The sequence below is a fragment of the Misgurnus anguillicaudatus genome, chromosome 23, assembly GCF_027580225.2.
Source record: "Misgurnus anguillicaudatus chromosome 23, ASM2758022v2, whole genome shotgun sequence".
NCBI lineage: Eukaryota > Metazoa > Chordata > Actinopteri > Cypriniformes > Cobitidae > Misgurnus > Misgurnus anguillicaudatus.
This window is the reverse complement of record NC_073359.2, coordinates 17539926-17684104: the sequence shown is the minus strand read 5'-3', so window position 1 is coordinate 17684104 and position 144179 is coordinate 17539926. Positions and strand designations below refer to the sequence as shown.

General features: G+C 37.7%; 4 protein-coding genes and 1 long non-coding RNA gene across 10 annotated transcripts in view; 2 read left to right on the top strand and 3 right to left on the bottom strand.

The window, feature by feature from the left end:
* atp8b3 (ATPase phospholipid transporting 8B3) overlaps positions 1-653 on the bottom strand; it is a 23654-nt gene extending 23001 nt beyond the window's left edge. Inside the window, exon 1 of one of the 2 annotated variants that reach the window (XM_055218332.2) lies at positions 343-653. The gene's annotated coding sequence lies outside the window, so the exon portion shown is untranslated. Of the gene's footprint in view, positions 1-142; positions 299-342 lie in introns of those variants that run through there. The other variant, XM_055218333.2, reaches the window with a different exon arrangement.
* Positions 654-19624: 18971 nt separating this feature from the next.
* Positions 19625-64038, bottom strand: LOC129453937 (uncharacterized). 2 transcript variants are annotated; one of them, XR_012365841.1, is made up of 3 exons: positions 63639-64038; positions 42354-42563; positions 19625-19762 (listed from the first exon to the last, which is right to left on the bottom strand). It is a non-coding gene; the product is annotated as an uncharacterized lncRNA (long non-coding RNA). The 2 variants fall into 2 exon arrangements; XR_008647625.2 differs by lacking the exon at positions 63639-64038 and adding an exon at positions 62575-62902.
* Positions 19642-32719, top strand: LOC129453935 (uncharacterized). Of its 2 annotated transcripts, none has more exons than XM_055218335.2 (2): positions 19642-19774; positions 31487-32687. In XM_055218335.2, exon 2 carries the CDS (start codon positions 31491-31493, stop codon positions 32499-32501), a length of 1011 nt encoding a protein of 336 aa, XP_055074310.2. In that variant the 5' UTR covers positions 19642-19774; positions 31487-31490; the 3' UTR covers positions 32502-32687. The 2 variants fall into 2 exon arrangements, with proteins under 2 accessions (XP_055074310.2, XP_055074309.2); XM_055218334.2 differs by lacking the exon at positions 19642-19774 and adding an exon at positions 29534-29615 and having other exon boundaries at positions 31487-32719.
* nfil3-4 (nuclear factor, interleukin 3 regulated, member 4) lies at positions 36397-49117 on the top strand. Its single transcript, XM_055218336.2, has 2 exons — positions 36397-37010; positions 45999-49117. Exon 2 carries the CDS (start codon positions 46138-46140, stop codon positions 46909-46911), a length of 774 nt encoding a protein of 257 aa, XP_055074311.2. The 5' UTR covers positions 36397-37010; positions 45999-46137; the 3' UTR covers positions 46912-49117.
* Positions 64039-67386: 3348 nt separating the features above from the next.
* Positions 67387-141337, bottom strand: lingo3a (leucine rich repeat and Ig domain containing 3a). 3 transcript variants are annotated; one of them, XM_055217249.2, is made up of 5 exons: positions 141294-141336; positions 141111-141193; positions 140910-141023; positions 119089-119303; positions 67387-70188 (listed from the first exon to the last, which is right to left on the bottom strand). In XM_055217249.2, exon 5 carries the CDS (start codon positions 70143-70145, stop codon positions 68331-68333), a length of 1815 nt encoding a protein of 604 aa, XP_055073224.2. In that variant the 5' UTR covers positions 70146-70188; positions 119089-119303; positions 140910-141023; positions 141111-141193; positions 141294-141336; the 3' UTR covers positions 67387-68330. The 3 variants fall into 3 exon arrangements, with proteins under 3 accessions (XP_055073224.2, XP_055073225.2, XP_055073226.2); XM_055217250.2 differs by having other exon boundaries at positions 140910-141005; positions 141294-141333; XM_055217251.2 differs by lacking the exon at positions 119089-119303 and having other exon boundaries at positions 141294-141337.
* Positions 141338-144179: the final 2842 nt, after the last annotated feature.

Genomic DNA, 144179 nt, shown 5'->3' with positions numbered 1-144179 from the left:
CACTACATCCAGCTTAGAACGATCTTACAAGCGAAACTAAACTTCATATTCAAACTAAAGCATTTTTGTGTATAAACCAGGAAACTTATTGCATTTTCCAAAACATCAAATGTTAGAATAAACTTGCATTTAAAGCATTTACATAAACAATGATTTGCATCAAAGCCATACACGATCTGAAAACAGGAACATCCAAATTGCTACAGTACATATCCCATTGCAAGTAGCTTCGGTTTCATTCACAATAGTCCACTGTACTGTAACTCTCAGTGCCACAACTGATTAACAAAACTAAGTGTTAAATTGTGAACACTTGGGAGTTTCACCTGCAAAACACCTCACCTGCTTACTGTTTATGTCTCGTTGATGGCAGATCCCAAAGGAGACGCTTTCCCCAACGACTCATCCAGCTAAATCACAACTCCAACAATCTGATCTTCATACTGCCATAAAACGCACAAATATTAGCATATTTGACAGGTCATCTCTAACATGTTCCTCTGTTTATTCCTGTACAAGATTAAACTCATCTGAATCTTCATTGTGTGTTGTTTTATCTCCTCCCTCTCGCTCCGTATCTCCTCCTCTCTCTCTCCCATTGAGCGACTGGGGAGTTTGTGCAAATGTTCTCCGCAGGACTGGAAACACGATAGCTTTGTACCAGCACAAGGAGAAAGAAATGAAAGAACACGTGGACGAATATTTAAGAAAATATAACATTTAAAATCTCTATAAAGCTCTATAAGTCTGATCTATAGCTCCGTGTCGTTAAACATTTACGCATTTGGTAGACGCGTTGAAGCGACTTCAGTGCATTCATGTAACTTTACTGGGAGTCGAACTCATTGCGTTGCGAACGCAATGCTCTACTAACAACTTGGTTTTGAAAGTTAATTTAACCTACTATTTTAATTTTTGACTTGTGATATGCTGACATAATTTATAAAAACTAATTGAAATTATTTAACTTAATTTGTTTTTTGTCGAATCATACTATCGGTGCCATATTTGTCTCACATAGTGACATAATAGTATATTTTATATAAAAATGCAAATATACCATTTTTAAAGCTTGTCTTATATGATAAACTCCCCTCCACCATAAAACATAATGACATGTACCTAGAATCAGGCCCGGAGTGGGTAATCGGGAGAACCGGGAGGATTCCCGGTGGGCCGCTTCACTTTTGGGCCGGTCAAGTTTTTTTTTTTTTTTTACATTTGTCACGTTAGTGAGTCTGTCTTCTCTTAAATGACACTTCACACGTTTAGCATTGACACTGCAGCGCGCAGCCTCTGCATGGGTTGTACCATGTGAAGGAGTTTTCCCCTCCCCTCCCATAGAGTTGGTCCGGTCCATAGCACGTCTATTTCAAAACTTTTCTCCGGTAGGCTGGGCCGGCGCTACCGTAACAAAACGCGTCTGAGAGGAGGAGGGCGTAAAAAAACAGGTTGAAGAAAAAAGCTATTGTTGGAGGATACTCTGCCAAATGTGCCAAACTTACAGATTTATTTTCAAGAGGACAAACAAAAGTGACAACAGGTAACTTAAAGAGAAATAAGCCTAGTAATGGTTAGCATTAGCAACTTAATTATTCGGCTAATACCGTTTTCAAACTATTTACAAGACAACATTTTTTTTAGTTAAAATATTAGCCTTTTGTGTATACATGCGATTCATAGACTTTGCAAATATTATGCAAGCAGTTTCTGAGCAGCAGATAAGCCAGTTCCCCGCTAAAAACGAGGAGGCAATGAGTAAACAATATGAATTAAAGTTATTTAACCCTCAGGTTGTGTTCAGAACCATATAACACCTTTTGTGTTCCCAGTCAAAAATGAGCAGCCTAAAAAAAGCTTATAAATCACTTTTTATGCTATATATTTACCCAATATTGGATTCAATATTTTTGTCAAATTGTTTTCTTTTTTAATTAGGACTGTGTTTTATATTTCTATTTGCACCTGATTAATCATAGACGTCATAGCATTAGCAATGCTAATAATGTATCAACCTTTCCTTGTGGAATAGACTCTAAACAGGGCTGGGTTATTTTTGACCCATAATGGGTAAATATTGGACAGAACACGCTGCTGGGTTAAAATTGACCCAATGCTGGGTTATTTTTGGCCCAGCGTGTGTTCTGTCCAATGTTTACCCATTATGGGTCAAAAATAACCCAAAGTGTAGAGGAATATTTTTGTTAACTTCTCATCTTAAGTGAAATATTATTTAACTTTTACCTTATTTGTTTAACCATGATATTAATAAAAACTATAGTAAGAGCTGAACTGTTGCTTTATTTATCCAATTTGAAAAAAGTGCTGATTTGGAATAACACTATGGAAAAAGTGGGCCGGTCTTGGGCCTGAAACTCCCGGGCTGAAAAGTGGCCCCACTCCGGCCCTGCCTAGAATTAAATGAAATTTAAAATAATTAATTATTTTTCAGGGCAAGTAGGCTGAACTGCCATGTCCCCAGTTATGTATGCTTACTTTTAGTTACAAATGTAACTATTAAATAAAATAATCCTAACTGTTGTATAGTCATATTTATAATATTCCTCACCAAATGTTATTTTAATTATTAATGCATTTTTAATTATTAAGAGTTGCGTCACTAAGATGAATGTCCCCCCTGTTACTCTTATTATGGAAATCCCTTTAAACAAGCCCCCTGGTTGCTCCTCTAGTCACATGACTCTCAGGTAGAAGCTTACAATTTTGGATGGAAATCATCTACAAAAAGCAAGGTAGGTATTCCTCTTTTATCAGCTTGTTATTTGGAATAAACCATTTGGAATAGTTCACTGATGTGGTAAAGCATAAAACGTCCCCTCTGTTGTGCTTATTTATAGAAAAAACAAATTTTTTGTGATTTTGAGAAATATTGTTAATAAACATGTTAAAAATCCTACTCTATGGTCAATATGCCTGTTGTTTACCACATGAGTAGTAGGCTAATGGCCAAGTTTAGCATCAAATGTCACTCCTGTTACTGTCCTGTCCGTCCACCCTGTTACTGTTTTACGTAGTATGATTGTACTGTATTGATATGTATTTTATTGTATACATTCAAAGAAGATTTAAGCTGGACCAATATAGTTTTCTTACTGTTTTATAAACCCTCTTTCAGCTGAAATTATATAAAAAAAGGAAAGTTACTACCCTGAAATGGCACCGAATAGTAGGAATGACCCATTTTTTCCACATTTTATTTGCTTTGTCCACGCCACATACATTCCCTGTTATCTGTGTGAGCTTAAAATGTAATAAATAAATAATTATTTAATATGAAATGTTTCTGTTTCATAGACGCAGAAATGATGAGGGCAGACTGGAAATCGAGGAGGTTGTCCTGGCTGCTCAGGGTTTACAGTATCTAAAGTGACTACTGCCATCAAGGAACTGTCTGACCTGGTCCATCAAACAGGAAGACATCATTAGTACCGACTGAAGAACAGTCCAAGAAAGGGAGAGGTGCTTTTACTTATAGAAAACTGGTTATTTAGTCATAAACAGCACTTTCTTTTACCTTTCTGAGTAAGTTCATCCAAGTTCATCTGTTGTGTCCTGCGCTTTCAGACCTGTTATATGTATTTCCACACTGACAGGATTCATGGAACATCCTGTATTTGCAATGCTGTGAAAGCTTGGTTGGATGCAGATCCTGCACTACTTTGTGGCTTCAGAATTCATCACTGTGTTTGAAGTGTCGAACAGATGATTTTCCTACTAACATTCACAGGGTCACTGGCATTTCCGAAATAGTAAATGGGGTTAAAGAACTAGCACACAGAGATTAAATTCTGCAGTTGTTTCTGTCACCAAGCCATTTTTAGCCTATTGTGTTCATAGAGTGTAACAATATGTAAATATGGACATAGTGTCCGTGACGTCACCTATAGGTTTGTGAAGAGCTTTTTTGAGGCATTTTTTTGGCAGAGCATCACCGTGCATCACTTGCGGATAATCAAAAATCAGTAAAAATGCAGCACGTGGGTGAAGCTGAGGTGGCTGGTTTCTGAAACCACGCCCGCCTAGCTCGGCTGTAGTGACAGCAGTAGCAGATCACACATCATTCAAGTGGCTACGCCCTTAATTATGCAGAACTTTAAAGGGGAGTCGGGCCGACTACCAAAACACACTTGTAGCCAATCAGCGGTAAGGGGCGTGTCTACTAACTGACTATGTTGCCTGGGTTGCGTATGTGTGGGGCGGGTCTATCAAAAGAAGGTCCAGATAGGGGCGTGTTTGTTAAGGTGATTTCAAATGTCAACATTGGCTTTCAGAGATCATCCACCCTGTCTTTAAGGCTCAATATCATTTTAACGGATAAGTTTAACCCGAGGGGCAGAGGTGGAAAGTAACGAATTACATTTACTCACGTTACTGTAATTGAGTAGTTTTTTTGTGTATTTTTACTTTTTTGAGTAGTTTTTAAAATCTGTACTTTTACTTTTACTTAAGTATGTTTTATTTAAAGTATTGTACTTCGCTACATTTTAAATCATATCCGTTACTGAGTAAAAAAATATTTTAAAAAGCAAGGTGATAAAGACGCGCAACGGATGTATATGGGCGGGGCCCGGGGGAACGCGCAAAAAGAAGCATGGAGACGGACGAGACAGGCGCGCGCTAATGCAGACCCGCCTCGATTGCAGACCCGTTCAAATCTTATGAAAGAAACCCCTGGTCATATTTAAGCGACCACTTTCCACTGACGCGAAACGAGTGTTTCATTTCTATGAAAGGTAAGATTCATGCTCTTAAGTACGAAATTGCACGACGCGTTTTTAATACCATGCGCATTAAGCCGAAAGTATACTAGGGACGTCCGCGTATGCGCGCCGTCCGCATGACGTCATTTTCGTCATCAAGAGGGTCCGCGGCCGGCCGCGCGGACCGTCCGCGTGCAGCCCAAAATTTGAGACCGCGCGGACAGTGCGCGTACCGTCCGCGTACAACAGCGCATGCGCGGGAAAATATTTAGACGGGGCACTCCACTATTAACAATTATACAAAGGAAATAGACAGCATTTGCACACACACTATCGTTTTTCTTCTTTAACTTTTACTTCTTCCAAGAACAGAAAGCCCTGGAGCATGTTTGTTTGATTCCTGTTCTTTGTTGTCTTGTTGTTTGTTCTAAACTGTGTTTGCAATTGTGGATCAGTTACTTTTCTTCACCTATCCTAATGTTTTAATTTACTGTAAATGTCTCCAAATCAGTGCTGCCCTGACAGCCTGTTAGACTAATAATTTGAATAAGAAATCATTTGTATTGCGTATAGTGTCGAACGCGGCCATCCGCGTGTAGCCGCGGGGACTATACTCGGAAAGCTGCGCGGACGCGTGCGCGCGCGAGCCGGACGCGGACGCGGAAAAAAAGTATACCCGGGCCTTTATCTTCCGAGGTCTAGCAGCTTCGCGTCAAGTCAAACACAACTTCAAAACGTCCTCGAGAACGCGCAGGTCATTAGACATTGCAGAGAGAGAGAGAGAGAGCAGCGCGAGAGAGAGAGAGAGAAAGAGAGAGAGAAGAATAAAGGTCATCAGGTCCCCAGGTCAGGGAAGTAAGAAGATAATAAACGTGTCAAATGTATATAGACATGGCACTCATCTCATTGTATGCTCATATAAAATAATGTATGTTACCAGCAATACATCAATTACAACCTTACTATAGTGATTGTATTTACAAGCTGCTGACCACCTTCAAAAGTGCATAACTCACATGTAAAAATCATTAAACAATTCCATAAATGTTTCTTACTTTAAAAAAGCTTTTTATTTTATTAACATTTTGTTATTGCACTTTAATTGTAAAGATGTTCCTACAATTAAAAACAACTAGTTTGAGATGTATATTCCCTTGTCGTGTTTGAACTATACTAGAATCCTCCACCTCTTCCCGCTGTAAAAAAGTAACTTTTACTCTGAGTAAAGTTAAAATGACTTACTTTTTACTTTTACTTGAGTAGATTTTTAGACAAGTAACTTTACTTTTACTTAAGTAAAATATTATTAAAGTAACTTTACTTTTACTTGAGTACAATATTTTATTACTTTTTCCACCTCTGCTTACCAGTACGTTGTGATTGGTTTGAATACCTCTGACATCAGCCGGAAATGTGATGCTCCTTACCATGTTTGAAGGATTAGCTCAGTGCAATGCTGACATGCATTGCACTTGGATATGAGTTAGTATACAATATAATGGCATTGGATAGTGCCCCATTTTTAAAGGGATAGTTCAACCAAAAAGTCATCATTTATTCCCCTCATGTTGTCACAAACCCGCGTTAAACATCTTTGTTCTGATGAACACAAAGGAAAATATTTTAAGAAATATTTTAAACAAACCTTTTGTGGACCCCATTTACTTCCATATAGGGAAAAAAACTATGGAAGTACATGGGGTCCACAAACAATTTGGTTACAAACATTTCTCAAAAAAATATCTTCCTTTGTGTTCATCAGAAGAAAGAAATGTATACAGGTTTGTGACAACATGAGGGGAATAAATGATGACAAAATTTGAATTTTTATGTGAACTATCCCTTTAAAAATGGGGCACTATCCAATGCCATTTTAAAACTGAAAAGAGCCTTCAATATGGTTTCACTAGGAAAGCGCATCTGTATCTATAATAAAGCAAATAATATATTTATTATATGTGTAGAAATAATATACTGTAATATAAAATATATATTAATGATATATGTAAGTAATAAGATACGATCTGCTTTATATTGTCCCTAACAACTCTCTTCAGTATTTCAATTTTCAATTAATGATACAACAATAATATCAACCCTACTGCTTTTGAAGTTTGCAAAATAATGTATCAACGCAACTTTCGTGGAGTTAAATCACTAAAAGCATTCCTTCATAGTCAGGAACTATACTTTCAATGGAAAAAATAAAACACTGCTTTTGACCAATCAAAATCAAGGACTTCAACTAACATTTAATATTTTTTATATTATATATTATAATATGTTTATAGCCTATGTGATTATTTGTGGTTTGTTGTTCTTGCCTTTTCGTATATTTAGAATGGATTTTAGTGTGAACGTTTTTGGTAAATCATGATTTGTGCATATGCATGCTTAGTGAATGAGACCTTGACCCCCAGTTGGGTTATAAGAAATTCAATTTTTTGGTCCATTGGCATACATCATGTAGTGGTTTGGTTTAAAGATCTACTTAGATAGGCCTATGTCTCTGTAAAAAACAGTGTAGGAAACACTCCTTAAAGTCTTGGGAGATATATGGGTCCCTATAGATTTATTCCCTACATTAGCAACAGCCCCATGTGGTCTTAACTGAGGTATGCTGTAGTATTTTACAGTAATTTTTACACTGTTAATGTATACTGTAGTTTTCTGTAACATTAACTATTGTGAAATTAGTAACTGTTGTAAATTATGTGTTATATATATATATATATATATATATATATATATATATATATATATATATATATAACTTTAACCCAATCCCCGATATACTGTAATGCAGAGTGTACGGGACACAAATTACACATGGACCAAAATGAAAAATTTATCAGGTTTGAAGCGACTCATAGAATGCTCACAGGATACGAGGGATGTTACTTATCCCATAAAATGTATTCATTGTACCAGGTTCTAAAAGCTTTTACAAGTTTTTACATTTTCTTGGTAGAATATCCTCATTTAAAAATAACCCATTTTCTGCCAAATGCAGACAAAGTGCGAGCAGAGCAGCAGTTTGCACATGTTTTTATAATGCTGCTGTCAATTACAACTATATTGTCCATTCAAAGAGGCCTCATTGATGTAAGAGATGTTGCTCATTTCATGTGTGTGAAATCATTTGTTTAAATTCAACTAGTAAGTTCACTACTATAATAATTAAGTACAAGGAAAATGTATCAATGCCAACTATCTATCTTGTTACCATTAATAAAATGTCATTCCATTTGGTTTACTGTCATCATATTCTTATTACACAGTATACATACACAGAATTGTTTTGTGGAGATTTATTTTGCAAAAAAAAACCAGAGGTGGAAAAAGTACTAAAATATTGTACTCAAGTAAAAGTAAAGTTACTTTAATAATTTTTTACTTAAGTAAAAGTAAAGTTACTTGTTTAAAAATCTACTCAAGTAAAAGTAAAAAGTAAGTCATTTTAACTTTACTCAGAGTAAAAGTTACTTTTTTTACAGCGGGAAGAGGTGGAGGATTCTAGTATAGTTCAAAAACGACAAGGGAATATAAATCTCAAACTAGTTGTGTTTAATTGTAGGAACATCTTTACAATGAAAGTGCAATAACAAAAAGTTAATAAAATAAAAAGCTTTTTTAAAGTAAGAAACATTTATGGAATTGTTTAATGATTTTTACATGTCAGTTATGCACTTTTGAAGGTGGTCAGCAGCTTGTAAATTCAATCACTATAGTAAGGTTGTAATTGATGTATTGCTGGTAACATACATTATTTTATTAAACTATAAATAGTTTAAATGAGCATATAATGAGATGAGTGCCATGTCTATATACATTTGACACGTTTATTATCTTCTTACTTCCCTGACCTGGGTACCTGATGTCAGACCTTTATTCTTCTCTTTCTCTCTCTCTCTCTCTCTCTCTCTCTCTCTCTCTCTCTCTCTCTCTCGCTCTCTCTCTGCAATGTCTAATGACCTGCGCATTCTTGAGGACGTTTTGAAGTTGTGTTTAACTTGACGCAAAGCTGCTAGACCTCGGAAGATAATGCGCATGGTATTAAAAATGCGTCGTGCAATTTCGTACTTAAGAGCATCAATCCTACCTTTCATAGAAATGAAACACTCGCTTCGCGTCAGTGGAAAGTGGTCGCTTAAATATGACCAGGGGTTTCTTTCATAAGATTTGAACTGAGGCGGGTCTGCATTAGCGTGCGCCTGTCTCGTCCGTCTCCATGGTTCTTTTTGCGCGTTCCCGCGGGCCCCGCCCATTTACATCCGTTGCGCGTCTTTATCACCTTGCTTTTTAAAATATTTTTTACTCAGTAACGGATATGATTTAAAATGTAGCGAAGTACAATACTTTAAATAAAACATACTTAAGTAAAAGTAAAAGTACAGATTTTAAAAACTACTCAAAAAAGTAAAAATACACAAAAAAACTACTCAATTACAGTAACGTGAGTAAATGTAATTCGTTACTTTCCACCTCTGCTGGTAAGCAGGCCAATCAGCGCTTTTTAGATCGATGAGCCTTGTACAAAATCAGTGCGCTTTAGGGAGGCAGTGCATAGAGGAGCAACAATAATGCACAGTATGTGGAAAATAATGTGTTTTTGAACCATAAACCACACAAACACAGTATTACAGCAAATACACAAAACAAAAAATTTTGTTTTTATGTGTACAGCAACATAACAGGTGCTCTTTAATGTAACTATGGCTGTGTTTAGCTGAAAGAAGAAAGCCACACACTAGACTAGGATAACTTAAGGGTGACTAAAAAAATTGGGAAATCTTCATTTTGGGGTGAACTACCCCTTTAACGGCCTACCTACAGCATCCTATATTTTATTATATACCTGTACATGTTAAGCTTGTAGACACAGCTCACCTTTTTGGCTTCCACCTCCGACAGCAAAACTTCCCAAAGCAAAAGATCAAATGCAGAAGAACTTTGGCAATAATGAATGTAATGAATATCTGGAAAGTTCCTTTATTATTTCATTGCTTCAGTGACATACTTCTCGTTTCTCTGGACCAGGGAAAGCCCCCGTATGAAGCTGGTTGGGCGTGTTTTATGCAAATTACTATGGGGCACGCGAACGCTAATCCATCAACATTAGAACGTGCGGCCACGAGGTTAAAAGCCAGTTCATGTGCGTGCGCACGTGTTGTGAATTAAGCGGGAAGTGTTCGTGAGAAGTTTAAATGGGCGTAAAAAATATGAATAATACATGCAGTTATTAGTGAATGAGACTCAGAATTACGCGAGTGGTCACCCAAAATATGGTCAGTCACCCAAAGGTCAGAGTTCCTGTAAGTAAAGAGATTCTTAAAATAAGTTTTCCTCCGTTTAAGTTGTTTATCAATATTAAAATAAGACCAAACTACCCTGCTAAAACACAATAGACACCATCACAGAAATTCTATTGGTTTTATTGGGAATTTTATTCCCAAAACACACTACAGTGTATTGGTCTTTGTTGGTCTCTAATGGTATGTATTGGTTCTAATATAGCCCAAAACACACTACAGTGTAGTGGTTTTAATGGTAAAAGCTAATGTGTCCTATTGGTATTTTAATGGAAACCATTAGAATTTCTGTAATGGTTTTATTGTTTTTTTCAGCAGGGTACTGAAAGTGTTAATCAGAAATGTATGGTATTACCATTACAACACTGCCCTCTAATGGCCATGATGAGAAACATTTCTGGTACCCTTCCTACTCCATATAATTATTAACGATCTCTCCAATGATTCATTTCTTAAAAAGAGATAAGCTCAAAGACAAAGAAAATTGCGGGTCAATATATATTTTAATTGTGATGCAGAGAATGTCTTTCAATGGGTATTTATTAAATAATACATTGTCTAGTCAACTTTTGTTTAGAGGTGTGCGTGATATCTAATGGAAAATAATGTAAATTTTGTGGCCGTCAATCATTTTCATCAAAGTAGGCATTCGTGCAGTCTAGTTACCTTTGATGTTGCTGGTGAACCATTTGATGTGTTCGCCAAAACTATGATATCCCTGTCCTCTAGAAGAACAAAAGGTTTAAAATTTCTTTTTAAAGGTATGCTCACATCCTATCATTGTGCAATCATAAACTTAAATACTATAAATCAGTCAGCTGTCATATTTGTGCTTTTCTGTTAAAATAATCAAGAACTCTTTATGTGGTTTATCACGATGTGGTTATATAATTAGAATATCATCAAAAAGTTGATTTATTTCACCATTTCTATTCAAAAAGTGAAGCTTGTATATTATATTCATTCATTACACACATACTGATATATTTCAAATGTTTATTTCTTTACAATACCCCATAGATTGTCTATAGGGGTTAAGGTCATGCGAGTTTGCTGGCCAATTAAGAACAGGGATACCGTGGTCCTTAAACCAGGTACTGGTAGGTTTGGCACTGTGCACAGGTGCCAAGTCTTGTTGGAAAATGAAATCTGCATCTAAAGTTTGGTCAGACGCAGGAAGCATGAAGTGCTGTAAATCTTCCTGGTGTAAGGCTGCGTTGACCTTGGAAAACACACTGGACCAACATCAGCAGATGACATGCCACCCCAAACCATCACTGACTGTGGAAACTGCACACTGGACCTCAAGCAATGTGGATTGTGTGCATCTCTTCTCTTCCTCCAGACTTTGGGATCCTAATTTCCAAAAGAAATGCAAAATGTACTTTCATCAGAGAACATAACTTTGCAGCAGTCAGCAGCAGTCCAGTCCTTTTTGTCTTTAGCCCAGGTGAGACGCTGTCTGTTGTTCAAGAGTGGCTTGACACAAGGAATGCGACAGCTGAAACCCATGTCTGACATACGTCTGTGCATAGTGGTTTTTGAAGCACTGACTCCAGGTGCAATCCACTGTTTGTGAATCTCCCCCACATTTTTGAATGGATTTTGTTTCACAATCCTCTCCAGGGTGCGGTTATCCCTATTACTATACTTTTTTCTACCACATCTTTTCCTTCCCTTCGCCTCTATTAATGTGCTTGGACACAGAGCTCTGTGAACAGCCAGCCTATTTTGCAATGACCTTTTGTGTCTTACCCTCCTTGTGCAAGTTGTCAGTGTTCATCTTTTGGGCAACAGTCAAGCCAACAGTCTTCTCCGTGATTGAGAGACGATTAAAAGGCCTTTTGCAGGTGTTTTGAGTCAATTAGCTGATTAGAGTGTGGCACCAGGTGTTTTCACTATTGAACCTTTTCACAATATTCAAATTTTCTGAGATACTGAATTTGGGATTTTCCTTAGTTGTCAGCTATAGTTATCAAAATTAAACGAAATAAACATTTGAAATATATCGGTCTGTGTGTAATGAATGAATATAATATACAAGTTTCACTTTTTGAATCAAATTTGTGAATAAATAAACTTTTTGATGATATTCTAATTATATGACCAGCACCTGTAAATACTGTACTACTAAGTTAGCACTCATTTTTAGATCGGTTTAAAGGACAATATGACAAAGAACAACACAAAACAATTACAAACTTCCTTAATAAATGTACTCAAGCTATTCAAAAGTGCAAATGTATTGGCTAATATTTGTTAATAATATTTGCAAGACATGTAAAAAAATTACAAAGTAAATTAGAAAAATATGACAAAAAAACTGAAACAGGAAATGCAGCATTTTAAAGGTGCAGTGTGTACATTTTAGCGGCATCTAGTGGTAAGGTTGGGAATTGCAACCAACGGCTCAGTGCACTGCTCACCTCTCACTTTTGAAACACATAGAGAAGCTACAGAAGCTGCCACCGGACAAACATGTCATCGACGGATGTTTGTCCATTAAGAGCTTCTGTAGAAACAGGCGGCCCAAAATGGCGACTTCGATGTAAGGGGATCCTCGTGTATGTAGATAAAAATGCCTCATTCTATGTTAATAAACAAATAACGGTCTTTATACACCCCTGATAATATAGTTTTATATATTATTTAGCATTTCTGTCAAGAGATCCTTTTAAGAATTACATACTGCACCTTGTATGCTACTGGACCAGTGTTGTTTACATCTTGCAAAATGGTCTATACTGCAGCCAGCAGCAGGGGCGATTAAAATGTTTTGGCTTTTCAGGATGTGTGTGGCATGGGGTCAAACTGTTCATACCATCAAGGCTTTATAATTTAATCTAACATGGCTGAAAAATGATGACTTACCTCAAATGAAGTGAGCACTACAAACACAAGGCTCTTTGATCTTTGCATTGTCCCAGTCTGCACGTTAATTGCTTGCAGCCACAGATGTTGTATTTTTTTGTTTTTGAGATTCTGCATAAATAGCGAAAACTTAACGGAAGACCTGGTGCGATTTTCACAGCCCACGACGTAAGTAGGCATTTTTGACGATACCGAATAATACGCAACTCAATCTGCTGTAATGGCTTTTCTGAACCAGACAGTGGAAACCGCCTGTGACGTGAACCGTGAAGGGGTCTATGGATGCGGACACACAGACACCTTGAGCTCGAGTGTTCACAGATCGTTGTGACAGGGTCCCCAGATTTGCAAAACAAAACCAACCCTAATGCCTTATTAAATGTAGCCCAAATACCAACTTTATTTTCACAAATAAAATAATCTTTTAATATTGACAGTTGATAAACATCATTTAACTTGCAGGAAAAGCTATCCACGTCACCAGTTATAAAGGAATTTTCTACTCATTTTCAATATTAAAATATGTTATTACCTTAACTAAGAACTGTTGATACATCCCTCTATCATCTGTGTGCGTGCACGTAAGCGCTGGAGCGCGCTGCGACGCTTCGATAGCATTTAGCTTAGCCCCATTTATTCAATTGTACCATTTAGAGGTAAAGTTAGAAGTGACCAAACACATCAACGTTTTTCCTATTTAAGACGAGTAGTTATACGAGCAAGTTTGGTGGTACAAAATAAAAAAAGAGGGACTATATTTTATGGCGTAATAGCACTTTTGGGAGTACTTCGACTCGGCGCAGTAACACCCTCCCTCTCCCATTATGAGAGTGAGAAGGGGAGCAGACTTTTCAGGCGAGTCGAAGTACTCCCAAAAGTGCTATTACGCCATAAAATATAGTTCCCTTTTTTAAATCCGCTTAGAAAAGCGCTACGTTTTATTTTGTACCACCAAACTTGCTCGTATAACTACTCGTCTTAAATAGGAAAAACGTTGATGTGTTTGGTCACTTCTAACTTTATCTCTAAATGGTACCATTGAATGAATGGGGCTAAGCTACATGCTAGCGAAGCGTCGCATCGCGCTCCAGTGCTTACGTGCACGCACACAGATGATAGAGGGATGTATCAACAATTCTTAGTTAAGGTAATAACATATATTTTAATATTGAAATTGAGTAGACTATTCCTTTAAAGTGGTCACACAACAATATGGCACTGACCAGAAAAATGTTATACTTTATGATTCATGAAAATTTGCTGGTTAGAATTAAGAGTCAAATTTACTTTGTTATAAATAAGTGTAGTTGACTTCTTCATTGTTTAAATGTTGTTTCACCTAAAACAAACATTTTGTCATTATTTAAAATATGTTGTAACTCACTTTACTGCTTTAATCACTGTAACCCTACAAGACATAAGAATAGATGGAAAATATGACAGAAAACAAAACCTCAATGTCCTTTTTGAAAGTATTGGTTGAGAGCGTGACAGGAATAAGATCCAAAGGAAATAAAGTTCCCCTCAGCACGCCAGTGGCCAGATCTGTAAAACCACTCACAAGCAAAACAAATAGCAGTGGAAGCGTTGTGGTTAACCAAGGCGTGGTTGTAATTAAAGGAACACACTGCAGATAAAGGTCATAAACAAGAGTTTGTAAATTGTCTTGCTAATTGAGTAGAAGTATATGTGTGTATACTATACATAAACATAGTGTCTTTGGACCATGGTGTAGTTCAATAGGTGGCAAAAACGTTTAAGATCTGAGTTTAAAAAAGAGCACAGGTCAAGTAGGTCTCTTAAATGGAGCACAAGTTTTTCAGGTCACACTTCTGAGGAAAAATAAATCTGCGGTTTTGCTGATTTGAACTTTTGCTGATTCCATGTTATCAGACAATGCATATCGTGGTTTCTTCCAAAAGCTTGTTTGTCCAAATTCACTCTTTTTCAAGAAACACTGTATTTTTTTTAATGATTACACACTGTGTTGTCAAGTTGACTAGCACTTTTGTGCTTTTTATTGGTAAAATATTTGCAAAAGCCATTGATAAAAAAAAATCACAAAATATGAAGCTTTTGGAAGGAGAGCGCCTTTTTTAAAGTGTTTGCTCCAAATACTGACCTAATGTCATGATTACCTCCTCACTGTGCAATTTTAAATTATATTAATGTCTGTAATCATTTTCAACCAGAGTCTCGACTGTGAACACAGGAAATCTCATAAAATCTTGCGAGACTTCAGAATAAGCATGCTGGACAACATATTTCAATGATAGTGTTTTGAATGATTTTCACAGAAAATACAAGGAAAAAACGAAAAGGGTTTGGGTGAAGTCATTCAGACAGCGGGAACATGGTCCATTTCGGTTCGGCTCTGATGTTCTTCTGATCAGGTTCGGACACTCACACACCCAACACCAAGGGAAAATCTGATAAGATAATCTGTAGAACCAGCAAGTTTAAAGTTCTTTATTTGTCCCCCCCTGCTGAAAAAAACAGCATACCAGCAAAACCAGCATATGTTGTGTTTTGGTGCTGGTTTGCTAGTGAACACCAGCTAAACCAGCATCAGCTAGGGTGGCCATTCGTGCCAGTTCCGCCGGACACGTCGTTTTCGGGTGCGCTCCCCGGAAGTCGCGCCGCTCGACCGCACACGCCATCGAGGTTCACACATTTCAGTTAAAATACATTAGAAAATAAAGATTTATTTCTTTTAAGACATACAGTCATTGTAGTTTCATTCTTACCTTGAAATGTAACGGTTGCTTTTCTGAAATTAAACTCGAAATATTAAACCTTGATGACGTATGCGGTCGAGCAACGCGACTTCCGGAGAACAAACCCGAAAACATGTTCGGGACGTGTCCAGCGAATCGCCAACCTAGCATTCGCACCAGCTAAACCAGCACCAAACCAGCATTAACACCATCATTCCATGCTGGTCACACCAGCAAGACCAGCATATGTTGTGTTTTGGTGCTGGTATGCTAGTGACCACCAGCTAGACCAGCATAATTCCCATGCTGGTCCACCCTGGTTTGATGCTGTTTTCTTCAGCAGGGCCCAATGGGGCAATTTGCTGTGCAAGCAGATGGCAAAACACAATCACGCACACTTCATGCATACACAAACCAATACAAAGAATGCCTACATACAAACGTGGTTAAAAATGATAAAAACGATAAACAATCAATAAATATTAAATCGCTAAGTTATCTCTTTATAGAATTAAAAAGCAGAATGGCTGCAGGCACAAAATAGTGTTTGTATCTATTTGTTTTGACTTTGGGTAGTTTGAGGCGTAATCCCAATGGCAACATCTGAAATTCAGCCTGTAAGGGATGAGAATGATCTAAAAGGATAGATTCAACCCTTCTTAACATCTACTTGTGGAAAAGTTTCTCCAGACCTTTCTGCTTCCCTGCTGAAAAAACAATAAAAACATTACAGAAAATTCTAATGGTTTCCATTAAAATACCAATAGGAACTATTAGCTTTTACCATTAAATGTGACATAGAATGATTGAACGGAGTATTTATCCTTGTTCTGTGATGTGACATGTAGACAAATTTTTTTCGTTTGGGTCTTTAATGCCTTAGAAGCTTCCTAAAAACCTCTCTCAGATAGCTCTATTAGGGTGGGGGATTTTAAACAAGTGGTTTTGCACCTATTTGGCTCCCCCTACTGGCTTAACTTGCAATCTCATTACTAATTGGCTGACTTTGCTGGCACTCAAAAAAATGTAGCCAATTATTTTAAAGTGAAGGGGCAGGGAGATGCCTGTGATGTCATAAGCATCAGTTTTTCAGATTGGACTGTTTTCTGGCTGACATTTCTAAAAGAGGAATTTCTATGAGACTGAGATGTTTAGCATATTTAGCACTTTTTGTATGTTTGTGAATGTGGGTAGACTACCATTATTCAACAAAGACAAGGTAAAAATGGTTTTTCATTCTCTGTCCCCTTTTAAAACACTGCCCTGTAGTGTGTTTTGGGCCATATTCCATTAGAAACAATAGATAGAACCAATACATACCATTAGAGACCAACAAAAAACAATACACTGTAGTGTGTTTTGGGCCATATTCCATTAGAACCAATACAATTCCCAATAAAACCAATAAAACCATTAGAATTTTGGTGTTTGAATCAAAACACAGCTTATCATCAATAATGGATCCTAAGTACTTATACTCTGTAACAACCTCTATTTCCTGACCATGTATACTATTTTTTTCAGTGTTAATGACATTGCGCCTAAAATCAATACACATATCCTTGGTCTTGCAGGCATTCAGTTCAAGAAAAGCATCCTGACACCATGTAACAAAGTGATCAATGACCGAACCATGTGAAGTTTCCTCATTTTTCAATAAGGTGACAATGACCGTATCATCAGCAAATTTCCTAAAGAATCAGTTTTCAGTCACAATTATCGGAAGGAGGGAAACCGGCCCAAAATCAGCCCGATTATCTTTTGGCGTGTACCCAGTAGTGTTGTAGTTTTGAAAGGTCTTGGTCTCGTCTTGGAATCGACTGCATTTTTACTCGGCCTCGTCTCGGTCTCAGACAAAGAAGACTCAGAATTTTATTTCAAGACCGGTCAAGACCACAACTGATGGCACATCACAAATTTATTTTTTATCATTAATTTTATGCAGTTTATTCAGGTTTGACCTATGATGTTGGCATTGTTTAAGTTTCTCCCAATGACAATTTTTTACTAAAAACACCTGCATTGTGTTAAGTGGATGGCAAGCCATGGAAAGACAGTTCAGAATAAATGGTTAAGTTGATTTCAGCTCCTTAGTGTTTGTTGACTTTTATTTGCTTATAGACAAAGATAAATTCCCACATATCTGCAATGCCTTTGATTATTTTATCAACTTCTGTGATGGCACACACACACACACACACACACACACACACACACACACACACACACACACACACACACACACACACACACACACACACACACACACAGACAAGAAGTGCCTAAACATATGCATATTCCACGTTTTATCATAAGTGTTTTAATGCAGTGACTTGCACTGGTCTTGGTCTTGACTTGGTCTCGACCCTTTAAAGTCTTGGTCTTGTCTCGGTCTTGGTCATGACTTGGTCTCGGTTTAGGTGGTCTTGACTACAACACTTGTATCCAGCATTAGATATATAAGTTTAATCAACTAGGATTTATAAGTCATTTCAACTGTATTGACTAGTGATGAGTTGATGTAACTTATAAAATAAAGTTGACATAAATAAAGCAAATTCAACTTTAATAGGTTACAGCAACCCATCACTTGTCAAGATAAGTAAAATGATTTGTAAATCCTAGTGCTCCTAACTGGGAGGGCTGAAATTTAAAGCATGGGATGTATATTTACTATTTAATATTAACCCACAGCGAATGCTTAAAAATCAGATATGATAACACTGATTTATACCACGGGCCTGTTGAATGCTTTATTCTGATTGGCTGAGAAATGTTCCATGGGTGTTGATTATTTTTTTGTAAACCACACACCTAACCTTTAAATGTCCTAAAAATAGGCACCAGAGCAATGTTTGTGGTAACCGTGGTATAAGAGGAATAATTGACTCCTTTGAATTATTTGAAAATATTGCACAGCCACAGTGTTGAATAATTCAACAGGCCGTCTTCAATTATTCCTTGCATATATGGCTACTCTTTATTTGCGAGAATAAATCATTTATTCATTATGTGACAGTTTACTGTCCTGCACTCTCAGAAAAAAAGTACAGAAGTTGTCACTGGGATGTTACCTTTTTTTAAATAACTAATATATACCAGTATGTACCTTTAATGTGTACCTTTGGGGTACCAATATGCACCTTTTCTTTTTATTCTGTGATTGTGTTACCACTGTGCAAATTGAAAAAAACTTCAGGCAATATCCTCAATCAGTTACTTGAACTGATTTTGATACATTGATACAGTATACATTATAGTGTAGAAATGTGTCTAAAAACGTATACAAATGTTTTATTCATGCAGTCAAACCGATACCTTGGACGTCGACATTGTTGTTTTATTAAGCATTTCTTGACGTTGTTCTCTATTGTTTTCACTTCTTCTTTTCACAGTGCAAAAATAAATAAATATTCGCACCACATTAATGCCACAACAATCTAACCTAAGCCAGGAAGTTTACTGCTAAAACTGCCTCAGAATAGAGCTGCATTTGGTGTGAAACTACTGTAACAACACCTCAGTGGCCATAAGTCTGTATATGGTGCAAGACAAGACGTGGCATGCAATGGACATTTAAAATCTAATTTACAAAGACCTAACCCTATGTTTTCCTTGCAGCGCTCCATCTGGTGGCCGCCCCATTGCACTGCGGCTCAATTAGGATCCATCTACCAGCTGCGAGACTACATCCTAAGGCCGTTCAAGACGCTTGGTCTGTTTGTCTATCTTCCACTTTCCTCACCGTGACCCCTCACATTTCGAATCAAATGATCACCCAGGTGGTGGCCCCTCCGCCTGAGACTATCAAAGCTGGGTGGGCAGCACTGAAGGCGTGTGGGAAGGTAGACAGCATGCGTGTGTATGCATGAGATAACACGTCTCGACTCCTATCAAGCTCATCTATTTTTACACGTGGCTTCTCTGAGATGCAGGGTGGTTTGTGAGATCAGACCAGACCTGCTCATTGTGACGGGTTGACCAGGTTGCCACTATCAAAGTCGTTTAACCGTTGCCCCATACGCTTCAAACCGCAGAAAGCCTATGCGCCTTCATCTCGAACGCTCCACAGATGTTACTGGAAGCCTGCAATAGGGCCTTGTACATTTCCATGATGTTGTGATCCAACGGTGAATGGGCCCTGAAAGCAAAGGTAGAGATATTTGTCACTTGTGCAGTCCAAAACACAGATTATATATTGAGAATGCATATATGTAACATATGTGACCTTGAGAGAAAACCAATAACGGCAAAAAGGTTGTATAGTATGATTGTGTGAAATGTTACGTGGCCACAATATACGGCTTATTGAGTCTGCCTCCATGTTAATTTCAAACCGAGGCTGTGTGGACGTCCAGAGCGTGCACTTAAACCTATTGTTTTTGTATCAGGATGCGGTCATTCAGCCATCAAAGCACAAAATACATAGTTTTACACAGGACAAAGACCCTCAGAAAACGTGAATTGTTAAAATTAAAAGGGACATATGACCTAATTTGAGATGAGAGTAGGGCATTGTGTACCTAAAATGATCTGTTTTAGATATTAGCCTGTTCCGCTAGTTCCGCTAATCGCTAGTTTTTCATGTTGTACTTTTCTTTAAAACACCAATATAGTGCAACAATACAATATTTGATGACAACAACTAAGGTGCGATTGACTTTATACGTGATAGTTCGTTGTGCAAGTATTGTTAGAGCTAAAACCCCAATATGAACCCCTAAAGTTGTGTACAAGTGTTATTTAGTTAGAAATGAATCCTGCTTCTGTTGATTACTGTCAATGTGCTTAAAAACCTTACAGGAGAAAAGTTTTTAAAGTATCTGTGGCTTGCGTATTTTGTAATCTGTACAAATTGGAGATATGTATTTAGTTACAGGACTACACTCACCTAAAGGATTATTAGGAACACCATAATAATACTGTGTTTGACCCCCTTTCCCCTTCAGAACTGCCTTAATTCTACGTGGCATTGATTCAACAAGGTGCTGAAAGCAATTTTTAGAAATGTTGGAACATATTGATAGGATAGCATCTTGCACTTAATGGAGATTTGAAAGAAGCACATCCAGGGCACGAAGCTCCCGTTCCACCACATCCCAAAGATGCTCTATTGGGTTGAGATCTGGTCGCTCTGGGGGCCATTTTAGTACAGTGAACTCATTGTCATGTTCAAAAAACAATTTGAGCTTTGTGACATGGTGCATTATCCTGCTGGAAGTAGCCATCAGAGGATGGGTACGTGGTGGTCATAAAGGGATGGACATGGTCAGAAACAATGCTCCGGTAGGCCGTGGCATTTAAACGATGCCCAGTTGGCACTAAGGGGCCCTTAAGTGTGCCAAGAAAACATCCCCCACATCATTACACCACCAGCCTGCACAGTGGTCACAAGGCATGATGGATCCATGTTCTCATTCTGTTTACGACAAATTCTGACTCTACCATCTGAATGTCTCAACAGAAATCGAGACTCTTCAGACCAGGCAACATTTTTCCAGTCTTCAACTGTCCAATTGTAGCCTCTTTTTCCTATTTGTAGTGGAGATGGTACCCTGCTGTTGTGGCCCATCTGCCTCAAGGTTGTGCGTGTTGTGGCTTCACAAATGCTTTGCTGCATACCTCACGAGTGGTTATTTCAGTCAAAGTTGCTCTTCTATCAGCTTAAATCAGTCGGCCCATTCTCCTCTGACCTCTAGCATCAACAAGGCATTTTCGCCCACAGGACTGCCACATAATGAATGTTTTTCCCTTTTCACACCATTCTTTGTAAACCCTAGAAATGGTTGTGTGTGAAAATCCCAGTAACTGAGCAGATTGTGAAATACTCAGACCAGCCCGTCTGGCACCAACAACCATGCCACGCTCAAAATTGCTTCAATCACCTTTCTTTCCCATTCTGACATTCAGTTTGGAGGAGATTGTCTTGACAAGGACCACACCCCTAAATATATTGAAGCAACTGCCATGTGGTTGATTGATTAGATAATTAATTATTATTTACATTAATGAGAAAATGAACAGGTGTTCCTAATTATCCTTTAGGTGAGTGTATATTAGTGTTTTAAAGAAAAGTAAGCATGCCTACAACATTTAAAATTAGTGATTAGCCAACAGGCTAATAACAAAACAGATTTTATGTGCACATTACGCTGCTCTTATCTTAAAATTAGGCCCATCTCATTGTAACAATCCATGATTTCTGAGTTTTTTTGGCTTGTAGAAATTTGTAAAATTATGTATTTTCTGTGTTTTGATTGGTGAATGACCAGCATCCTGATACAAAACATTGGGCCTGTTCCAAATGGCACACTCTGGACTTGTGGACCTCCTCAGGGTCCACACTTTGATGACATCATGTAGTGCAGACCTTGGCCCAGTCCCAAATGGCACACTCTGGACTTGTAGACCTCCTCAGAATCCACACTTAAATTACATCATGTAGTGTGCAGACCTTAGGGACCCTTAAGGCGAGTCCACGAGGGTGCACCGGAGTCATATTTTGGTACAGACTTGAGCATCACGCCGGAAATAGGAAGAGAAGTTGCCCATCAGTGTGAACTCCTTCCATCGTCTGATTGGTCTGATTGCTCTTTCGCAAGGACTTCTGGGTTGGTAAAGTACGTGAAGCCTGCTACAGTGTGGGCTTCGCCAAAGACCGCATCAAGGGTGCAAAGGGAGCGCTCATGAGCACACTTCAGAGCATAAAAATGACAGATGGGACACCCTACAGACTCGTAATCTAAGCGAGCATGTGCAATTTAAGACCACGAGACCAAAAGTCCACATGAGTGCGCCATTTGGGACAGGGCCTATAGGTCTATCCCTCACAGCCTCGTTTTAGAAATCAACATGGGGGCAGGCTGAATAGAGGGATGTGACGTCACAAAAAGTGAGCGACAGCATTAGCGTAGCATGAAAAATGCGTCTAAAATGGGAAAAGTAGTTGTGTGATCGACTGTGCTAATAGATTCAACAAAAATTTTGAGCGGTCTTTTTCCAGACTGCAAAAAACACTCAAAGAAGTAAATCAGTAGCCATATGTCAGGTGTGTTTGGGATAAAAAATACACCAATGAATACTCTTATTCTGTGTAATTGCAAAGTTTTGTCAGTGAGCCTTCATTAAAAGAACATCCATTATAATGAGCCTTGTGTTTAACAAATGTGGGATGGTTTAATAGTGTTAGGCAAGACAAACACATATGTCAGGTCTGGCCATATGCCAATGACGTCAATGCATACCTTCTATAATGCGAATTGCCTATTTGCCACTACTTAATGGGTGAAAGAAATCTCTATGATGATGTAGTTTTAAAAAATATTCAAAATTTCAGAAAGAAACTTGAAACTGATTTATTAAAAATGTACAATTGCAGTATTCTTAGCAGATGTGCTATTTTGTAAAGTGTCATACAAATATATTTACTTTTAAGAAAAACTTTTTTGTGGGAGTGCTTGGAAAAAAGAGGCTTTGATCAGAGGTCAAAGGTCACCCGTAAGCAGAAATAAAGTTTTGGAAAGGTTAACGTTCATGCATAAGCAGATATGGGTCCGTCATCGCAAGCTTATTTTAAACCTGACTTGACATAGCTTGACTATGCATTGAATTGTGTACTTGAATACTTACTTGATAGATGGTTAATTGAATATCAGGTTCAGTTGAATGAATGCCCCAACATGAATCCCTTTGTTTTTCTCATTTTGGGTTAAAAGCATCTGCTACAGTAAATGACAATAAATGACTTTCTTGTTCAAACAAAAACCTGCATCATATCTTATAATAGTAAATAGTGTCTCATAGTGAAAACCATATTATAAGCCGAATACGAACGTCACATCAAAGAGTTAAAAAGTTTCCAGAAAATCAGTTCAACGTCTGCATATCCGCAGATTAATGGAAAAATTTGAAAAAAAATTGTTTTCTGGGAAGTGAGTAGGTGGCTCCACATGAGGTTTACTTGGGGTATACCCCATGTTTAGTTTCTGTTCCTACGAACGGCAGCCAAAAAGAGGAGAGGGGCTAGTTAAAATGAGGTCGTTGAGAGGAGTAAACAGTGACAACTCAGTGACAGGAAGTGGTTTGAATTCGCTTGAGAAAGAACACAGGGGGTGATTGGAGTTACTGTACAGAGAAACAAGGCAGGCTCAACTGTAGGCAAAGGTGAGAGGCTTCACAGCTTGAACCTCAATGCATCGGCTGTGGTGAGCCTTCCTAATTCACACGTACTTTGTTTGCAAGTGATGCCCATACCTGAGATAGCCGCTATTTTTAACAGACATACTGCAAAAAAAGAGAATCCTGTCAGTAGTGACTTTACCTTCATGTTGTTTGTTACAAACCTGTATACTATAAAAATGCTGGGTTGTTTCAACCCATGCTTGGGTAAAATATGGACGAACCAGACTGCTGGTTTAAATGAACCTGAAAAATGTACAACATATAGTACAACAATTCATAAAACTGTTTTATACCCATATGCTAAATATAAGTATGCAAGAAGACTAACCCATGGTTGGGTAAATGTTGGACAGAACCAACCTTTGCGTTATTAATAATCTAAATGCTGTGGTTTTTCAACCCATGGTTGAGTACTCTCAGCCTCAGACCTCACGCCCATGGCGGAACGTCTGATGCATTTGCCACACTTTTCTGGAAACACTTCAGCAACTTCGAAAGTCATCCTCTGATTGGTCCTCATGATTAACGAAAGACGCGTGTGTCGTGTACTTTATCATACCGTCTGGAAACACGTCAAAGCCGAAAAGTATGCAAGATTCATGGCATAAAGTCTTTAAAAGACACTCAAGAGACCTTTTAACGCGTTTTGCATACACTCTTAATTCTGCTGGGTTATTTTTACCCCCATTGCTGGGTAAATATTGGACATGTTGGGTTATAAATAAACTTATGCAACAACACAGCACACTGCAAAAAGTTCTTAAATTGAGATACATTGGTCAACCCGATCTTAAGTAGCTTAAGATATTAAGTCTTGTTTATTGAAATACAGTGAGGAAAATACGTATTTGAACACCCTGCTATTTTGCAAGTTCACCCACTTAGAAATCATGGAGGGGTCTGAAATTGTCATCGTAGGTGCATGTCCACTGTCCACACAATATATGATTTTTGAACTATTTGTTTGTCTGATACCGCTGCAAATAAGTATAAACACCTGTCTATCAGCTAGAATTCTGACCCTCAAAGACCTGTTAGTCTGCCTTTAAAATGTCCTTAGTGTTGGTAATACACTAAGACGTCATGGTTTGAAATCTTGCATGGCACGGAAGGTTCCCCTGCTTAAACCAGCACATGTCCAGGCCCGTCACAAGTTTGCCAATGACCATTTGGATGATCCAGAGGATTCATGTGAGAAAGTCATGTGGTCAGATGAGACCAAAATAGAACATTTTGGTCATAATTCCACTAAACGTGTTTGGAGGAAGAAGAATGATGAGTAACATCCCAAGAACACCATCCTTACTGTAAAGCATAGGGGTGGTAGCATCATGCTTTGGGGGTGTTTTTCTGCACATGGGACATGACGACTGCACTGTATTAAGGAGAGGATGACCGGGGCCATGTATTGCGAGATTTTGGGGAACAACCTCCTTCCCTCAGTTAGAGCATTGAAGATGGGTCTAGGCTGGGTCTTCCAACATGACAATGACACGAAGCACACAGCCAGGATAACCAAGGAGTGGCTCTGTAAGAAGCATATGAAGGTTCTGGCGTGACCTAGCAAGTCTCCAGACCTAAACCCAATAGAGAATCTTTGGAGAGAGCTGAAACTCCGTGTTTCTCAGTACAGGCCAGAAACCTGACTGATCTAGAGAAGATCTGTGTGGAGGAGTGAGCCAAAATCCCTCCTGCAGTGTGTGCAAGCCTGGTGAAAAACTACAAGAAACGTTTGACCTCCGTAATTGCAAACAAAGGCTACTATACCAAATATTGACATTGACTTTCTCAGGTGTTCAAATACTTATTTGCAGCTGTATCATACAAATAAATAGTTAAAAAATCATACATTGTGATTTTTGGATTTTTTTATATTATGTCTTTCACAGTGGACATGCACCTACGATGACAATTTCAGACACCTCCATGAATTCTAAGTGGTAGAACTTGCAAAATAGCAGGGTGTTCAAATACTTATTTTCCTTACTGTAAATAATGAAAATCAAGAGTTTTTTTCTTGAAACAAGTCAAAATATCTGCCAGTGCAGTAAGAAAAATAAACTTAAGTTTATTGAATTAAGTTGAAACTGAAATTAAGTAGATTTTTCTTTTTCAAGTAAAAAACTCTTAATTTTCATCATTTATTTCAATAAACAAGACTTAATAATACTAAGACATCCATTTTTTGCAGTGATAGGTTTATTTATTAACCCCACATGTGTTCTGTTCAATATTTACCCAGCGTTGGGTTCAAAATAACCTCGCAGAAATTAGAGTGTAGTTGTTATGAATTTCAGAGAGGTTTGTGTATGAATAATTTACAGGTTGCACACCGGTCTGTTTTTGTGGAGACATTTTCTCGCCCCTAAACATGACGTGGCACGTGAAACGTGATTGGTTGCTGTCTTATGGCTTCTTGGTCATTCAAAGCAGCCAAGAAACGACTGGTTGGGTAAAAACAACCCAGCAGTTGGTTCTGTCCAATATTTACCCCATCATAGGTCAAAAACCTTAAGTTTCCAGATTATGAAATTGAATGCATTATTTTCTGATTCTTTTCCCCAATAGTCACTTTGTGGATAAATCGAACTGATCTGTTATAGTGTTCACTGAATCAATGCGGCTGTTTACACCTGGTATTCAGATGCGTCTTGGTCGAACGAAACGACGGTGTGCAATGCTAAATACAGGGGTGTGAAATGTTTTGAGCTCGTCCACTTTTGACCACATACAGTTGTAGACAATTGCTTTTGTGGTGTAGACGCGCATATGGTATAAGCAGCCACAAAAGACTTCGCCTATTGATCTGTGTGTGATATATCGAGCACAATCTTTTCCATCGTACATAACTTCTAGAGCAAACCCACAGTGTTGAGCGCGGCCTTTAGGCTTTCATTGATAAAACCAAAGTGGTTGCTCTCCGCCTGTTTTACTTTTTATTTTAATTTTTCGAGCGTGTGAAAGTTGTGCAAGCTTATTTAATCAATTGCTCTGAAATATTAGAGAAAGCTCTTGCATGTACATGTACAAAATGTTTACTAACAACACAAGCAGTGGACTCTAACGTAATATTAGTGCGCGTCAATTTGTTGACCATCGCTTTAGTAATCATGACAGCATCTAATGCCAGCCCCAATGACGCAGTGCCAACATCTCTTACTACACAGCTTAGTCAGACCCACATGAAAGTTTTATCGATCAGAGGTTTCTCTTTCATATCTCAGTAAATGTGATGCCTTTTTTCAGTTGTGTTTCATTGCACTGTAAAAGTATAGAAGTTGAATCAACTTAATTTTTAACAAAGTATTTTTTATTATTAAGACATTATTAAGATCTCATCTGTGCATTTTCTTAGGGAGCAACACCATTGGCCTCATTTATTAAATGCTGCGTAGAAACCATCCTACATTTGATCTTACGATCATTTATAAAAAATGCGTACGTATGATTCATAAATCAACCCCTTTCTTTCATGTGTAAATGTATAAATCGCAAATGATCTTGAAGTTGTGCGCAGCTGAGCAGTTTCAGTTCTTCGCCTTTAAACGATGCCTAATTAATGTCATAGACCTATAAAAGAGCGCTTCTCAATGTTTAAACCCAATTTCGAACAGCAAGAATGCAAGAATTTCCAAAAACCTGCAGCAATCAGACAAGCAAAAGTGCGTATGTCTGCTCAGACCCTGACGCTAAGCACTGTTCCACGTCAAAGACGTTTTTATAAATATGGAATTTTGCGTATGCAGACTTTACGATCAAATCTGTGCGTATGGACGCTTTATAAATGAGGCCCCATATTTGTTTATGAGAAGCAAGTTATAAACTACAATGAGTTCAATAGATGTTGTTGAAATTGAGCCAATAAAACTGTTTGTATGCGAGCAATTTAGCTTTTTTTGAATAGCGGCATACAAGTTTGACATCAATAATAGGATTTTTTTTCATTGTTGATGTGTATCAAGCAGTTCACATGTGTGTGAGGGCCGGGGGCTGCTTGCGGTAAACACAACAGTACACGTGAACTCAGGGTTATGTCCCACTTTTAAAACACTTCAATTCTGGGGAGCTTTGAGGTGGCATTATGACTCACCAGGTATAAGCAATCACAGAGCAATCCAAAACCTATTCGATGAGTCAATGAGGTATGCTATACCGACCAAACATCACCCATCTTTCGCAACCACTGCAGCCCCCGAACCCGGGAATGTCATCTAATACCTGGACACCCCCAGAACACCACAACAACATCCTGTGTTGCAGTTACAGATGCTTGCCCCATTTCAGTCGCAGCACAACAAATCTTGTGATGCTCAGTCTGTCTTCAAAATGTCATGTGCGGCTAATTCTTCAAACCATTCTCGTAACCACAAGTGATGCTGAGAATTACTGATATGTTCTCATAACTGAACCACAGGTTAAATTCAATATTATCGAAATGAGATTAACTTTGAACTATGAAGACTTTATAAATAATATTTCGTGGCTTGTTTAGTTTTGTCTCAACCTAAGAGTGGTTTTGCAGGTGATCTGCGGCATTGATAAGTAAAGATGGTGTAATCCTGTGGCACAAACCAGCAATACGTTTCATACGGGTGCAGATTTAGTCACGATCTTCTGAAGAGAGTTTTCTGTGGAAATTTGGAAGGACAGTCCCAGATGACAATAGGCTTGGTAAACAAGTCTTATTTTTTGTCACGATGTGTGTCATTCGGATCTTTTAACCCACAATTCAAAACTACCGTTTATATAACCAACGGCAGTTTCAGAGTTAAACCACCTCAATTTTTTTCTAATACGCAAGCAGTTAATTTTTACCATACATGAATGAATTATGTAGCTTCAGAGTTGGAGGACTGTAACTAATACAGCTGTGATAACCAGCTGTGATTATATTATCATCCCGGTATAGTTCAATACACAGTGCAACTGCTAAAGATACAAAAGCCTTTCAATAAGTACACCTTTGTACCTAAAGGGTGCATATTAGTACCCCAAAGGTATGTATTAGGACCTTTTACATTTTTGTATCTTTATTTCTGACAGTGTTAGAAACTCTCAACCTAAACCTAAAATTTTAATAAAAATTGTTTTTTGATGACCTTATGATGTATATAGTCTCAGAAACAAAAGGTACAAAAGCTATCACTGGAATTGTACCCCTTATAAGGTCCTAATATTTACTATTTAGGTACAGATATGTATATATTTAGTACCTTTGAGGCACTAGTTTGAACTTTTTAGGTACAAAGGTGTACTTTATAAACGGTACCGCACCAGGAACAGCTTTTGCATTTTTACTTCTAAAAGTGTACATAAAAATAAATACAAACAATACAAAGCGATCAGTTTAATATACTTTCATCCACTACAAAGACGCTTTTGATGCTTTTTCAAACAGAAAGGATGTTAAAGGTTCCATACAGCCAAAATTATTTTGTAAGAGTTTTAACAACTGTATGTGGGCAAAACGCAAAAAGGAACGAAAATGTAATTAATATATCAAGCTGTTTGCCAAAAAAATCTTTTACTCATCTTTTGTAAGTATCACAAACAAAAGTGAGTCATAACTCAACTTGTTTGAGATGGTTAACTGTCTCCGCCTCCATCTCTGAGGAAGGAAGATGTGGTCCTCACCTACTATTGCTCCTTTCATGCAAAAGGCGTGTATTTGTGTATCACATGTGCACTGTCATGTGCCATCTTGACTTTTATTGGCTAGCAGTGTCTGAGTCTATGCATGTTTCTAACCAAAGAGTTTTTTCTTTCAAGCCGTGTCCTTTAATGCAACTACAGTTAGCATCACTTGCGGTAAGGTAAGTCATTTATTTAATACACATCTCCTTAGACTTTTAAAATGAATATAAAAAAATGTATATGCATATTGAATTTATGATATTAACCATTACATATATTGCAGGACTTCATAAATGTAATTCATGCAACGGCAAAATCATTCTGCGAAAATTGCATTGGTTTAAACTAGTGCACACTTACATTGTGGATTTGTATTCTCGCAATGTGTTGAGGCAGTTTCATCGTGTTCAAACGCCAACATATAATTTTATACATTAACAGTTTTTTACAAATGAATTAACATTGTACTTTTTATATATTTTGCAAATGAAGCAAACTCTGATGATGTCTCTAAAACTTTGAAGTTGTTACGCAATCTTCAAACTGAGCTCTTCATTCATTGTAAACCTCAGAAACATTTTTCAAAGACGGTCTTTAAATGTTTTAAATGGCCATCATGAAGTTTGAGGAATGTAGGGAGATATTCGCTAGTTTCCACACTTTTTAACTGTAGCGAATATTTGTTACACTGTCAGAACAAAAATGTTACTGCACAACTAGGGGAGTACCCTCTCAAAAGTACACCTTTGCACCTAAACACAAAAGGTTTAAAACTGTACATTTTCTGTGGTTGGGGTGTTACCCTCAAATGTTAATTTTTGTACCTTTATAAGTATAAAACACATTAAAATGTTGTACCTTTTGGTACAATATCGTGTACCTTTTAAGGACCAATTTTCTAGCCAGTTAGATGGTACAAAACTTTTTCTGTACATTTAAAGGTACACAATAGGTACAGTAATGTACCCAAAAAGGTACAACATTGTATGTTTTGTTTACCTTTTGTATAAGATACAAAACGGAACCTTATAGGTACCACCCCAGTGACAAAAGAGGTAAACCTACACTATTTTTCTGACAGTGTTCATAATAGTACCTCAGATGTACATATTAGTACCAAAAAGAGCGTATTAAATTTCAAAGGTACATATACGTACCAAATATATGCATATCTGTACTTAAATGTACATACAGTATTGAAGGGACAGCTCGGGACCATTTTTGGTCCATTTTTCTGATAGTATCATGTAGATTCAGTTTAGTCTATTTTTATGTGGGCCTTCAAGTAAATTTAAAGTTTTGGCCAGGATAAAAAATACAACAACCTCTTGTCAACCTGACTGTTGGGGCAATGAAAGCTGCCATTATATATGATATTATAGGATTTTCAGCTTAATTTAAATAGTAAAAAAATTAATTTAAAAATGATGTAAAGCAGAGTTATATTAAAAAAAGATATTATACAAGATCAAATATTATCGTGAGTCGATTGTTAATTATAACAAACTTGCCCCGACCTTACATTTCTGACAAGATATTTTTATCCCGAGCACACAGTTTGACATAGTTCAGCAAAAAAGTCAAATGAGTTTCGAACGTCACAACTACGGGAAGTTTTTTCCGTTAAGGGCAAATTATTTGGCGTGGGTCGACTGGAAAGACCAAACTTGTCAAAAATGTAATGCATGATTTTTGCCAAAGCTTACAGCTTAATTATAAGCATGCAGCTTAATTATAAAAACACACTAATGTTTTTTTTAAAGTTGCATAGGACACGCAAACTTCTCACATCTATTTCTGTTTTATACTTCTCACAGGAAACATCAGTATGTACACTATTAATTCATTTGCTAGTTTCTTCCTATCTTAAAGTGCTAAAGAGTGCAGCATGCAAAACATTTCATAAGTGTTTTATCGTGCGATTATTGCTTTCTCTCAACAATAAATGATTTAACGTTTGCATTGCTTAGAATGCTTTAAGCCATTCGTGATTTTTGGAAAAGCCACCTCAGCTGAGCTCTACTGATCATTAACTTCTCTATGTGTCCAGAACAATGACCAACATGGAAGGTGTTGAACATCTAGATGTTTGTCTGCCGTCCTCCACGGGTGAGACCCCGGCAAGCAAAGATGACCCAGCGAGTCTGAGAAGGCTTCTGCCGCTCAACGAGTCGTCCATATTGGCACGCCGCCTGCTCCGCCTGCAGCCATACCACAATTCTCTCTTACCCAACAGGCGTCGCAAGCGAGAGATGACACCCTCTGAAAAAAAAGATGCTTCGTATTGGGTCAAGCGGAGGAAAAACAATGAGGCTGCGAAGCGTTCCAGAGAAAAGCGCAGAATGAACGACTTCATGCTGGAAGGTCAACTCGTAGCGCTAAGCGAGGAGAATGCTCAACTCAGAGCGGAGGTGTTGAGTATGCAGTATCACATGGGGATTGGACGAGGTCTGGATCCGAATTATACCATGATGCCCTTTCACTTTCCAAGTTCATCGCATCTCAAGTGGGGTCTGGCTGGTACAAATGCTCCCATTTCAAGCGAAGCATCAGAGATGTACCACTGTTGGCCACATCTTGGAAACTGCTCCGGTCCATCCAGTAGCTCCTCCCAATTCATTCCTCCCTCACGGATGGCTAATAAAAATGCCAGCGCACCTTCACAGGTCAGCCACTTGAACGACAAGTTGTCAGAGCGGTGTATCCCCAATGCTGACTCATTCGAAAGAGACCCTGCAGCTAACCCGCAGGTCTCCTCCAGCAATGACCCACCAAGCAACCCGCAACCATTTCAAGGTCATAGAGCAATTGCGTCTTCTTTACATCCCCCCTCATCGCCTCCTCCCCAAAGCTGGCATCTTCCTGGAATAAATCATTCTGCCACCCATCACCACAACCAGATGTTACCCTGGGGCTCGTCTTCCCTCCGCCCGTCTCCACTTCATCCCAGCTGGCAGCTGGGAGCGAGATCCCTGTGGAACTTCAACAGCAGATTCAACATGCTTCAGTATCTGCTGAGATCTCACAACTGTGAAGAACCCGAAACCCCAAGAACTCTTAAGTGATGGAGCCATCATGCTGTCCAAAAACAAATATGTAACTAGTCTGCTATTACAGTAATGTTAATACTTAATGTAGTGATTTGCAAACTAATTGCTTCATACAAGCTAGCAAAAATCGCAAGAATATGTTTTGTTCATAATGTTTAATGTTATGTTTATGAATTTGTTGTCTGTGGGTTTTGAAAGCCTCTAATAAAAGATTTTTTAAAAATGTTTAATGTTTATTTGCTTACTTCATATAAATAGAGCCTACAAGATATTTACATATAATCACATTATTAATCCGCTATTGATATTTTATTTAATGACATCACTCTATAACTGGTATGCATATTTGAAAAGTTACAACAAAATGCATGCATACAAAAATATACATACTGTTACATATACCCACACTATATCAATATTACATTAAAATTGTTTACTTTAACAATAGAGATGCCCTTTTAACTTTATTATTGTTCTTTGCATAAATAAAAAAATATTAAAACAAGAATTGAATTATGCATGTGTAAAACACTTTACAGAAATGCGAATAGTATAAAAAAGTAAACTAAAACAGTGTTTGTTGTTAATCACTGCTTAAATATTTGTGCATAATTATAAATATATTACATGATATATGAAAAGTTTAAAAACTAAATAACGTTATTTTTTTAATTTTTCTAAAACCTTTTTTGTGCATTCAAATTGCTACGATTAGTTTTGATTTAAGCCTTAATAACTACAAAAATACAGCATACAGTAGCACAATAAAACACATAACATAATAATAAACATGTTTGACCAAAATTTTAAAAACTGAGTCTCTCGTTTTGGAACCAAACTCTTCATATTAGATTATAAATTAGATTATGTATTATTATGCGAATATAATATTGCATAATACAACAATTAAAATGTCTGGACTCTCTTAAGTTGATGTAAAGTAGATATAATAAGAGAGTTCTCGTGAAGTTGACAAAACTACGAGCTGGTTTCAGGCTGGAGTAAATGTGTCTGATATCTGATTGAACACATGATCTGACAAACCACATGTTCACACTTCAGCGTGTGGATGCACTTGTGCCTAAAACTCACCGAATGCACAACAGCACTGTATAGTACATCTCGAGATCGTGTCAGTTTCATTTTGTATTTTTAAAATCGTATTCTTCGGTAAATTATTTGTTTGTTCGTCTTTTAAGTTGATTTAAAAGTGTTTGACACTTCAATATCAGCGTGGATCAACAATTTAAAATCTTTAAGATAACAAAACCAGCCAAAGACTTAATGGGATAGTTTAACGAAAAATAAAAATTGTGTCATCATTTACTCATCCTCATGTTGATCTAAACCTGAGTTTCTTTCTTCTATGTAACACAAGATATTTTATGATAAATAAATGATGGTAACTAACTACACAAAGGTACAAAACACTATAAAATCAATGGGTACCGTCAACTGTGTGCTTACCATCTATTATCAGAATTTGTTCTTTTGTGTTCAACAGAATAAAGAAACTCATACAGGTTTAGATCAACATGAGGATGAGTAAATGATGACAAAATTTCTATTTTTGGGTGAACTGTTCCTTAAAATATCAGGTACAAATAAAGAGTCATTTATATTGTGGGGAGGATTTCTGTCAGATACAAACACTAAGTATCATCACTATATATACCATATATTATTCAATGGACAGTGAGTAACTATCGGTTAAAAAGTGAATCCTTTACACAACATTTTATTGTGTTTACACATATTTATGATAAACACACACACATGAAAAATACTGTGTATACTTTAGATTTACTTACAGTTTATTATACCAAATACTAAATTCTTAATATACTAAAGTAACATTGCTATACTATATTGTTTTTACCAAAGTAAATATTAAAGTATATTACATTATTTACTATAGATTCCATCAATTTACTATAGTTAATACTACAGAGTACCTAAGTATACATTAGTAATTACAGTTTAATATACTACAGCCTTTCTACATAAAGATTGACTTGACAGAGTGCGAAACAACTCCTTGGCAGCAGGGGGCGCACTGCCCCTTAAAATTAAAAGAACGCAACCTTATTGACTTCAGGTCACAACATTGTCCACAACGATATCTGAATGCTTCCCCACTTGCAATTATATTGCGAATAAAATAATCTAACTACAAATGTATATTTGCTATTACATAACCACTAAGGAATTTTAGTGGTTTGAACTTTATTTTGTCTAATATTAAATCCATTTAAAGGGAGAGTCACCCAAAAATGAAAATTCTGTCATCATTTACTCACTCTCATGTTGTTACAAAGCTGCATACATTTCTTTGTTCTGATGAACACAAAGGAAGATATTTTAAGAAATGTTTGTGGACCCCATTTATTTGCATAGTATTATTTTTTCCTATATGGAAGTGAATGGGGTCCACGAATGGTTTGGTTACAAACATTTCTCAAAATATCTTCCTTTGTGTTTATCAGAACAAAGACATTTATGCGGGTTTGTAACAACGTGAGGTAAATGATATCAGAATTTTCATTTTTGGGAGAACTATACCTTTAAGCCCCTCTTGTTGAAAAAACACTGCTTTAAATGCACATTGATTGCACAACGTGCCTTTTGCGAAAATCCCTCATACTCCCAACCTTATGACAACAGCTTTAAAGGGACAATTCACTTTTTTGAAAATATGCTCATTTTCCAGCTCCCTGATTTTTACTGTTTTGGAATCCATTCAGCTGATCTCCGGGTCTGGCAGTACCACTTTTAGCATAGCTTAGCATAATCCATTGAATTTGATTAGACCATTAGCATCATGCTAATTTGGTATTTTTCCCATTTAAACTTGACTCTTCTGTAGTTACATTGTGTACTAAGCCCGACAGAAAATTAAAAGTTGCGAATGAGAATATAGTTTCTAGCCATATCGGCCTAGAAAATCGCAAATGGTCTTAGTACACGATGTAACTACAGAAGAGTCAAGTTTCAAATAGGAAAAATATTGAAACTCTTTGGTTTTTGTAGCGCGATGCTAATGGTCTAATCAAATTCAATGGATTAGGCTAAGCTATGCTAAAAGTGGCACCGCCAGATCCAGAGATCAGCTGAATGGATTCCAAAATGGTAAAAATCAAATGTTTAACTCTAAGGGAGCTGGAAAATGAGCATATTTTCAAAAAAGTGGAGTGTTCCTTTAAGTTATTCTAAATGTAAAATGTACATTTAAATTGACTTTCATAAATACACTATCAAGAACAACTTATAAAAGAGAAAGCATTTAACATGTGCATTTAACAAGAGCCAACAATTAGCATACATAGTACACGACATACACATGTAAGAATAGTAATGAAGCTAAGGTGATGAGTATAGCATTAAAGGTATTATTCCATATCATTACTGTATATAATAGATAATAGATATGTTCACTCTTAGAAATAAAGGTACAATAATTGTCACTGGGACAGTACCTTTTCAAAAAGGTACACCTTTATACACAAAATGAGCATATTAGTACTTCAAAAGGTACATACTGATAATTCAAAGATACATATTTGTACCTAAATGGAACATATTAGGACCTTTTTTAAAGGGAACTGGCCTAATGACAGCTTTTGTACCTTAATTTTTGACAGTGCTCAATAACAATGCATTGTTAGTAGTGGACAACACTAAACTCCACTAAACTTGGTCACATTTTAAACTCAGTCTAAAAAAGGGACAAACCCAGTCGTTGGGTTTTATTAATCCAAAAAATGTTTATATTTAAACAACATTTTGAGTTTAAACAATCCAGCATTGGCTCAATTACAACCCAAGCAGTTGGGTTTGTGTATTTGTGACCCAACGCTGGGTTGGAAATAACCCAGCATTTTTAGAGCGTATGTATGAGGCGTGTTTGTCAGTTCTGTATAATATTTTTGTCAATACATGAGCGGATCACACACCATTTTTAGATAGTTATCTAAACAGGAATCAGTAAGGATGTAACAAAGTATTTAGCACTAATGAGAATAGCTCAGTGACAAACGCATCGATCTACCAACCATTATTTTGAATATCGGGGTGTGTTGGGCTCTCTGGGAGCCGTTACAGGTCTTAAAGACGCACTTTCTGCATATCATAAAAGCATGCAGTAATATTATAATATCTGAACCCTTTTTTGCACCCCATTCACAAAAGGACACAAACACCCACTGACACCGACACCCACACCCGCATATAAGGGTATGTGGGCCATGGCATAGACCTTTTGCTTTGTGTTAGCAGCAAACACATAAAGGGGTTTGTGGGCAGAACTCATCATCGCGTACAGAGGCGTACAGACGTCTCTGACTTATAATCACACTTCACACTATAGAGAGGCCAAGAGTTGGAGGGCAGAGCATTTAATCGACACTTCACGGCAGGTGAGACCGGTGTCATACAGTCGGCTGCTTTCAATAATGATGAACAATCTCAGTGATGTCAGCACCGGGTGACCCGACGGAGCTAAATGAAGTGTTAGAAGCCGAGAAGGTAAGAAACTGTGTTTTTTTTTGTACGGTATATTCATTAAAGGTCCACTGTAAATATGTATGATGTGAAGTGATAAAAAATAAGCATCTTTTGACTTTCTGTAGAAACTGAGATATGTGGCGGCAAGAAAAGTATACACATAAAGCAAAGTAAAAAAAAAACATGGCACATTGGCTGTGATGTTTCATGCTTATGTAACAAAGGCCTTTACGGAAATAAACGCCTCGCTACTGTAAATGTAAAGATTTTTTGCACTAAAATGAAATCATGTACGTTTTAACTAACAGTAGAAGAACTGCAAGATAAGACTCCTCAGATAAGCAGACTTATATAGTTTGGGACCACGTTTCACATTAAACGTACTTGCTAGCTAATATGCATAACTCGTGCATAAAACTCATTTCAGACGTAACCTCTTAATCATCAAATCCTTTAATCAACGTGTTACATAATTCAATTTCTTAACTCCGTCCAGTATTATGCAATGATTAGTTTGATGTGACACATAGCATCTATCATGCATGCAGTATATAAACACTGCAGTTTCTAAATTTGGGAATATAAGATGTTTGATGCTAATATTATGTTGCATTAAATATTTTAATTAGAAGATTTAAATGAATTTTTTTAATATACATTCATAATTTTGTCTTGCAGACTTGTATAAGTTCAGATTTTGCAAAGGTGGTAAATGTGGGAAGTGTTGTAGGATATGTGTGGTGTCTTGATTATCTACATCGATTATGTTGCCAAATATTCAAACCCAAAGTCACAAATGATATTTCTGATGTAACTGTGGCTCGTTCAGCGTTACGCAAACAAAACTAATGAGTTACGATTGTGCCCTTATTATTCGAGCTAATGATTTTTGACATTACCATCCAACACAGTTGGGATATATGCGTCAAACCATTAGTAAAAATGCTAAAATTTAGTTTTTTATTGTAAATTATTATTCTTATTAAAGTGAAAAATTAAAGAGATTTTAAAAAACTTGGTATGTACACGTATTGCATAAATGATTTATTCGTGCTGGCGTCACTGGCGTGGCCTCAGCAAGCGTATGCTAATGCGATCCTTTTTTTTTAGTTAAATAAAAGTTTTTATTTAAGTTTAAATTTTCAACATGGTCCGAGACTACGATTCCATTAAAGAATAATATATTATAATATTTGAAACATGAAATATCTATAAAACAGCAGCACGTTTACACTTTCAAGGAATTTTTGTTTTTGCAAGCAGACGTTATTTTTCATACAAACATCTGAGTCTCTAAATATGAAAAACACACAGCATAACAACACCATTAGACAGGAAATAAACTCGTACAGAAAAGCAGGTGGTTAGAGGACAGTGAAATAAATAGGTGACAAAAAGCAGAAGTTAAAGCACTGGTTACTGAAAAGCACCATCTAAGAGTGATAGCAAGCAGCAGGTGCATGGCTTGCTAAAGCCTCAGGAGGCCATGAGACCATCCAACTACTAAATGTACACCACTACCAGATCATAACTAACAAAAATCTTTTTTTGACTTACTGTATATACACACGCATAGTTAATATTATGCATATTTCATTGCATTAAATGACAAAATATCACACCAAATGGCATTTGCGAACAAATGATGCTAGACTTTTCCATAAAGCTAACTTTAATAATCTAATTACCAATCTACTGTATAGTAAGTTTTGTTAAGGTCACATTTAAGAATTGCACAATGCAATTTCCTAATATTCACCATGGTGCCCCAGCAAAAGCAATCACAGGTGTAGTTACAGTATATCGTTCCGTTATCCGTTATTATCGTTACCGTTATTGTAGTATCTCATATTTATACGTATTAAAATGCGAGGCATATGGTTTTTGGCATATATAAACTTTGAATCATTGCATACTCCACACAGGAAGAGACAAAGCACTACAACAACCACTGTTAAGACTTCCTAAATGTACACAAGTGTATATATGATTGTGTGCATGATTGTGGCGCAGCGACACAGCAGGCAGATGTTATATTTAGCCACGGAGCGAGTGTCACCATTACCACAGATAAACTGTTAGCATATCGAGGCCGTGTTCGCATTATCTGGCAGACAACAAAACATTTCACACTAAATACATAAAGCTCAATAACAGTTACAGTTAGAGCAACGTTTCCCCAGAGGCTGCATCTGAAAATCTGAACTGGATGCTGCAACTCATGTAAAACTCTTGTGAGTTTCGCAGCGTGATATTAACTAGCTATTATTGTAAGCATTAGCAGGTGTATCGGATCTAGACGTAATGCTATGCTACGTGCTTTATATTTCCATCAGTTAAGGTGCTGATGTGGAACAGCTCGTGTGAGAGACATCACACAAATTTAAGCTTCGGCAAACCACTGCCCCTTTAACAAGTTGACACCCAGACGTTTCTTCTAGAGCCTTTGTTTTCACACATCTCCGTGCATGTTTCACTGATAAAGAGAATCGGGGTTTGGAGAAGCACCACGTGGTAGTGTGGTTAACATGACCCACACAATCATTTTTAAAAAACCTGTTGAAACCTAACACTGGTTATATCGAGGTGGGCGTAACAATTCCATGTACCCATAGGAAAGAATAAATGATCTAAAGCGAAAGGTTGGTTAATATTGTGTCCACATTAAAGAAAAAGTTCAATTTCACTCATTATTTTTTATAATCTTTTGCCATTCCAGATGTTTATCACACAAACACTTTTATATTAAAATGGCGTCATGTTATCTTATTATATATGGGGGCAAACATGGCAGAGATTAACATTTTGAGTTCATGAAAAAGACTTTTTTGAAAATATGCTAATTTTGTAGCTCCCCTAGAGTTAAACATTTGATTTTTACCGTTTTGGAATCCATTAAGCTGATCTCCGGGCCTGGGGTACCACTTTTAGCATAGCTTAGCATAATCCATTGAATCTGATTAGACCATTAGCATCGCGCTAAAAAAGAACCAAATAGTATTGATATTTTTCCTATTTAACACTTAAAGGCTCTCTAAACGAATTCACGCGTTTAAGACCATAAAACATTTTTTGTTACATACAGCAAACATCTCCTCACTATCTGCTTGCTGCCTGTCCGCTGATCAAACTGTAAAAAACGCGATCTCTGTAGACAGCCCAGATTCTACAAACTTCAATATAAACACAGTGGCCAAACCTGCACCACAAAACAAAACAAAGTGTTCCAGACAATAAACGCCAAGAAGGATTTGGGGGTTGGGTTTGTGCGCGTTCATGAAAGCACGGAAGGGAGGGGGAGGAGTTAACTACGCTCAGTTTGTTTAAAAACACATTTAAAAAAATCAACCGATTCGCTTAGAACGCCTTTAACTCGACTGACAGAAAATTAAAAGTTGTGATTTTCTAGGCCGATATGGCTAGGAACTATACTCTTATTCCGGCGCAATAATCAAGGGCTTTGCTGCTGTAACATGGCTGCAGCAGGCGCAATGATATTACACAGTGCCTGAAAATAGTCCCTGTGGTAACTTTCAATAGCAGGAAACTATTTTTGGGCACTGCGTAATATCACCTGCTGCAGCCATGGTACGACAGCAAAGTCCTTGATTATCACGCCGGAACGAGAGTAATATCACGGCAATCTACCGTAAAGATCTGTGCTGTAAATTCAAATATGGCGTCACGTCCATCACGTTGAATCTCATTGGTTCTCATTAGTTGCGAGTTTTGTCGTGCATTTTCGTCAGATATTTTACTTAACTGTGATGATATGTATGTTGCCATGGATACTCAACGTATCGATTGCTAAATAGGCTCAAAATATGAATAATTTTCTATTACAAATGTATAATTTCACCGCCAAAGAGGGCTGTGTATCGGCAAGAATCTGGCGTATTTCAAACAAAATACTCTGAGTATTAAAGGGCACCTATTTCATTGCTAAAAAAACAACGCTATTTTGTGTATTTGGTACAATGTGTTTGTGTTGTTTATGTTTAAAAACACATTATTTTCCACATACCGTATATTTTTGTAGCTTCAGATATCCCTGTCTTCCTGAAACACACTGATTTTGTATAAAAACTCATAGATCTGAAAAGCGCTGTCTCTTGGCCAGCTAACCTGTACGTTGTGATTGGCCTGAATGCCTCTGACATAAGCCGGAAATGTGACGCTCCTTACCATGTTTAAAAGATTCGCTCACAATGCAATGCTAACAGGAGTTAACTTACAAGCTAAGTCCGAAGCGGGAGGAATTATGATAATGTCGAACTTGTCCACGTCAACAGGCCCAGAAAGTAAACTGTTGCCTAAAATCCGTCTGTTTGTTGTAGTCCAAGAAAAGAGATTTACGTGTGAGATGATAACTCGCGTCATTGTTTACTTTGGGGTTTGTACCTATTGCATATCGTCAACATGTACTAATACACACTTACACACCGAAGGAAATGAAAAATTGTAAATCGGAGCATAGGTGCTCTTTAAGCCACTGGAGTCATTTAGATAACTGTTATGATGGACGGATGTACTTTTTGGAGCTTCGATATTTACAGCCCATTGAGAGGACAACATTATGGCATTTTAATGTTAGTTGTTAGTGTCCAGGTGAAGAAAAGAAGCATATACATCTGAGATGGCATGAGGGTGAGTAAATTATGAGAGTATTTTCATATTAGATAAAACTATTCCTTTAAGGCTATTTTGTGGCTGCTCGAAATTCTGTGTTAAAAAAAGAAAGGCGTGAAAGTGAAACCTATGCCTGCGCTCTATAGTGTCAAAGGCAGATTTGGGTAAATAAAATGCGGCATCAAGTAGCTTTATTTCTTGTGATGATTTTTTTGCCTAAAATTCTATTTTTTTAATATAAAAAGTCATTTCTTTAATCTTATGCCCTTCATTGACCTGCATTAAGCACTTTACCACTATATTAAGCCAGTCTGTGTTGTATATTGTAGCTGCTGGTAGAGCATTGCACTAATAGTGCAAAGGTATATTTCAAATGTATATTATGCATTGTGAGTCACTTTGGTTAAAAGCGTGTGCCAGATGCAATATTGGGCCCTGTGGTGACGGCTTCATTTTATTTACACAGAACTTTACACAAAATTTTGCCTTTCAAGAGATGCAAATATAACTCTAATATTGTTTTAACCCCCCACTTCCAAGTTTTACAAGATACACTAGTTGGAATTAAGCAAGGTGAAATTAAGTAGATTAGTACACTTTACTTTCACTTTACTGTGCCTGCACATGAATACATGCACACTGGTCAGCGTAGCATCACGCTGCAGGCTTTCTCTCATAGCTGTGGTTTGAGTGAGCATCCACAGTTAATTCTCTACTCACTATTACCATACTCACGCACTGTGCACATCAAACAATGCATCGCTGGCTCGTGGCTTGGCTCAACAGTCTTTTTAGTATTGTGTTGTGGTGAGCATCTGTGTCACGCTCTTAGACCAGATTCCCAGACCGCGTAGAGGTAAATGTCAGGTAAAAAAAAAGGGATGAGTAGGATGTGGTTAGTCTGCACGAAAACACAGCCACTCTGTAAACTTGGAGAAAGGTTTTCTGGGGAGAAAAAGAGAAACCGCAGTGAGTGTGGGCAACATGAAGGGAAGTTAGAGGTTAGTTGAACAAATTGCAAACTGCACAAAGGACTGCTGTCGAAATTCGAATCATTTGCAAACGTTGAGGCCATTAAGCATTGGGGCGCTTAAACCACATTCGCACTGTATATAGTGCATATGTGGTATACATTTTTGGCAATCAATGTACTTCCTTGAAACATATGGGGCATTGCTAATATAATACCAATTTAGCTACAAGAACTTTTAAGTAATATAGTACAAAAATCATCTTAAAAAAGTAGTTTTTTAAATTTTTGTAAGAGAAGCCTAAATATTTTGAGCATATTTATCGATCGATTCATCATGTGTTATATTGTAAACGTAGAGATCAGTGCATTCAAATTTAAATATGGCGGCACGTCGTTAACATTAAAGGTGCAGTGTGTAATTTTTAGAAGGATCTCTTGACAGAAATGCAAAATAATAAACAAAACTATATTTTCATGCCTTTCATAATGAACCGTTATGTTTTTATTACCTTAGAATGAGACATTTTTATCTACATACACCGAGGATCCCCTAACATGGAAGTCGCCGTTTTGTGCCGCCATGTTTCTACAGAAACCCTTAACGGACAAACGTTTTTATTAAGTTGTCTCCAATAATGACATGTTTGTCCTGTGTCGGCTACCGTAGCTTCTCTATGCGTTTGAAAAGATAGGGGTGAGCTGTGAACTGAGCTGTTGGTTGCAATTTGCAACCTCACCACTAGATGGCGCTAAAATTTACACACTGGACCTTTAAATCTGATTGGTTCTTGCATGGCTATTTAACATGCATATGACAACGTCCCTGCGTTCGAAATTGTATACTGTGACAGTATGGATCAGACACTGGATTAGACGAAGTGCCTACTCAAACAATAGGTACTATTTAGTATGAATATAAGTAACGTATTTTCCAGACTATAAGTCGCTCCGGAGTATAAGTCGCATCTGTCAAAAATGTGCTTTAAAGAGGAAAAAACATATATAAGTCGCACTGGACTATACGTCACGTTTATTTACACCACTGATTTTTGATGAAAATCCAAGCCGAAGAACAGACATTTAATCTGGAAAGGCAAGTTATTTAACGTAAGAATAGCACAGAACAGCAGGCTGAATAGGTGTCCATACATGTTAAAGTAACATAAACAGTTATTTACATCAGTGGTTCTCAAACTTTTTTGGCATGCGGCCCCCCTTGTGTACGGTGCATCCCTTCATGGCCCCCCAAAGAAAATTTTGCGACATAAAATATTCCAGAACTTAACATTTTAATGAAACAAAACATTAAATTATACAATGTAGTGCTGTTGGTTAGTAGCCTTATTTTATGATGTTAAATTACACAGAATTTATGATAAATTAATGTATCTTATAAAATTTTATTAAACTGGGGCCCCCCTGACACCATCTCAGGGCCCCCAGTTTGAGAACCACTGATTTACATGATACACAATAGCATACGGAACATACCTGAGAGGCTGATTAGGCTAAATTAATACGACAAGCCAAATCAAAAAGGTCCTGAAGTCATTCCACATCACTGAATCCATTGAATTACATAAATACAGGAGCAGCATAGAGCGGACTCTCATGGCTGTAGACGGTAATAGTTTCTCTTGGTTCATATGAATTCACTTTGACATATAAATCGCACCTGACTAGAAGTCGCAGGACAAGCCAAACTATGAAAAAAGTGTGACTTATAGTCCAGAAAAGTAGTTTGAATAAATTTGGATAGTATGAATGAATTCGGATGTACTACATCCGCCATGTTAATACATCACGTCACATAAATCATCATAACATCAAGTTAGCCGTTAACTGGAATGATGCTAAACAAGCGCAATTTAACCACAAGGGACATCTGTTTAATAAATCTGTTTAATAAATGTAGGCTATTTGTTTTTGAATAGAACTGCATTATCGATGCATTATATATTTTTTTATAAAACAACGCCTCTTCTTCTTCTTTATTGGATAATGGGATAGTAGTGTCCATCGAATGAACACTTCAGAATCTTGCCAGAAGTGGTAGGTCATCCGGGAACATTTCACCTACTGTTTTTCGAATACTATATAGTATGGAAGTAGGCGGTTTCGGATCTAGTACTAGTCATCCTGTATAGCTCAATGGTAGAGCATTGCAATAGGTCATGGGTTTGAAGCCAGTGAACACACATGCTGATAACAATGTATGAAACCAATGTAATGCACTAAATGCATTAAAATGTAAACCACTAGAACCAATGAGAGTCAACATGCCACCATTTTTACATACACCTCTGATTTTTTAAAGGAAAACACCACCGTTTTGCAATACTTTGCTATGTTCTTACCTCAACTAAGACAAATTAATAAACACCTATCTTTATTCAATGCATGCACTTAATCTTGTACAGTGCGTCGTGAATATGTTAGCATTTAGCCTAGCCCCATTCATTCCTTAGGATCCAAACAGGGAAGAATTTAGAAGCCACCAAACACTTCCATGTTTTCCTTATTTAAAGACTGTTACATGAGTAGTTACATGAGTAAGTATGGTGGCACAAAATAAAATGTGGCGATTTTTTTAAGCGGATAAAAATGAGAACTATATTGTAAAGATCAGCAGCTGACCTTTTGGAAGAGATGTATGACCTATTGTTTCTTCTAAAATTAATTATTATAAGTGTCAATACAGGAACAGTATACAATGTGTCAATGACATCAGGGCAACACACACTCATTCTTCCACTGGTGACCCACAAAATTAGACCATCAGACATTGTGGGAGTGTATGGAACGCCAGGTGGGAAGACATGGTTCCCTATGTGTCACACAGTGGTCTCACCTGTGTCCAGAATGCAGTGAACACCCCCAACATCTAAACATCTACACAACATTGACGCTTCAAATTCACTTCATTGTCAGGCTTTGATGTGGCTTTGGTTAATGGTTTCCTCCGCATTTCGCAAGCCCGTCGAACCATCAACATTATTAACAACAACTGCTAATAAGCAAAGCCTAACAATTGACTCCAAGATTTAAAATCAGATTTAAAATTACTTAGTTAGTAAAATCATTAATGCCATATTGGCATTATCCTACTGACTGGCAAAACTGCAATGTACAACAAAAGCCACGACAGGGGATTTTTTTTATCACTTTACGACCCTAAGAATCATCAGCAGAACATTACAGGAAGCAAACCTGTGAATTACGAAACACTGTCAAGTTTTAAGTTTCTATGCGAGGCACCTGTAACCATGCTGATCTTTGTCAGGTTAAGGTCAAGATATTCATAAGAACTATAGGAAAATTGCTAGAAATTGATACTTCTTGGTAATATGACACAGATGAACAAATGCTGCAGCTGCAAAGGAAATAACTGTGCTCTGTCATTGTAGGTAAAAGACCTGGTTGACATCATGACTGAGAAGCAAACTCGGGACTAATATCTGACTACCTAGATACCACATACAAGAAGAGAACAGGTGCGTTTTGTGCAAAACCAGAAAGTTCTGCACCTGGCCAAGACTGAAGAACATGGAGTCTGCTTTCTCACGAATGAGATGGGAACCTGAGGTAGAAGCTGAGGAGATGTCACCCAGGGGTCTGGGCTTGCGGCGCAAACGGGAATTCATCCCGGACGAGAAGAAAGATGCGATGTATTGGGAGAAACGGCGCAAGAATAACGAAGCGGCAAAGCGTTCGCGTGAGAAACGAAGGGTCAGCGACTACGTGTTGGAGACACGGCTGGTTTCGTTGAGCGAAGAGAATGCTCGGTTACGAGCAGAGCTGTTGGCTTTGAAACTTCGTTATGGTCTGCTGAGTCCTGGGATCCCTTATTCTTCACCTCAAAGGGCCCTGTCCCAACTTCATACGTTGACTCCACAACCTCTGTTCTCAGACAAAGACTTGTTTTGGGGGAGAAGACAAGACAGAGAGTCCTCCAATCTGTCTGGAAACCAACAACCACCCACGTGTATTGGTACTCATCCCGGCTCTGCGTTCCTGCCCACGCACCCTATGGCTATACGAAGAAATTACCCATACTTCTTAGACCTCCCCAATCTTCATTCTCCTACAACCGCAGTTTTTCCTCCGCACCTCGCTCCTGTAACCAGTTCTTGGGTAACACGGCCCTTGCCTCAGCCGGGGAATCAGAGGATTCTGTCCGACGAAGAGGGCGAACAGACGGTGCCAGCAGATTGTACTGCCGCACTGCCACATAAACTTAGATTGAAGACCCAAAACACACGGCGTACAGACAATGGAGACAAATCTGCATCCCCAGCCACGGTATATGTGTCAGATTGAAAAACGAAACTGCAGAGAATCAGTTAACCCAACTATGTAAATTCTGTCATTATTTACTCATGAGTTTCTTTATTCTCTTGAACAAAAAAGAAAATATTTGTTTTCCTACTATGGATGAAAGCAGGAAGAAACTCATACAGGTTAAAAACAACATGAGGGTGAGTAAATGGTGTCAGAATTTTCATTTTTGGGTGAACAGTCCCTTTAAAATTTCTATACATCTTACCTTATTTTCAAAGGAATGTAACAACATGTAATGGGGTTTATGCTTGAATCAAGACAAAATTGCCATATTAAAAAAAAGAAACTGTTGTTTAGTATAGCGATGGTAAATTGTGTTGTTAAGTTGTAAAAATTCGATTTTATAAACAAGCAAGTGGTTAAATGACTCAGTAGTTATGTGTCATTCAACTTATTTGCTGTAATTGCATCAAGTCTATATTTACCAGGAAGTTTGATTGGCAGTTATGTATTTGTAGCATTGAAAGGTCAAACATACAGTACATCAAGGTTGCCAGGTTTTCACAGCAAAACTCACCCAATCGTATTAAGAGGGGGGGAATCCAGTGAAAATCATGTTCCGGGGGTGTTTTTAGCAGCTGAAATTCGCAATCCTGGGGATAAATATTACACCATTGGGGTTCCTTTCAAACCACAGACATAAAAAACACCCCTCGGCAGCAGTTTTAAAGTAGTTCCCTAATTCCGTGAAAAACCTCAGACTTGGCAATACATAAATAATACAACTTTTACTATTTTAAATGCATTTGTCATAAACCCTGTTACATCTTATATTTGACACCTCAAAGAGGGAAGTTTTTGTAGGTTTTTTCCATAAATGTTTTTATGTTTATGAGCTGCCCAATATGTCAGAAATAAGTAATCGGTGTTCTGTCTATGCAAATGAGATCAAAATGTGGGTGGATTCTTAAAAACATTTATAGCACAGTCATTGCAGTATGTTTGTATTTTTATATGACCGCCATTTTGTCTTATCATGTGACATTTGAATCATGTGACATAAAATTTGGTTTGTTCTGAAATTGCAATGGTCCGAATAGCATGCTAACATACATTATTATATTATCTGTGGTTTACAAAGTAAATTTACAGTTTTTGCATGCATATTGTGTTTGAAGGTTAGCATGACACGCTTTGCCCCTGCTGGTAGATTTCAGAACTACACCATATGGTTTTCCATGCATTATTAAAATAGAAATATCCTTGCTGTAAAATAGCTTCAGTTTTTTTAAATTTGTGTTTCATGTTTTATAATTTTTCAAAAACATTTTGTTATTCTTGTTGAAAGTCTCTTTGCATCCTGACAGCAGATAATAATTAAAGTGATAAGTTTTAAAAATAATAAATATCTTCGGTAGAAGCCTCAGGACCATGAAATGTTCACCTAGTCATTAAATGTGATGCTACCTTTCTGTCATTTGCATAACTCCTCCTCAGACCCTGGTCACGCAGCAAGCTTACAAACCCGCTATAAGCTCTAACAATGTAACAATGTAAATACGTAGTTTAGGTTCATTATTACTGTAATATCATGAGCTTTGTACTGTGATTTTGACACGCAGTTAGGAGGAGGTAATTGCCATGAGAAGATGTGGCCTCAGGGAGCGCTCTAAAAGTAGGACGGGATCTTTAGCAAGCTAGCTTGCTATTGCTAACCGCTATGAAAATGCCTGCCGTATCTTTAACTCCTCTATTTAAATCAGTGGTCACCAATCCTGGTCCTGGAGGGCCGGTGTCTCTGCAGAGTTTAGCAGTTTAGTGTTTTCTTCACTGACATAATGACAATTGTTTTTAGCTGAGCCAATATTTCAGGGACTATTCAGTCTTAAAGGGATAGTTCACCCAAAAATGAAAATTCTGTCATTATTTACTCACTCTTATGCTACATTTACACCAACCGTGTTTGAGGCGTCAAAATCGCGTATACCACACCTAGCATTTGACGTGCATCAGAGGCAAAATCCGCTTCTTGTGGGAGGGGCAAGTGCTATGCGGTTGTCTGTTTGCAAGATGACTAATGTTGATTGTGCAATTATCGTGAGAGTTACCGGTTTGTATTTGGTAACCTTACTATAGGGGGAAAATAAACGGCGCGGGTCGACAAATGTTACGTGACTCAAAAGTGAAATGTGTATTACAACTTACCAGGTTGCCCAATGTCCTCACTGACACTCTTCCAAGCGAGGTCCTTTTTATTCCTGTCTCTATAGAAATAAGAACTTGTGTCGTATAGCTCCGGGTGACTGCTAACGGACAATATCAATCGTTCCTTCAGGATGAATGAGTGACTCCGGGCGGGGCTGCCGCCACAGCAGCAAGCAGGCTCCTGATTGGTTAACGCGGCGCGAAATTCCGCCAAAGTTAAAATTTTTCAACTCGGGCGTCAGCCGCAAATTCGTGTCATACGCAAAATGCGCAAAAAGTACCATTCGCGCGTACCGCGCCGGGCACTCAATTCGGGCGAACTAGACGCGCGAATGAGGGGGAATTGCATCATGCGCGCTGTGCCAAACGCCTCATCTGCGCTACGAGACCTCCAGACGCCCGTCAACACGTCTTCACATTGACTTAACATTGAAATCACTTGCGGTTCACGCCTATACTGCGGCTGGTGTAAACGCAGCATGATGTTGTTGCAAACCTGTATAGTACTCTTTATTCCTACTATGGAACTGAATGGGGCTCACAAACGTTTTGGTTACAAACATTACTCAAATTATCTTCCTTCGGGTTCATTAGAACAAGGAAATTGTGAGAAAATTATGACAGAATTGACATTTTTTGGGGTGAACTATCCCTTTAATGAGCACCAGGTTTTTCACATTGTTTGATGGATGGCATTAGCCACAGCCAAGTTTATACAGTTAAACATTTGTGACCCTATCTGTGAAATCCAGGCTAATGTCTTATAATCTAAATATGAGATTAGGACCATTTCACTCATTGATTTCAATCTTTGGCCTTGGTCAATATTAAAGATTTTAAGGTTATATTTTAAAGAATGTTTTTATAATAAAATGACTTTTCACATATTTTCTCATCAGGTATCTTTTTTTTCCATAACTATTAATATTACTTTATTTAACGCTCTACTGCTAGTTTGCATACATTTTGTAATGTTGCATGACGTGTAAGTTGCATGGTCTTCATCTTCATTTTAATTTTTTTTACTTTTTTACAATAAATCACAAACAAACAAATCTAAACTTATGGACTTCATTTATTTCATATAAAATCGGGGCTCTTGAGTTTTATCAAAAGTTTGGAGTGATCTGTTAGGGAAGGGGCCACTCGGGTGTTTGTAGCAGCAGCAGCCCCTCGGCCCCACACAATTCTTTCAAAGTTATTATACTTTTAGTATATTTTAAAAATACAAATGTATCGAAATTAAAATGAAATCAGGCCCCAAACGAGCCACCTGAACAGAGCTGCTAAATGTACATACTGTACACATACAGTAGGATTGCATCCCCCTCGAAACTTGCCATCCGCATGTATTTTGAACTGTGTGTGTGTGTGTGTGTGTGTGTGTGTGTGTGTGTGTGTGTGTGTGTGTGTGTGTGTGTGTGTGTGTGTGTGTGTGTGTGTGTGTGTGTGTGTGTGTGTGTGTGTGTGTGTGTGTGTGTGAGAGAGAGAGAGAACACATTTCAGCTTATGATTGGTGTTTTGAGTTGTGTTTTTCACATTTTGATGCCTATATGACAGGGCAATAATAATGAAATACATCTCTAGTGCTTTCATTAATTTCAGAAAGCCTACTTTCTAAAGAGTTTTTGACTGAATAAATCATAATTTAAAGACAAATTTGCCTATATTCCCCAACAGGGCCGGCTTTAGGCATGGGCAGAATTTAGTCAAGACATCATTCATATTTCATTTTATTTATACATTGGTTAAAAGCAATCTGAGCCGGGCCATGTTAAGGGTTTAAAGGAAAACATTTTCAATATTTTTCTATGTTCTTTCCTCAACTTAGACAAATTAATACATACCTCTCTTTTTTCAATGCATGCACTTTAATCTTTGTACAGCACCTTGTGAATGGCAATAGTGTTAGCATTTAGCCTAGCCCCATTCATTACTATGGCTCCAAAAAAGGGATGAATTTAGAAGCCACCAAACACTTACGTGTTTTCCCTATTTAAAGACTGTTACATGTAGCCTGGCTAACACCAGACCAGTCTCATAGAGAATGAGACATAGTCTGGAAACCACATGCTCATTTTTTCGTATTTGAGGCGTGGTTTACGAACGCCCAGAGCCGTTTGTTAGGCGCTACGAATGTCAATCAAATGCGTCTGTACGTAGCTCATAGCCAATCGTTTCAATTATACCAGATGACATATGTAGAGCGACATCAATTCAAACGTAAACGACTTTTATTCGTTTGTGTGCACACAGCTGAAGGCAGCATGGGGAAACCCAGGCTATGTTACATGAGTAGTTACACGAGTAAGTATGATGGCACGAAATAAAACTTTTGTTTGGAGCATTAGGAATGAATGGGGCTAGGCTAAATGCTAACACATTCAAGACAAGCTGTACAAAGATTAAAGTGCACGCATTGAAAAAAAGATAGGTATGTATTAATACATCTAAGTTGAGGTAAAAACATAGTAAAATATTGAAATGACTGTAAACGGTCCTAACCAATCAACACCAGAAAAGGTCAGTATTTTTCTGTTTTTATTGGTGGAAAGCAACGTTACTTTACACTCACGACTGAAGCCCCATTCAGACAACCAGCGCTAAACAGTAGCAGGTTGACGCAAACTTATTAATTTCAATGTAAGCTTGGCGACTTCCGGCAACACGAGCGAAAGTTTAATTTTATGCAAATGATGAACGATTTACTGAAGTGTACGGTATTCATTTGTTTAAGACAACCAGATTTAGAAACGCCTCATTATAAGGAGCCGGTCGCTGGTGGTCAAGAACGATGCTTGAGGCGGGTGGCCTCTGTCTGTAGCGGGGAATCTGACTGATGTGACACGAGATTTAAAGGGCACCTATTTTATAGATAAAAACAACATTATTTTGGGTATTTGGTATAATACAATTTGTTCGCATGGTTTATGGTTAAATGTTGATTCATGTACAAAACTCATCGATTTGGAAAAGTGCTGTTTCCCTGATTGGCCAGCTAATCTGTACGTTGTGATTGGCCTGAATACCTCCGACGTCAGCAGGAAATGTGACGCTCCATACCATGTTTGAAAGATTCACACACAATGCAATGCTAACGGAGGGGGGAAGTGGGAGGAATTATGATAATGTCGGTCTTGTCTAGGTCACCAATTCCAGGAAGTGAACTGTTGCCTACAATCCATGTGTTTGTTGTAGTCCAAGAAGAGATTTACGTTGGAGACGATAACTTGCATCATCACACCAAAGGAAATGTAAAATCGTGAATCGGCTAATTGGTGCTCTTTAAAAGCAGAATTACTTGTGGGCAATATTTCCACAGCTCCCACTTCAGAAATAATCTTCCTCCACCTTAATTCCCCAAAATCATGTTAAAGGACTTGACTTAAATTTAAATGCACCGTCCCAGTCATTTGATTCCATTTAGCAATCATTTAATGATAGATAGTCTGTGCGCGTCTCAGGGTCGGGAATTACTGAAATGCAACAAAGATTAATAAAAAATGCCTCCTAAATTCAAGACAAGGGGGCAAACATGACCCTTTACAATTAAATCAAAAATTATTATGACTGGTATACTCAAAATGAAATGTGAAAATAAAGACAAGCATCCACAACATAGATTTAGATCTGTTACGTTGCATCATACTACTTTATCAGCATTATTTTTGCGGCATTGAGAATTACAACCAATCACAGTCATGTCTGTTAAGCGGATGAATGTAATGGCCAATCAGTGTTGTTTAAATGAGCGTTTGGTGCAAATTAATGAATTTGGTTAAAGTGTGCCATGCCTTCAATGAGTTTATCATAAACAACAGCATGCAGATGCAAATAAGAGATTCATTGTACTGTAAAGTCAGACTTATTAGCATATAGCAGAAGTGAGCCATTAACTGTTTCAGTGTTGTTTGGTAGCTTTCTTTAGATTTATTTTTCAGTAGTGGATGAAACAGCAACCTAATAATTCATAAACTTTCTTAGCTTGTTAATATCTGTCAGCACACCTTTCTATAGCTGGCAAGAACTGGCCCTGTTCTCCTCCGTATCTTGAATCGTTCTCGCGGTACTTCGATGTCATTTGCATGTCAGTTCTTGTGGCACTGTGTAAAACCAAAAAAACTGTGCAAACACACACAGAGAACTTTTCTGTGTATGTATGCACCTCTTCCTTTATTTGTACAGCAGGAAAAGTTTTCACCGTGAGAAACACAATGTGTGGCGTGTGAACTGGCTTAAATGAATGTGTTTCACGGTGATGTGTGAGACTTGAGAGACCTGTCACATTAGCATCATGTCACCCCCAGTTTATCAAACAGCAATTAAATGTTCCCATACACCAAGCATTGGTTTAATCTGAATACTACCGTTGCATTCGACTGTATGAAGCTAAAGGTACGAGCTGTGCTGCTTGCCACAGGCTGAAAGCTCCACATGGGCTGTTGTGGTTTGCGAGTGTGAAAGGGGGGCTACATTTTAAGTTTCAGTGGCCTAGGAAAGGTGTGGGGGGGTTTCTCAGCAGTAATGAGTCACGTCTCATGATCAATCGCAGATAGGCCGCAAAAACACAAAGCAATGTGAGGAAAAAAGCAACAATTAGTTACCGCCGAAGGCAATGAGTGATTTATTGACTTGCATAACAGGTCTTATTACAATGCAATCTTATAAACCAATTAGGTTTTTTTGGTTGTTTAAAAGTATAGGTCTTATGGATTAATAAACATGCACGCAAGGTTCTCAATTTCTTCTTTTTTTCCTTGCCGTAACCACTTAACAGATGAGAGAGAAGTACAGTGAAAAAAATAGGAAGTTAAAGTATTTTGTTTGACTTTTATAGCTGTGCGCCACATCCTCAAGTGCAAATTAACTCAGTGTTGCAGCCAGGACTACAAGATCTATTTGGATGCATTCACTTCTATTTGTACACTTAAAAAAAATCAAGTTTTAATCCATTGTTGAGTAAATACTGGACAGAATCAACCATTGGGTTATTAATAAACCTATGCTATGTTCTTAAAAAATGATGTGTTGTTTTTTACCCACGGTTGGGTCACTATTGGACAGAACACACTGCTAGGGTTAAAATGACCCAACTGCTTGGTTCAGGGTTCCCACACCTTGGTCAACTTCAAATTCAAGGACCTTTTAATGACTTTCCAGGTCCAATAACCTCAAATTCAAGGACTAAATGTGTACACATTTCAAGTGAGAGCAAGGTTTCATCGTGTTACCTTTTAAGATGCATTGTTACAGTTCCCTTTCGAGAGAACTTGCACTGCGTCACTCCAGGGGTAAGTGCATCTGAATGTCTATATCAAATTCAACCAATGGTGAGGCTTAATGACAAAGACAGGGTGACGCGGGAATATTGCCAAAGACGGCGTTACAGGGACACAGGAAGTATAGCGAGGGAGACGCAGCGTCTCGTTCCCTTCTCAGGGAACAACAGTTACATACGTAACCCGAGACGTTTTCATGTGTCAAACACAACTATGCAAAAAAGCATTTTGGTATAAATCAACATTCGCATACAGAAGATACAAGCATTTAAAGCGAACAGTTTAGCATGTGTGCTTAAAAAGTCTAGAATTTTTATGATATTATCCTTCACTACACAGGGAAAAATATAGAATTTTTTTTTCAGAAAACTTCTTGCATAAAATAGATTCAAGCCCTTAAAACATAAGTTCACATATCTGTTATCTTAAAAACAATGTGTCTTCGGTGTCAGGATGTCTGTTTTTGTTTTGGTTTGTGTGATCCTGCCGCCCACTACTAAATTACCGAATAGCGTACTTCGACAGCTCGGTTGACAGTTATTACAGTTGCTTAAATAAGGCCGCAATATGGGCCATAAATGCAATCTCCGAAATAAGCCACAGATAGAGTCCACACGAGCGGGTTTGTAATTTCTAATCTCCAAGACTAACAACAACCCAGAATAAATGTATTAATAACCCAATAGTTGGTTCTGTCTAATATTAACGCAACCTTGGATTGAAACAACCCAAATATTTTAAGTGTAATAAAAGGAAATTATACTTTAAAATAATTGACATTGAAGAGCTCAGATTGAAAAGCCACTAAATGCCACCTCTGTTAAAAATGAGATGATATTGAAAAAAATGAATGATATTAACCAAATGCTCTCAGCACATATTATACGTCAAATAATTTCACTTTAAACCATTTAAATCCCGGCCTCAGGTCATTCAGAAATACCGCTTTTTTTGGCTAAATCTGTTAAACGCTGTTTTTCAGCAAAGTCCTCTAAGTGCATGCAAGAAGAATTGGATAAACAATGGCATTTTTACCCACTTATAATATATTATATTAGGATAATGACCGAATTTTTCACACTTATACCTTTATTCAAAAAGGTCAGTAAAGAATGACTGAATTTTTTTTAGAAATGGAGATTTTTACATGTACTTAGAGGATTTTGCAGCGAAAGACAGTAAATTTAGTTACCAATGAAATGACATATGTGAAAATTAGGCATTTAAATTACTGACTTTAAACTTTTCCTTGCCATTATAGTGAAAGCCTACTAAAATATGCTTATTAAAGGAATATTCCAGCAAAATATCAAAATTACCCAATGATTTACTCACCCTCAAGCAATCCGAGATACATATGTCTATCATCTTTCAGACGAACACATTTGGAGTTATTCTAGTATATGTCTTTGCTCTTCCAAGATTTATAATGGTAGAAAACCGGGATCTAAAAAGTGCTTCATCATTCACAGAGCTAGGTTACAATTAGAGCCTGACCGTTTTATCGTTTTGCCGATTTTATCGACCCATATGAGCATGTTGCAGATATATCTGTATCGGCATATAAGCCGCAGATATGCAGCCGATATAAACATTTCTTAAAGAACAAATTAATGCTTTTGAAAGATGTAAGTACTTGTTTGTCCAGCAGAGCGCGCTCTCTTGGTTGCTAATGGTGACCCAGGTCACTCACTGTAGTGACACCAGCCAACCCCCCTTCACTTCAGTCAGTCTCTCAGTTCAGGTGGCGGCCGGCAGTCACGCGGTTTCTTCACAACATTTTACACCTGGTATTAAGACGCGCTTTGGTCGATTGGATTATAAGTGGACAAGAGAGACACATTCCTGTTAAAATTTGGTGTTTTTAATCCGTCTCTTTTGTCCACTTGCGAGTGGTTTAAAACGCAAGCGGAAGAAATGACGCGAGGCGGAGAAAGGACACGCTTAAACTGACGCGCAGTCTGTGGGAGTACAGCTGCTTGTGTTGTTACTGAACATGCTCATTTCAAAGCAATTGATTTAATAAGCTCGCGCAACTTTACACCCTCGCTAAATAAAAAAGGCGGAGAGCAGACGCTTTAGTTTTATAAAAGTTTAAAGTCCCGGCAGAACACTGTGGGTTCGTGGTATAAAAACGTTGTGCAGTACATTAAACATAAGCCTACATCAGTAAGTCAAGCATTGTCGTCTTTACGGTAAGGTGCTAATTAATTTGTGAAGTACATAACTTACTGTAAAGCTAATAAACAATGACTTTATAAGTTTCCATTTTTTAAAATAAGCCCAATATAACATTATTCTCGTCAAAACTGACAATGATTTAAGTTATATGTATTTTGTTTTGTTTATGTTTTAAAGTTATTTATAATAAGTCAAGTTTACTGTTTTATGCACTTATATCAGAATCATTTTGGATAATAAAGTTTATTGTTAATAAGATATTACATATCTTTGTCACGCCATTTTAAGTGTTTGATCACCACATTTGTGAGTGATCATTGCAAAAAAAGTATTTATATATTGTATATTCTGTTAATGTATATAGTGTATTCTATGTACAGTACTGTAGTAGTAATATACTGTAGTATATGTATAATATGCACATAAAGAATATCGGCCGATATATCGTTATCGGTCTTTTTTACTCACTAATATCTGTATCGGCATCGGCCCCAAAAAATGCATATCGGTCGGGCTCTAGTTACAATGGGTTAATAAAGGTCTTCTGCTGGTAAACGATGCAATATTGTAAGAAAAATATCCATATTTTAAAAATTATAAACTATAAAAACTAGCTTTCGGTAACGCTGCCATCTTGAACACACACGATTCACAGGAGAGTTTTAGCGTAGTGAGCATTCGTTGACATTCTCGTGAATCTCATTAGTTCAAGATGCTGTCGTTACAGGAAGCTAATTATTGTAGTTTATAATGTTTAAACAGCACCAATTTTCCGATTCACGTTTATACATTTCCTTTGGTGTGTATGTATTAGTACATGTTAACGATATGCAAAAGGTACAAACCCCAAAGTAAACGATGTTCTCCAACGTAAATCTCTTTTCTTGGACTACAACAAACACACGGATTGTAGGCAACAGTTTACTTCTTGGGATTGGTGTTGTACAAGACCAACATTATCATAATTTCTCCCGCTTCGGCCTCGGCCTGTAAGTTAACTTCTGTTGGCATTGCATTGTGAGGGAATCTTTCAAACACGGTAAGGAGCGTCACATTTCCGGCAGACGTCAGAGGTATTTGGGCCAATCACAACGTACAGATTAGCTGGCCAATCAGGGACACAGCGCTTTTCAGGAAAAGAAGTAAATCTGGAGCTACAAAAATTTACGGTATGTGAAAAATAATGTGTTTTTTTACCATAAACCACGCGGACACATTGTATTATACAAAATACACAAAATAACATTGTTTTTAGCAATGAAATAGGTGCACTTTAAAATATGGTTCTTTTTCTTACAATATTGCACCGTTTACTTGCAAAAGACCTTTATTAATCCATTGAAGCTGTGTGGATTACTTCTGTGAAGGATTGAGGCACTTTTTTCTCCTATTATAAGCTTGAAAAAGACAGGACATTTACTAAAATAACTCCAAATGTGTTAGTCTAAAAGATGATGGACATGTATCTCGGATTGCTTGATTGTGAGTAAATCATGGGCTAATTTGGCTGGAGTATCGCTTTAAAGGGACATACCACTTTTTTTGAAAATATGCTCAATTTCCAGCTCCCCTAGAGTTAAAAACTTGATTCTTCTCCGTTTTGGAATCCATTCAGCTGATCTCCGGGTCTGGCGCTAGCATTTTAAGCATAGCTTAGCACAATCCATAGAATCTGATTAGACTATTAGCATTGCACTAAAAAATAACCAAAGAGTTTCGATATTTTTCCTATTTAAAACTTGACTCTTCTGTAGTTACATCATGTACAGATATGTCTATGAACTATACTCTCAAACTGGTGTAATAATCAAGGACTTTGCTGATGTAACATGGCTGCAGCAGGTGTAGTGATATTACGTACTGCCCAAAAATAGTCCCCTTGGTTACCTTTAATAGCGGGGGCTATTTTCGGGCACTGCGTAACACCACTACGCCTGCCGCCGCCATGCTACATCAGCAAAGTCCTTGATCACTACGCCAGAATGAGAGTATAGTTCATAGACATATCTGTACATGATAGCCATATAGGCCTAGAATATCGCACCTTTTAATTTTCCGTCTGTCCTAGCACACAATGCAACTACAGAAGAGTCAAGTTTAAAATAGAAAAAATATCGAAACTCTTTGAATGAACTCTTTGAATTCAGATCAGCTGAATGGATTCCAAAACTGTAGAATCAAATGTTTAACTCTAGGGGAGCTGGAAAATGAGTATATTAAAAAAAAAAGTAATTTCCCTTTAACGAGAAAACATGTCATATGGACTCATCTGAGCTAAATTCCATGACTTATTTTATTAAATCACTTACTGTTTATAACTAATGTGATGATCCATTAAAAGCACTTAACATAATTCTAATCATTTCCACACAGGGCTGGCCCTTGGGGTTATGGGGCCCTAGGCGAGACCTTGAAAATGGGCCCCACTGGTGTAAAAAATTTAATGGCAATGATATTTGACAAGTGAAATTAAAACAGACAAAACTGAAAATATATATTTAAGTGTAGAAGTTTTTATTAAGTGCAACATATTAAGCAATGTGTTAGTGCAACAACTGTAGTGCAACAGAACTACAGAACTGTATGTATCAATACAAATATCATGGATATTTATACCGAATAATTACTATAGGGTGATACAGTATTCTGTATACTGTTTTTGAACCCTACTATAGTATATTTTTAGTATCTAAGAATTTTACTATACAGTTAACTGCAGTAAAATATATAGTATAATAGTCTTTTTTTCATGTGGGTTAATTTAGAAAGGGTGATGGACGTTTTTCTAATGTTTTTAAATTAGCATAGGCATTAAACAATGTAAAGCAGAAAATACCTTTACCTTGTGATCGTTTTTCTTTCTCTGCTTTTTGTCTTTTTCTCTTCAGCTCCTAAAATGTATCGTTTTAATGCCATAGTTTGCCAAACCACCACAAACTCAAGCATGCACAATGAGACACACCTCTGCAAGCGCCATCGCGTCATTAACATTATGCAAATTAGTAGGGCTGGGTATCGATTCAGAAGTTCCAGATCGATTTCATTTCGATTTGCAAGCTAACGAATCAATTCGATTTTGCTTCTTGGTTCTCGTAAAGATTTTTATACTCAATTCTCAATTCATCTCAATGGGCCTCATTTATAAAGCATGCATACGCACAGATTTGATCGTAAAGTGTGCATACGCAAAATCCATGGCAAAGTTCATATTTATAAAAACTGTCTTTGACTTGGAAAAGTGCTTAGCGCCACGTCAGGATCTGAGCAGGCGTATGCACTTTTGCTAGTCTGATTGCTGTGGGTTTTTGGAAATATAAACCATTCTTGCTGTTTGAAATTGGGTTTAAACATTGACAAGCGCTCTAAATATGTCTATGACATTAATTAGGCATTGTTTAAAGGCGGAGATCTGAAACTGCTCGGCTGCGCGCACAAGTTCAAGTTCATTTGCGATTTATAAATTTGAAAGGAGTATGCGCGTTTTCTGTGCGAACGTTCGGTTTATGAATCACACGTACGCATTTTTGATAAATGATCGTAAGATCAAATGTAGAATGTTTTTTACGCAGCATTTTATAAATGAGGCCCAAGGAATATAGATTTAATACAAATACTATATTTATGAAAAAGAACAGTGAACAGAAGTTTACAAGTGGGTAATTAATAAAAAGAAATTAAAAGCCACAACACTATCATCATCATCTTGCCTGTGAAATCTAAAATGCTTCCAAACCTCTGACTTTTTATGTGAAGGTGGTATCAATGTCGATGAAGCACCTAAAACTGCCATTTTGAATGAATGAATGACTGACAGGCTCGCCTTTCGTTGATCTTACGTTAATCTTACGTTCAATATTTGCAGAAATAAATATGGGGGGAAAAAACGTTTCATGGCCTTTGAGAATCGATTTTTAATTGACCACGTAAAAAAAAAACGATTAAAGGAATAGTCTACTCATTTTCAATATTAAAATATGTTATTACCTTAACTAAGAACTGTTGATACATCCCTCTATCATCTGTGTGATGCACGTAAGCGCTGGAGCGCGCTGCGACGCTTCGATAGCATTTAGCTTAGCCCCATTCATTCAATTGTACAATTTAGAGATAAAGTTAGAAGTGACAAAACACATCAACATTTTTCCTATTTAAGACGAGTAGTTATACGAGCAAGTTTGGTGGTACAAAATAAAACGTAGCGCTTTTCTAAGCGGATTTAAAAGAGGAACTATATTTTATGGCGTAATAGCACTTTTGGGAGACTTTTTATGTGAAGGTGGTATCAATGTCGATGAAGCACCTAAAACTGCCATTTTGAATGAATGAATGAATGACAGGCTCGCCTTTCGTTGATCTTACGTTAATCTTACGTTCAATGTTTACAGAAATAAATATTTTCAATATTAAAATATGTTATTACCTTAACTAAGAACTGTTGATACATCCCTCTATCATCTGTGTGCGTGCACGTAAGCGCTGGAGTGTGCTACGACGCTTCGATAGCATTTAGCTTAGCCCCATTCATTCAATTGTACCATTTAGAGATAAAGTTAGAAGTGACCAAACACATCAACGTTTTTCCTATTTAAGACGAGTAGTTATACGAGCAAGTTTGGTGGTACAAAATAAAACGTAGCGCTTTTCTAAGCGGATTTAAAAGAGGAACTATATTTTATGGCGTAATAATCTCACACTATTGGTTCAGCTATGTTGTTACGCAGTCGCAATTTTATTTGCATTGCTTTTGTGTCGTGTTTTCCATCTAATTAATTGTTGTCATTTATTGATCTCCTTTGTAAGTTGCTTTAAATATATTTAAATAATAAACTATCGTAAGCTATATTATTAGTACCTATTACTGTTTGCTAATGTGCTACACCAGCTATATACAAACAACTTTTTTCGATTTCTGTGGAATAACGGCATAAATTCATCGAGGACACTTTATCAAGCATGTACGTCTTTCAGTATGAGTCACTTGCCACACACAAACACTTTGTGCTATGACATCATAGGTTATCAAAGCGCAAAATTAATGCATGAATATCAACACTTGAAATGCTGTGAAAGTAGGAGTCATAAAAGTGATTCAGTAAATTCATTATTACAACACTTTTTTTGTGTGTGTAGATTGTGTCGTCAAAATCTATAAAGTCCTAGACATTCAGATGAGATAGAAACTGCAACAGAGCACTTCTCTTATTAAAGGTATGTCTAATGGGTGACAACTGCATATAAATAATTAATTGATAAAGATCAGTATGCTGTATCTTTGGTGTGAAAGTGAAACAGGACATCTTTTTGACACTTCGCTTTTTTAATTTAAACATAGACTGTTGATTGTTACAATACTGTGGGTGGTTTGAAACGTTGCAAACCCTGCAGAGCTTAGTACAAAACACCTTACTGTTCACAGATAGACGTGAATTGTTTCCAAATATGATAATAACATTGTTTTTGTAATTTTATAAATTATAAAAAAGTTGTGGTTATCATATAAAGAATTATGTTTTTAATGTTTTCCCACCATTATGATAATAATGCATAATGTATGGCTGTATTATATTCAGGGTCAAAATTTCTAGTCCATAAAAATCCCCCCAAAAGTTTTTGTGTGTAAAATAGTACATCACATCAGATAATGTATTAAAAGCATTCGCTCAGCGTTGTCATCATCATCATAATTTGTTACTGCGTATTTGCCATGTGCATTTAACACCATTTAGCAAAGGCTTTCACACCATTTCTAAACGCGCCTTTTAGCACCGGAGACACTTTTTCGCACGTTATCTTGGCTGATTAGGAGGGTCATTCATGACCTCAGCAGGGTGCGTCAAAAACAGAGACATCAAATATGTGCAGTGTTGGCCCCTCGCCCAACTCAATAGGAAGCTTTTTCTGCGTCGTTTCGTTTCAGCAAACAGATGGTGTGAGGAAAAGGTGTCACGATGAGAATATAATTGACATCTCGTGTGCACACATGCTTTGGGTTTACTGTGTAAATTTGATGTACAATGTTAGGTACAGTTTTGCTTACAGTTTTGCCTGGCTGTCAAATCCTCACAGGTGGTCCGTGCTGCTCATGGGTTTACATCCAAACGTGAAGCGAATCTTTTCAAAATTCGCAAAGAACAAAAAAAAACCGCGAAGTAGGTGCGTTTCCATCAAGTTGTTTGAGCGAATGACGGTGGTATTGGGTAACCTAGCAACCAACAGTAAACAAAACAATGTACGCGTGGAAAATGGATGCACGATGAAGTCACAATGGGGCAAGTTATTAACGTATTTGCCGTGCAGCTTGTAATTGCCAAACCGAATGCTGTGCATAGATTAGGAATGCAGACTTTTTATGACGGCATGTACAAGGACATTGCGACGACGTCGAGCCCCTTATATGGTAAAGACAACTCCAGCGGAAACAGCTACGGTCAGATTAATGTTCGCTACGTCAGAATGAATTTGCCAAATGCGTTTCCATCTATCATTATTCGCATTTACTCTTTTTTTGCATAAATCTAAAACCACCCTAAGCGAGCGTATACAAACTTTTTGCGAATCAATGGACTCTTAATCGAAATTTGGCGTTTCCATCAAGTTATTTAAGCGAATGACAGCGGTATTGGGTTACCTAGCAACCAACAAACAATGTACGCGTGGGAAATGGATACACGATGATGTCAATGGGGCAAGTTATTAACGTATTTGACGTGCAGCTTGTAATTGCCAAACCGAATGCTGTGCATAGAAGAAGGAATGCAGACTTTTTATGACGGCACGCACTAGCAGCAAGTACATTGCGACGACGTCGAGCCCCTTATATGGTAAAGACAACTCCAGCGGAAACAGCTACGGTCAGTCAGGATTAATGTTCGCTACGTCAGAATTCGGCAAATGCGTTTCCATCTCCCATTTTTCGCATTTACTCTTTATTTTTTTGCATAAATCAAAAACCACCTCAAGCGAGCGTGGTTAAAAACTTTTTACGAATCAAGGGATTCTTAATCGAAATTTGGCGTTGCCATCATTCGTTTTCGATGCGATACTTCAAAATGCACATAAAATCATGGTGATGGAAGCATATGGCTAATGTTAGATACTTACATTTTTGCCTGGCTGCCAAATCCTCACAGCGGTGATCCGTGCTGCTCACTAGATGGGTTTCAATCCAAACGTGAAGCGAATCTTTTCAAAATTCGCAAAAAAGAAAAACCGCGAAATAGGTGCGTTTTCATCAAGTTGTTTGAGCGAATGACGGTGGTATTGGGTAACCTAGTAACCAACAGTAAACAAAACAACGTATTTTCCGTGCAGCTTGTAATTGCCAAATCGAATGTTGTGCATAGAAAAAGGAATCCAGACTTTTTATGAAGGCACTAGCAGCACATTGTGACGACGTCGAGCCCCATATATTGTAAAGACAACTCCAGCGGAAACAGACGGTCAGTCCCGTTTAATGTTCGCTAAATCAGAGGAATTAATTTGACAAATGCGTTTCTATATCCCATTTCAAAAAATACATCAAGCGAGCGTAAATCAAGGGATTTTTTAATCGAAATTTGGCGTTTCCATCATACGTTTTCCATGCGATACTTCAAATGTGCATAAAATCATGGTGATGGAAACATGGCTACTGTCTCTCCTTGGTCTCTCCTTGTCTTTAGAAAAACGAAACTTTTTTATTTTTCACAAGGTATTTGTTCCAGATGTCAGTTTAGTCACTAGCCAGACAGATAAACAAGCACAGACCGGAAGTTAATTTCGGAGCAGACGCGTAAACAACTCGCGTGACTCCGGGTTCTGGCTAGAGAGAATACAGCTACGGCCAAACCTCGCAAGATGTTATGCAGCTTTCACATAGGGTGCGGTGTGCGCTGCGCTCGCCGCTGGGTTCCGCGCAGCTAAGCGGTTTGTGCTCTGATTTCCAGACTAAAGTAGGCGGGGTTTTCAATAAATTACTACAGTGTTTAAATTTGTGTTAAATAGTCAATAAGGAATACAGAGACTTATGTTGGCCTTCTCCGTTTCACGTAACTTTAAGCCTACCTACAACAAGCTACTTGACCTAAAACACACATGGCATGCCTACTTGAATTGCTACGTGTTTCCATGACACGGCTTTCCTTCCGATGTCTCTGTAGGAGCATAAACTTGTATTATAAAGCTCCGTGAATTCCGAGTATAAGCTTTTTTCCATTTTGCTTGTCCTGTCTGCATCATTTCTCAAAATATCTTCTTTTGTGTTCATCAGAAAAAAGAAATTTATACAGGGTTAGAACAACATGAGGATGAGTAAATGATGACAGATTTTTTATTTTAAAGTGAACTATCCCTTTAAGTAGGCAAAAAGCTATGCAGGCTTGTCTGTCTATTGCACCCACAGATTTTCTGGGTTTTATTGTATCAGTTTCTTAAAATGATTTACAAATTGCTACAAAATCCTTATTATGAACAGCCTATCAACTTCTTTATCGATTACAAAAACGAAAAATGCTTGTATTTCAAAAACCCTCATCGGTAATGAATCATCTGTTCTTTTTTATATCTAAGGTAGGTTGCATTTATATAAATGCTTAGGCTATATAATTCTTAATCTTATAATAGTCTATACGACATTATAATCTGTCAAAAAGTATGAAAAGAAGAGAGACTTCAGAGACTTTATATCAATAGTAGTATTTACTGTAAGAACAAACATGAAAAAAACATGAAAATGATCTCCATTGATTTATTATATATTGAATAAAACTGTAAAATGACATTTTTACAAAAATATCAAATAGCTTATTTCATTTTAGCTGTTGACAAATTATGGCAGTATGCAATGTCCATATAATGTTGCTTAAAACAAGACACTTAAGAGTGTGTCTGAGTAATACTGGAGTTTTACAGATATACTACTTATTTATTTCAATGTAAGCTTTGTGTTCATCATCAGAGATTGACAGGTAGAAGGCAATAAGGCTTCTATAAATAAAGATACCCTGTGCTTTTCAATCAAATATTACATTTAAACAGCAGGGGGCAGCAAAGCAGCTTTGTACTACGTCTTTGTCTCATGTAAACGGGGCATTTGAAAATTTGATACATTTTATTTATAAACACAGAATTCAAGCATAATTCATTATTTCATGAAGGATTGGATTGGTGACTTGTGAACAAAAGGCTTTTTTAACAGTTTCTTTTGTGTCCCATTTTTTTCACAGTGCTTTCCACAACTATGCTCATGCAAATGAAACGATGCAAAATAAATCATGAGGTTGTCATGCCCATTTTTCTTTGTCTCACAAATGTTTACACAGTAATAAAGGCATAAAGACATTGACAGTGTATGGTGCGTAAAACTGAAGGTTAGTAAAAAGTATATATATATATTTATATTTTTAAAAGCAGTTCCCTTTTTAGAGATCATTCACGTCTATGATTATCTTTTAAAAAACATTTTATAAGTATTTCACATTAACAATCTCATTTAACATGAATGAAAACAGGGCACAAAAATGTACACAAACAACACCCATATATACAGCTAAGATACAAATGTCTTAAAATGTCAAACCCAATCTAGATTTTGAGGCTAGTATTGATGTTCTGTTATGCTATATAAAGACAATGTGCTTTATCCGTGGTCTATACAGTACACCTGTATGTGTGTGCGTGTTTACCGTACGTGGGCATGACTCAGATATACTGTAGGTGGCAGTGTAATATCGAAACTCTGTACCTAATCATATTGTCAAGAGTCATTCAAAAGAGAAGTGAAATATCAATTACCACGAAGTTTCATTCATTTTCTTAAACAGTCTTCTAAGAAGTTCATATCATTGTTAAACGTGACCCACAGTCTGTGAAAACCCAGCTTTAGTCATTTTTTTGTAATTTACTGTTTTCTACATAAAATCATCCAAGATAATATAAAGAACACTATAAGGTTATAAAATATAACCTTGATATCTTTAATATTAATGGAGTATGATTATATCAAAGATTGAAATCAAACTTTAACGCTCCTAATCTCATCATTAGATTATGAGACTAGCCTGGATTTCACTGACGGGATCACAAATTGGCAGTGTGAACTATATGCCCACTTTATGATCTACAAACTTATGAGCATACATAAACTGAATTGCCTAGGCAAGATACAAGTTTACATTACTCACAACATTGGGATGTGTTTAGTTAACTTTTGAACCTATTGGCAATTTCTTGGCAAGCTGAAAGCACCTTTTAATAGTGACGATCTAAATCACAGACTTTTTTTTAATAATTACTTCCAAAATATATAACTTAAAGTTACCTGGTTGCCTTAAATTTTTTCAGTTAATTCAACGTAAAATATTAGTTGACCCAAAGTTGTTGAGTTAAATTAATTTAAAATTTTAAGGTAACCGGGTAACAAACTTTTTTTAAGTTGAATCAATTTGTTTTACAGTGTAGAAATTATTAGAAATGATAGCTTTAGCGTAGCGTTGCGCAAGTTCTACCAGGAAACTCGAATGTTACGTCATTCATTTCACAAGGCGCAATCAATCACCACTGATACTGAGAGTATATAAGCCTCGTACTCACCTGTCTTTGCGTTCGCAGATACTGATGCCAGCATTTACAAACCCACCCTCCCTACCACCATCACCAGGTCGGTTCCGTCCATACTCAAGGGGGATTAGATTCTGGCCTGTCTTCATCTTCAGACAGGAACCGCAAGAATCCGTGACCCCCGGATTTGAACTATGGTCGGGGCCTACGCCAAAGAACTATACTGTGTTACATTCTAACCTTGGTTGTTAACTACTGTTAAATAAACTCATATATTAAGTCTTAACCTATCTTCGAGTCTTTCTGGTAGAACTTTCTTTTAGGAGAGCAAACTTATTTTATAGAAAATACATGTTGATATTTTAAGTCGTTCTTAGCCTTTTATGCTTTTTCAATCGGGCACCGTGATCCAGGGTGTCCCACATAGAAATTTGTAATTCATCTTTAACATTGTGTAAAATGCCACACGCCACCATAAGTAAGATTATGGCTAGTAGGTGTTATAATACACTGTCAAAACGGTCCCAAGCTATCACTTGGGCGGCACTCTTTAGAAAGCTCCTAAGATGTACCACTTAGGTACAGACATGTATGCATTTGGTACCAATATGTACCTATGAGGTACTAATATGAATGAAACGTGTACTTTTGCCCCAGTGACAGATAGGGATTATTTTTGACCATTTTTAATAGACTTCTCCCATCAAAAACCTCTGCTTTAAAGGAAAACACCACTGTTTTTCAATATTTTACTATGTTGTTACCTCAACTTAGACAAACTAATACATACCTATCCCTTTTCAATGCTTGCACCCAATCCCTGCACAGCGCATCGTGAATGTGCCAGCACCCAGCCCAGCCCCATTCATTCCTTAGGATCCAAACAGGGATGAATTTAGAAACCACCACACTTCCATGTTTTCCCTATTTAAAGACTGTTACATGAGTAGTTACACGAGTAAGTATGGTGGCACCAAATAAAAAGTGGAAGTGTTTGGTGGCTTCCCTGTTCGGATCCTAAGGAATGAATGGGGCGAGGCCAAATGCCAACACATTCACGACGCGCCGCACAAAGATCAAGTGCACGCACCAAAAAAGACAGGTATGTATCAATATGTCCAAGTTGAGGGAAGAACAGTAAAATATTGAAAAACGGGTGTGTTTTCCTTTAAAATGTGACATCCATACCTTTAGGTAAATTCAATTTAAGACAAAACGTTCATTTGTTCAAATCACCTGTTAGTGTCCATATCTCGTTTATATCATTTTCATATTAAACTTTCTAGCGCCTCCTTGTCCACCACTGGTGGCCGGGCCGTCAACTTTTCTGAAGGAGTACTCGACTGAGAAATTGTTTTTATGCTGACCACGCCCTCGACTCCATACGAACAGCAGAATAAAACAAAACAGCACCACGCCCAAAAAAGTGATGCAGCCCATTGCTGTGGACACCAGGATGGTTTTCAGGTCTAACGTGAACTTCAGGAAGACCCGCGTGTCATTTAAGTTCGTGTCATTAAGATCGCCAACGTAATAGGTGCGATTTGCCAACGCACCATCAAGTGGCGACCCACTCACTGTGAGGGTGGCAAAGTATGTGTCATTGCCACCGGCATTGCTAGCTATGCAGATATAAGTACCGCTGTCTGTTATCTGGGCGTACCGAATCTCCAGTGTGCCCACTGGTAGTACGATAACACGGCCTGTGCTCTTAGTGGTGATACGGCGACGTTGAGGAGAAATCCAAAAGATGACGGGAGTCGGATCTCCTTCGGCACTGCACACGAACGACACCACTTGGCCTTCACGTGCCGTGAGCTGCTGCAGTTTCCGGTTGCGAATTTTTGGCCGCTGACAGGTGAAGTGGTCAAACAGCGCAGAGTCCGTGAAGGTGCTGAGTGCTTTTCCTCGTACTTCCACGGGTGCAGCGCAAACCGGCGACTTTCCGTCAAAATTGAGAGTTTTCCGACGCTGCAGGATCCACAGTAGGCGGCAATCGCAAGATAAAGGGTTGCCATCCACACGCAACGTTTCCAAGGTGTTAACCGAGTGGAAGGAGCTTTCCTCTAGGGTAACCAATTTGTTGTTTGAAAGGTTGAGTAATCGTAGCTGCTGCAAACCTCCAAGACCATAAGCCTGCACCGAAAAAAGATTTGTACCAACTAGGTGCAATTCCTTCAAACGTACAAGGTCGCGCAAGGCCCAGGACTCGAGAACAGAGATGGGGTTGTGAGAAAGATCGAGGCTGGCCAGGTGAATGAGGTTACGGAGAGCACCCGTAGGCACAGTGGAAATGTTGGTGTTGGTAATCGAGAGCCAAGAAAGATTGAGACCCTGGAAGCTGTGTGGAGAAATGTACTCGAGGAAGGGCCAATGGTCGATCTCAAGACCCCGCAAACCGCCCAGTTTACGAAAGTTCTGTTCTTCCAACGAAGCGATGCTGAGGTAGCGTAATCGTAGCGTCACCAAACCGCGAAGGTATGAAAGAGACTGTCCGGATATAGAAGTCAAGTTGCACCTCTCGATGGTGAGTTCCCGAAGACCGACTAGACCCAAGAAAGCTTTGTTAGAAATGTACACCAAATCATTATCCCCGACCTCCAGATTGCGTAGGTTCCTCAGATCCTGGAAGGTGAAGTCTAATAGGATAACTAGTTTATTCTCACTTAAATCCAAAGTGGTGAGGTTGGTGAGACGCGAAAAGGCACCCATGGGTATGAGTTTCAGCTGGTTGGCTCGAAGACGGAGGACTTTGAGATTGAGCAAACTGGAAAAGGCATTGGGTTCAAGCACGCTGATGAGGTTTTCGCTCAGGTCTAGCTCCTCCGTTTTTGAGAAGGTTGCCAGGTCATTGTATTCCACCCATCGCAAACTGTTGCCGCTCAAGTCCAACAGCCGTGTGTCGACCGGTATACCGGCAGGAATAGAGCTCAGACGCTTGTTCTGGCACATCACAGCCCTTTGCTGCTGGAAACAGTCACAGCGTTGCGGGCAGCTTTGGCCTCGTGTTACGGATGCAGTGATCAGGAGCACAAACAGCCCCGGTAAGCTCAGGTGTGGACAGTCCGCCATGCCCCTTCCTTACCTTACGGGGCTGAATCACTGCATCTCACACCTACAGACAGAAACACAAAAAAACAAATATTCATTAAAACTTTGCAACACTCATTTATATCACCATGAGACAAATAAGATGAACCAAGTGAACCCATCACTGTGAAAGTTTTAATGATGTGTTTGGAAAACAGGTCAAAATATGCATTCGAATAAAAATTTAATGAAAATATCTTCATGTGCATATTTTCAGACAGGTACATATAAACAATTTTGCAGTTAGATTGGTAAAGGATAAACCGTGAAGCTGTCATTTTGATGAACTTTTGATGAAGTTTAACTCAATTGAAAATTAAATTCTTAAAATAACACCATGAACGTGAAACAAACAAGTGGCTATTAAAGTGTCAAGGCTGCAGTATATAAAATCTAGAAATTTTCTGCACATATTTAGAATAAAAAATATTTGTGGTTCAGATATGAGAGAAAATACATGCGAGACAGCTTCCATGTTACACATGACCTGAAATTTTCAAGTTAAAACATGAATTTGGTAACACTTTTCATCAATAAGGTTGTAATTGTTAACCGTAAGCAGTGTTGGGGGTAACGCATTACAAGTAACGTGCATTACGTAATATTACTTTTCTGAAGTAACGCATTACTTTTTAAATGTACACATTAATATTTGAGTTACTTTTTTAAAAAAGTAATGCAAGTTACTTTTCAGTTTAATTAATTTGATTTAAAAATTATGTACTGAATTAAACTGAACATAGTCACGTAGAATTACGCCCTCTATGCGTTAGGGGTGTGCATTGGCACTGCCCTCACAATTCGATTCAATTACGATTCACCAGGTAACGATTCAATTCGATTCGATTCTACGATGCATTGCGATGCATCAGAATTCTACTGTACACAACAAGGCAAGTGCAACTATTCTCAACAAAAACGGAAGCTTAGCATCTTTAAGACAATGACAATTATATACCTGAGATGAGAATTTACACACAGCGTAAGTCTTGTCTAGTTTTGCATTAACTTTGTAGAATCCGAAATGTGCCCATATGTCCACTTTCCATGGAAAAGGGTTCGTTTTTATTTACCCGTCTAACACTGTCATCTCTCTCCGCCTCAGCCATCTTCATTGTTGTTGTTATGCCCCCGGAAGTAATTGTAACTTCACAACTTTATTGTCCACTCGAGGCCAGAAAATAAACAGTGACATAATCGATTATGGCACTTTGCTGCATCGATGCTGAATTGTGCATGTGCGCTTTGCGATGCATTGCCGAATCGATTATTGTTGACACCCCTACTATGCGTACACGCCTGTGTGGGAACAGTTTGAGTCAGAAACTGAGATGGCAGGCCAAAATTCAAAATTTTTGTGTTGAAATATGCAATTTCTGAATGCAGAATGTTTCAAGCCTCAGCCAAGAATAAGTAAAGCAAAAGTAATGCAAAAGTAACTAAAAAGTAACGTAAGCAATACTTTGCATCAAAAGTAAATAAGTAATGCAACTTTTTTTACTTTTTTGAGGAGTAACCTAATATTGTAATTAGGGCCGGGACTTTAACGCGTTAATTAAGATTAATTAATTACACAAAAAATAACGCGTTAAACATTTTAACGCATTTTAATCGCACTTATTAATAGAGTCATTCGTAAATGCTGCAGACCCTGTTTTAGTTCGAGAACTCCGGGGTTGTGATGCAGTGTAAATAAAAGTAGACGGAACCTAAACGAACAGCTGATTTTAACGTGACAACGCATCAATTTCATAGTAAAAATGATTTATTCTGGTAAATGGAGGTTTGCAACGGAGGTTTTGCCCAATAAACATCTACCAACAAACTACAGATTATTTTAACATGTATCCTAATGTCTGTTATATGTTAATGTTTGAGTATTGTTGGGTTTAAATATTGTTGTAATGTTGTTTTGTTTCAATTTAATTAGTTTATTACGAGTTTAATTTAAGTTTTGTTTGCTACTTTAAAACGAATTTCGTTTCAAATAATTTGTCTCGTAATTATAAACAATGTTTTGTTGTTAGGTTTTGTGAATATAAATTAAAAAGAACATTAAAAGCAACACCGTGCATCTCATTGATGCATATGCTACCGAATGCCAAAACATGCAGTGAGTAGCCTATATCACTTACTTTTCAAAAAATCAGCCTGGCAGTGCCCAGAAGTTAAATTTACACGCGCATTTAGAGCATACTGTAGCAGCACGTTTGATTTGCGGTGTGCTTAAGACTTTTAAAAATCAACTTCATATTAATTTTAATAGGCTACTTTGACGGAGGACACGCACAGAGAACAGCGACGGCAGGTAAAGGAAAAAAGTTAAACGAATAGAGTCAGTTTGTAAGAACATTTTTAAATTGACTATAAGATCATCAATATGAACTCTGAACAATGAACTATTATAAACATAACAGCAAGAAAAGCTGAAGAGGAACTCGCAACATTAAAGCAATAAGCATTTATGTAGGCTAAAGCTATATATCACCTCTTATTTTTTTAATTTAGTTAAGTTTCAATGGTAACACTAAAGGCGCGTACATTATGCAGCGCTTTTCACATCCGAATCCCACTTAAGAAACCTATAAACGATGTGCAACTTAAAAAATATATTATGCACATTTTTATATATTTTAATTTTAATATAGGCTATATAGTATATTATGTTTTGTTGTTATTATACGCGAGGTGGGGCATCCGCGCACATAGGTACCAGAACACAGACAGTCAAAACCTGAGAAGTCCCGAACCCTGCAATATTAAACAAACTACTGTAAGAAATGCGGGCCAGGAAGCGGGTCGGGTATAATATATATATTTTTTTCTTTGCGGTCCGAGTTGCGGGCGGGTTGTTTATACATTGACCCGCGCATCACTGGTAAGCGTCGATAAGAGCATGGTTGTGTGTAAGATATGCAACAAGGAATTCACATATCACCGCAGCACATCGAGCCTCAAGTATAATCTCAATGCAAAACATACAGCAACTAGCGTGGACATTAGCCTCCATTAGACTCCGGGTACAACGACTTGGTTGAACAAAAATAAACAATATTTTGTTAAGCTTATGTATTCAGTCATTATTCATAAAAATCCATGTAAAAATACTTCTTAATGTTCTCAGGTCAAATATTTATATGAGATTACAATGCGATTAATTTAGATTAATTAATTACAAAGCCTCTAATTAATTAGATTAATTTTTTTAATCGAGTCCCGGCCCTAATTGTAATGCATTACTTTTAAAAGTAACTTTACTCAACACTGACCGTAAGTACCTTTAGATAAAAGCATCTGGCAAATGCATGCATGTAAATGTAGCTAACATGAATGAACAATATAGTTTTCTTTGTTAATGTTAGTTAATGCCAATACAATTGTTATTGGGGTGGTTTCCCAAACAGGGGAACTCCCAGACTAAAATGCATGTTTGAGCTATCTTAATATAAATATATCTTGCACTGACATATCACATAACATATCAGTGTCATTGTTGTGTCACAAGATGCACACCAGTATTGTTTTTGTAAGACAAGTACTAAAATGACCTCATATACCTAGCCTGGGTTTCCCCATGCTGCCTTGCGCGCAAATTTATTCAGCATATTTATCTAGCATGGAAACTATGGACCAATTTTGCCCCTGAAATAGCGAACCAATCACAGAACAGGGAGGAGGCAGCTTGATGATGTAGACGTCTATCTGACCCACCAAAGCAGTTTTGTATATCCAAAACGGCAGCAGATGCGAAGTTACTTTTGTATGCAGACTTAGATAGTGTTCTAAGTAGTTTTGAACGCAAGTTTATTTTAAAAAAAGAGCAACTTTTGGCGTTAAACAATTTCATCTCCAAGAAAGATTTTTGGGTATAGCAAGACATGATTAATGAAAGATTAATAATTTAAGATTAATAAATGCTGTAGAAGTATTGTTCATTCTTAGTTCATGTTAGCTAATATTTTTACTACCTTATTGTAAAGTGTTACCAATAGTATCTTCTTGCTGCAGCATTTTAAATGAACAGTTTTTCCTTAAAGCTTTTTGATTTGATCTCTTTTTTTAAAAAATCAATAAACAATTTTTTAAAACTCCTTAAATCAAGGCTTTGAATCATAGCCATCATACCTTCAAAATGTCTAACAAAAACCAGAAAAATGTTACACAAAATAAAGAAAATGTAATGCTAATGGTGTCTATAGAAGCATCCATCACTGAATTCTTCCTTTAAATTCTGTTTCTTCTCTTGAGCTAAACTTTAACATCCCATTATAATGACAGACTCACCTTTATTACAACCGTCCAGTTAAGCACTAGGTTGTTAGCGAATAGTGGCATTTCTTACATACCCTTTCTTTCAACCCTTCCTCCATCATCTCTGGTAACCCAAACACACGACCAGCCCCTCATTTAAACCAATATCAAGTGACACTAAAATGCTATCCAATCAGCACATAGCTCTGTTTCAAACAACAGATGCGGAGTACAGAATCACCAAAAAGTCATATTTGAATAAAAAAGTGCAAAGATTGAAATTAATGATTGAGATCAAACTTTGATGCTTCTCATAAACAGACGTGGCCACATATGACAGTGAAGCAATAAGGTACAAAAATATTTTAAGTATAAGTTTGTCCTTCGTTTAAAAGAAACAGTAATATAAATAGTAACAGAAAATTGTTATCAAACAAAAGTAAGAATCCGTTATAGCACAGTAACACCGTAGTTCTGTGAAAAGGTCATAGCCGTGCTTTATCATAAATAAACCACAGCTATAGACCAATCAGCATCAAGGTGTAGATTTTAACCAATTTTTAACACTGAAATATTACCCATTTTAGCCTTAAAGGTGATGCATCCAATATCAATGACACAAGTCATAAATTGTGGTTCGACTTCAAATAGTAAAGAATGGGAGTCTGATGTCAGTGATGGAAAGTCTTCAAGGATCAGTCAATAACAGGACATAAATAATCTATTAAAAATATCGTACTCGTATCTGGCACAAGACCAGGCAATCCTCTGCTGTGTAGCCCCACCCCAAACTGCTTCAAAAGCCTGATATACTATTTCAAATTAAACAACTGATACAAGCTACATTAATCCAAACTCTCGACCTAGATAAAAATTGTATGACAGGAGATATTTGTGTACAGTAAGTTGCACAATACTGTAGGTTCTGATTCACCATCTTATTATTGTACTGATAATTCTGACAAGTAACTAACTACACTAAGGGGTGGTTTCCCGATCAGGAATTATCTTAAGCCAGGACTAGGCCTTAGTTTAATTAGGAAATATAACTAGGGTGACCATATGTGCCATTCTTCCCGGACGCGTCCAGGCCAGGATTTCGGGTTTGTCTTCCGGAAGTCATATTTGTTGACCGCATACGTCATAGAGTATTATTATTATTATTATTACAGAAAAGCAACCGTTACATTTTAAAGCAACACTATGTAGTTTTTTTACCTTTAAATAATGTCTCTAAAATTATTTCAGTGATAGATCAACTTTTAACTGGACAAATTGTACTGTTGCTGCAACCTGAGCAGCCTCCCAGCTGCTACAAGCACACTCTGAAAGTGGCGGTGGAGGGTAGAGCACACAGCCCCGCCCCTCCCCCTGCCTGCAGAAGAGTGTCTCAGTGTTTCCCCTAGGTTTACAGCTTTGGGGGGGGGGGTTGGTTGGGTAGGTGTATAGTGTATATATATATATATATATATATATATATATATATATATATATATATATATATATATATATATATATATATATATATATATATATATATATATATATATTATTGCTCATTCATTGTTCTTCAGTGTTAGTTAATAAATTTATATGATAAACAAATTTTAAATGATGCATTTGTTGGAGAGAATAATCCTGTTTTTTTTAATTATCTGTTCTGTTGTCAGACATACAACGAGTCGACTATAAAGTAGTGAGTAAACACGATGCAGTCACACCTTGAGTTTAATCCAACTAGCTGTTCCTTTAACTCTGCTGAAATCCTGATATATAAACTCGATTTATAATTGTCTGACAAAATAATCATACATTTACATTGAAGCCTTACTGCTGTTTTCTCATCATGTCTTTTTGTGTTATGAGCTTTTTTATTTCAAATGTGAGTTTTATTGTTGCGTACAGGGCTTGACAATAACTTTTTTGCTCACCAGCCAAAGTGGCTAGTTGTTTTCCAAAGTTACTACACACTCAGCATTTTCACCGGCCACACTTTTGTTGCTGGTAAAATACATTTTATATGATTAAACTTGACTATGGCATCCTAAAATGCTAGATTAGATGCAGATTGACTTTCAAATCCAGACTGACCACCCAAGTTAAGACTACATTATTTAGCTGTTAATATCAGTATAGATCATATCATATATTTAGGTGCATGAAAAACATGCTAGAAAGGCATAAATAGATTTACTTTAAATGAATATATTAACAGTGGAGCGCGGTGTAGAAGATTAACTAAAAAGATAAACACAAAAACCCTAGACAAACACTTGAAATATTTATTAACAACAGCAGTGAAATGTATATGCTTGATCATGGTTTCTGTTAAAAGTTATTTAAGACTTTAAATGGCAAATGTCGAGAGGGTATTATTTTTGCACAAAGTAGCCTACATTAAAATGATGCGCGACCCTCTCCACTTGTGGGTTTCCTTTGATTTCGGACAAAACTGGGACGAGTGCATTCAGATATGCGCTATGAATTTCTCTCCGCTCTTGCCCAGAGAGTGTGCACGCACTTTAAATCTCTTCAGTCACTTCCATGCGTTTGTTTTATCCTTCCCAAAGTGTGCGTGTATGCGCTCAGACTGCGTCCTGTGCATTCGCAAATCCATCAACTTTTGCACTCTCTCTGGTAAAAAGTTGGCGCTTGGTCCGCAACGCGAGCCTCCGCTGCATCGTGCGTGCGTCTCAGTACGTTGCGCTGGGTGCAGGGAGTGCTCATGGGAGTTGTAGTTTCCCAGTATCATTGCGCATTGTTTATAATTTCGCATAACTTTTAAGAAAACTACAATTAAAAAAAATATTCAACCAGCCAAAGTGGCTAGTGGGATTGGCTGTCTTACCCGCCACAGCCGAAATCGACGTGCATTTGGCGGGTGTTATGTCAAGCCCTGGTCGCGTAGCCTAATAGCACAGACAAATTGATGCAAATTCAGAAATATGACAGCATACACTGTTACTGTTACACAGAGTTATAGCATATAGCTACTGTACAGCATGATAGAGAGGGAGAGAATGCGCGCGTGTGTGTGGGAAAACACCGTAACCTTTTCAGTTATGAGGCGTGCGCTGCACGCAACATGACAGAGCGCGCATTCAGTGAATTAAGCCAGACAGTAAAATATAATGTGCGCACTCAATTGGATAATTTTAAATGCGCAAACACAGACAAAAAGACATGCTATCGTAGAAATAAGATAAATATTACGTGAGGGCTATTTAGTTTGTTTAATAAAATAACAAATTGTTATCTGGCGCTATAAAGAAAATCAAATAAAATATACTTGACCTTCAAGGGGGGCGGGAGGAGCCGTTAGGAGGGCGCAGCGCCCCCCTTATATAATGGTAGGGGAAACACTGGTGTCTGATACCAGGCAATGTTGTGCTTTTCAATAGAGCCCGACCGATATGCGTTTTTCGGGCCGATGCCGATACAGATATTAGGGAGTAAAAAAAAGACCGATAACGATATATCGGCCGATATTCTTTATGTGTACATTATAGTTCAGTATATACTACAGTATATTATACTAAAGTACTGTACATAGAATACACTATATACTTTAACATAATATACTATGAATAAATACAATGCAATGCAATGATCACTCACAAATGTGGTGATCACTCACAAATGTGGTGATCCAACACTTATATTGATGTGACAAAGATATGTACTATAGGCAAGAAGTTAACAATAAACTTTATTATTCAAAATTAGTTGGATATCAGTGCACTAAACAGTAAACTTGACTTATTATAAATAACTTTAAAACACAAAGAGAACAAAATACATAAAACTTGCATCATTTGCAGTTTTGACGAGAATAACGTTATAAAGAGAAACTTATGAAGTCATTGATTAATATTAGCTTTACAGTAAGTTGTGTACTTCACAAATTAGTTAGCCACTCACAGTTACGAAGACAATGCTTGACGGAGCACATACTAATGTACGCTATGTTTAATGTTGTGCACAACGTTTTTATAACACAAACCCAGGGTTCCGTGCAAACTTTAGACTTTAATAAAACTAATGCGTCTTCGCTCCGCCTCTTTTATTTAGCAAGGGTGTAGAGTTGCGCGAGCTTATTGAATCAATTGCTCTGAAATGAGCGTGTTAACTAACAACACAAGCAGCAGTAATCTCATATAGTGTTATATAAGTGCACGGCTGCGCGTAGTTTAAACGTGTAATTTCTCCGTCTCGCGTCATTTCTCCCGCTTGCGTTTTAACTCGCAAGTCGACAAAGAGACGGATTAAAAACACCAAATGTAAGCGGGAATGCGTCTCTCTTGTCCATTTATAATCCAATCGACCAAAGCGCGTCTTAATATCAGGTGTAAAAATGTTGTGAAGAAGACACTGCGTGACTGCAGCCACCTGAACTGAGAGACTGACTGACTGAAGTGAAGGGGGTGGGGGATTGGCTGGTGTCACTACAGTGAGTGATCTGGGTCGCCATTAGCAACCAGTATGGCGCACTCTGCTGGACAAACAAGTACTTACATCTTTCAAATGCATTTAATGTGTTCTGTAACAAACGTTCATATCGGCGCATATCTGCGGCTTATACGCCGATACAGATATATCTGCGACATGCTCATATCGGCCGATAAAATCGGCAAAACGATAAATCGGTCGGGCTCTACTTTTCAACCACATGTGGGAGCTGTAAGTCATGTTTACATGGAAACTACATAGTGTTGCTTTAAGGTAAAAATGAAACTATGATTATATGCATTATGTTTTTAGCTGAATGGCGTATGCGGTCAACAAATGCGGCACCGAAATCCTGGCCAGGACGCTTCCAGGAAGAATGGCACGTATGGTCACCCTAATATATCCAGTTGTAACAAACATGTCTTACTAAAAACATTACTTGTGTGCAGTGCCGGTCCTAGATGCTGGGGGGCCCTAAGCAAAGCTTTGTGAGGGGCCCTCTGTTAGTGTGCATTCAGTCCCTGATAGCACACATACATCTCGGAGACGTCTATTTGAGGCTGTTTACACTTCGTATTAAGATGTGATTTCATCGATCGGATCACAAGTGGACGAGAGAGACACATTACGTTTACACCTGGTATTTAAATCCGTCTCTTTTGTCCACTTTCGACCGCTTCTGTGCTGAATACTATGAGGGGGTGGTCTGTTAGACGGTGGGCGAGTCTCTCTGCTGTCATTCAAACCGAGCGGGAGTAATTATGAGTTTATATGGAGGCAAACTAATATAATGTCGGAGTGCACTGCTTGTTTAGCAAGTTAACATGCTGCACAGTGTTTTGTACATGAGTATGTAAGAGCTTTCTTTGAATTTTCAGCGCAATTGATGAAATAGGATCGCGCAACTTTCACACGCTTTCAAAACGAAACTACGGAGATCAGCCGCTTAGTTTTATCAATGAAAGGCTAAAAATAGCGCTGTTCACCGAATGTTCACGCCAGAAGTCAAAAAAGACGTAAAACTTGTGTTTAATACCTCAGATTAGATAAATGGGTGGAGAGAAGGCGGTCGCGTGTGGCTGTTCGAACGCATTCAACCACATGTGCGTTCCGCAACTCCAAAGCGATCCGATCGAAAGGGGTTTCGACTACCTCTGAATGTGGTTGAAAGTGGTCGAAAGTGGACGAGCTCAAAACGCTTTGAACACCGTTTACACCTGGCATTAACGTCGTCCACTTGTGATCCGATCGACGAAAACACATGTTAATGCCAAGTGTAAACAGCCTCTTTGATGTCTGCGTTTACATCTGCAAGATGTCTTATTTAGATTGTTTTCTCATCTGCAATACGTCTGTGAGACGTCTCCCAAAAGATGTCATATAGACATATTGAAGATGTTTGCAAGACGTTTTTGATTTAGAATGTATGTAAAGCAGCTCTTTTCCTTTATAAGATGTTTTTACACACCAGATGTATTCCAGATCTCCAGATCTTTACCAGACGTCTTACAGACGTACCTGTGCTATCTGGGTAAAACCCAGTCAATCTTGCTTTTAGTAGTTGTTAACTAACCACATAGTGTATTATCTTATAGCTGTATATTATTCCCATATGCACATTACTTTGAAACCCTGACTGATAAACTTGCTGATTATAACATGAAACATGTATTTGCTGTAAAGTTGTTTTGATTTAAAATGTGTTGTGAGAAGCACTAAAAAATTTACCTGATCTAAATGAATGTAATGAATCAAATTAAATTAAATATAAATACATACTGTTAATACACAGGGGTTAAATTGGGATTTGTTATGTGGGTGGAGGGCTCTGTGGGGAGGGGTACTTTGAGGGGTAACATGTTTAATACTGATGACAGCAAAGCCACTGGTGTGTTTCAATGACATTCTGGACCTCTGATAGGATTTTATAAGTTTCAGCTTTAAAAGAGCATTTCACCCATAGAAACATTAATCTTTATTGAAAGTGTGTCATATTTGACCGAGAAAAGGGGTGTTTGTAGTCTTACTCCCTCAACAAAGACAAAATTATGATTTTTACATCATTGAAAGAAGGAAGTGCAACACTGAAATCTGTATTTCTCCTGTTTCAGCGGCAACTGAGAAAATGGGTGAAGTGTCCCTTTAAAGCTGTCCCAGAGGTTGACCCCAAATATTTTTAAAAGAGTGTCTGATTTTAAATATTGCAAATCTATGAGTTTGACACCCTATTTCCATTTGTTGCACATGCCATTATGCACAATTGACCAAACTTTAAAGGAAGTTAAAAGAATCAACCTCCTTAAATAATTCTAGGCATAAGATGCCCAAAAAGACTCAATTAACAAGATAAGGTACAACACACAGTACTGTATCAGCAACATGTCTTAGAAATTAGCCATAGAGATTCCCTATGCTGGTCAGCAGCTAAAACAATCATATAGTTAGGTTTGATTTGTGTAATCAAAATACATTATTGTACTGTAATTACTGTAATTAAACGAGGGACATATACTTTAATCCTTTACAAATTTCAAGTCTTCTATTAAGTTTTCTCGACGTGGGCACCATTCTTACCTCTCTCTCTCTCTCTCTCTCTCTCTCTCTCTCTCTCTCTCTCTCTCTCTCTCGTGAAATTATCCTGCGCGAGAGCGCGTTCTATAAGTTCAAAGGAAAAGCGCGTGTTTCCGCGGCAATTGCGTCGCCCAAATCACGATATTTGCATCGCCCCATGCTAGGGCGCGTGTGGATGCGTCTTTGCATTGACTGTAATCTGCTCGCGCAAATCCTTTATCTTGTTCCCTTGCTTCACGTTTTCCCCTTTATTCTGCCCCAGACGGATAGCTTCGTTTTAAAGCAATGGTGGGCATATAATATGCACATCGTTACCACATCACTCTTCTGCGTCATGCACGCGGCCGTTTCTAAATTTGAAGGCTGCAACCTCCGGATGTCGCATATGCGCGCTGCATACGTCATCAAGCCTGATTTATTTAAGTCAAATAAGCATTTCATTTGCAAGTCATAAGCATAATATAACCATTAACCATTAACTAAGAATAATAGTCAACATTATAATTGTTAATATTCTGAAATACGTTTTTATGACACATATGCAGCCTACAGATGTGACCTCTGAAGGCTGCAGCCTTCGGATTGAGAAACTGCCTGCATGTTGTCCGAGTATATCAGTGATTTAAGAAATCATTACGTTTTTTTAAAAACCCGCATAAATTGGGAAGTTTGCAAATTATTTAAATTATAGCGACTTGTTTTCATTAAACATAATAATAATTTTTATTTGGTATAATAATTTTTAATAATTCTGAGATCAAGGGGGCCCCCTAGTGGTGCGGGGCCCTATGCAAATTGCGTAATTTGCGTATAGGAAGGACCGGCACTGCTTGTGTGCATTTTGAGGCAAAACAAAGGGTACTGATGTATTTTAAGATATATGTCAGTGGAAGCTGTTTTCAGGTCTGGGAAATGTGTTAAATGTGTTCGAACAGCCACACGCGACCGCCTTCTCTCCGCCTATTTATTTAATCTGAGGTACTGAACACAATGTTTTACGTCTTTTCAGACTTCTGGTGCGAACACACGTGAACAGCGCTATTTTTAGCCTTTAATTGATAAAACTAAAGCGGCTGATCTCCGCAACTTCATTTTGCAAGCATGTGAAAGTTCTGCGATCTTATTTCATCAATTGCGCTGAAATATCAGAGAAAGCTCTAACATATACATGTACAAAACACTGAGCAGCATGTTTACTCTCACACTCTCAGCATGTTTACTCTCCGACATAATATTAGTTTGCGTCCATATAAACTCATCATAACTTAAATGACAGCAAAGAGACTCGCCCACCGTCTTGACAGACCACCCCCTCACAGTATTCAGGACAGAAGCAGTCGAAAGTGGACAAAAGAGACGGATTTAAATACCAGGTGTAAACATAATGTGTCTGTCTCGTCCACTTGTGATCCAATCGATGAAAACACATCTTAATACCAAGTGTAAACAGCCCCTAAATTAACATTGCATAAATGAAAGTTTCAATGCAAGTAGTTTTAATGCAGTTGCTATTAAAAATAGTAGATTGTGGCCATAGTTTCAAAGTAAATTTCCCAATGCAAATCATGTAATGATTTATTTCTCGCATTAGAAAATATATCAGTGCATTTTAAACGATTTCAAAGTTGTAGTTTTAGCCTCCGCTGCGATGAAATTAAAGTAGACCTGACCCCAGTGCCCAAAGCTGTCATGAGGAAATGAGACACACGGCTACCTCTCTGCTCTTTTGTTCACCTCAGCAAGGTAGCAAGTACACCTGAGAATAACATAATGGCTGTTAGTCGATACGCAAAGGACAAAATGAACAATTAGTGTTTTTTTGTCCGTACAACAGCTGTTGAGAAGCTGGTTAAATAAAACACACCAACATACAGAATAGGAAGAACCACCGCTATTGAATCATGGTGGGAAATATATAAGCCACATTTGAAATATATGAATTTAATTTAGAAACATTATTAGATGTTGTCTTTGTGTTCCTAAGTAGAGCTTTTTTACTTTTGGAAGTCAAATATTATGACCCTCCTCAGCATCAATGTTCATCAATCTTCTGCAAATGTAATAAGTGTGAAAAACAAGCAAGCGTCGTAGGTGGTTCTTCATACAAATTCACTCAGGTTTATTTTTGATCCATAAAAAAAGCTGTTTTAATGAGAACGAAAATACAACGGCATAAATTTGATTTCTACTGTAGGCGCAAACAAGATAGAGGCCAGATGAAATGAAAGTACCCTAGTACTTTAATTAGACCGAGAAGCATGTTAAAAGCAATAAGAAATGCTCACTGGAAGGTAACAACACTAATATAACTTCAGGGCAGGTGAGAGAATCATAAATGTGTAGAGGGTTTTGGTTTAGGGGGCCAGGGGCTCCTGAGCTGGAGGGAATTGTGAGCTTTCCGCATCGATTTCAAACCATGCCCACACAACTCTTTACATAACCATGTAACCTCCTTATTCGGCCCCATGATGCTTTGCAGGCCCATCTATCACTGGCAGCCTGGGGAAACCCAACATTGTCTGGCAGGAACACATTCAGTCAGATGAAGTGGACCAAGGATGAAAAGAACGAATATGATGGATGCTCAGGGTGACAGCTGACTCCCTCAAGGTGCCATCTCAAGGGGATGTCGTACATCACGGAGGCAACTATACCCCCGGCCAAACAACAGCAGACAAGGGCAGTGGTTTATTGCTGGAGAACAGCAGGCCTTAAGGGTCCAGAGATGTTCTTGTATTCAGGTGACAAACGAGAAGCAGAAGCTGTAAAATACTGACATTATGCCTACTGGCAACACAAGAGAGTCGCTGTATGCGAAAAACAATCGAGGCCAGGCTTCTCATGTGGAAAGCATTTTGGGACCCTACATTTTTTTGCATTAAAAATGCCCTTTACAAAGCTCCAAATAGGTTCAATGTAGGTACCGGTACATTTGGCACCAACACGTACCTTTGGGATGGTGCTAATATCAACATGTACTACGGAGGTACAAATATGACTTTGAAAGCGTACTGATCCCAGTAACAGCTAGGGACTATTTTTTTCTATTGTTTTACTCCAGAAGACATATTAACCACTACAGTCGTATGGACTACTATGAATTGGCAGAATATGAATTTAGGTCTAGGGGCCCTATTTTAATGATCTAAGTGCATTGTCTAAAGCGCACAGCGCACGGTCTAAATGGGCGTGGCCAATGTCACTTTTGCTAATTTAACGAGGGGAAAAATGGCGAAAAGGGTTGTTCCTATACCCCTAATGAGTAATGGGTGTGTTTTGGGCGTAACGTGGAATAAACCAATGAGAGTCTCATCCCCTTTAAAAGCCAGTTGCGCTGGTGATATGTCTAATCCCTATTTAGATGACGGACTTTGTAAACTGAAAAATTAAGCGGAGGAAGATGACCCATAGTTTAAGAATACTGTTAAAAAATGTGTTATTTTTATTGAAATTTTAATTTTTTGGATTAAAACCTTTAAAAGCCTTTTTCTTTCAGTCATAGAAGTACAAATAGCAAGCTTTTAATTGCTGTTAATGTATTGATATCCTACGTAATCTCATAAAATAATTTGCAAATATGCAAGAAAAGGTTTGTACTCTAAAAATACAAACAAGAGATAAAGAATTTACAAACGTGCTGAGAGCCGTTTTTAAAAGTATTACTTAAAATGTTTCTCATCTCACCATATTCATAGGTACAAAGTCATCATATACAATACATCCGTGGAAAAGCATTTAAAAAACATTTAAAATGCATTTGTTTAAGAAAAACATTAAATTACTTAGGCTACAGGTGAAGCAGCTCTTCACACCTTCTAACATCTCATAATCAGTCCTCATTTATGTCCAAGAGACTCAATAATAATCTTTTACATTCAATCCTTTAATCTTTCATATTTAAAAGCGTTTTTGTGCTGCTGCGCATTCATGTATGTGTTAAGCAAACCCGCATTGTCATTCCGTTTATAGGTGCATAATTTACTGCGCTCTTTAAATAACAAAAATCATATTGCGCCATTGACTTTAGACTTTAGAGCAGGTTTTTGTTGGTAAATGGCATAGTCTATTTTAGTTGCCTTAAAACAGCAACGCACTAACAATGCGCCTGAACACACCTTGTTTCAGACCAGAACGCCCATGGGCGCAACATAGGGCGCAAATGCATTTGCTATTTAAACAAGGTGGCGCTTAACGTGAAAAAGATCATTGCCTCGGGTTGAAACTAGCCAAAGACACTTGCATCGCTCATTGCGCTTGCATTGCGCCGTGTATGATAGAGCCTTAAATATGTTACACCTAGGATAGCATTAAAGAAATATTTCACTTTCACGAGAAACATCTCGATAATTTACTTACCCCCATGTCATCCAAGGTGTTTATGTCTTTCTTTGATCAGTCGTATTTTGAGGACGCCAGTGCAACCTTACACATTACGTAATCACGTCGAAAGGTCACGCATGATGTATGCAAAACTACCGCTCCAGTGTTTATAAGTGTGGGGAAAAATACCATTCCGACGTTGTTGTATGTGGAATAATACAAGTTAATGTCTTTGTGTCAGTTTATAGTTTAAATTGGTCCGCAAGTCTGCGTTTCACATATGTAACGCGTGACCTTTCGACGTGATTACGCAAGGTCGCGCTGTCACTTCACATGGCTAGTGCAAGATGAGAAGTTTTGGTTTAAAAGTACATTTTTTTTATTTTTCTTGCCGAAAATGACATAAAAACTGTGAAGAGGTCCAATTAAGTCTATTAAATTTAGAAAAACCTGAAATGTTTTCCTCAAAAAAAACGAATTTCTTCTCAACTGAACAAAGAAAGACATAAACTACTATTAATTTAAAGGGACACTCCACTTTTTTAAAAAATATGCTCATTTTCCAGCTCCCCTAGAGTTAAATATTTAGTTTTTACCATTCTTGAATCCATTCAGCTGATCTCCGGGTCTGGCGGTACCACTATTAGCATAGCTTAGCATAATCCATTGAATCTGATTAGACCATTAGCATCGCGCTACCAAATAACCAAGGAGTTTGGATATTTTTCCTATTTAAAACTTGACTCTTATGTAGTTAAATCGTGTACTAAGACCAACGGCAAATTAAAAGTTGCGATTTTCTAGGCCAATATAGCTAGGACTATACTCTCATTCTGGTGTAATAATCAAGGACTTTGCTGTCGTAACATGGCTGCAGCAGGCGCAATTATATTATGCAGTGCCCGAAAATAGTCCTCTGCTATTGAAAGTTACCAAGGGGACTATTTTCAGGCGCTGCATAACATCATTGCGCCTGCTGCAACCATGTTACGGCAGCAAAGTCCTTAATTATTGCGCCAGAATGAGAGTATAGCTCCTAGCCATATTGGCCTAGATAATCCCACCTTTGAATTTACTGTCAGTCTTAGTACATGATGTAACTAAAGAAGAGTCAAGTTTTAAATAGGAAAAATATTGAAACTCTTTGTTTATTTTTGAGCGTGATGCTAACGGTCTAATCAGATTCAATGGGGTATGCTAAGCTATGCTACTGTAAAAGTGGTACCGCCAGACCCGGAGATCAGCTGAATGGATTCCCAAACGGTAAAAATCAAATGTTTCATTTAAGGGGAGCTGGAAAATTAGCATATTTTCAAAAAAAGTGGATAAAAACTAATTAATAAAAAATGTATAAAGGAGTAGAAGACATCCACTATGAAGATCCACCTGATCTGGTTCACAAACAGACATGATAATCAGCTAAAAGCTTACGAGAGATCGCATGCTATTTAAGAAGCCACACGGGACAGTCACACACAGCTGTTGAGAGGATAGAGTTTCAATTGTGTTTGAAAAGAGACAATGTCCCACCGCGGACAGGGAATATGACTTGTCTGACATGCATATTTAATAGAGGTGATAAAGGAAAGGCTCCCTATGCTACCTGCAATTACTCCGTTTGCTTATGCGATCAATTATTTAGATTATCACGGTCCATGAACATGACCTACTGGCACAGAGATAATGACCACGGGTACCCGGCAGAACTTCTATATGACAGGAATAGTGATTTAGTGATGTGAAGACTCGCCCTTCCATTGGCTATAAATTGATTCATGCTTGACGTGATGGACATTTGAGTGGATGATTAATACTGGGATTAGCTTTGTTAGAGAAGTCGGTGTGGTGTAGGAGCTGGATAATAAGGTCAAAAGGTTTTTAGTTGAAAATGTTATGGCTCAGGAGATTTGATGGAGATGTGCTTCATTTAAGTATCAATTTAGTTTTAGACGTTTGTCTTGAAATTGCTTGGGAGAAATAAAAAAGTGACAGATGAGGCAATTGATCAATGCATTAGGAGTATGGTGACGTTAAATTAAAGGGATAGTTCACCCAAAAATGAATGAAATAGAGTTAAATATTTGATTTTTACCATTTCTGAATCCATTCAACTGATCTCCGGATCTGGCGGTACCACTTTTAGCATAGCTTAGCATAATCCATTGAATCTGATTAGACCATTAGCATCGCGCTACCAAATTATCAAAGAGTTTTGACATTTTTCCTATTTAAAAAGACTCTTCTGTAGTTACATTTACTCTTAACCTGTATGAGTTTTTTTATTTTATTTTGATTAACACAAAAGAAGATATTTTGATAAATGATTGTAAGCACACAGCTGATGTAACAATTGACATCCATAGTAGGAAAACAAATATTATGAAAGTATTGTGATGAATGATGCAGAAGATATTTTGATAAATGATGGTAAGAACACAGTTGACGGTACCCAATAAATTCCATCATATTTGTTTTTCCTACTATGGAAGTCAATGGTTACAATCAGCTGTGTGCTTACCATCATTTATCCAAACATCTTTTGTATTTATCAGAAAAAAATCATACAGGTTTAAACATAAGGATGAGAAAATGACAGAATTGTCATTTATGGGGGAACTATCCCTTTAATGTACATGTAAAATAATCTGGAATTGGGCAAATGTGATGAGAAATGTTCATATTGAAATCTTTAATTGACTTATGATTGCAGATTTGGCAAATATGTGACATTGTCGAGATCTCTTCTATTTAGAAGCATTAATGAAGACATTTGTGAGATTTCTAAGTCTTTTTACAGGAAAAACACCTCTGGAGACTTAAAATGTTTTCATTTGCTGTACATTTAATCTCATTGATGTCTATGAGAAATAATTGAAATATTAAGGGATAGTTCACCCAAAAATGAAAATTGTTTCATAATTTACTCACCCTCATGTTGTTACAAACCTGTATAAATGTCTTTGCTCAAAATAGTTTTATTTGTGATCAGCAGAACAATGTTTATAACCAAACAGTTTTTGAGCACCATTGACTTCTATAGTAGTATTTATTCCTACTATGGAAGTCAATGATGCTTCTGTTTCATGCTTGATTACAAATATCATCCTTTGTGGTCAGCAAAACAAGAAATGTATACAGGTTTAGTACATCCTGAGAGTGAGTAAATGAAGATTTTTGGGTAAACTTTCCCTTTAAAGAAATCTCATCTGTGACTTCTTTCCTATGGGTTGGTGCGAACTAACTGTTGCAGAGTATAAGCCTGTCAATATACTACGGTGTCAATAAAGTCCTGGCCTCGAGGAAATTGGCTCAAATCTCAGTTTCGGCAGCTGCACAAAAGCGAGCTATTTTGTTTTATCAGCATTGACTAAAGCTATTTACAGAACAGGCAATTTTCATCGACATATGGATGGAGCAGGTTCTCCACATGATGCTGATAATGACATTGAAAACCACGGCCGCTGGCAAAAAGCCACATAAATTTGTCGATACGCTCAGAGAAAACAATGCAGAGAAAACAATGCAGAGGAAACAATAAGGCTTTTCGTGATTTTGTCTGACTCACAGCCTTCGGGCCACATCTGACTCACTGATTCATTTATATCTTATATTTGCACGGCTTCGATATGCAGCAATACTTGAGCGACTTTGTGAGATGCAATCTAATGATACTGTCATTAAAATGCTCCTATTTAAAGGTGTTGGCAGATTTTTTTGCTTGTTTTATGCACAAAATCACTTAAATTTGATATTTTTGGTCTAAAAACTACACCTATTTTCTTGGGTCGTTTTGTTCATCAAGAAAAAGCATCTTAATTTAGGAATTTTTAGATATTTTTTACTGAAAACAGGACAAAAATACTAAGAATTTTTTTTCTTGAAAATATTTTTTTGCAGTGAATGAGCCGTTTTTATCTACACACACAGTGGGTCCCCTTACATGGAAGTCGCCATTTTGCACCGTCATGTTTCTACAGTAGCCATAAACAAACAAACGGCTCTACCATTACTCGACGCATCCACATGAGCGCATTGGTGCGCGCAGCAAAATGACGTCAACGCGGAGTGGGCGGTCGTGCACACCTCCATGCGAAATGGAGTCTTGTGTGCATGACCGCCCACTCTGCGTTGACGTCATTTTTGCCGCGCGCACCAACGACTGTTTTTGTTACTGCGCGTGTGGCTCCGCATCCGAAAATGACAGACCTCGAGGCGATTCTGGCCAAACGGGCAAGCCTGTGACGCATCTCTTTCATCAATCCATGCAAAGCAATGCATATACTATTTATCTGCCACTTTATCTGACACTTTTAAAGTTAAGTATAGAAACCTTACCATTAAAAACACAAATTCTTTACATATGATACAGAATTTTTGGCTTATATTTGTAGTAAATGTACCACTAGATGAGGAATAAAATACAAACCTTGAGATTTCTGTAGTGTTTGTTTAGTAAAACTCTAATGAAATTATAATGTCTAATAAAGATGGATTAACGTTTTATTCATGTTCTCATTTTTATATATCAAGCTCTGATGTAACAAGCACCAGGGTTGTTCCAGTGGACAACGACTTCTATCCTCTTCTACGTGTTTGCTTTAGACTCGATTGCTCACGTCGCCCCCAGTAGTTTCAAAGAATAGTGCAACAGCGAGCGCGATCAGCGGAGGCTCGCGTTGCGGACCAAAGCAAGAGTATAAACAAAGCTTAAGGCGATGACGTGTTTGTCCTGTGGCGTCTACCGTAGCTTCTCTATGCAATTCACAATCTCACCACTAGGACCTTTAATGTTAAAATGGTGAGACTGTTTGTCAACTAAAGCAAAAGCGTCACATATTTTTTCAGACTATAGCATTATTTATCTTGTTTTCGTAGCACGCTTACAAAGAAACAATATGCAACAATTTAACAGCAAAATATTATATAACATTATATATTATTTGCTACTGCTTGTAAAACTTTAAAGTCCAAAAAATAAGCAGCAACTTCCTGTTCAGTAAATATGACAGAATCTAGATGATTTAAAGCAAAAACAAAGATTTTTTTTTCCTTAAAATAACGTTTCCAAAAAAGTTTCAGTCGTTCATCCACTCGAAACAGGGTGAGCGGCACTTTCACATTTGCTTTGCAGCCCTCTATCGGCCAAAACCGCACTAAAGAAGTTTCCAACCGTCGGGTCGCCGTCCTGTAGTTAGAGTGAAAACTACAAAAACTTGCTTTACGGCAAGTTATAATCCAATCAGAGCCAGCTTTGCTGCAGTTGGCTAAAATATTTATGACAGTTGTAATGGACAATTCCGCTTCCAACCTATAGGGGGAGCAAAGAGCAAAAACTCTTTAGTGTTGCTTTAAGGAGTTTATAGTTAGATTGTGGGGTTTTTTGGTTCTGTTTTATACCAACATTTTAATACAAACTTAAAAATTTTCTCCATAAGCACAAACAAGGTAATTTTACTCCTCTTAAAGGCGGGGTGCATGATCTCTGAAAGCCAATGTTGACATTTGAAATCACCTAAACAAACACGCCCCTACCCCAATAGAATCTAGACCTTCTTTTGATAGACCCGCCCCACACATACGCAACTCAGGCAACGATGTCGGTTAGTAGACATGCATGTGATTTGGTAATCGGCCGAACTCACTTTTTCATAGTGTTTTTCAAAAATCATGCACCCCGCCTTTAAAGTGGAAATTTGTCTTGCTTTGTAACTTTTTTTGCATGTGTATCTGTATCCATTTTTATTTCTATCGTAAATGAAACAGTAGTTGCAGAGAAGAGCATTAAAATGTTAATAAGGGTTAGCATGTCATTCCTTAAAAGAACCACATCAACATATTTTCCTAAAATATAAAAATGACCTTCCCTACTTTAGGATTTCTTAGATGAGAGATTCCCTCATGTAGTTACGCAGTGGCTAATGAGATCCACTGGGCAAGCACGGGACCTTGCGGCATTGCTGTCAGCGTGTCATGTGGATGGGGCAAATAGCAAAGTAGGTCAGCCATGTATGGCACCCCTGGCATTTGGGCACAGCCAATGGTAGAAGTAAATTACCATACTTTCTGTTAGCTCCTCTGAATTGAGACACTGGATGGACAGGAGCGCTGCCTGTTACCATATGTCTACAGTATGAGCTGCAGAAATTAATCACGAGGATTATGGAAGGGTTATAAAATTGCAATGACACACGAGCGCAGCGTCATAAGCTGCATACATTTATCAGCATGACTCAGCTGGAGGATTTGACCGCTAACACGTACTGTTAAACAATTAACTTGTTATATAAGGCTAAACATAATAGATATACAGTACAGTACGTAGATGAGACTGGGGCTAGTTGTCACAAAGGCTACATGTCAGCATGTCCAGAGGGAGACATTTTATACAATATTTAAACCATCCAAATATGTGGTGCATGGTACGATTAAGGTATTTTTGGACAAAATAATTTGGCAAAAAGCCAAACCACAGTGTATAAGGGAATCTGGGTTTTATCTGAATATACAAAAAATGCACAAAAAGCGCACATGTAATAAAGCAAACATTGAATACAATTTTGTCTGTTATTAATATTTGTTGATCCTCTTTTGGGGTTTGTACTGTAGACAGTATCCTGGGCTATGTCTTTAAAAAACTTGGCACACGAGTTCAAATTATATGCAAACAAAAGGAAACAACTAATATTGAACCCTTTAGCTACACATATATCCTTTTTAAGATGGTCTAACCTATTCTAAATGCCAGTTCACAGCCGCTTTTGACTCTTGGGGCCAATTACACGTAAACACAGGGCGATAAAGTTACATAACAGAATCCATCAGGGTGCATAACACCGAAGTTGCATTAGCTTTTAATTGGAAGGGAAAGAGAGCTTCAGCAAGCCAAATGCGAAGACCGCTATTGCATGTGAAATTACTTCAGGCTGTGTCGGCCCAGCTAGGGCACTTGGAGGAGGTTGGATGCCATCCTGCAGTCATCTGTTTGGCTTGAATGGATTAGAAGACACCCTTGACTGGCTGGCATTTGAACCCTGTCAAAATGAATCGCTTCAAATTGCCTGGCGGGTTAGCTTAGCCTTTCGTGAGAGTGGATATGGTCGCATAGTGTGTGTGATTTAAGAATCATTGCCTCTCTTGAGCAGATTTGGCTCCATGGGGGTACATGGTGGGCCATGCAAATCCAATCATGTGCTCGGCCCATCCTGGGACCCATAGCATGGATGAATAAATGCAAACCAATTTCAGTTGGCTTTACATTAACATAATCATCATCAAATAGCGCAACTAAATTATTAGGGACTCAATCCGCATTAATTCAATACAATAAACGCAAATGGAACTGGGGTTCCCAATTCCCAACATTGTTCTTATTGTGTCTGCTTACTTCCTTTAGTTTTAGTATATTATCCATGAATGTCCTTTTTTCACTATTATTCTACCAATATTGATTTAATAGCTGTTATGCATTGTTAACCGTAATAAGTCTGTGCGCTCACAGTCCTAAAGGGCAACTTTAATTCATGATAGTTTTTCATTCAGTCAAGTTGTGCCGAATGAGAAATTGCAATGCGTTGCACATTGCAGCAGCTGCGGGAACAATCGACTCTTTGGGCTGTTGGCAACAGATGCCCTGCCTCTCCAGAGTCTCCACACATCTCTGCTGCCTTTAATCAAGGTTTTCACTGCTTACAAATCAGCTAAAGCTATTAGACACTATTAGCTGAAGTCATCCAGAACCAATAAGAGCAAAGCTGTTTTTTATTCTCATGCTGTGTGAACGCTGATCTTCTGTCTTTACCCCTGTAATTTACTGTGTTCCAGCCAATTACTGCACCTATTCATTTATCACTGCGGCAGTTTCTGAAGGCTTTGGCAAAGACATTCAAAATCTCTTTAATGTGGCTGTGTTTCAAAACCTAAGGGGTGACTATACTTACAGCTTTGTAATAAAGCATTCTAGACGTCATCATTTTACAAATGATTGATTCTGCACACTAGATCAAGAATGCAATTTACAGTCTGTGTTCGATAAGTTACTTAAAAAAAGTCATTAATAACTAGCTACTAATTACATCTTCAATCATGTAAATTAGATTACTGTACAAATTGTTATTTGCAAAAATTACTTATTACTTTCTAACCGTGGGTTCACACCAGCTGCGTTTGAGGCGTCAAATTCGCGTCTACCGCGTCTAGTTTGCCGCTTAAACATTTTGAGTTTACTCGCTTCATTCACGCGGAAATTCGTGTCATGGGAGGGGCTTCTGCGACTCTTCCTCTTCGCTTCCTGTAATCACGTCACTACTGGAGCAAGCTCCTGAGTGTTTTTCCGCCAAAGTTAAAATTTTTCAACTTGCACGTTTCCCGCCGCAATGCTCAATTTATGCCATTCGCGCAAACTAGACACGCGAATGAGGCGGAATTGCATCTACCGCGCTGTGATAAACGACTCATTCGCACCGCGAGACCTCCAAACGCGCGTCAACGCATCTTCACATTGACTTAACATTGAAATCACTCGCGCTTGACGCCTCTACTGTGGCTGGTGTGAATGCAGCATAAAAGTAAGTACATCAATTATTCTGTTCACACTTTTTAAGGTCCAATTCTCACTATTAACTAACTACACTGCAAAAATTATTTCAAGAAAAAAATTCTTAGTATTTTTGTCTCGTTTTCAGTAGGTATGCTCCGATCAGGATTTTTGCAGGCCGATACCGATCACCGATTTGTTGTCTTCGTGATCGGCCGATACCAATGCCGATACCGATTTTTCAAGGTGGTATGCAAGCTCTTTGATGACTGTAACTTTTAACATTTTTTCTAGATAAAGTAATACCACAGATGTCGCCTTTGTTATATTACTTGCAGTAATTAGGTATATTATTGTTTTAATAGAGAATCAAATAAATTACCACAACAAATATTTCTTCTGCAAAGAGAAATTTAATATGCCTTTAATAAGGCTTATGTCTGTAAAAACAAGTGAAAATAAAACACTTCACAGTCTTTACTGTATGAATTAAATATACATGCATTCGTATGAAGTACAACAGTTCTTTAGTGAAGAGCAGAGAGTGATTTTATTGAGAGGTTACTGTAGCTTTAAGACTTGACAGAGATCGCTCTGTTCACGTGCACTGATGACCGGCTGCTGTGTGTGCGCGCGGCGGGTGTATGCAGACGAGAGCAGCTGTGAGGAAAATTAAATTTTAAAAGCTCAAAACTTTAAAATGCATGCAAATAATAAACTTTTGCCATGTGGATGCAATTGTCCGCGATAGATATGTGTTGTATACGCTGTTTGATGGGGATGTGAAGACGGGTCGCGCTGTTAGGACCGAACCGCGTCCTCAAAGAAAATACACATATCTCTGTAAAGGCAAAGAGAGAAATGCAAATCTGCACGTCGCTCATGAGCCACGGGTTATAAAAATGCTCTCACTGCGTAAAAATGGTCTCTAACTGCAGCCGCATTGAGGAGCCATATGATGACAAAAGTAAACAGAAAGATCGGTTCACGAGATCGGCAAATTTAACGAGGAACGATCGAGTCATTTAATGTCGTTATCGGCCGATACCGATCTGCGGCCGATCGATCGGAGCATCCCTAGTTTTCAGTAAAAATATCTAAAAAGTAAAAAAAATCTGCCAATGGTGTAAGCAATTTTTTCTTGAATTTTTCTTGAATTTAGTGTTTAAGAAAGTTGTTCAAGATTTTTTTGCTTACCCCACTGGCAATTTTTTTTTTGCTTGTTTTATGCACAAAATTACTTAAATTTGATATTTTTGGTCTTAAACTAGACTTATTTTCTTGGGTCGTTTTGCTCATCAAGAAAAAGCATCTTAATTTAAGATATCAAGTATACTTAGTATTTTTGTCTTGTTTTCAGTAGAAATATCTAAAAATTCTTAAATCAAGATGTATTTTCTTGATGAGCATAGTGACCTAAGTCTAGTTTTTAGACAAAAATTATACAATTTAAGTGAATTTGTACTTAAAAACTTTCTTTATTAAAGGGACACTTCACCCATTTGCATTAAGCTTTGTACAGTAAGAACCCCAGTCATGTTTTTGAATGGTTGTGCATCATTTCCTCAGTTGCCGCTGAGACAGGAGAAATACAGATTTCAGTGTTGCACTTCATACAAAAGTCCAATATCTTTGTTAAGGGCGTGAGACTACAAACAGCCCTTTTCTTGGTCAAATAGGCACCAAATTCGACGCACTTTCAATAATGTTTCTATGTGTGAAATGCTCCTTTAAGTGTTTAAGAAAAAAGTAAACTTATTTCAAGATTTTTTTTCTCACCCCATTGGCAGATATTTTTGCAAACGTTTCAGCAGATTGCCATCCTCAGTGCTCCGAGCACTGAGGATAGCAATCTGCTAAAACGTTTGCTCATGTTCCTCTGTTTTTAACTCATACTTTGCACTTGATTGCACTATGTATTTCAATAAATTTTGTACTTTCTAGACCTTTTCAAGTCTTTTTGGATTCAGTGTGCGGTCAGCCATTTTTTCTGTTTTGTTCTATATATCTTTTTTGGTTCCACACACCTGAAGAAACAGAATGATAGATAACCGAGAGCGCAACAATTTTCTCTAAATCAAGCTTACAGTATAATAATGATTAATAAGCTTTTGGGTTGGAATTCTCTGAAAATGTCAGTTGTTTTCAATAAACATAAAGATGGCAAAAGAGAGGCAAAATGAAGTTTATAGTATTAAAGGGGACATATCATGAAAATCTGACTTTTTCCATGTTTAAGTGCTACAATTGGGTCCCCAGTGCATTTATCAACCTAACAAATGTGAAAAAGATCAACCCAGTAACTTAGTTTTGGTAAACCATTCTCTGCAAGCATGGGAAAAAATAGGTCATTGAAATTTGGCTCCCCTTGTGATGTCAGAAGGGGATAATAGCGGCCTTTAATCTGCACTATCCAACCAAGGAACTGCCATTTAGTGCAGAGATCAGCTCATTTGCATTCAAAAGGAAACACCCCCAAAAGCAGCACATTTTTGCTCACACCAACATGCTATGATAAATTATCTATATGGTATTTTGAGCTAAAACTTTACATACATACTCTGGGGACACATTAAAGATTTATTTGACCTCTTAAAAAGTCTTGTGAAATGTCCCCTTTAAATGAAATGTTTATTTATAATAAAATATATCTACCAGACTTATCCACCATCTTAGATTTATCTTTTACTGTGCTTGTCACAGTCCATTCTGGATTTCTTGTAGTTTCACAGATATTTATTTCAGAAGATTAGCTATTAAAGTGTGCAAAAACTGAAGCACAAGAAGCAGTGAAGTGGTACTACACATGGTAAAAAACAGGGTTCAATTCCCATGAGAGGTTTAAACTCAATTACTGAGTGACAAAGATAAAGTCAAACCAAACACAAACACACTCCTGGCTCTCTCAAGTGAATTTAAAAGAGGCGTTCTCACTTCTCACTTGCATGGCTGATAACGCAGAGGCCACGCTTTCCGAAAACGAATTCGAGAACATGAATTGACCGGTATGAATTTGAGAACACAGTGCCACAAGGTCACCACTGACCCAAGCAGCTGTTGCAGTAAAGCGGTTAACCTGGGGTTAAATTTGGAGTGGCTGGAGTCACTGTGGTCCATGCACAGAATCCATGCACCTCAACTTAGGTTACACCAAAACACGAAGGGTCCGCTGTGCCATGCAAAATGAATAAAGGACCTCGTTAAACAGTCTTTTAACTTTTGGCAAATACTGTGTTTAGGAATCTCTGTAGAGGCCATCATTAACAAACCATGATAATATTAAACAAGAGCGACAGTAAATGGTCATCACTGGGAGCTGCTTATTTCTCTAAGCTTCCTAGATAATATAATACCAACCACGCATGTACAGTATCTTGTTACAAGACTTATTACTACTCCAATATAACACAAGCAGCCTTCAACATATCCAGAGGAAAGTGTTATAGCTCAGAAGTTTATCTTTCACAGTTAAAGAGAGTTAATGGAGGTCTCGGTTACGTCTCATGAAACATAAAAGTAAAAAGAAATTAAATCTGTAAAAAAAATTGGACAATTCACGCTTAAACATCATCCTTTGCTGGGGGCAAAAGCAAGCAGCACTGCATTACATTTAACCAGGTCAGACATACAACGTGTGACTGTAAAAAAGAGGGATTAACTGTTATTACATGGGTGATGTTCTGGGACAGCGCTCTCGTATTTTTCTGGCCTACTTCAGTGCATCCTTTAATCCTGTGGCTCAGTGCTGCTGTTTTCTGTTTTTCAGTAAGCAGCAGTAATCTCTGGACTAGCTAGATGACAATGGCCTGGAGACAGCCGGCAGACTTACATCGCCTCTGGAAACCAGACCGCATAACAGCAAACCAACCGGCGACGGAAAGGGTTTCACATAATACCTGCCGCATCACAAATGTTTTGTGCGATTTACCGCAGTTCAACTACTGTAAAACCCATTGGCCCCAAAACCAACATGGGTTGGTGTCAACAGGGGTTTTTGAACACCAAAAATCTAGCAATCTTGTGGCTAGAAATGTTTGGGATTTAGTCTGTTACAGTGGGGCAAAAAAGTATTTAGTCAGCTACCAATTGTTCAAGTTCTCACACTTAAAAAGATGAGAGAGGCCTGTAATTTTTGTCAAAGGTACACGTCAACTATGAGAGACAAAATGAGAAAAAAAATCCAGAAAATCACATTGTCTGATTTTTTTAAGAATTTATTTGTAAATTATGGTGAAAAATAAGTATTTGGTCAATAACAAAAGTTTATGTCAATACTTTGTTATATACCCTTCGTTGGCAATGACAGAGATCAAACGTTTTCTGTAAGTCTCCACAAGGTTTGTACACACTGTTGCTGGTAGTTTGGCCCATTCCTCCATGCAGATCTCCTCTAGAGCAGTGATGTTTTAGGGCTGTCGCTGGGCAACTCAGATTTTCAACTCCCTCCAAGGATTTTCTATGGGGTTGAGATCTGGAGACTGGCTAGGCCAGTCCAGGACCTTGAAATTATTCTTACGAAACCACTCCTTCTTTGCCCGGGCGGTATGTTTGGGATCACTGCCATACTGAAAGATCCAGCCACGTTTCATCTTCAATGCCCTTGCTGACGAAAAGAGGTTTTGAGTCAAAATCTCACGATACATGGACCCATTAATTCTTTCCTTAACTCGGATCAGTCGTCCTGGTCCCTTTGCAGAGAAACAGCCCCAAAGCATGAGGTTTCCACCCCCATGCTTCACAGTAGGTATGGAGTTCTTTGGATGCAACTCAGCATCTTTCTCCTCCAAACACAAGAAGTTGAGTTTCTACCAAAAAGTTATGTTTTGGTTTCATCTGACCATATGACATTCTCCCACTCTTCTTCTGGATCATCCAAATGCTCTCTAGCAAACTTCAGACGGGTCCAGACATGTACTGGCTTAAGCAGGTGGACACATCTGGCACTGCAGGAATTGAGTCCCTGGCTGCATAGTGTGTTACTGATGGTAGCCTTTGTTACTTTGGTCCCAGCTCTCTGCAGGTCATTCACTAGGTCCCCCCGTGTGGTTCTGGGATTTTTGCTCACCATTCTGGTGATAATTTTACCCTACGGGATGAGATCTTTCGTGGAGCCCCAGATCGAGGGAGATTATCAGTGTTCTTGTATGTCTTACATTTTCTAATAATTGCTCTCACAATTGATTTCTTCACACCAAGCTGCTTACCTATTGCAGATTCAGTCTTCCCAGACTGGTGCAGGTCTACAATTTTGTTTCTGGTGTCCTTTGACAGCTCTTTGGTCTTGGCCATAGTTGAGTTTGCATTCTGACTGTTTTAGGTTGTGGACAGGTGTCTTTTATACTGCTAACAAGTTCAAACAGGTGCCATTAATACAGGTAACAAGTGGAGGACAGAGGATCCTCTTAAAGAAAAAGTTACAGGTCTGTGAGAGAAAGAAATCTTGCTTTTTTGTTATTGACCAAATACTTATTTTCCACCATAAATCGCAAACAAATTCCCAAAAAATCAGACAATGTGATTCTCTGGATCCCCTTCCTCATTCTGTCTCTCATAGTTGAAGTGCACCCATGACGAAAACCACAGGCCTCTCTCATCTTTCCAAGTGGGAGAACCTGCACAATTGGCGGCTGACCAAATACCTTTCTGCCCCACTGTAAATGAACAACTAAGGTTGGTGTGTACCCAATGTTGATGCAACCTTCACCGTAACACGCCTTCCTCTACAGCTGATATGTTTTCACCATAAATTATTTAGTTATCATTGCTGACATGAGAACCATCCTAAGTACCAGCAGCAGACCGCTGTAACTATATTGCAAAAAATTACTTTCTTAATTAGTATTTTGTTGTCTGTACAAATATCTAAAAATTCTTAAATCGAATTAAATTTAAGTGAATTTGTGCTTAAAACAAGCAAAAAAAATTACCAATGGGTTAAGAAATTTTTTCTTGAATCTATCTTGAATTGAGTGTTTAAAAAAATGTAATAAAAAAGTCTTACCCCATTGGCAGTTTTTTTGCTTGTTTTAAGCACAAATTCACTTAAATGTATTTTCTTAGGTCATTTTGCTCATCAATAGAAATGCATCTTGATTCAAGAATACTTAGATATTTGCACTAAAACAAGACAAAAATACTAAGTAAGAAAGAAAGATTTTCAAGAAAAAAATTCTTAGTATTTTTGTCTTGTTTTCAGTAAAAATATCTAAAAATTCTTAAATTAAGATGCTTTTTCTTGATGAGCAAAACGACCCAAGAAATAAGTCTAGTTTTTAGACCAAAAATATCAAATTTGAGTGATTGTGTGCATAAAACAAGCAAAAAAAAATTCTTAAATTTTTCTTGAATTTAGTGTTTAAGAAAAAGATTTTTTGGCTTACCTCATTGGCAGATTTTTTGGCTTGTTTTATGCACACAATCACTTAAATTTTATATTTTTGGTCTAAAAACTAGATTTATTTCTTGGGTCGTTTTGCTCATCAAGAAAAAGCATCTTAATTTAAGAATTTTTAGATATTTTTACTGAAAACAAGACAAAAATACTAAGAAAATGTTTCTTGAAAATAATTTTTTGTAGTATTTTGTTGTCTGTACAAATATCTAAAAATTCTTAAATCGAAATTAAATTTAAGTTAATTTGTGCTTAAAACAAGCAAAAAAAGTTTGAATCTATTTTGAATTAAGTGTGTAAGAAAAAAATTAAATAAAAAAAGTCTTACCCCATTTGCAGTTTTTTAGCTTGTTTTAAGGACAAATTCTCTTAAAGCGTAACTAAACCCCTAGTCAGAGCCTGACTCCACCCACTGGCAATATTTGAAAAATGCAAGAAAAGTGGGCAGATCCCAATGGAGATAGAGGGTATGAACTAAAGGGCGATTTATAGTCGTGCGTAGGTTCTACGCCGTAGCTACGGCGTAGGCTATCCGTAGCCTGTGTGTAGCTCTGCGTAGCCTGACGCGCACCTCACAAAAAATGTAACAGCGCGTCAGATCTACGTGGACCGCAAGCGCTGTGATTGGTCCACCAGAACCCCTCCCGTCAGGTAAAAAAAACTGCGTCATAGGTATTTCCGTTTGTGACGGTGAAAACAAAGAATAGCCAAGTTGAGGAGTGATTTAACTCAAACTGCATCAAAAGTCACTGTTTATTTACTTCCATCATTGCTGGTCTTCTCAAATTATACACAACAAGTTGCTGTTTCTTCTTCGTTTGTGGGTTAACTTGCTTAGCTTCTTCTTCTTTCACGTTTGTGCTGCTACTGTGGTTACACACGTGGATACTGCCTACCAGCGGTCGCGCGTGTTTGCACGTCGACGCAAAAGTATAAATGAAAACCGACGCGGAACCTACGCCGTTGCTGCTACTCCGTAGGACCTACGCACGACTATAACGAGCCCTTAAGTGTGTGGTGAGATCGTAACAAGGGCGTGGTGAGCTTGAACCTGCTTACGTCATGAGGCATTTTTTGGACCCAACATCCAATAGGAAAATTCAACTGCAGTAGCCACCATTCAACCTGAAGAGGGCAGCACTCAGACGTTTTTACACCATATATTGTAGTATTGAAACATTTTATATCCAAATGTCAAAAAAATTACTAAAATCAATGAACAGCACTAATAAAGCCTTATTCTTACAGATCATTAACTAAAAAAAAGTTGGTTTAGGGTTTAGTTACTCTTTAAGTCTATTTTTTGACAAAAAAACATAAAATTTATTTTCTTAGGTCATTTTGCTCATCTAGAAATGCATCTTGATTCAAGAATACTTGATATTTGTACTAAAAACAAGACAAAAATACTAAGTAAGAAAGTAATTTTTTTAAGTATATATTTTTACCATTTGGTTCATTACTAAAACTTAAGCACAGAATGATATTTGTGTTGTCTTATCCTTCGCCTGAGTGATGTCAAAGATGAGTTCATTCTACTGCTGTGCAAAGTAAAAAAAAAGAAGAAGTTGATTCTTTAGAAACGGTTTCGGAAACCGCATGAGATAATAAAAGTGGGATAAGAGATGCAGATTTTCAGCAAAGTTTTTACTCAAAGGAAACTCGATGTGGGCTTCTTTCCAACTTGAAGCGAGAGCTCAAACTTCCCATTTTGGCAGTCAGCGAATAAATCCTGCAGACGGGAGTGCCGGCATTAACACAGAGCTACTGCAAATGACTGACAATCATAAGACTTTATGAGAACAGGCTTACGAGGAAAGAGAGGAAGGCAGATAAAATGAGAAAGACAGAAAGTGTGAGGAAGGACAAGAGTATTGTATATTTTCAGCACGCCTTACAAATTCAAAGTGCTGTGGTAAATTAGTATTTCAACACATACAGCTTCCAATCTGTTTTACTACAGTAGTGCAACAAAAAACTATATTAAAATTGTAACATACATTACATTTTTAATGTACAGTACAATATTTTTTAAATTACTGTATTTTCTGGAATATAAGTCGCTCTGGAGTATAAGTCGCATTTTTTACATAAATACAGAAGCAGCATAAAGCGGACTCTCACGGCTGTAGACAGTAATGGTTTATTTTGGTTCAAATTAATTACTTTTGACATATAAGTCACACCTGACTAGAAGTAGCAGGACCAGCCAAACTATGAAAAAAGTGCGACTTAAGCACTATTCGGACGGGATTAGTTTTCTAAACGACGTTTGAGTTTCAATGTGTCCCCCAGGACGTCTGGGATTTTATGTACCGATTCGGACGGGATTCAAATTCTCAGGCTATTCCAGAGATGGGAGTGTCTGTTTCATGCATTTGGGCGTTGCACAAGAGCATGTGCTCTGGATACGCGTGTTTGTAATGTCTAATATTTTGCTTTAAATGTAAAATTATTACAGAACATGTAGGGGCAGTTTCCCGGACACGGATTAGAATAGTCCTAGACTTAAACACTTATAAGAGATCTCCAAACTCAAAATAACATTCACTTACAGATCTTAAATTACATCAGGGCCCTTTGTTTTACTTCAAGATGCACACAGGTAATGTTTTTAGTAAGGCATGTTGTTTAAAACTAGTTATATTTCCTAATTAAACTAAGGCCTAGTCCTGGATTAAGCTAATCCTGGTCCGGGAAACCGCCCCGTAATGTATTAATTAGGGATGCACCGAATCCAGGATTCGGCCGAATACTGGGCTTTTTGACGGGGTTCGGGTTTGGCCGAATCCTAGATTTTTTTTCCACCGAACCGAACCCTAGGCTTGCGCTATGCTGTTTGACGTCACGCGGCCGTTGATTACACACATCGGGTGCTGACGTGGAGATGAGCTTTTTCTTTCGGTGAGCCTTAGGGGCTGGACACACCAAAACTTTTAAACACGTCTGAAAATGCCTTGAGGACGCCAAATGCCAGCTGTTTTTCAGCCGAGCGCTTGGTAGCTGTGATGCTTCAGCTGTGAGCCGGTTGGTTGCTGTGGTAATGTCCCGCCCCTCCTCCACTGTAATTTTACGGCCGTGTGAAAACTGACATTGACGAGCGGAGCTTCTCACTCAAAGTTAAATATAGTTTTCAGCGCGGAGCTGCTTGCTTATTGGAAAAACGAGCGTGTCGCAACGCATCGCTTTCATTATGCATAGGCTTATGGTAATTGTCAAAATAGTTTTTCCAACTTGTCATCCTGGCTTAATGTACAGTTAAAATAAAATAAAATAAAAATTACACTGCTGTGGACGTTGTTTACTTCATTAATGTGTTTTACTGTGTTAATGGAATAAGGATGCGAGTAGGATTCGGTATTCGGTTTCGGATTCGGCCGAATCTTAAACGGTGGATTCGGGATTCGGCCGAACCTAAAAAATCTGGATTCGGTGCATCCCTAGTATTAATATAATTTTAATAAATCCAAATAAATATACAAATCCTACTGAAGTAACATTAGCCTACGTGTTTTATATAACTGGCTGCCTCATTATTTTCTTTATTAATTAACATTACTATTCCGGAGTTGAACAAGTTTGAACGGAGTTTCTTACCTTATAACGTTACTGATATTACAGTGGTCAGTCTTAACCGTGTTTGATATTCAGCTCGTCTTCATTTAACTATTCTATTTCGTCGAATGGGAAAAAACATCCATATCTGAATGAATGGGACTCTGGAAACACAATATAAGCGCGTTGGTAAGACTTTACGGCAGATCACGTTGGCCAAAACATGAAATGAACCACATTTTCAAAAGATATTGCGGGCAAACACAGACGTTTGCATCCGGACGGGATTAAATTTCTCAGAGGACCTCTGAGTTCCGGCGAAAAACAGTAGGTATATTGCTCTGGAATTCTTACGGAGGTCGTCAGAGAAAAACACAGACATGGCCGATTCGGATGGGATTAAAAACACAGAGGACCTCTGAGAAGCACGATTTTCTCAGAGGTCCCCCTGTAAAACTAATCCCGTCCGAATAGGGCTTTATAGTCTGGAAAATACGGTACATTTTTGGGATAAAAAAATAGTAATGTAAATGTCATATACATTACAGTGGTAACACCAATGCTTATTAATTCGTACCACCACATTCGTAAATTATTGTGTAATTTCCTTTTGCCGTTCCTTTTACACGTTGATGGGGTTAAGGGAAAGGTTAGGGGTGGGGTTTCGTCATTGTTTTTAATAATAATCATATGTTATTGAATGATTCACTTCATATGAATTAATACAAATTAGCCAACTTGTAAGCAGTGGCGGCCAGTGACTTCTCTTTCAAGGGGCGCAAATTCAAAATATGTGTTCGCAGGGTCGTGTAGGTGGCTCGTCATGTCAAAATATATACTCGGTGCGTCATGTGAACCTATGTGCATCATGCCTCATGTCAAAATTGCCAAACACGAGCGTCTCTTTTATTATAAACCCCTTTGAAGCGTCCGCAGCAGACATGTATTTTGACATGCACAACGCGCCAAACACATATTTTGACATGACGAGCCACACACATGATCAGTGTTGGGGTAACGCATTACAAGTAACTTGCATTACGTAATAATATTACTTTTCTGAAGTAAAGAGTAAAGTAACGCATTACTTTATAAATGTACACATTAATATTTAAGTTACTTTTTTTAAAAAGTAATGCAAGTTACTTTTCAGTTTAGTTAATTTGATTGAAAAAATAATGTACTGAATTAAACTAAACTCATACCACAGGCCTGTTGAATGATTTATTCTGATTGGTTGAGAAATGTTCCATGGGTGTTGATTATTTTTCTCTAAACCGCACACCTAACCTGTCAAAATGGCACCAGAGCGATGTTTGTGGTAACCGTGGTATACGAGGAATAATTGACTATGGTCGCGGTGTTTGCACTCTATGTGTCGCGGCTGAGTGGGAACAGTTATAGTCGGAAACGGAGATGGCAGGCCAGAGCTTAAAATTTTTGCGATGGAAAATGCATGAAACTTCTCTGTCATAAAAAAACACCTGCAAAGCCTGAAAGAGATCAAGCCTCAGCCAAGTAAGAAAAAGTAACACAAAAGTAACGCAAAAGTAACGTAAGCATTATCGTATTTTCCGGACTATAAGCAGCACCGGAGTATAAGCCGCATCATTCAAAAATGCGTCATTTAGACAAAATAACATATAAGTCACAGTGGACTATACGTCACGTTAATTTACAAAATTAATTCACAAAATCCAAGCCGAAGAACAGACATTTAATCTGGAAAGGCAAGTTATTCAACTAAACAATAGCAGACAGAACAGCAGGCTGAATAGATGTCTGTACGTTAAAGTAATATTATCAGTTATTAAAAGGATAAACCATAGCATACAGAACTTGCCTGGAAGGTTGAAAAGTCTAAATTAACCTAACAAGCCAACTAGCGTGAAGTTGCAGACTTGTCATTCCGAATCACTGAATCCATTAAATGACACAAATACAGGAGCACCATATAGCAGACTCTTGCGGCTGTAGACGGTAATGATGTCTTCTGCCTCATAAATGTCAAAATTAATTTATACTGACTTACAAGGCGCACCTGACTATAAGACGCAGCACCAGCCAAGTTATGAAAAAAACGCGGCTTATAGTCCAAAAAATACGGTGCTTTCCATGAGAAGTAACGCAATAGTTACTTTTTGGGGGAGTAACTTAATATTGTAATGCATTACTTTCAAAAGTAACTTTCCCCAACACTGCACATTATGGGCCGCCACTGCTCGTAAAAAATACGTATACATTCTCGTGAGATGAGGCTGGTTACACCGATAATAAAAGAGTTTAATTACTCCATGCAAACATAATTTCTCTTGATTATGGAGTGAAATATTAACTTGTTGAGCTTGTACAAATATTGTACCGCTCTCATAACTAGGGCTCTTTTTTGTGCAGTGTTACAGATTTGATGTATTTGCCTGATAAAACACAGACCATACTAAAAAAAAAAATTACCAATCGTGGAACAAACATTTTTCTTTCTTTAATTTCAGAAACGTCAAACTGTTTCACCAACCTAACTCAATGTACAAAAACCTAATTTTACTAGAGATATTACCATATTTCCTCTCTATCTTTCTCTATCTCATATGCAATAAGTTTTGAGCAATGACAATGTTTTTTACACTAAGGCATTGCTCCGCTCAAACACAGACTGAATAACAGCCAGCAACAAAACGGTGTTGTGAATCTGTCACCTTGCCAGTGTCCTTTCAGACAAACCCCAGAATGACAAATTATGCCCACAGCCGGTCTCTAAAACCCATCACATCCAAAAAGAAAGCACAAAGATTGTGACTGTCTGCAGCAATGATGAAAAAAGTGACAAAGTCAGACCAGGTAAATGGAAAAATTTGGGCTTTCAGACCTTTAAAAGTCTGTAAATTAAAGTAGTAGCATGTCTGGGTTGTAATATTAGGACCTATTTTAATATAAATGTTCTTTGGTCACAATCAAGTGATTTATAGATTTTGATATCCATCTATTAAAGTTTTGATATGAAAAAAATGAAAATGTAAAGAACATTATGTGAAAATATAATCTTGATATCTTTAATATTGACTGAGTAAGATCATGTCAAAGATAAAAATCAAAGTAAAATAAATGACTGAAATCAAACTTTGATGCTCAAAATCTCTAAATTATATTATGAAACTTCAGCCTGGATTTCACAGAAAGGGTCACTTCAAATTTTTACACAATTAATTAAACAAAATTTACATATAAATGGGATTGAAATTATATTGGCCACATATAAATGAATACATATATGATAGAAAATGAAAATGATGTAATGTACTAGCTGGTACCCCCTATCATCGCCATGCGGTTTTCCATTATAGGTGAATAATTCATCAACGCCTGGCAACATGCTTGAGAAGTTTGAGATTGCCTGCGGTTTCCATTTATTGTCACATGTGAAATTCATGGCCTATCCTTCGTGGACCCATCAAGACTCAAGGTCCTGTCAGCAGAGTTGAATTCGGCCTTGCCGAGATGGATATATTGTCATCAATGTAATGATATATCAATTCTCCTGAGGCTCTGCAGCGAGCCTTAACAACTGGCTAAAGCAGAAAGTGGAGGTTACTAACACACTCCCAATGAACCCAACTGTATGCCAAGCTAGCCCAATAACCATTACCCGAGTATTTTTGTTGCATATTTAGATCATTTCTGTATAGTTATGTATAAACTAAATCGAAACACATCGGACTTCCTACATAAGGAGAGAGCAAAAGATAAGTAATGATGAGGTACTGTATGTAGTAATGATTATACAATGAAAAACTATTCTCAGTTCTTATTCTCTTATTTGACAGCCACACAGACAAACAAGATGACAGTTAGCTCTCAGGGTTCACAAAATGAGCTACCAGCGAATGCATTTTGGATGAAGCCCCAACACTAGTGCCGAACGCCAACGTGATGGCACCTTGATGTGCTGTGTAAACAAACCCCTTGTTGGTTCCACTTTGGTGTGTGGAAGGGGAGCTTCATTATGAAATCTGTCTGATGAAACCATCCAGGCTGTTTTTGACAGTTACCTCCAGGGAGGGAGAGTAGCGTTTAGACTGATCTCTCTCACCATCTGTCGCCATACTGTCGAGAGCGACCCAATAAAGGATATCAACAATTAAACCATCCGCAGGGAACGGGCTGTTTTTCCAAGCGATCGACATCAAAGCCTTTTTAGATCCGGAACTTTCCGGTATAGATGTGGCACGGTTTCACAAAAAAGTGGAACGGGTCTACTAGGTCCGAATTCTCGGAGGCCACCAAAACATTTTTAAGAGAAAATAATTCACGGTACAATAAAAAAAATACCACTACTGTTTTTTGCTTAAAGGAATAGTCTACTCATTTTCAATATTAAAATATGTTATTACCTTAACTAAGAATTGTTGATACATCCCTCTATCATCTGTGTGCGTGCACGTAAGCGCTGGAGCGCGCTGCGACGCTTCGATAGCATTTAGCTTAGCCCCATTCATTCAATGGTACCATTTAGAGATAAAGTTAGAAGTGACCAAACACATCAACGTTTTTCCTATTTAAGACGAGTAGTTATACGAGCAAGTTTGGTGGTACAAAATAAAACGTAGCGCTTTTCTAAGCGGATTTAAAAGAGGAACTATATTGTATGGCATAATAGCACTTTTAGGAGTACTTCGACTCGGCGCAGTAACACCCTCCCTCTCCCATTATGAGAGTGAGAAGGGGAGCGGACTTTTCAGGCGAGTCGAAGTACTCCCAAAAGTGCTATTACGCCATAAAATATAGTTCCTCTTTTAAATCCGCTTAGAAAAGCGCTACGTTTTATTTGTACCACCAAACTTGCTCGTATAACTACTTGTCTTAAATAGGAAAAACGTTGATGTGTTTGGTCACTTCTAACTTTATCTCTAAATGGTACCATTGAATGAATGGGGCTAAGCTAAATGCTATCGAAGCGTCGCAGCGCGCTCCAGCGCTTACGTGCACGCACACAGATGATAGAGGGATGTATCAACAATTCTTAGTTAAGGTAATAACATATTTTAATATTGAAAATGAGTAGACTATTCCTTTAAGTCACACTGACTGACAGCAATATCAGCACACTTTCAAACATTGTAAAAGTAAAATTAGCCGAATGCGTAAACGTAACTTAAAAACAGGACAAAAGAACGGTTAGTTGTGAGTAACACAAAGAAGGCTTTTCACTGTAAAACTTCAGGTATCAATCTTTTAATATATAAAATATATATATATATATATATATATATATATATATATATATATATATATATATATATATATATATATATATATATATATATATATATATATATATATATTGCAGCCAAGTACAACAGATTAGCGATGCAGTGAATGTTTAACAACTAAAACTATTCGACCAAAAATAGCATTTTTTGTGTTTGGACGAAAAACTAAAATTATTAGTTAGGTTTACCGAATAAAGGTTTACTGAACAATAAGCAACCAGCGTAGAATGAATGGTGTGCATGCTTTATAAATGCGGCAAACATGTCGACAGTGTGAAACGGGTTTGCCTCATACATCTTGAAAAGTGAAGCCGCTGGCTCTTTGATCGCCCCCTGAGTGGATAGCTGCAGTACAAGTCATAACCCTGCCCTCTCCATACAACAAACAGGACTCGGTTCTAAATAAAAAAAAGGTCCTTTAAGGTAGTTGTTATCATGCTAATATACACTCACCTAAAGGATTATTAGGAACACCTGTTCAATTTCTCATTAATGCAATTATCTAATCAACCAATCACTTGGCAGTTGCTTTAATGCATTTAGGGTAGTGGTCCTGGTCAAGACAATCTCCTGAAATCCAAACTGAATGTCAGAATGGGAAAGAAAGATTTAAGCAATTTTAAGCGTGGCATGGCATGGTTGTTGTTGCCAGACGGGCCGGTCTGAGTATTTCACAATCTGCTCAGTTACTGGGATTTTCACGCACAACCATTTCTAGGGTTTACAAAGAATGTTGTGAAAAGGGAAAAACATCCAGTATGCGGCAGTCCTGTGGGCAAAAATGCCTTGTTGATGCTAGAGGTCAGAGGAGAATGGGCCAACTGATTCAAGCTGATAGAAGAGCAACTTTGACAGAAATAACCACTCGTTACAACCGAGGTATGCAGCAAAGCATTTGTGAAGCCACAACACGCACAACCTTGAGGTGGATGGGCTACATTAACAGCAGAAGGCCTCACTGGGTACCACTCACCTCCACTACAAATAGGAAAAAGAGGCTACAATTTGCACAAGCTCACCAAAATTGGACAGTTGAACACTGGAAAAATGTTGGAATGTCTGATAAGTCTCGATTTCTGTAGAGTTAGAGTCAGATGGTAGAGTCAGAATTTGGCGTAAACAGAATGAGAACATGGATCCATCATGCCTTGTTACCACTATGCAGGCTCGTGGTGTTGGTGTAATGGTGTGTGGGATGTTTTCTTGGCACACTTTAGGCCCCTTAGGGCCAATTGGGTATCATTTAAATGCCACGGCCTACCTGAGCATTGTTTCTGACCATGTCCATCCCTTTATGACCACCATGTACCCATCCTCTGATGACTACTTCCAGCAGGATAATGCACCATGTCGCAAAGCTCGAATCATTTCAAATTGGTTTCTTGAACATGACAATGAGTTCACTGTACTAAAATGGCCCCCAAAGTCACCAGATCTCAACCCAACAAGGCATCTTTGGGATGCGGTGGAACGGGAGCTTCGTGTTCTGGATGTGCATCCCACAAATCTCCATCAACTGCAAGATGCTATTCTATCAATATGGGTCAACATTTCTTAAGAATGCTTTTAGCACCTTGTTGAATCAATGCCACATAAAATTAAGGCAGTTCTGAAGGCGAAAGGGGGTCAAACACAGTATTAATATGGTGTTCCTAATAATCCTTTAGGTGAGTGTATGTTCAATTGTAAATTTTTGTGATAAGTTTCATTTTCGCTAGTAATTTGATGCTATAGAAAGGGGCTTGTCATTATAATTGGCGTAGTTAAATTGGGCGTGCAAGCGTTTGGGCGGAAGTTTGATACCGCTGCTCTGCATCTGGTTCTACGGACGATTCCTTCTGCGCATGCCCTGGTTTCAAACTGTATTTTTACGTAACATGGTCGGACATTTTTGGCTTCAACTCATTACAATGGAAGAAAGCGACGACACGTCGTCATCTTTTTAAAGTCTATGGTGTGAAAGCATTATATTGTGTCAGATGATGATAGCTGAGGAATAGCCCAACATTCGGTGCATCTCTACAATAGATGAGTTTTATTTAACAACTAGTATGTTAATATTAACAAAAAATAACTGTTTATAGCAAAAGACAAATGCTATTTTGTATGCCTTTAAACATACATAAGGCATCATGCAACTTGAGTGAAACTTACACCGTCCATTAACCGTTCCACAAATTTCTACCCGCCATTATCTCACTCATTTCTCTTGCAAATGGGTATGAATAATACGTTTAAGCGACAGCGGGCTAAATTGCTTTCTCTGTTTCGGTCTCCTCCAAAACCCCTCCCAGTAAAACTGCCAGATGAAATGAATCATGACTTTCTAATGCATAACAGAGAGAAGTCTTTAAATTGAAACAATGATTCTCGTGCGTGGAAATGAGCGCTCTGCGACACTGCAATGGAGTTATAAGTCTCAGTACATCATTACCCTTCATGACATGCAGTTCCAGATGTGACTTGAGGATGAGACTTCTAAAGCTTGCATAGCGGGGCATTCATAATGTGGCTTTAAAGCTGTATGCCATCGTTCATCGCTAGTTGCGTGGACTGAAATAAATAATGGATGTACATTTACATGTATTACATGTAAAGCGACTAACAGTGCATTTAATGTATCGATATGCGTGTTCCCTGGAGATCGAATCTATGACCTATACGCAATGCTTTACCAATTGAGCTACAGGATCACTACATAACATCAACTCCTAAAACATGAGATGTGTCTCTTGAATAAGCTGTGGGTGGACCTCCAACCCAAAGGTGCTATTTTAGGGCTAACATTTAAAAATGTATCAACCTCCATCTGGCAGCAACTGTTGAAAGGAAATTTAGAGCACGGTTATTGAAAACCTTCCCATCAAATCAATCTCATCTTGATAGAACAGGACAAACAGCTTCGGGGCTTGTTTGATGTGTAGGATGTTAATCCAATTACATAATTAAAGAGCTGGCAGAAATTAAGGCCAATGGCAGGGGCGCAATTGAAGACGTGCAACCAGAGCCTCTCCCAAAACATTAGGAAGACGACAAGGACATTGAAAAGGTAATTCTAGTCCATCACTGCGAGAGACATCAAGACTGTCCTTTCAACCCTGCAAAAAAGGGCTATAGTACACTGCGGCTAACACGTCAGATGTCAATGGAAGAATCAGTTACAACAAAAGGTGAAGATATAGAGTAAATAAGGATATAGGAATTGCCGACTACAGATATACAGTCACGTCAAAAGTAAAAAAAAAAAGAAATTATGCTTTTGTTTTTTATTTTAAAGGTGGCAAAGAATGCATTGAAATAATATGTTAAATTGTTCTCTGATATCTACATAGAAGGTATGTGGCTTTTTTATAGTTCACCTGAAAATAATTTTATCATAAATCACTTAATACCTGTGTCGTTCTAAAACCGAGAGGCTTGTGACTGTCCCATTGACTTCAGTTAGTTTCACAATCCGTTTCCCAGAAAAGAATGTAAGACCAAAAAGGTCCATGTTCCATCAGTCGTTTAATAATAATAATATTATGAAGCGCCGAAAACACTTTTGTGCGCAAAGAAAACAAAACGAACAATTTTATTTAACAATTTGTTCTTCTTGGTCCTTCAGTGCGCGTTCATGAGCCGACTACCGCGCATGCTGCTGACGTCACCTGCTGACGTAGTTGCCAGCGTACAGACACAGAATACGCTGGCAAGTTATTTGCACATTTATTTGGGTTATTTAAGTATCGTTTACAATGTTTACATAATGCTTTGAAAAAAAGGAAACAAAAATTGCCAACTACGTCAGCAGGTGACGTCAGCAGCATGCGCCGTAGTCTAGTCGCGAACGTGCTTGAACAATCAAGGAGGAGAACAAATTGTTAAAATAAAATCGTTTGTTTTGTTTTCTTTGCGCACAAAAGTGTTCTTAAAGCGTCAGATCACCAACATTTTGTGTAATTTATGATTCTTTAAGTGTGCTTAGTCAACACAATTATTCTAATGAATAGACTTACTAGTACCCAGTTAAAGCTCATGTAATGTTATTTCTATAAACTGTAAACACTTCAAATTGCTTGTTATTAATTACGGAGCATAAGATTGGCCTGCCACTTATTTGTTTTTCTTTATATAATTTCTTTGTCAGTTTGGTTAGGGAGTTAGGGTAGTTCATTTGTAAAAGTATTTTCTTTATTGTTAGGATATTTACTTTATTTATTTTGGTAATTGATGTTTTGTTTATTATTTTGGCTTTGGGCCTCCCTAAAGCTATTGCTCCTTTATATTTTTGTTTATCCTTAATACATTTTTTAAACTTAAGTATGGTTTCTTTGGTGATCTGCCGGCTAAGGTCGAAATCCCACTTATATCGGGTGATTATGCCTTAGCACTGGGGAGCACTGGGTGGTTTAGAGCGACACAGGGGTAAGTGATTTATGATAAAATTATCATTTTGGGGTGAACTTCCCTTTTAAGTGCAAAAATTATCCCGAAACGTTTTTTACATGTCCATTTACAACACTAGAATTTGGCTTTAGAATGAAATGATCTTTTAATACCCTAATTGAAAGAGTCATGAATAATAATGGTGAGCTCTGCTCTGATTGGCTGTTTCACAGAGCAGCTCCTTTCTGTAGCTCTGTGTGTGTGCTAGGGTTGCTGCGGTGACAGAATATTCCCACCGGTTAATCAGCGCGTGACAAATACGGTGATACCGGTATCACCGTGTGGGAGGGGCTTATAAATGCGCATGCAGACGTGCGCATTTTACTTTCACTTTTGAATTATGCAACTGTTTAAATGCAGCGCTTGCATACGCTGCGTTAAATTGCGTATGAATTTGCATGCAATGCGAGTGCAACAGCTGGTTTAATTAAGTGCTTTTGTCAATGTACGCAGGTAATTCTCAAAGAACCCGCCAGTCCCAAGCCGAGCAACCGGCTACTTCTCTATAAAGCGCTGCTTGAATGTTGGGTTTATTATTTTTCTTGATAAAAATCAAAAACGATCTTGCATATATTAAACATCATATATGTATATTATAACAAAAATGAGTAAGCATGCTTCTTCTGACATCGTCTGGTCAGTCAGCTCGCCTTGCACACTAATAAAGGCTAATAAATGAAATCTGACACCTGCTGCTCTGTGACGTGATGCGCGTTCAGCTTTGCTGATTTCAGGCAGCAGACGCATTTAGTGTTTGCTCTCTCTAACGAAACTAGATGATTTAATTACAAGAAAATATCGAAACGACGGTGAAAGACAGTGTCGCGGTGGGCAAGTGATTTAACCGAAGAGGGGCTGAAGCACCGGTAATCACTGTTTCACAGACTATCGCGACAAGCCTAGTGTGTGCAAACAGACCTTATGTTTGAGCCTGAATCAGACGAAGATACAGAATTTGAGGAATAATCAATTGTTTGGATATTGTTAATGAACGTGTCTGAGTGGTAAGTTTGTGTTTAAGTATAGACCTGCAAAACGTAACTGTAACCTCAATAGTCGAACTTCAGCCTAAACGCTAGCATATAGCATTAACTAGCATATAGCGCTAACTTAGCAGTGACAACTTTGTTTTTACCATTGTTACAACATTGTACTTAATTTAATGTTGGGGCGTACATCTCGACTTTAAGGTCACAGTTGATGTTATGTTGAAATTGGCCTGTTTTCCGGTGGTCTTTTGTATGCACAAAATTTACAAAAGGAGGAAACAATCGTGTTTGAGGCTCACAATATGCCATAACCATGTACAGATCTCTTATTATTCATCTATGCCTCTGTTAATACAGTTTTCATTCTACAGCACCTTACTGTAAAAAATTTGCTGTAATTATGCAGCTGGTTGCCAGTAACTTACTGTAGAAGATAAAGACTGAAAATGTTTCATGTTCATTTAACTTTATACAAATTGTTGCCAGTAAATAACATAAATGTAAAATCTACAGTACGTTACTGGCTACTAGTTGCCAGTAATACTGTAATTTCTACAGATTTTTTTACAGTGTAAAATAGATCATCTTAGTATTTAAAAGCATTTGAAACCAAGAAATTGTATAGATTATTTCTAGCAACACAATCGCATGGCAATTGCTAATTACGAAATTCGTAAGATCTCATTTGTACTTTTTATTACGATCGGCTTTCGTACCAGTGACATGGTGTTTCGGGGTGAGGTTTCATTATAATAAGTACAGTACAGTTCAATTGTACAGTTCATTTAAAGTACAAATTAGTTACTGTGTAAAATAAATGAATTCCCGTGAGATCAAGTTGATTTCTATTCACTGATCAAACTCCCAAACACTTAAACTTTCAAATATATAAATATACTTTTTTTTTAATTATTATTTTATGTAAACAATGCTGTTATGCCTATGCTATTCTTGCTAATAAAAAATCATAGTCATAGTAAAATAGAAACGGCACGTACAATTTTACTAGCACTCTCAGACTTTGATGTACCACTAATAAACAATGGGGTTGAGTATTTTAGACACCTGATATTATCACTGCACCACTGTACAACCACAGCACTTCCTCGCTGATATTTCAGAAATATTCAGAATAACAGACCGAATGATACACCAATCTCAATGTCTGTTTAGAAGATAAGATTGTGCATCAGTTTTGTGGTCAGCTGTTTATTTCAGGACACGCATGTGCATCATTTTAAGCAGCCATTGATATGCAAACCACAAACATAACACGCTCATCATACAGTATGTGGTGCATGTCAAACGCTTTTTTCGGTGCCCCATCGGGAACCTCAGATATGCAAAACGCAGCCTTGTTCGAAGCCAATGAATTAAACATCAACTATATGCTCAAAAGCGCTTTTGTACTCTTTTCATCATTTTTTTAAAGTGCCCAATTACTGTACCCCGGTTCGGAAAAAAGCCTAGATCTGTAATTATACAGTGATCCCGAGGTCGCTCATTAAATGTAATGCCTAATGGACACAGTTGCATTTTATAAGAGCTAAAGTTAATACACAACACAAAGGGCTGGGAAATAACACGAGAGATGCGAAGCAAGAGAATAATGGAACATCACCTTGTTGCAATAGATCAGGAGAAATATGCAAATGAGTTTGCACATCACCAAGCTTAATATGCAAAACAAAGCCTAAACGCACAAATGACCAAAGTCACTTTAAAAACAAATTATAAAATAAAAGCAAATAAGTTAATAAATAAAACGCATTACTGTACAAAGGCACATGCAAGTATAGATGACATCAGATAAAATGAAATTTGCATAAGCATAGAGAAGTAAAGCAATTTTAAGAATAATGTGCACCCATAAATCATGCACAATGAGACCAGAAACATGCATCAAATAATAAAAATGGGTAACTGTTGCATTAAAAAAAATCACTTCACACTGAAACTTAATGTGTAATAGTGTAGCCACTTTATAAGCATGCTCATAGTTACAATGATAAAACATTGTTCACTGTTATCTGTCTAAACTAAACTAACCAAAGTGTATTCTTTTCCAGTTACAAGCCTGATCTTTATTGTCTGTGCTAATCCGAATACAACAGCTACAAAACCTTTTCCTCCTCCTCCACTGCCCACACACACACACACAGAGATCCTCAATGTTCATCATCCTCTCATCAGGAGCTCAGAGAATCTTACTGTTGTCATAAAGAACCAACAGGCAAGCAAACGATACAAATTCATTTTATGAATTTTTTTATTAAAAAAGAAGATAAAAATATGAAAAATCTATTTTTCTAACCAATCAGGTTTTAGGGATTCAGCTTCTAGCACTGAAGTTGTAATAGATTCTGAAGACTGAAGCATTAAGGACACACGGGACATCTTCAAAAAGATTTTCAAGATGAGCGTTAAAGGACACTGTCAGTTACGCAAGCTCATGTTATTCACTTTGGTGCACAATAACGTGAAGTCAAGTAAGTTTAAAGGAACAGTCCACCCCCCCTAAAAACAAAAATTGTGTCGTCAAAATGTATTCCAGCTGTCACTGGGGCAGTACCCTTTCAAAGGTCCTAATGTGTACCATTAGATACAGATATGTACCTCCGAAATACTAATATGAACTTATTAAAGGGTACCACCTGCAGACGATGGTGCTCCAAAATATGACACAAACGTACTTTCGGCGACCAAAGTTTGAATACCGACTCGAGGTACTTTGCGATCCCGTACCCCTCTCTCCACCCTGTACTTTCCTGTCCTCTCATGTCATACTGTATATCTAAAAAAGGCAAAAAATGGCCTAAAAACAAAAAGGGTACAACACATTGACCACTGGGGTACATATATTGACCATTTTTTTTCTACAATCAGTATAAATGAACAACAGGTAAAGACACGCACTATTTTTTTATCTTTGGAGATTTGTTAAAGTTTTTGCGAATAAGTCGGAGCCGATGGTGTAGTGGGCAGCGATCCGACATGTGGTGCTTTTGCACTTTCGGCGACCCGAGTTCGATTCCCGCCTCGTGGTCATTTGCAGATACCATACCCCTCTCTCTCCTCCCTGTACTTTCCTGTCCTCTCTAAACTCACTATTAAATAAAGGCAAAAACTGGCCCAAAATTTTTTTTTTAATTTTTTTTGCGAATAACTTTAATTTCAGTCTGTTCCCCACACAAACAAATGCTTGGCTTCAAAAAACATAAATATAAATACATAAATATAAATATATATAAATATAATGCGTGAGATGAACTATGGAGTATGATTAGTAGCATAAACTATTAATATTGTGTTTATTGGTTTTGGACCTAAAAATATAGAAATAGAAATTAAAATTAATTTTTACATTTTTTTTATGTTTCACATTAAATAACAAGCATATAAGTGTGGATAGACCAACACAAATCTCACAGCAATTCTTATTCATTTTACTATGATCTCATTAATCCGTTTCAGTTTCATCTGCTTTTGCCCCAATTACATTAGGTTTAGGTGTGGGGCTTTATTACTGCTTTTTTATTTTTTTATTTTACAATTCACAATGTATAAAAACATATAAAATTAGTCACCTTATAAAACACTTAATTCCCGTGAGATCAGGCTGGAAAGACACAACAACAGCGAAAGACTGTATGACTGAAATCTCATTTTGGAGTAACTATTTCTTTAAAATGATCATTTAGAGGGCACCTACAGTAGGGGAGCCAGACATAGTTAAATTATGAGGATAATTATTTGCATGCGAAAGATACTGCAGAGGTAATTAAGCTTATATTGGTAAGCCAAGACAGCACTGTTGCATTAGATAGACACAACTGGATATATTGAAAAATACTGTATATGCACATTGAAAAATAAGACTTTTTTTGACCTACAGTAGAAACTAAATACAAATCACATGCAGTTGAAGGTCTATACTGACATACAGCTTTTCCATTGGGGCACCCAGAATTAAAAAAAAAAATGCTGAATTGTTTCTCAGCCTATGGTTGGGTAAAATATGGACACCCCCAAATGTTTGGTTTAATAAAGATTTAAATTCATATTTGACCCAACTATACGTTAAAACAACCCAAATTCAGCCCTTAAATTTAAGTCCCATTAATTACATCAATTTCTTAAGCACTCATTTAGAGAGGATGCAACTGCTCACCCAGGTCTAGAACTTGACAGGTGGTACGTCCACATCGGCACGTGTATCCTCGGTACTGGCTTTCCTATTCAGCTTTTGCGTGTGGGCTGCGCACAGCTGCTCGGATTGAGTCGCTCAATTAAGCCTGCAGACGCTTCCGGCTGCGGCATCAGGTTCCAGGGATCTGAAAGAATCGTCCCTCTTCCTTTGGTGGCGGCTGCCGAAGAGTTGTGGCTCTGTGGGAAGAGAAGCTGTCTTTGTTATCTATAGTCAGCAGCCAGCAGTCATCAGGTTCACCGTACACATTGTCCCACTGACAGGAGGGATTCTTGTGGCTTCATGGACAAGTGTGTGTGAGGCTAGGTGAGTCGTATACTTCTGCCTTGGCTCCCTGCAATAGTGTGTGTGTGTGTGTGTGTGTGTGTGTGTGTGTGTGTGTGAGAGAGAGAGAGAGAGAGAGAGAGAGAGAGAGAGAGAGTGAAAGAGAGAGAGAGGGAGGGAGAGCGAGAGACAGGCTTCTCTTCTACAATCCACTACGGCTATACGGCTTCAAAACTCACACTGCCTGCTTACTGAAAATTTAGGGACCGTCTCAAAAGTGCAAACAAGCTGAAAATGAATCAAAAAAAGAAATCCTTTCGGCATTCTTAGGATGATATCTAAAGGAGTTTCTGGAACCATATTGCAAAAGATTTATAAGTATTTATCTTTTTATCCTGGTCAGTGTTTTATAGTTCACTTCAAAATCCAGTAGCTCACTGAAAACTCTTTGCGTTAGGGTTTAAATAATATCCTTTAAACAGACATGACCCTTTTAATCAGACTATACGCTCAACGCTTTTATCTTCTGTCCTGGTTTTGTATTTTTTATATGTTTTCGTTCAAGGTCTTTCAATCAGGAGAATGTTGACATTCAAGTCTCCTATAAAACATTTATCTGTGTTGTATGGGAGAGAGGAAGTGGGAGAGAGAGAGAGAGAGAATAATAGAATGGTACTGTGTCACAGTTTTGTTTATCATCTCTATTCCGGTACTTTAGCATTTTGGGGGAAAAAATGTTTTTTATACAAGGCTTGTGCAGTTCTCTACCTTTGATAGGGTACTGCATTACAGAAACAGTTCATCCAAAAATAGAATGCACATTTTTTTAAGAGCAATCATGCATAGTGACCACAAAAATATACATGAACAAATGCAATCATATCCACAGCACAGGGAATGATTATTGGACTATACAGTTTTTTTATCACTCAAAGCTATTGCAAAGTGTTTATAAACAAAATACATCACGTAAATTATTATTTTTTTGCTCACTGTAGGTTTTGCCATATGTATAAAGAGCATCAAACTAAAATAATTTATTAGCATAAATGGCTTTTTGGGGTAAACTGTTCCTTTAAGACATTTAGGGGGCGTGCACACCAAAGCTTTTACACCAGCGGTCGGCGTAAGTTTTCAATTGTTTCCAATGGAAGTGCTGCATTTTTCATTAAAGCCAGCAGCAGGTGTTTTTTTTCCGCGCTGAAAGTTGAATCTTTTTCAACTCTCGCCGAACAGTGTTGGGGAAAGTTACTTTTAAAAGTAATGCATTTCAATTTTAAGTTACTCCCCAAAAAAGTTACTAATTGCGTTAATTAGTTACTTTTCATGGAAGAAATGCTTACGTTACTTTTAAGTTACTTTTGCGTTACTTTTTCTTACTTGACTGAGGCTTGATCTCATTCAGGCCTCGCAGGTGTTTTTATGATCCCAAAAATGTCAAGTTCTGGCCTGCCATCATCGTTTCTGACTCAAACTATTCCCGCTCAGGTGCACAGGCGCACAATTCTATGTAAATATGTTCAAGTTTAATTCAGTACATAACTTTATTTTTAAATTGGATTAATTAAACTGAAAAGTAACTCGCATTACTTTTTTAAAAAAGTAACTAAAATATTAACGTGTACATTTATAAAGTAATGTGTTACTTTACTCGTTACTTCAGAAAAGTAATATTATTACGTAATGCACGTTACTTGTAATTCGTTAACCCCCACACTGTCGCAGAATATTCAAGTTTGAGTGAAAAAATAGGAGTGCACCGATAAATGCCAATATACACAAATAATACATGGCAAATAACTATACTAAATCGCACAGATGATATTATTCACAGCTATTTCATGTACTACGGCTTTTGATCAGTAAGTCCTTATCGATCTGAAATCACTGTTAGTTTGACTCGTTTATAACATGCATTTAAATAAGCAACGCTCGTCAAACACAATCATTATACATATTCTTTATTATTTTAATGAAAATACCTGAAAAGGTTTGAAGAACAACAATATAAATATATCCTTAAGCCATTTCCTGGAGCTGCGTCTTATAGCTACGTGTGTATGGTTCTTCGTCTGCAACGCATATTGAGTTTCTGCACAAGAGCACCCTCTGGCTTTTGAATGTAGTGGATGTTAAAGGAATAGTCCATTTTCTTAAAAAAAATCCAGATAATTTACTCACCACCATGTCATCCAAAATGTTGATGTCTTTCTTTGTTCAGTCGTGAAGAAAATGTTTTTTTTTTAGGAAAACATTGCAGGATTTTTCTCATTTAATACTTAGCTCAACACTTAACAGTTTTTTTCAACAGAGTTTCAAAGGACTATAAACGATCCCAAATGAGCCACAAGGGTCTTATCTAGCAAAACGATTGTCATTTTTGACAAGAAAAATAAAATATATGCACTTTTTAAAACACAACTTCTTGTCCTGCGTGACCTAACGTAAATGCGTAGTGACGTAGGGAGGTCACGTGTTACATATATGAAACGCACATTTGCGGACCATTGTAAACAATAAACTGACACAAAGACATTAATTATTATCATTCGACATACAACAACATAGGAACGGTCCTCTTTCTCCAACACTTGTAAACACTGGGGTGTAGTTTCGCATTCGTCCTCTGTGACCTCTTCACGTGATGACGTATTGCGTGAGGTCACGTTGACGCATCACGACCGGATCTAGACGAGAAGTTGTGGTTTAAAAGAGCATATTTTTTATTTTTCTTGTCAAAAATGACAATCGGTTCGCTAGATAAGACCCTTGTGCCTCGTTTGGGATCGTTTAGAGTCCTTTGAAACTCCGTAAAAAAAACTGTTAAGTGTTGAGATAAGTATTAAATGTTGGGCTCTATTAAAGTCCATTAAAATGAGAAAAATCCTGGAATGTTTTCCTCAAAAAACATAATTTCTTCTCGACTGAACAAAGAAAGACATGGTGGTGAGTAAATTATCTGGATTTTTCTTTTAAAAAAATGGAATATTCCTTTAATTCTTTGAGAAGCATAGCAAGCATCATCAGACGATATATAGGTGCACCCCTAGTGAAAAGCTCAGTTCATCCATGTCAGTTCTCACATGGCGGTCCAACGCCCAATCCCATTTCTCTGTCTTCCCCCTTTCCCCTTAGTTTTGCAAGTTCACGTGAGAGTAAGGCCCAATTGGTATAGAGAAATGGGATTGGGCCCAAATATCAAAACAATCAACTGGCGTATCGTACAGCGACTGATAAACAAAGCAGAAGTACCACAGCAACCAAAGCAATCAGCTGAAAAAAGGCAGTCGGAGTCCGTCTGGCATTTTCAGCCACGTTTAAAAGCTTTGGTGTGCACGCCCCCTTAAGCTATAGCTTCTCTAAAGGCCTAAAGGCTAATTCACAATGATTTTACAAATGCCAACAAACTCATGGTCCACAAGGTATGAAAAGAACGTGTTGAAAGCACTCTCCCAGAAAAAAATAAAATAAATATCAACATAACAGTGCACAAATTGCAATGCTATTGCTGCACCCGATGGCCACAGGCATCCTTAGATGTGCAGTATCTTTGAAACATCCCACCAACACCTCAAGACAGGCATTAAAACCTCTCAGACTCCTTTGAGTGGCAGCTGTGAAAAAACCGTTAGAGACTGAGGAACTGTGGAGCAGCTGAAGAAAAACATCCTTTGTCGTCTTTCTCAGGAAAAGCGTGACCTTTTCCGAGATCTTGAAGCACTGGAATGTGTCACGCTTCGTTTGAAGCAGCAAACCTTTGCTAAGGACAACAAAAACAGGGCACCTGCTGGAGGTGTCCGAGCTCTTAAGCGTTACCATCTGCATTACAGAGAGAAAACCAGCTTGTGATGGGACACTCAGTGTGCTGGAGGCAAGGGTCTTCCCAAGGCACTTAGAGGAGGTCACCTTGACACGTGTGTGTTCTCCAAGGGGCTGCGTGTTAAACCCTGGTAAATTGGTTTCAGGACGGTGAAGTGGCCAGAGAACATTGAGGCAGAAAAATTATGTCACGTTTTTCTGCCTGCCATAATGCTAATCTTGCACTGTGTTAAGTGGGTTCTTGCAAATGGTGACCTGACAATGTGTTGGGCAAAACCAGTCACTAGGGGGCACTGTGTGGTAATTAACCTTAATTATATGTGGTGCAAAGAAGATAATGTAAGTTCGATCAATGTTGGGAACGCTTTCCAAATACAAATGCTACAAATAAAAAATACGATTTGGTTTGTCTAGAAAAAGCCACTACAGAAAGTAATGTTAGCCTAAGCTGATATTTTCAGTAGGGAAGTGCATTTGCTGTCACCCTGTTTGATTGAGTATGCAGCATTGCATGTTTTAACATGCTACCATTTGCCTGAGGAGCATCATGCAGTACTGTAATACAAAGTGACGTTCTGCTGTGAAATCACCATTAGGCAGAGAGGCAGAAGTGACTAAAATTTGCAGTGTCACTTAGACCCACATGTTGACCACACACGTCTCTTTAACACAAGAGCGGCATCAAATTTGCACCATCAGTGTCTGAAGGGTTGCATGAGACATACCGAGCCTCCAGAAGCATCAGGACAAGAACCATGATAAATCCCACAAGATCCCATAAGCTAATTAAAAACAAACAGAAAGAAACCATGTGAAGAACTACAGTACAAACGATGTTAAGAATCACATTTTGGCATGTTCAATAATTAAATATGACTAAAAACATTTGCATCACAATTTTTTATATTTATGCAAATACGCTGTGTGCATGTATATTATAACATATTAAACAAGATATTACACGGCTCATTGGAATGCTCAATTCTGATTGACCAGTCGTGACATTTGCAGGTTTGTTCCTCCCAGATATTCAAAACTAATAACACACGGTAACCCGAATGCTGCAAATCATTTGACAGGTACAGTTTAAAGGGACACTACACTTTTTTTGAAAATAGGCTCATTTTCCAGCTGCCCTAGAGTTAAACATTTGATTTTTACCATTTGGGAACCCACTCAACCGATTTCTCGATGCACACATGGTACGGCAGTAAAGTCCTTGATTATTACGCCGGAATGAGAGTATAGTTCCTAGCCATATCGGCCTAGAATAGGAAAAATATCAAAACTCTTCGGTTATTTTTTAGCTATGCTAATGGTCTAATTAAATTCAATGGATTATGCTAAGCTATGCTAAAAGTGGTACCGCCAGACCTGGAGATTGGCTGAATGGATTCCAAAACGGTAAAAACCAAATGTTTAACTTTAGGGGAGCTGGAAAATGAGCCTATTTTCAAAAAAAGTGGAGTGTCCCTTTAATATTTAAAGATAACATATGACATTATATTTACAAATTATTAAACCAAATAGTAGTGATGGGGACGAGACCACCTATGCCGAGTCCGAGTCAAGACCGAATCTTTGAAGGGTCGAGCCGAGTCGAGGCCGAGTCCGTTGGTTTTCAAATACAGTCGAGTCTGAGTCAAGACCGAGTCTTTGAGGAAGCAGGTCTTGCTTCCTCAAAGACTTGGAGTCCTTTAGGAGTCGAGACCAAGTCGAGACCAAGAAAATAAAAACATATCAGTTGTCATGTTTATGATTTAAAGGAACACGCCCACATTTTGGGAATTTAGCTTATTCACCGTATCCCCCAGAGTTAGATAAGTCCATACATACCTCTCTCATCTCCGTGCGTGCTGTAACTCTGTCTGACGCAGCCCCCGCTAGCTTAGCTTAGCACAAAGACTGGAAGTGGGTGGCTTTAGCTAGCATACTGCTCCCAATAAGTGACAAAATAACGCGATCATTTTCCTATTTGTGTGTTGTGATCTGTACAGTCAAACCGTGCACAAACAACAAGGTGACACGAGACACAGCGATCCTCCAACAGCATACACACTGAGAACCACACTCTCCGAAGACGAAGCACCGCCGCATGGGCGGAGCGACCCGCACAATTCTGACCGAACTCTCTGCTCCTCACCAGGGGCTTCTCGTGTGCTGCGAGCAGATCACTCCACCCATGCGGCAGTGCCCCGTCTCCAGAGAACACAGTTCTCAGCATGTACACTGCCAAAAGATCGCTGTGTCTCATATCACCTTGTTATTTGTACACGGTTTGACTATACAAATCACAACACATAAATAGGAAAATGATCGCGTTATTTTGTCACTTATTGGGAGCAGTATGCTAGCTAAAGCCACCCACTTCCAGTCTTTGTGCTAAGCTAAGCTAGCGGGGGCTGCGTCAGACAGAGTTACAGCACGCACGGAGATGAGAGAGGTATGTATGGACTTATCTAACTCTGGGGGATACGATGAATAAGCTAAATTCCCAAAATGTGGGCGTGTTCCTTTAATATCACCCCGGTTAATAATCAAAAGATAGGCCTACAGACTAAGCTAAATTGAGGAGCAGTCTTAATGTCTTAATATAGACTATGCTTTTACTATCATTAAAAATACCACATGCATCATCTTCTGCCTAATTTTCTAGAGATAAATAAACGGCTCTGATCGCAGTATCGTTGCATTGCACCGTGGGATGTTATATTCAAATAATGCCCATCAACATTGCATTTTATTATTATTGTTATGTGGTTTTTTATACAAACATAAAAAATGCGTTGGTCTCAAGTACTTGATCTGACATTACGAGTCCTTCTCCTCCCACTGTGGTCTAAGACCGAGTCTTTATTATCCGTCTCAATATTTAATGTTCCTTACCTTACTTATGAGGTCATTTCCATGTAATAAGCGCGATATGTACAGGCAGCCAGTTGTTATCACAAAACCTCCACTTTGCGTCAGGTCCTGATCACACTGTTGGGCCTTATTTCTGCGATAACGACCAGCTGCCTATACCCCTTACTTAAAATCTATACACTTTCTATATAAATATATGCTGTGAGTTTTATGAATTGCATTAGATTAATTTTATAACTCTGCATCCTTTTTGTAATCTCATTTTATATGAATATAGTAGCAACTCTCAAGTTTTAAAAGCGCTCAACCCTGATAGTTAAAAAACGTCTCGTCCTCTCAAAGTCTCTCAAAAATGTTCTTTATTTAAATTTACCTCAAGGCAAGCTGGTCACTGAAAACTGCAAAGAATGCACTTGACACACATTCCCTAGCCTGGCGGGAGGGGTCAATGATGTCCACAAAGCCACGTGTAAATGTCTTTTTTTCCACCCCGCAAGACTGCAACATTCTTATTGACCAAAAACAAAAAGGGTATGCGGACCACCCTACTTAAAGTGGGTGTGTGGATTACCATATATATCGATTTTTTTTTTGACAGGAGAAACATGGATGTTGATTTATAATTTTATGGAGCAAACAGACCACATGGCTGGAGCTCTTGAATTTCGTAAACAGGAAAGCTAAGCCATGTTGTCACGTAAACATGCTAGCACGTTCTTTAGTGGTAACACGATATGAAACGAGAAAACAAGCCTTGACATCTCTTAAATAATGCTGTGAGGTGGAAATAAGCTGAGGTTGCAGATAAAGGCGGTGTGGAGAATCAGTCATGCGCACATTCACTGATAAAGCCGAACATCAGCAGAAGATAAAATGCTCTTGGAGAGCCAACTGCGGCAAAATACACAGATCATCCGTTTAAAATAGGCGAAGCAAAGCAGACACTTGACACTGCTTTGGAGTGCGAAGTTAAGAGGCTTTTCGAATTGCATGAAAAATGTTATTCTCGGCTAGCACGCTGCGTCATTGTCCCATAGAGCAAATTTATATAAAGAGCAAATCAACTTTTCTTTGTTCTTCAAGATGGTGATTTGTATTCAGTTAGGTTAACCAGGATTATCATGTTACTGTAGCAAATGCTAACAGTAGTCACCATTTAAGTTAGCATCTAGCTAGTCTAGTTGTGCTTTAGGTTAGCAAAGCTTGTTCAACTTTTCTGTACAACATACATCAACCGGTTTGCAAATAAACTTCGGATGGTACGTAGTCGTGCCGTCAAAGAATAGCATCTAGCTAACTTAATAGCAAATGTTTGGTAATGCTACATTGTTGTGGATCATGAACTGACTGAAAGCTATTCTTAAACCTATTTTGCATGAAGTGAGCCAAACCAATGCTGCTCGTACTTCATACCTTGAATGTTCAAATAAAAGAGAGTGAGCGCATAAAAATAAGGGCGCTCCACTTGACACGTTTTACTGTCTGTTTAATAGGTCGTTTCCAGCTGACAGCAGCCTGGCACGTGGAGACAAATGACAATTCGGTTCCACGGATGTGCAAAACATCAAAGTCATAACGGCTAACATAGCTGACGTTCAGCGTGACGCTGGGCTCCACGACTTCTAACAGCACTTCATTACAGGCATACACATCATGTGCTCCCACGGCATTATGAAATGTTATCTCTTTGCAGTCAAGATGAATTATTCCCTTATTCATACCAAAAAGAAAACCCAGTGCCACCCCACTGCATAGACAAAACTTCAAGATTCAGACACGATTCAGCTCATGCATTTCTGCAAAAACACCAAAGAATATATTATGCCCAATATCTGACCTACGGTACATGCCAAGTTATTAAAATAACTGGTGCTGCTATGACATTTAAAATTTTACACTCTACAGACATCATCTCCGTGTGCCACAAAAAGGGTGACTGCAATGATATCGGTAGAGTTTGATGTTTTTAATGTTTCTATACAACACAATACACACAAATACACACTACACACACAAAAAAAATCAACTACATTAGTTGATTTTTTAAAATAATTTTAACAATAATCAACAAATATTAAAATAATCATAAATCAACTATATTTGTTGATTATTTATAGTTAAATAATTACATTTTCAATATTTTACTCAACTGCATTATTTGATTAGTTATTAAAAAGGTCATATTATAAGAGTTTAAGATGTAAAATAAGTCTTTTGTGTCCCCAGAGTGCATATGTGAGTTTTAAGCTCAAATACCATATAAATAATTTATTATAACATGTTAAGGAACAGGCCGACATTTTGGGAATTAAGCTTATTCACCGTATCCCCCAGAGTTAGATAAGTCCATACATACCTTTCTCATTTCCGTGCGTGCTGTAACTCTGTCTGACGCAGCCCCCGCTAGCTTAGCTTAGCACAAAGACTGAAAGTGAATGGCTTCAGCTAGAATACTGCTCCCAATAAGTGACAAAATAACGCGAACATTTTTCTATTTATATGTTGTGATTTGTATAGTCACACCGTGTACAAATAACAAAGTCATATGAGACACAGCCATCTTTTAACAGTATACATACTGGGAACTATATTCTCTGAAGACGAACATATACTTAAAATATACGAGAAGCCCCTTGGTGAGGAGCAGAGAGTTCGGTCAGAGTTGTGCAAATCACTCCGCCCAAGTAGCAGTGCTTCGCCTTCTGAGAATATAGTTCCAAGTATGTATACGGTTAAAAGAGGGCTGTGTCTCATATGACCTCGTTATTTGTCCACGCAGTGACTATACAAATCACAACACATAAATAGGAAAATGTTGGCGTTATTTTGTCACTTATTGGGAGCAGTATGCTAGCAGGAGCCATTCACTTCCAGTCTTTGTGCTAAGCTAAGCTAACGGGGACTGCGTCAGACAGAGTTACAGCACGCACTGAGATGAGAAAGGTATGTATGGACTTATATAACTCTGGGGATACGGTGAATAAGCTAAATTCCCAAAATGTGGCGTGTTCCTTTAAAATTGCCACTTTTTATGTGCGAGCAAAAGTTAGCCTTTTTAGGGTGTGTCCTTTTAAATGCAAATGAACTGATGAAATGCAATCACTGATTGCCATGATGGTGATTTGTTGAAATTGTCAACTTCTCTCTGCACTAAATGCAGTACCGTAGAGCTGTAATCGGGCTTTAAAAGTTAGGCCCGAAATGTCCGCAGCCCGACAGAATGCAGCCCGAACCCGAACGTACATTTAGATTGACAGCTTTTTAAAAGCCCGAACCCGTTTACAGCCCGACATTATTTAAATGTGCGCAAACACACAGCTTTTGTCAAGAATGAGAAATTACATTACATTTTAACATTATTTATTCATGACTAATAATCTACACGCCACTTGGAAGTTGAAACAAAGAAATAAAATAAGTCATCTGTAACATTGTAACATCTCATTCTAGATAGGCTTATGCAATACACTATAAATAGGCCAATAAAATGATTATTTCTTAACGAATTAAATTAAGATAATACATTCTGAATTAAGATGGGTATTTGGCAATAACGAAATTAAGAGAAAGGCTCCGCGGGATTTGCGTCGGCACTTCTCTCCATTACTGCCAACATTAGTCTATATCCTCTGTCTAAATTATGTATTTAAGACTCGATTCATATTTAGTTATACATTGAAAAACCTACTCACCAAGATTAGGCTACATGTTTTTGATGAGGAAAATCATTAAATCCACTGTAAATGAATTCAGCGCGGTCCTGCGCTAACTTGACCGCTTATTTACCTCACAAAGCCGGAGTGCAAGCCTGAGCCCGGCCCGAGCCCGTGTAAAATGTTAGAAATGAAGCCCAAACTTCAGCTCTACAGTACCGTGGTGGGATAGTGCTGATTAAGGGGTAGCATTATTGTAATTAGACTCACTACATACGTCACAAAAAAGGCAAAATCTGATTGACCTAATTTTTCAAAAATTTGCAGCGAATGGTCAATGGCGGCTCATGACTGCTCATCCGAGGATGCGCTAATTCAAAATAAGTGTTCGGATTGTCACGTGTGTGGTTACCTTTTCCAAAATATGTGTCCTGTGTGTCGAGAGAGCCTGTGTGCATCACGTGTTTTGTTAAAATAAGTGCCTGCTGCACACATGTCAAAACCGTTTATGATAAAAGAAACGCTCACGTTCCCAAAATACACGCTAGACACTTCCTTAAAGGAATAGTCTACTCATTTTCAATATTAAAATATGTTATTACCTTAACTAAGAATTGTTGATACATCCCTCTATCATCTGTGTGCGTGCACGTAAGCTCTGGAGCGCTCTGCGTCGCTTCTATAGCATTTAGCTTAGACACATTGATTCAATGGTACGATTTAGAGATAAATTTTGAAGTGACCAAACAAATCAACGTTTTTCCTATTTAAGATGATTAGTTATACGAGCAAGTTTGGTGGTACAAAATAAAACGTAGCGCTTTTCTAAGCGGATTTAAAAAAGGAACTATATTTTATGGCTTAATAGCACGTTTGGGAGTACTTCGACTCGGCGCAGTAACACCCTCCCTCTCCCATTATGAGAGTGAGAAGGGGAGCGGACTTTTCAGGCGAATCCAGGTACTCCCAAAAGTGCTATTACGCCATAAAATATAGTTCCTCTTTTAAATCCGCTTAGAAAAGTGCTACGTTTTATTTTGTACCACCAAACTTGCTCGGATAACTACTCGTCTTAAATAGGAAAAACGTTGATGTGTTTGGTCACTTCTAACTTTATCTCTAAATGGTACAATTGAATGAATGGGGCTTAGCTAAATGCTATCGAAGCGTCGCAGCGCTTCAGCGCTTACGTGCACGCACACAGATGATAGAGGGATGTATCAACAATTCTTAGTTAAGGTAATAACATATTTTAATATTGAAAATGAGTAGACTATTCCTTTAACAGTAAACTCTGATTACGCATGAGATTATGCGAATATCTGGCAAACGCAAGCGTCTCTTTTATCATAAACTCTTGGACTCTTAAACACTTAAACACTTAAACATGTCAGATATTCATGCTATGACCACTTTAAATAATCATCAAATATTATAAGAATAAATAAACTACATTAACTATACATTGTAAAATCAACAAATACTAAAATTATTTGAAACTAAAAAAAGTTATTAAATATTCAACAAATATTAAAATAAAAATAAATAATTAACAAAATTAGTTGATTATTTATGATTACATTTATAATTTCTTAAGCTGCACCCGAAAACACCTACTTCTATATCCACCTTATTTTCGAACGTGTAAGTAAGTGATGTGACGCATTTCCCTTTTTGTTCAAGACTTTCGTTTCAACAGCAGGCCGGTAAAACACAGTGTCGTGGGAGCATGCATAAAACATGATTTGAACAGTTATGGTAAATATTTACTACACCTGCCACGGATAACCCAGTCGGAGGATGAAATGAAAAAGTGGCCTGATACATCATATGAAGGTATATTTAATTATTTTGTGTTGTTGCTTGGGGGTGACGGGTCTTCATTGCATTACGGGTCTATAAAAGCAGAGAGGCATACCAGTATTTTTACAATGAGAAAGTCAGTCGAGTGTTTGTACATGGAATAGACCAAGAGTTCGTTTCTTTAACCTTTTCAGGCGATGGTTTAAAATGTCAAAACTGAGTTTTTTTAAACAGCAATTTTTAATTGACTTTTTTGATCTTTTATAATGACACATCAAGCTTCATGCGGTCCGGTCAGTCAGCAGCATCTTTCTCATTCAACACATTGCAAGTTATTTGATCAAACCATAATAAACATATTAAACTATTACATTTATTCAGTATTGTTTTTGTTCACTCTAAAAATGGCTGGGTTATAATAACCCAGCAGTTGGGTTAAAACAACCCAGCATTGGGTCAATTTAAATCTGTGTTCCGTACAATATTTAACCATTATGGGTCATAAATAACCCAGCCATTCAGTGTTTTATGAAAAATATTATTATAAATCGCTTCTTACGCACTACATCTGAGCTTATGAAATTTTTTGCTTATTTTAAAATGATTTGCTTTTTCATTTTAAACATAACAAAAAGTACGCACAAACACATTAAGAGCTATTATAAACATTAACTAATAAGCAGTTTATGTCATACATATTTTGTACTTGTACTGAATAAATAAAGCAGCTAAATTGGCATATTTTTTATAGCATAATATTAGTTATTAATGAATAATAAATTTATTTATTGTTCACTGGCAGTTTCTAACAAAAGGTTTCACTGGATGGATGTGTGGACAAATCATGGGTGCACGTGCACCACATACACATACAGCTCTTGTTCGTGGATTATGGCCAAAACAAATGTTTTGTAGAGATTTACTGCATTTGTACCAGCAATTTAGTTATTTCATAATAAACATTAACAAGCCAGCCAAAACGGCACACTCGTGTCCCTCGCAATACGACTAGCATACACTTTAGTGGCTCTCTGGAATTTTACACGAAAAAAGCTCAAAGATGCCATATTTACGTCAAAAATAAGGTGGGTAGTAGGTGAAAAGCAGCAGGCGAGGCGAGTAGTATGTCCGAATTTACAGTATTCAAACTGTAGGAAAAAATACCTGGGCAGGGCTCCAGACTAACTTTATTCACTAGGACCACAGTGGCCCCCAACTGAAAATTTTAGGGGTGCAACCAGAAAATTTCGGGGCACACACTGTAAATCAACATGCTATCCAGATTCAAATTTCTACTAATTTCCACTGTATTACTAATAAATACTTTAATGATAGATACAGAAAGTACAATGTGCTGTTTCAAATTCAGTGTCACATCACAAAAAAAGGGTCAAATTTATTGGTCGCACATGTGCGACTGAATGTAAAATTCAGTGGCACACTCTCAAATTTGGTGGCAGTCTGGAGCCCTGCTGGATGACCTACTACTTCTGGCAAGATTTTCATTTGATGGACACATTACTATCCCGTGAGCCCCCGGGAGAGGATACTTATTCATTGAAGAAGGAGAGGCCTAGTCATTTTCAAAAATGTGGTGGATGTAATACATACTATACTATATTCATACTATATAGAACCTACTTTTAATGGTCGATGAGTAGGTGCTTGAATTTGTGTTTTTCACAGCAATGCATTTTGGGATTCCCTTCATGCCATATAGTATACACGATGCTGCCTGACTAAACTCGGCTAAAACAAGGTATCTTGCGATATAAATAATAAATTCCCATAAGAGCAGCTGATGTACTGCATGACATTAAAGTTCATCTGTAAATATCACAAACTAATGGTTCTCATCACAGTAGGCAGTGTGTGGTCGAAGAAATGCTATTTTCAGGCCTTGAGGAGGTACTTAACTGAGAAAAAAATCTATTGTGAACAGCAGCGACAGCCGGGAATTGACACCTTCGCTCTGGTCCAATAAGCAGTTAAGTCCATGCCCTCTCTAAACCCACTGCATTAATGCCTTTATATATCAGCAACTGACTCTAAAGACAGCACACTAGCAGTAAGAGAAATGTGAGCAGTCATTGGTTTCTGTGTATGTGTGTGTGTATGTGTGTGTGCGTGTGTATGGGTGGGGGGGACTCCCTGCAGTCGGCTGCGTCTGTCTTTGTTTGTATTTTTGGTTTGGCCAGTGTTTACCTCTGGGAATGTAATGAGCAATTCAGAACACAGCCAAACATTCTGCCTCGCAGTACATGCCAGTGTAACGCTGGGAGCATCGCCAGAAAACCAAGCTACTGCTAATACCCAATCCAGACTACGATAGGCTCCTACTGGCCAAAAGCACCATGTGTTTTCACAAGGGCTGCAGTCTGCTTTACAACTGCCTCATATTCGGCTTGCAAGCTTTTAGGGTGATAGAATAACAACAAGGTCATATTTCTAAACAATATACAGGAACTGGAAGACATTTAAACAAGAAATGAACAAAATAACCGGATGATTGTGTTTTAGGTGCATGTGCATGTTTGTTGTGTTGCCTCTTTTCAGTGCTATGGTTTTACCACAAATGCGACATACCGACTCGTTCACGTTTAATGGTTCACCTCGGTCATTAGGTTTAAATCCGAAGTACTCCCACATTGCAGCTGTAGCGTTTGGTTTTGAAACTTGGCTGTTTACACTTGGTATTAAGATGTGTTTTTATCGATCGGATCACAAGTGGACGAGAGAGACATATCACGTTTACACCTGGTATTTAAATCCGTCTCTTTTGTCCACTTTCGACCGCTTCTGTCCTGAATACTGTGAGGGGGTGGTCTGTTGAGACGGAGGGCGAGTCTCTCTGCTGTCATTTAAGTTATGATGAGTTTATGGACGCGAACTAATATTATGTCAGAGTCCACTGCTTGTTTTGTAAGTAAACATGCTGCACAGTGTTTTTTACACGTATATGTTAGAGCTTGCTCTGAGTTTTCAGTGCAATTGATGAAATAGTATCGCGCAACTTTCAAACGCTTGCAAAATGAAACTGCGGAGATTAGCCGCTTTAGTTTTATTAATGAAAGGCTAAAAATAGCGCTGTTCACCGTATGTTCGCGCCAGAAGTCAGAAAAGACATAAAACATTGTGTTCAGTACCTGGGCAAAGGCGGTCGCGTGTGGCTGTTCGAACACATTCAACCACATGTGCGTTTACACTACAAAAGCAATCCACAGAGACCATGCAACTGACAAATGACTGACAAGGTTTCACTCCTCATCACTCGTTGCACCGGAGTGGTCATCCAGTCTCTTTGGTAGAGAGAGAGAGACGAGGAAAACAAACAAGCATGCAAATGTAAATTATCGTGTCCGAAAAAAATGATCAAGCATTTTATTTACCGTGCGATTATTTGATTTATCGTATATCGCGACAGCCCTTTCTAAACCTGTATAAATTTCTTTTTTCTGATGAACACAAAAAAAAGATATTTTGAGAAATGATAGTAAACTAAACACACAGCATATAGTGACCATCGACATTGAGAATGAGTAAATGATGACAGAATTTTCATTTTAAAGTGAACTATCCCTTAAAAACCCATTAATCGCAGATTGCCGTTTTATGGCTTTTGTCGCTATCTGTATAGTTTTAACAGCATATATACACACTGTAAAAAGTAAAAGTTGGATCAACATAAATTACTTCCATTGGTAACGCCTAAAAATTTGAAGTTTGTTTTAACTTTAAGTTTAAAATGTTTAAATATTTTAAGTGTTACCAATTGAAGTAAGTTTTTTCTATGTATAGCAGCTTTCACTTTTTATAGTGCGGTATATTCACAGCAGGCTTGTGCACAATTCAGAATTGAATTGAGAATCCTTAATTCCAATTCAATTCTTGAATTTGAATGGAATTTGAATTGATGTCAAAAACAGGATCTAGAATAACAATTCGAATTTGAATTAAAGGAAGCAGAATTGCAATTTAATAGAAATTCAAAGAAATTCATATACATATTAAGCAGTAAGTGAAGTGTTAAAAATGAAGCTTTCAGTATATGTCAGATATGTTTGCATTACATATTCTATAAATTATATTCGTTTGAACTACTTGTACAGATTACATTAACAGGAAATGTTTTCCCAGCAGTTAATGTTAAAAACTCTAGTCACATAACAAATAATTAAGTTAGATTTTTTTGTAATTGTCATTTTGTGGAACACGATGGAATATGACTTCATTTCCCAGAATGCTTTACTTTAACCAAGTATTTAAAATGGTTGACAAACAGTTTTCCAAAGTAACTTTCCTAACACTGAATGTATGTGAGATTCTTTCTGTTGTGTGACTGTGGAATTTCTTTGAATTGCCATGAATTTAATTCCACTTCCTGTCATTCGAATTCAAATTCCAATTCAACTTCCTGTAGGGCGGAGTCAATTCAATTAAAATTCCAATTCATGAATTGAATTGAGGCCAATTCCAAAATTCTGAATTGTGCACAAGCCCGATTCACAGACACTTTAAAGGGATAGTTCACCCAAATTTGAAAATTGCCATTATTTACTCACCCTTATGTTGTTAAAAACCTGTATACATTTCTTAACCAGAAGCTCCATTGACATCCATAGTAAGACAAAAGAATACTACAGAAGTCAATGGGGCTTCTGATTGGTTTGGTTATAAACATTCCTCAAAATATCTTCATTTTGTCTTCATCAGAACAAAGAAATGTATACAGGTTTGTTACAACATGAGAGTGAGTAAATTATGAACATTTAAAGCAACACTATGTAGTTTCCATGTAAAAATGACTTACAGCTCCCCCGTGTGGTTGAAAAGCGCAACAGTGCCGGGTATCAAACACTCTTCTGCAGGCAGGGGGAGGGGCGGGGCTGTGTTTCCTACCCTCCACCGCCACTTTCAGAGTGTGCTTGTAGCAGCTAGGAGGTTGCTCAGGTTGCAGCAACAGTACAATTTGTCCAGTTAAAAGTTGTACTATCACTGAAATAATTTTAGAGACATTATTTAAAGGTAAAAAACTACATAGTGTTGCTTTAAATGTTTGGGTGAACTACTTTATCCCTTTAATAAAAAAATATGAAGAGTTTGGGTCCAAAACGCAATAAATCAATTTTGACTAATTTGGGTAAAAATGTGTTTTCTATACCAAGAAAGTGACAAGATGAAAATCACTATTTTCTGTTACAAACTTTCACATAGCATCTTTAGGTTATATAAACATAAAAAATTCAAATCCATAATTTGATTTTCAAAGATTTATTATAAAAACTGATTATTTTTTCAGCAAAATGCAATAAATCCATGATTTTTTAAAATGCTATATATCTATTGAATCAATATATAAATGTGCATTCATCTTTGCCATGTTATATTCATTTAGTTGACTAGTTGTATACACTGATTAAAAAAACTAAACATTAATGTCATTAATCAAAACACTTACTTTGTCATATTAAGAACACTGTCATTGCTGCTGTTATACATGGGACGTCGTCACTGAACTTTTTTGATAGCGATCAGCTGTAAAATGTTTTGGTCCTGCTCGATTTTCGTTGACTTCGCGTAAAATAATGAAAAGTTTTTCATAAGATCCCCTGTGGTCATTCAATGTGTTAGCATGACAGAACATAAAACCGAGAGTGCCTCTCGCGTAAATTATTCGCTTTTGATGGCTTACATTTTTTCCCCACCACAGGTTTATCAATGTCATGAAAATTATTATTTTGTTTTGTTTGTAAATCACAACGAAATAGAAAGTAGATGAGGAAAACTAGGATACCGTGTGTATTCAAAGTGTCGCCATTAATGTTTACAATGCGTGGAATGGTGCGCTGTGATGGAGGACTGCCATTTGTCATGGTTTGAAAAAAATGAGAAAAGATGACAGAATAACACGGCGGATATCGGATTTTGCGAAGAATTGACTGAAGAATTTACTTTTTAATACTGACCAGATACAAAACTGATTTGGGTGGTAACTTTTTTATAAATGCCGGTTATCGTGTTTTGGAACCAAACTCTTCAAATGTACTATAAAGTAATGCATTATAGAATTTAATTACCTCATTTTTTTTAAATGAGAATGCATTATGGTAATATTTTGAATGGCAAATGTGCAATTTATTCCCTTTAAATTTTGAGTTGAAATGTGGATCTGCTATCATAAGATTCTCTCCTGAACATGCTCTTGGTCCAGTGTGATAACACATTTTATTAAATGGTCCCATGGGTAGGAGCAATAGGAGCTAAGTGCACTCTCTATTAAAACGCACCGCATGTACCTCGACTGTTCTTTTGAGCTACGCTCTCTAAAGTACACATCTGAAAAAGAACCAAGTCTCTTAATCACAGTCTCAGGGCACCATGAGTGGTGTCACATTGGTTTAAATGAAGACACACTGTGTAATATTTACAGAGCTGCTAGACGCTCTCAGGGCAGTGCTGAAAAATTGCTTGGCGAAAGGAAATGTTACGAAAGAGTCCTCGTTTCTGGCCTTTTGTTTTTTGGTGCCACGATTGAATGAGTCAGCATTGATGTCATAAAATTTGGAAAAAGTTCAAAGATGAAATCCATTGAGTTGCCGGCAGAAACGCTTTTAGGGGAAGTAAACAGGGTCGAACTCTTTATATAAAGCTCAATTATACAGAGTTCCAGTCTGGGTAGATTTTACAATTTACAGTCACAAATAAATCAATGCTCTTAGTGTGGAAAACCAGGGGAATAAGACGCATTGAACAGGAAAACTCAGACATGAGATAAGTTGTTTTGCCAACCAATGCCGCAAAAAAAAAGATTCTACCTTGCAAGCAGATTTCATAACAGATGTGAATGAAACTTGGCCATGATGTCACACTGAGACGACGAGTAAACCAGGAAATTATTGGACCTTACGATCAAATCCATCAAAACTGGCACTGTGAAATATCCCGTGCTCGAGTCAATAGCAAACACATTTATTTGACTGTCGGAGCCCAACGGGAACGTACACGAGATGGAAAGGTTTTGAAAAAGGGGCTAAGCAATTTCCTTTGATTCCGTCCTTCATAATACGCCAACCGTCGGCGAGCAATCTCCCAATGTTTACTTACGGAACGACGGGATGATACACAATTGCGGACGGCGCCGAAACCAATTAGAGGGAAGAATTGCTGTGAAAGTGTAATATCATCTTATAAAGAATGAGACGCTACAGCCTGCCCGAGAATAGCAATAGGTGTATTGTTCTCCATAAACTCATATCGCCATGGGCTTTGGACACACTACATCTGAAAAGCTCACAGACAAAAAAAGCAAGATGTTCAAGCACAGTACTTCTGGGAAAATGAGATATTTCAAATCCAATTTCCTATTCAGGATGAAAAACAATGGGCTTGCTTGCTCACACCAGCAGAAATATTAATGGATAAAGCATACAGATCCTCTGAAATGAAGATACACACCATTGATCCGTTTTATGTTACGCTTCAATGCAGTTTTTTATATCTAATGATACCAAGTTAAACAGAATGGAGGTCATTGCAGAGCCTACCCGCAAACAACTTAAATACCCCATAATGCAAACAGTATGAGTCACTTACATAGTCGTTTTTTACTGATTTAATTAACAGAGACCCCTCATATTCAGAATGAGCGCTCGTAAACATCGCATTGAAAGCTAGAACATTTGTGTGTTTTTGTGGGGTTTTATGCAGATGGAAAGGGGAAGTTGTGATTCTAATGCGGCTATTTACGTGGACTGAAGAGGCCACACAAAAGCCTCCCACGCTGTATGCAGATCGAGACGGTGAAGAGTCTGCCGTGGGAGGCTTAATGGCGTGAGCATGCTCTGAAGATAACGTTTAAAGGGCATGTATCATTCTACACCACTTTCTATCGTTTAGACATGCAAAATATTCAGAGTACTTATACAGAATTACAAAATGTTTAGTTCCAGTCCTTGATTCTGATTGGTCAATAGTTGTGTTTAATTTACAATAAAACACAACTATGATCATTGCACCGACTCAACGATTCTTCGCATCAATGCACAGCACCCATAGCAACGCAAACATGTGAAACATTAGGTCCATCCAGAATAGCATACTTATCGTGCATTATTCAATGGCATTGTTGTAGTACAAATTGTGTAGGTAGTGTGTGTAGATGCACTCATTCGACCAAATAATTAAAGTGTGCAACGCTGGACACTTTATGCACTCAATGGTTGCAGTTTTGCTTGCGTGACAAAAGGGGCTAAATGTGGTGAAGCTCCTTAAGCTATGTTGTTTTTTTGCTTGTTATGTAAATAAACTACGTTTAAAGAACTTTGTTGTTATTTATTCTTAGAGGAGTTTACCGGAAGTTACGTGCGGACCACGACAGCCGCTTGTTTATGTTATTACTGCTGAAACCGTCTATAGGCATAGATGAATAAGAGTTCTGTACATGGTAATGACATATCATGACGCGTTTGTTTCCTCATATTTATGTAAACCTCGTACATGCAAAGACTGCTGGAAAACAGGCCACTAACAACATAACACAGACTGTGATATACAGTGACAGTCAACATGTACGCCCCAACATGTTTACTAATGTGAGCTACTGGCATGAGCATCAGAGAACAGAGCAGAGCCAATCAGAGCAGAGCTCAACATTATTATTCATGACCCTTCCGAATAGGGCAAAATAGACCATTTCATTCAAAGGACAAATCCTAGGGTTGTAAATGGACATGAAAAAAATGTAAAAACGTTAATAAAGTTACATACCTTCTATGTAAAATCAAAGAACAATTTAACATATTATTTCAAGTAGGGATGCACCGATAGGATTTTTTGGGCCGATACCGGTACCGATTTAAACAGACAACTTCTGGCCGATACCGATGCCGATACCGATATTAAACACTTGTATACAATACTATACAGTTGGTCTATTAGCTAGTTCATTTCTGCATCAAATTATTTTTACTAAACATGGATTGGATCTAATTAACATTCAACTGACCAACATAATAACAGAGTCACAAATTAAGCAAAAACAAATATAGTAAGACAGCATGACAACCTTCAAAGGTTCAGCATTTATTTGATAAACAACATCAACTCATTTTTTAAATATATTGGATTTCTTTATTCAGTTAATTAATAAACATTGGTTATCGGCCTTTCTCGTGCTATTGCCGATATGCCGATGGTTTCAAATTCATCAAAAATCGGCCGATAAATATCGGCGGCCGATACATCGGTGCATCACTAATTTCAAGGCATTCTTTGGCACCTTTAAAACCCCTACAGACAGTCACAAATATAACCAGGGTCATTTGTAAAGTCTTTCTCTCCAGCCTACACGGTTTGTTTGATTTTCTTTGTTATTTCGTTTACCTTTAACTCGTGTGCTCATCCCTTCATCCCCAAGTGGTGCTGAGGAGGGAATCCAGCCCACGGCACTTACATAAGGCAGTCGATTCAGCCTGGACACTGCGATTCATAAATACACTGTGACAAACCAAAAACAGTGCATTTATTTTCAAAGCTATCAATCAGGGTGGTTAAGAGTGTACAAAATTTCAGTGCATATTTTACCTGGCATCAACAACACACAACCAGACAAAAGCGTTAGCCTTAGCACGTGCTTCTCTTGTCAGCCGAGCCCCCTGACCTTTTAACTTTAAAACAAACGAAAAAAAAATGTTTTAACCAGTGGCATTTTACAAAGTTATTGTTATTATTACCTGTAACTGGACTTTCATCTGGTAATTTTCTTACATAAAATGTTTTGCTTGAGTTCTCAGTTTTCGGATCCGTTGTGTAACGTTAATGGTGGTCACGTGACATGCAGATTAAACAAATTAATATATCTTTTTTTGTTAGTAAGTGATTTATTTTTTATTATTATTATTATTGTTTATTATAATACACTCAAATAATAAAATGTAAATTCATTTTAATTTATTGTTTTCGCCAAATTAAGAAACCCTTGCAGTACCCTCGCAAACCACAAGGGGTGGTAAATCCTACATTATCCATATCAGGATAGTACATTGAAAGAGTTAAAGACTCAGAAAACACCAATATTATTGATATTTATCACAAAAATAGGGCGATAAAACTACCTTAGTGGCTCAAGATCATTGGAATTAAAGACAGAAATAGATCTGTTTTGAAAATCTGAATTAAAAATCACTGTATTTGCACACTGCCCTCAATCAAAGGATACAAAATACTGTTTAAATAAAAAATATTAGAAAGACACAAAGCTAGAAGCCAATTCAAATTCCTCATCTAAATGTAAATCAGACTGTTCCAAGTAATTATGGAAGTTATATAAATATCATGGTTACCCATGGGTCAGTATAGAGCCAAGAGTGACTTCAAGCCAAAAGCTCATGTTAGCAGGACCTGTAAATTGGGTTCTAAAGCAAATTTGAACTTATCATCCATAAGGGATAAAGATACTCCTAATTAAAGAATGAAAAAATCTCTAAATGTGTTGGAAATGCACTTAGGGATCTCGCAACGCCTCTATTAATTTTTCAAAACATTCTCAGCATGAACGAAATGAGGTTGAGGAAAAATACGATCCCATTACACAGGAACTGCTAGAGGGTGTACTCAAACACCACTATATTAGAGGTTTCAGTACTAAAAATGACCTTATCTAAAATAGGTTTTATCGTATTAAACTTTAACTACTATTTCATGAGTAGAATATCCAGTTCAACTTTTTGAACTTCTCAACTTGGTTATGAAACTGACATTGCATATGAAATCAATTTTTATGCTCTAATAAAGTGTGAGAAATATATTGAGACACGGTGGCCCATGACATGAACTCATAACCAAAACCAGACTGCAGCACTGATCAGTGGACTGCAGGCATTTGTGCATTCACTGTAAAATGTTGCTTTGGGCAAAAGTTGCAATTTCCTCTAAAATATGACAATGTTGTTCAGATGAAATGTGTTATGCAACAAAGAAACTTTTAAAGTCACCATGAAATTGAAATTAAAAACTTAATTTTTAATGGAATATATTGTAGCTTTTTTTAAATAAATGACTTCTAGGCACTTCATTACTTTTTTAATAATTCATGTGCCCTCAATATTCAAATAAAAAATGTTCATCTCTTTCCCTCCTTCAAAACAACTTCTCTTCACTTCCTGTAAGGAGCAATAGCGTGAGGGCGGGGCTATCCGAGACTTGTTTCTGTCGGTTTTGGCTAAATGGGATACAGCTAACGCCTAAATCTTGCAGATGTTGGATTTAGGGTTATGTTTAGGGGTAGGTTTAGGATAAAAACAGCATTTCTGGCTAGATGGGATACAGCTATGGCACAAATCCCTTGAAAATGTTTAGGGTTAGGTTTGGGGTAGAATTAAGATAAACAGCGCTCATCCAGTGAGATTTCACAAAATTTTGGTAATTGCTGTATCCCTTCTAGCCATAACCATTTCTGCCCGGGAACAACATGCAGCGAGCAACATGATAACTTTTCATGATACAATAATTTCTCTATGGACATAATCAATTCCCATCCTAAATTTTTTCTCATTTCAGGAGCCGTTTCAATTGGATATAAATCACAATATGGAAAAGACGACGGTTACTTAGATTTCATAGAGACTTGAGGTCTAAATGTTTGTAGTGAAATACTGAGCATTAAATTTTTTGCTTAAAGGTCACGTTCTTTCTGATCCCATTTTTTAAACCCTAGTTAGTGTGTGATGTTGCTGTAATAGCATAAATAATACCTGTAAAATGATAAAGCTCAAAGTTCACTGCCAGGCGATATATTTTCTTAAACAGAGTTCGCCTTTCAAAGCCTACAACGAACAGCCGGTTTGGACTACAGCCCTCTACTTCCTGCTTTAATGACATCACTAGACCAGTTTTTTGACTAAGCTCCGCCCATAGGAATGTGTCAGTCACCAGCTAAGTTAACGGCAAGCTAAGCTGAATCACAACACTCTAAACAAACTACGCAATCGAGTGATTCTCGCGAAATTAGACCTATGAGGTGTCATGATTACTTTTTTTGATAAAAAAGTAAATGCTATTAAAATAAGCAGCATACAGTTACAAACATCTGTTCATGTACTATTTTGCACATGATTTCAAATGACATCATACAAACCAATTTTGTTGTTTGTTCCACATTTAAGGGGAAAATGTTCATTACCGCAACATGTCCATGACTGGATTTGGGTTCTTTGACATGGAAATATTTAAAATTAAAAAATCTAAATAAAAAAAACGCTTCAGTGCATGTTATACTATAAACATTTACAGTAAAGAAACATGTGGTGCTTGGTGATCATTGGTAAATGTAGAGACAATAATAAGGAATATAAATATGTCCAATACCAATTTTCTCATCCTCCGCAACAATTCTCAAACATTGTTTAAGCCTTCAATAAACTTACTTTTTTTTTTAATGTTGGAAGGGACATAATTGACTGTGACACTCAAGATGGCTACCAGGTAAGCGGTTCTTATTTTTTCTCTCCAGATAAAAGTTGAAATTTTGTTTGTCATAGTACCTAGACAACTTTTTAGTTCTCATTACCGAAACATGAGTTTTTAAATGCATATATAAGCAATATCATGTTGCGGTAATGATAATTTTTGATAATGATAAAATGTAAATAATTA

What these genes read in the sequence shown, in the direction of transcription:
- nfil3-4 (XM_055218336.2), top strand. Translation starts at nt 46,138, where the DNA reads ATGGAGTCTGCTTTCTCACGAATGAGATGGGAACCTGAGGTAGAAGCT.
- lingo3a (XM_055217251.2), bottom strand. Translation starts at nt 70,145, where the DNA reads ATGGCGGACTGTCCACACCTGAGCTTACCGGGGCTGTTTGTGCTCCTG.
- LOC129453935 (XM_055218334.2), top strand. Translation starts at nt 29,536, where the DNA reads ATGCATGTTTCTAACCAAAGAGTTTTTTCTTTCAAGCCGTGTCCTTTA. An exon ending in TTAGCATCACTTGCGGTAAG is followed by an intron (nt 29,616 to 31,486) that starts GTAAGTCATTTA and finishes CTATGTGTCCAG; the next exon opens with AACAATGACCAACATGGAAG.